The 134972-nt window shown below is 34.1% G+C and overlaps 11 protein-coding genes and 1 non-coding gene across 15 annotated transcripts in view; 10 read left to right on the top strand and 2 right to left on the bottom strand.

The window, feature by feature from the left end:
* The first annotated feature begins 3154 nt into the window (after positions 1 to 3154).
* LOC118043617 (serine/threonine/tyrosine-protein kinase HT1) lies at positions 3155 to 7961 on the top strand. 2 transcript variants are annotated; one of them, XM_035051643.2, is made up of 5 exons: positions 3155 to 3846; positions 5272 to 5322; positions 5529 to 6398; positions 6579 to 7034; positions 7552 to 7961. In XM_035051643.2, exons 2-5 carry the CDS (start codon positions 5278 to 5280, stop codon positions 7822 to 7824), a joined length of 1644 nt encoding a protein of 547 aa, XP_034907534.1. In that variant the 5' UTR covers positions 3155 to 3846; positions 5272 to 5277; the 3' UTR covers positions 7825 to 7961. The 2 variants fall into 2 exon arrangements, with proteins under 2 accessions (XP_034907534.1, XP_034907535.1); XM_035051644.2 differs by lacking the exon at positions 5272 to 5322 and having other exon boundaries at positions 3156 to 3846.
* A 6849-nt stretch (positions 7962 to 14810) lies between these two features.
* On the bottom strand, positions 14811 to 15527 carry LOC118043615 (large ribosomal subunit protein uL24z). Its single transcript, XM_035051642.2, has one exon. The coding sequence runs from the start codon at positions 15433 to 15435 to the stop codon at positions 14995 to 14997; it is 441 nt and encodes a 146-aa protein (XP_034907533.1). The 5' UTR covers positions 15436 to 15527; the 3' UTR covers positions 14811 to 14994.
* Positions 15528 to 17924: 2397 nt separating this feature from the next.
* Positions 17925 to 20830, top strand: LOC118043614 (uncharacterized). Its single transcript, XM_035051641.2, has 6 exons — positions 17925 to 18243; positions 18499 to 18822; positions 18912 to 18961; positions 19411 to 19479; positions 20181 to 20313; positions 20522 to 20830. The coding sequence occupies exons 1-6, from the start codon at positions 18135 to 18137 to the stop codon at positions 20536 to 20538; spliced, it is 702 nt and encodes a 233-aa protein (XP_034907532.1). The 5' UTR covers positions 17925 to 18134; the 3' UTR covers positions 20539 to 20830.
* A 3379-nt stretch (positions 20831 to 24209) lies between these two features.
* On the top strand, positions 24210 to 26104 carry LOC118043612 (cytochrome P450 71AU50). The gene is made up of 2 exons (XM_035051639.2): positions 24210 to 25290; positions 25405 to 26104. The coding sequence occupies exons 1-2, from the start codon at positions 24421 to 24423 to the stop codon at positions 26017 to 26019; spliced, it is 1485 nt and encodes a 494-aa protein (XP_034907530.1). The 5' UTR covers positions 24210 to 24420; the 3' UTR covers positions 26020 to 26104.
* Positions 26105 to 50370: 24266 nt separating this feature from the next.
* Positions 50371 to 52382, top strand: LOC118043613 (cytochrome P450 71AU50). The gene is made up of 2 exons (XM_035051640.2): positions 50371 to 51454; positions 51554 to 52382. The coding sequence occupies exons 1-2, from the start codon at positions 50588 to 50590 to the stop codon at positions 52166 to 52168; spliced, it is 1482 nt and encodes a 493-aa protein (XP_034907531.1). The 5' UTR covers positions 50371 to 50587; the 3' UTR covers positions 52169 to 52382.
* Positions 52383 to 57742: 5360 nt separating this feature from the next.
* Positions 57743 to 66024, bottom strand: LOC118043611 (uncharacterized). Of its 3 annotated transcripts, none has more exons than XM_073410379.1 (20): positions 64598 to 66023; positions 64120 to 64323; positions 63635 to 63739; positions 63318 to 63383; positions 63073 to 63237; positions 62633 to 62707; positions 62405 to 62535; positions 62075 to 62189; positions 61922 to 61991; positions 61710 to 61828; positions 61560 to 61616; positions 61185 to 61316; positions 60971 to 61063; positions 60369 to 60454; positions 60229 to 60295; positions 60078 to 60144; positions 59853 to 59989; positions 58795 to 58886; positions 58638 to 58704; positions 57743 to 58295 (listed from the first exon to the last, which is right to left on the bottom strand). In XM_073410379.1, the coding sequence occupies exons 1-20, from the start codon at positions 65876 to 65878 to the stop codon at positions 58128 to 58130; spliced, it is 3297 nt and encodes a 1098-aa protein (XP_073266480.1). In that variant the 5' UTR covers positions 65879 to 66023; the 3' UTR covers positions 57743 to 58127. The 3 variants fall into 3 exon arrangements, 2 of the variants coding, with proteins under 2 accessions (XP_073266480.1, XP_073266481.1); XM_073410380.1 differs by having other exon boundaries at positions 61197 to 61316; XR_012170290.1 differs by lacking the exon at positions 57743 to 58295 and having other exon boundaries at positions 58661 to 58704; positions 59067 to 59989; positions 64598 to 66024.
* A 5142-nt stretch (positions 66025 to 71166) lies between these two features.
* LOC118043610 (cytochrome P450 71AU50-like) lies at positions 71167 to 73047 on the top strand. Its single transcript, XM_035051636.2, has 2 exons — positions 71167 to 72193; positions 72274 to 73047. The coding sequence occupies exons 1-2, from the start codon at positions 71315 to 71317 to the stop codon at positions 72886 to 72888; spliced, it is 1494 nt and encodes a 497-aa protein (XP_034907527.1). The 5' UTR covers positions 71167 to 71314; the 3' UTR covers positions 72889 to 73047.
* Positions 73048 to 84233: 11186 nt separating this feature from the next.
* LOC118043538 (cytochrome P450 71AU50-like) lies at positions 84234 to 86229 on the top strand. The gene is made up of 2 exons (XM_035051552.2): positions 84234 to 85183; positions 85270 to 86229. The coding sequence occupies exons 1-2, from the start codon at positions 84305 to 84307 to the stop codon at positions 85882 to 85884; spliced, it is 1494 nt and encodes a 497-aa protein (XP_034907443.1). The 5' UTR covers positions 84234 to 84304; the 3' UTR covers positions 85885 to 86229.
* A 15081-nt stretch (positions 86230 to 101310) lies between these two features.
* On the top strand, positions 101311 to 102072 carry LOC140955773 (cytochrome P450 71AU50-like). Its single transcript, XM_073410338.1, has one exon. It carries the CDS (start codon positions 101311 to 101313, stop codon positions 102070 to 102072), a length of 762 nt encoding a protein of 253 aa, XP_073266439.1.
* A 5607-nt stretch (positions 102073 to 107679) lies between these two features.
* Positions 107680 to 107783, top strand: LOC118043622 (small nucleolar RNA R71). The gene has a single exon (XR_004686670.1). It is a non-coding gene; the product is annotated as a small nucleolar RNA R71 (small nucleolar RNA).
* A 2065-nt stretch (positions 107784 to 109848) lies between these two features.
* LOC118043514 (cytochrome P450 71AU50-like) lies at positions 109849 to 110768 on the top strand. Its single transcript, XM_035051529.2, has 2 exons — positions 109849 to 110001; positions 110082 to 110768. Exons 1-2 carry the CDS (start codon positions 109849 to 109851, stop codon positions 110694 to 110696), a joined length of 768 nt encoding a protein of 255 aa, XP_034907420.2. The 3' UTR covers positions 110697 to 110768.
* A 23864-nt stretch (positions 110769 to 134632) lies between these two features.
* Positions 134633 to 134972, top strand: part of LOC118043537 (cytochrome P450 71AU50) — a 1753-nt gene continuing 1413 nt past the window's right edge. The window contains exon 1 of the mRNA XM_035051551.2: positions 134633 to 134972. This exon is cut by the window's right edge and continues 615 nt beyond it. Coding sequence (XP_034907442.1) covers positions 134709 to 134972 — 264 coding nt within the window. The 5' untranslated portion in view covers positions 134633 to 134708.

Raw genomic sequence — 134972 nt, 5'->3', positions numbered from 1 at the left:
CGAATGACTTTAAACAATCAACTAATAATCTTCATGAGCAAATAAAAAAGTTTAGGTTGTGTTTTAAATGTAGGAATAAGTTTGTTCCTTGTTATAAATGTGTTATACAGGTTTACATATGATAAAAGAATTGAAAGATAGTAGAGAAAAGATTTTTTAGGTAGAAGAATAAGAAAAGAAATCATTAAAAGAAGAAAAGATTGAGAAGTATGGATTATCTCTAAATGCATTAGTAGAAAACTATGCTCATAACACCATCAAGATTAGAGAGAGTTATCAAGGAAAAGATCTAGTAATACTAATAAATAATGGAAGCACTCATAACCTCAAAAATGAATAAATGATATTTAAAATCAAAGTTGTGATAGTTAAGACTACAATTTTAGTTGTTACTATTACCAATTGAAATGTTATGAAATGCGATGCTCATAATATAAAATTTTAGTGATTTATTTAAGATTATAAATTCCAAGCAAATTTATGAGTTTTGAAGTTAAAGAGGTATGCATTGGTATTAAAAATGTATTGGTTAAGGGTGTATTCACTTATCCTATTTGATTTTAAAAAAATGAAGTTTTCATTTAGAAAATATAAAAGGATGATTGAGCTGAAAGGTATTATGGGGGAAGCTAGACTAAAATAAATCACCTTAACTAAGGTCATAAAAGTTTTAGAGAGGGATTATATGGATTTATTAGGCAGTTTTTCACCATAGAAGCTATGAGAACAACATAAAATATAGTACAACATTTAGTTGTGGAAGCATTATTAAAAGAATTCAACATTGTACTTATAAAGCCTATATAATTACCACCTACCAGGAGTTTGGACTGTAAAATTCCATTAATTCTTAGGGAAAAGTAAGTAAATATAAAATCATACAAGAATTTTTATATGGATAAAAAGAAAATTGAGAAGTTGAAATAAATGATAAGTAATGGAATAATTAAACATAACAATAGTCCATTTGCTTCTTTAATACTGCTAGTTAAGAAGAAGAATAACATTTGGAGATTTTGTATTGACTAATAAAAGTTAAACAATTTGACCATAAAAATATAAGTTCTCAATTTTGTTGATAGATGAATCTTTGGATGAACTTCATAGTTTAAAGTTATATTTTAAATTGAACCTAGGGTCTAGGCATCATTAGATAGGGATGTTTAAAGAGGATGTGAAAAAGACAACCTTTAAGACATTCTATGAACATTATGCGTTCAAACTTCAAAGTGATTCCTTTTAGATTAACTAATACACTAATAACATTTCATGCATTAATGAATGCTATCTTAAAGCTTTTATGGAGAAAACTTATCTTGATGTTTTTTTTTTATATAATATATTGGTGTATAGTTTTATATTAGAACTACACCTTAATCATCTTAGGTTAATCTTGGAGAAACTAAAGGATAACCAACTCTTTTCAAAAAGATTAAAGTCTTTCATCTTCGAGAAGAAAGTGGAATATTTAAGACATGTTATCTTTGAAAGAAGAAGTAGTTATACAAAACTTGCGATTTAGATCACGAGATCGGAATTAATTTATAAAAAAGAAATTATAGATAATCTTAAACAATTTTTTATTATTAAAAAAAGTAATATACAATGATAATATTGTAAAAGAAAGTGAGCAATCGAATGACATTAACTTTTCAAACCTATGACCAAGGTTAATAGATCAAAAGCATTATAAATGAAAAAAAATATGAAACCTAATTCTTAACAAATCAAATGTTGAATGTTGAAACCGAGAAAAAAAATCAATTACATAAAAGGATTTAAAAAAATTATAATTAAGAGAATGATGGTGAAAATCAAAATCAAAAAAATAAATTAGAGGGCAAACAAAATTTTTTAATTGGAGGGTTAAATTGAAAGCCAATAAAACTTTAACAAAAGGGCCAAGAAAAAAAATAAACATAAAATAAAATAACACATGAGAAATTGTATTTGAATGACTAAATTGAAAACAAACAAAATCTTATAAAAGGAATGAGAACAAAAATCAAAATAATTAAAAGAATGAGAACTGAAATTGAAAAATAAAAAACAAAGAGGACAAATTGTGTATTTTTTTCTTATAGGAGAGAGAAAAGAAGGAAAAAAAAAAAGACCACCAATAACAATTTAACTATCATATATCATCATGCGCCACACTATAAGGGAGATGATACAATGACATTTTCAATGACAAGGTGTAATGTCAGGTTAGGCTATTAAATGACATCGTATGCGTCACTTAAATGATACAAATGCTAACCATTCGCTAAGGTGTAATGAATATACAATAGTAGCTTATATAAATAAAAAACTAATAATTCAATAAAAAATACCAAAACACTCCTTATGACCCTTAGAATTAAAAAAAAAAAAAAACCATATTAAGGGTAAAAAACACTCCAAACATATACATTATTTTTACTCTTTTCTAAGGTTAAATACAAATTTTTAATGTCTATTAAAAAGGAAAAAAAAAAAACTCTTGATCAAGAACTTTAATTTTTTTTTATTTAAAGGTAAATAAGAATTTTAATCATTTTAAAATTTATAAAAAGATAAAAAAACATTTGATAAACAGTTCTAAATTTTATTAATTGTGAGAATAAAAATATATTTTTATTATATAAAAAAATATTAACATGTGCCAATAATTTTTTAATAAGCAATAAATCAGCGAAAAAAACCTCATTACCCCATCCAGAAACATCATGGTAATTTAACAAACAATGTCCAATACTGGAATGAAAGACTTTTGTTAATGATTTTAGAGATGCCATTTGATTGAATGATTCCAAACAAAAAAAAACAAGCATACAATAAAAAAATCTCCAAGTTTCCCTAACAGCCATACAATTCAAATCATGCAGTACACACAATTACAAAACAAAGGAGAATATCTTGCCTAAAATAAAGAAAATGCCCAGTCACCCCCCACCCCCGGGACCCACCACCACCGGCAGCACCTTCCAAACTTTATAAATTTTATCCGTGCGAACCGTACCGTTTTACAGTTGCTAGCTGGCTTGGCTCCTCTCACCGCTTCATTCTCTCCGACAATGACACTTGGATTCTTCTTTCATTATTTTAATCAAAAAATAAAAAACCCGAACATAATTCTCTCTCTTCCTTGGTGGGTACCACCAAAGCAAAGGGGAAAAAGTCAAAAGAGAGAAAAAAAGAAGGAAGCAAAAACAAAAATCACCCCTCTCCTTCTTCTCCTTTCTCTTCTCCTTTTCTTCTCTCTTTCCCTTCCCTTTTCCTTTTTCTTTCCCCGGCCGGTAGACCCACCAGGACAAACCTTCCCCGCCAGCCACCTTCCCTTTTTCTCTCTTCGTTGTGCCACCGATTCACCATCTCCCCAAACGCCGCCATCCTCGCTCCCCCTTTCCTTTCCCTCTTCCAGCAGCGGCCACAGCTCACAATCACCACCGACCTTGCTTCTTGACGCCGGAATCATTAACGTTGTCACCATTCATCCATCTCACCAGGGTTCCTCCTCGTCCGATCTCTGTCTCACCTCGGTTTTCTCTCGTCAACGACAACCTCCACAACGCCTGAAAACAGCAGCCATCTCAGGCTACCGTGAGAACAGATAATAACAACAACCAACAGCCACGAGTAGCAGCAATGGAAGTCTTCCAAGCCGCCTACTCTTCATCCTCTTCGATCTCCCTCTAGGTAGCGGTGGGTGGCACCGCTGGCAGAATCAAGAAGAATACAACGCTCCTCTCCAGCTTCATCCAATACACGCCTCGAAGCAGCATCGCCTCGTGGGACCAGACGAACCAGGCGTCGACGCGTGTCTGGCACGCGCCGTCACCACTGTAGAGGCAGAATCTTCAACAGGTGTTCTCCTCCTCCTCCTCCTCAGTTTCTGAATTTATTTTAAAGAAAGAAAAAATAATGAAATGGAAAGTGGCAGATTTGTCGCGGATTGGTTTTTGATGCGATGTGAGGGGTCGGAGACCCCGTTGTGATGTTGATGGGCCCCTAAAAAAGAGGCTGAGAGGAAGGAAAATTAGGAATTGTAGATTAGGGCCCCTTAAAAAGGGTACTGATTTAGTTTTGTTATGTTTTTGTGTTGATTGATGATGTGTCCAGTTCCCTGAGACATTCCTTTGACTGTCTCGGTCTGTTTATCAACCCAAAATGTGCATTTTGCTGCTGTCTGGGATGAATATCTGCCCTTTATCGGGGTGTTTGCATATGTCATTTCGAGTACGCTGCATGGACGTGTTTTAGTATTCTTTGATGCTGTAGTATGTGTTTCCATGTGTTCAACTTTGTTCTTATCGCATCTAGTTCAGATTTCTGGTGTGCGAGTCCCTGTGCTAAGGTTTTTTAGGTTGTCATCGTAATAAACACAATAATTTCTGCTTGTGCCAATTTGCACATCTCTTTCTTTGCTGTTTGCTCTTCTTTGCTTTAAAACGCTTATGGAATTACATTGAACCTTGATGGCATCACATTCAAAGTGTCCACATTCCACTAATTTGCATAATTGGGGCATCCAACAGGTTAATGGATCTATAATCCAAAGCCATTGAATTTTATGCTTGGAAACTTCTGCTTCAAGAAGATTAAGAAAAACGAAATTGTTCATGGTCAATAAAAGGAATTGGTCATTATTGTAACACACGAGATAGCAAACATTTGCTTGAATTCACCAGGACTCTCAAAGACTTTGTTCTTTTAAACTGGAAAGTATTTAGAGCATACCTAACATATGCTTAAATTAACTCACATCTTCTTGTTTGCCATTTTACATAGAAAAGACGAGCCTATTATGTATAGAGACAACCTGTTCCAAACAATAAACTTAAGCACAACACTTCAAAACATGTTTAAAAACATCAGTTCATTTTATTCATTTATGAAAAAGAAAAAGTTCATGGAAGAGGAAAGTCAAAAGTTATTATTGGATTATTCTCATTGCAATGAAATGCTATAATGATGTAATGGATGCAATATTTAATGATATATAAAGTTACTTTTTTATGCTTGCCACTGTTTGTATAACAGGTATAGAAAAATATTCATTTCTAAGAATTGAGAGTGGGTGGTAGAAAAATTAAAAAGTTTAAGTTTCACTAGACTATATTTCATGCTTTATTCAACGAAAATAAAATTAAAATCAAACAAAGCCTTGCAAAAAAATGTGATAAATTATTGTTTCATTATTTTTCAACAATAGTTGAGCGTGTCTTGTTTTTTGACGTGAATATTTTTTTTTTAATTATATTTGTTTATTGGGATTTGTGGGTTTTTTAGGCTTCTATGAAGGTGCCATTTTACATTGAAGCCAGAACAAGAAAAAAGAGGGTCAGTTGAAGAGCCCAAAAAAACCTTCTTTTGGTTGTGGATTGTCAAGGTTTTGATGGTTAAAGAGGGCTTTTATTCTATTTGTTTCAAGGGTTATGATGGATTTGATGGGTTTTGGTTTTGATTTGGATAAGATTGAAGTCTGCATATAACATGGTATCTTTCTTGTCTTATCTTAATGGGTTTGAATGATTTCTTGATTTTAGAGGTTTCAGCGATTGAATTGGCGGGATAGAGAAGAGGGAAAACAAAAAGAAATGGAGGAGGAGGCTAACTCTTGGATAAGGAGGACTAATTTCTCACACACAGTATGTCATCGTTTGGATTCTTCAAGGTTGGCTTCTTTTCCTATCAATATTCATACAGAGAGAATTGTGGGCTTGAAATCCAGGCCTGGAACAGGAACTGCTTCTCCCAAGCAGAAATCACAGCAATCTTTTTTTAATCAAAACTCTCAGCACTCCTTTCCCAATCAAAAATCACTTTCCTTTCCCAGTCAGAAATCATCAGTGTCTAATAATTCTCAGATTCAGAGAAATCCACTCAACAATAAGCAAAGATCTTTATCTCCTCTCCCTAAAACAATCCTTCCTGATACTTTTAAAGAAGCAAGGTCTGTTAATAAGAGATTCTCGACACCACTTCCTCGTAGAAAAGATCAAGACATGGGAATTATAGGAAAATTTTTGCATAAAGAGTTAAAAGAAACCAAGGAGAAGCTCAATACAAGCCCACTTAGGCACTTAGCCTTGATGAAGGGTGGTCATGAAAAGTCTAGGAGCAAGAAGGATTCTGCTTGGACAAAGTATTTTGATCATGGTGGAGGAAAGGTTAATGCTGTGGAAGCAGCTGACGAATGCAGTGTTGATCTGTCTAAGCTGTTTCTCGGGCTTAGATTTGCTCATGGGGCACACAGTAGGCTTTACCATGGTTTATATAAAGATGAACCTGTTGCGGTTAAACTTATTAGGGTACCAGATGATGATGAAAATGGAAACTTAGCAATTCGATTAGAGAATCATTTCAACAGAGAAGTCATGCTTCTATCTCACCTTCACCATCCAAATGTCATTAAGGTGATTAGTCTGGTCGTAGTGCATAATTTTGCTGCTTAGTGGAATCATGCAATTGGAAACTTTTTTTTTTAATAGTTGATGAATTTTAGCCATCACTGAAATTATCATTATTGGAATGAGTATTCGATTGCTAACTTGTTTAATCCTTTCTAAGTTACATATTTTGATTTGGCAATACAGTTTGTAGCAGCATGCAGAAAGCCTCCGGTTTATTGTGTTATAACAGAATATCTATCTGAGGGTTCCTTGAGAGCATACTTGCACAAGCTTGAGCATAAAACTCTCTCCTTGGGGAAATTAATGACAATTGCTTTGGACATTGCTCGTGGAATGGAATACATTCACTCTCAAGGTGTCATTCATAGGGACCTTAAACCAGAGAATGTCCTTATTGATGAAGAGTTCCACTTAAAGATTGCTGATTTTGGTATAGCTTGTGGAGATGCATATTGTGATTCCTTGGCTGATGACCCTGGCACTTATAGATGGATGGCACCTGAGATGATAAAAAAGAAATCCTATGGGCGAAAAGTTGATGTGTACAGCTTTGGACTCATCTTATGGGAAATGGTGGCTGGAGCAATTCCCTATGAGGATATGACTCCCATCCAAGCTGCTTTTGCAGTAGTGAATAAGGTATGCAGTTCCTAGTACTTTATTTATTGTCAATATTTTTGTTTGAATTCATAAATTTAATCTGGTACATTTTATCCTATCCTGTTTCATTTCTCCATGTTTTTATTCATCTCTGTACAAGCTTTGTCTTTCATTGATTGCATTTATGAACTCCTTTTTTACCCACCAACCCTTATTTTATGTTTTCCTCTGTCTAACTTTTTTGCATCCATCTTGTGTGTTTGGCGGAGGATTTTGGACCGAAGCTGTTTTTGTTCTCTGTGTAAGGAATGTGAAATCTAGTGACATATTCATCACCCTTGGTATCTGCATAAGTACTAGATTAATGGTAATTTGAAACTGTTTGGATCAGGCTGATAGTCTGAGTAAGAATTTCCATTGATTGCTTCCTTTTGGTTTGGTTTGTTTTCCATCTATTCTTTCCCTATCATGTCTTAGTTCTCTATGTTTTATGAAAATCAATGGTGTGTTTTATATACGAAAAGTACAACTTTTGAAATTTCTAATGTCTATCCAGAATTCAAGACCTGTTATCCCGAGGGACTGTCCTGCTGCGATGGGAGCTCTAATTGAGCAATGTTGGTCATTGCAACCAGATAAGAGGCCAGAGTTTTGGCAGATTGTAAAGGTACTGGAGCAATTTGAATCTTCTCTTGCTCATGACGGAACCTTGAATCTGGTACTGAACCCAACTTGCCAAGATCATAAGAAAATAATGCTCCATTGGATTCAAAAGCTTGGTACTGTGAATCCTAATAGCACACCAATGCCTAAACCTAAATTCACATGAATCTTTTTTTATGGCTTGGCTTTTGTAATGTACCCAGGTTACTTGTAATTAAAAAGGGTTGTTTTTAAGCCCCTTTATTTGTACTCTTCTCATGCGAGGGTCAATTTAAGAGATTGGTAGGCGTATTTCACGTGAAATGTCATCTTTTTACAAATATACACAAAAGAAATCATTATAATTTGGGGTGTTCAAAGCATTTTAAGCATCAGGAGAAAATAGAATAGTTCTTTTTAGAAGGCTATGATCTTGGAGTAGCTCGCCCTTGTTTAAATATCTTATGTTTGCTAAACAATCTGTCATGGACTCATTCTTTTCTTCCTCAATTTTTTCTTACGTCATCTGATGTTTTTCGTGTTGCCCTTACTGTTCTCCGTAGTACTTTTGTCATGCATTCTAACTCAAATTTTGCTATCAAGAACAAGTTAATATGTGTTGCCAAGCACCTCTAGATTAACTTAATTGTTTTCTACCTCGATTTGATTGGTTCTCTCCATTGCTTAGGTTTCCACAGGTTAGAGGTGTTAGCCATGCATTTTTCTTAGTAAACGGTTGAATGTTTTGCCTCGTACTTTGTTTTCTTTTTATTGAATTCCTGTTGACATTAAGATATTTCACTCTGGGGCTGTCGTGCCGTGGATGCCCCCATTTTCCCTCCTGACCACCTTATTGGTGATGGCTACGATGACTTGTGTGCTCACCTTGGACTTGTAATATGGTCACGGGTTCATAGATTTCCAATTCACTCGGCACTGTCTCACTCAATTCTGATCTCTTACGTTTCTTTGCGAACGTTAATCTTAACTTGTTTCTGTTGTGTAATAGAAATATATATATTTTTTTATTTGATGATACAAGGGTATTTTTCAGAGTTTGTGCTTCTCCCCGTGTGTCATTATAGCAGTAATAGTTATGTGCAAGTGTGAACAACTATTTCTTTTAATGTGTGGGTAGGCAAAATAGATTAATTGCGTTCTCTTTATTCCATAACAAATCTCGCTTTGCTATTGGATATTTTTGCGCCACACATCTCCCTCGGTTTCATTTGTATCTTGTTGCTTGTCCTAAATTATTGGTGCAAGACAATGAACCAAGAAACAGGAAAGAAGGGCTCGACATGCAATCTTTTTTTATAAATAGTGAAGAAGCTGTACCAACTTCACACCGGATTGGGTTTTCTTTGGCTGCATTTTGGCTTAAGGTGATTGGGCGGTTTTTCTCTATGAGTTGGGCATTTCTTGCAAAAACAAGTTTATTATGGTTTAAATTAGTAAACATAGAAGGAGAAAATAATATATATATAAAAAAAAGAAAAACTTAGGGAACGCGTGTTTATTGAATGTACTGGTGTGAAGTTCTTGAATGAACTCGAATAGATTGAACTCGAATGCTTTACTTGGTGACCATATGTATTTATAAATCCTGACCATGTCAGTTTAGCTCATGAGTATTAATGTTGCAAATACCTTGTGGTGCATGGAGTTTGTAGTGAGTTGCCATTGATTGTGGTGTTTTGTACAGAGAATTTGGTGTATGCTAAGAGCACTGGTGAGGGATTTAGAGCTGCGCAAAGTGTGCATCAGTGAATGGTGCGAGACGTTGCTCCGACTTCTCAAAACTCAAGCAATACATTGAGGTGCGTGTCAAGCATCGTTTGGGAACGTGATGCACACCAAGTTCCCAACAAATTAATTTTTTTTTTTTGTTAAAATTGAATACAATTTGTACTTTTTGGATTGTTTTGATGTGCTGATGTTAAAAATAATTTTTAAAAAATAAAAAAAACATCATTGACATGCATTTCGGTATGAAAAATTATTTGAAAAGCAACCGCTATTACTGTCAAACACATGAAGTGCTGATTTGAGACCCAAAAATAGTTTTTCGGTCATTTGAGGTTGGCCTGAATTGACCGCTAAGGTGTTTGGCTATTCAGGCGTGGCTTGAAAAGACGAGGACTACTAGTCGTTGTCGAGAAGTGACCTGAATGACTAGAATTTTTGTTTTTTTTTTTTTAGCAAACTTATTGCTTCACCAAATAGCATTCGCCTTTCATCATCCAGGAAGAAAATGATATCTCCGCCTTGATGGGGTTGCATGGAATGGCTTTGTTGGTTGGTCAATTTTAGCAGGGCTTTCGTTCACACAAGCACGTAACAACATTTCCAAAGGCAAAAAAAAAAAAATAAAATAAAATAAAATTTATATATATATATATATCTCCACCGTTTATTGCTTCCACCATAGTTGGTAAGGATGCCGTTCTAGACTTCATTAATGGCGGGCCTCACCCAACATAACCTGTTCAGCAATAATGCAGTGTAAAAATAGAAAAAAAAATCTCTTACACACCAAAAGTAACAGGGATTTTCCGGTGGTTTGGTTCCAAGCTGTAGAACATTTGTAGGTTTCATGTGGATTTCACATGATAGAACTCACGAGAGTTGGAATCACAACTTGTATACTGTTATGGCTGCTTGCGTAGGGTTTTATTTATTTGCTTTTGTCACTTTCATGGTTAGGTTGGCATGCAATGTTTAGTTGAAGGAGTCCTAAACTTGTACAGATGCAATGGAACTAGTAACAATCTTTTCTCTAATTTTCTTTTATAAAAAGGTATTAGCAGGCCATCGATCCACGAATCCTGGACAGGTTTTTGATGCTGAGCTGCAGCATACTTCACGCACTTTTCTTTTGTTGTTTTCTTGCTAAGAAATTGTTAAATTTTAGAGTGTAACTTTCACATGAAGGACATTGACAATTTTTGAAGGTTTTCTATTTTCAGTACCATGTTCTTCTAAGTCAAATATAATGAATGAATGCATTTTAAAAGTAAACAAACAAAAAATCGGTTGTAGTTTCTTTTATCATTGTTACGGGGCTCTATACTTGTAAGAACCAACGATTTTCTTATGGTATAGTTAAATTTAAAGTATAAAATAGAAGTTATCCGGATTAAATTATTAGAATGATGTAAAACTCTTAATCATATGGTCAAGTAACCTTCAATAAAATAAATAATAATTTGAAAAGTTGAAAATCAAGTTTGATTAGAACCTTAAAACCCAACATATAAAATTTTTGAATTTTCTAAATTTATTTAACTTAAAATTTTTTTCTGATATGAATCTGACTTGTTTATAATAAGTTTTAATTTCGACCTTGGTTACTATAGCAAAAAAGATCTAAAAATAAGATCAAATTTCATATGAGATGTGGTTAGGAATTTTAGAATTAGTATATAAAATTTTAGAAATTTCAGAATTGATTTAGTCCAAATTCTCCCTTGTTTTGTGTATTGTGGTAGATTCGAAAAAAGTGAATTTTGGATGTTATTTTCTCATTTTTTTTTTTTCTCTTTATACTATTGATTTATTTTGAGATAAAAATAAACTAAAATAATAACATTTTTTTTTTAAGAAATCCTAGACACAAACTACTAAGCTCTAGACACAAAATAATAAAAAACCAAATCAAAGACAACTAAAGCTAAGGAGGCCGAAACTAATAAGAAAATAAAGGATATAACCTAATTTTTAGAGTTTAGCTCTGATACCAACTAATGTGAATCTCTTGATTACGTGGTCAAGCAACCCCTAATGAAGAAGATAACAATATGGAAAGCTGAAAATCACAAACAGTACACAAAGATCTAGTTTAATAGATTTGATAATATTTGTCTAGTAACTTTGACTCTCTTAAAATAATATGTTTATAAACTCCATTTGACCTGAAAAGTTACCAAAATATAGTTTTATGTATTTAATATCTCTATGTAAAATTTCAGCGTGTCTTGATAAATGATTTGAGAAATATGCTTAATCTTGAAAAACTAGTCAGCAGGTATTTTAAAGTCAAATTCAAACCTGACTTGATTGGTATCATAAAAGTAAATGATAGAATATTTGATGCAAGTAGTTGTTGAGTTTGAATGAATCAACTAACCTAGATTTTATCATAATATAAATTAGAATGATTTTTGTTAGTTTTTCGTTTATCAGAAGCTATGATGTTTGGCTATAAATAACGTAGATGGGTTGAACAACCATTGAGCAATTAAAAATAAAATATCCAACACTTTTTATAAACTTTTACGAAAACTGTATTCCTGTTTGACTGAAATGCTTGGATTCAAGCAATTGACTTTAATCACCAAAAGGAGGTGAGTGTGTAGGACAGCGCAATAGAAGCACGGGCTCCGATCGCAAGTGTTCTCGGACCAAATCCAAAACGTTGCCTCTACACACAAGAAATGACTCGATCTTGATCCTAATAATGAAGATTTGAAGCCCGGCTTGGCTGATGCTCAAGCAGCTGCCTCCAGAAGCTGTACAGCGCACTCGTCGAGACTGTTTGGTGATGCTTCCGTCGATTCAGAGATATGGGCGAAGTTGATGGCGGATCCATCCGAAAGAATGAAGCTGCAGTCATCGGCAGGGAAAAAACGGGTGTTGCAGTCCCACACCGTGTATTCAAATGTTTCAAAAGGAGTTCTTGCAAAGTCTTCAGATATGTTATTAAATTAAATTCATCAAACAGTTATTTATTAAGAGTAACAGTTCAAACTCGATTGAAACTATACACGATAAAAGTTTAAATTGTTTGGCTCTGCAATTGAAATAAATTTCAATACTTTTTGAATCGTTTTGATGTGCTGATGTCAAAAATGATTTTTAAAAATATCATTGACATGTATTTCGGCACGAAAAGCTATTTGAAAAGCAATCGCTATCACACTGCTAAATACGCTCTAAACTTGAATGTGAGAAATGAAACAAAAGCATAAAAAATTTATATGATAAAGATTTTTAAAATAGGGAATATAATAAAACGAGTGGGTAGTTATTATAAATTACGTAATGCTTTCAATACATGTATTTATACTCATGTAGGGATAATTCTAGAGATTTAAAGAATAACTATATCATAAATAAATCATACAGAATGAAAAGGATAAATTGAATTTAAACTTTAAAATCAATTCCAACAGCTCAATAATCTAATTTGTTGTTGCTGCTGCTAGGTTGGAAATGGAGGCTTAAATAAGTAAATTAATAGGAATTACCCACGGTTGACTTTTTTTTTTAGAGGAAAAGCCCACAGGCATGATAAAATGGAGCCCGCCCGAACTTTGATGTGCTCTGATTCCAGTCCCTAATTTAGAAAGATTGAAACTTGTATCATCTTCAACGACCCTCGAACACAAGAATGAAGCTTGATTGGTTTGAATTTTTTTAGATTTTTCAAGCTTGCCTTGAACTCAGCATGTTAAAGTTGTTTATTGAGGCTATAAAACTGGCCCACGCTTCACCTTGTAAATGAGCTATGTTTAAATTGTGACTTGATTGTTATAAAATAAATAAAGGAATACAAGATATATTTTACAAGGATATCATAAAGGCTTTGGTTGATCGATCCAGGATTAGCATGGTTTTGAAGGATTGAAATGTTTAGCTTATGTTGGAGGTGAAATCGGTGCAGGCCTGTGCAAGTCTCCAAGATTAAGTATTTATCGCCACCGGATGTTATTGTGATGATACATGGTGAAAGGCGGGGGACGGAGAAAGAAATAAAAAACTATTCCAGAGCTGAAAGCCGCCGGAGAAAAAATTCACTTCTCCGTCGCAGCAGGATCAGATAATTGTGCTATCTTGATGTTCTAGTTAACTAGAAAGCTATATATATTGCCTTCAGTGGAACACTAACCCTGACATTAATAAAATTGCACGTTAACTGGCCTCAGCAGAGCTCTCTATTCATCGCTCGTTTAGAATATCATCACCATTAACATCAAGAATCTCAAACAAGAGGCCACACATCTGATTTACAAAAGAATTTACTTGCTACAGATACAAACCCAAATCAGAACTAATACAAATGACTAGAAAAGCTGCGACAAAGCATGAACAACTATGCCAAAAGTTTACATGCAGGCACAATTGCAATCAATCCTAGGTCATTTATGTCAAAGGTGTTCTTCAAAGACGAACAACTGTTTTGTTTCCAATAGTCAATGAACATGGTAAAGAAACATGGTAAGATTATTGAAAAGGGATATATATCTTGTCATAAAATGCAGTCAAGTTTAAGTTATAGGGTACAAACAACAGCTGTCTAGGATCACACACCTCGTTTCTGTATACTTAACAAGATTCATTTAACAAATCCTGGAAAGATCTACAAATCCACTTATGATATAGTAAACAATTAGATGAAAAAATATATACATCACCAAGCCTGCACATGCAAAGGCAACCGTATCATGTGAAAATTCAAGGTTTTCATGATCTATACTAGATGAAAAAATCAGCAATGATGGTGGCTTAATAAGGTAAAAAATCCTCTGAATCCCATAAGAGAATCCAACTCTGCAATCATGAAGACCTCTCATAAGCAATATGCACTTGTAAATTACATGCATTGGAATCATGTTTGTAGCATCCAATTAATTCTTACTCAAGCAATCACAATTGACATATTTTGAGACTGGCATATAAATTCTCCGGCATTCTTAAAACCGCAACGTGCCATTCTAATTTTAGCCTAAGCTACTACGTTTCCAAATATATTCCCATGTTTATATGTTAAACTTACAAAGTGAAGACAACCAATTAGACAAAAACGTTTATGGCACAAACCTAGACCCAAATGCATACCAATTCCTAACACGAATTGAATAACCTAATTAAAAACAAACCACTGTCCCAACACCCTACCAAATTCCTAGCCCTATCCCTGCTTGCTTACATTCAGAGCGACTACCAAGTTCCAACTCCAATCTAAAACCCATAAATGATTGACCAAAAATAATCCTACTAATGTTTCAACCAATTAGACTCGAAAGCATACACAATAACATGCAAGAACCCAGCTACTTAAGCCACAAAACCCCAGCTACCCAGTTCTGGTCTAAACCTACAGCATCCAAACAAACACAATCCCAATTACACTTTCAGCAGTAAAATGTAACAAAAAGACAACAATAAGAGTGCCAGAACAAAATCCAGGTCACAGTAGAAAGTAACAAAATCCAGGTTACAGTAGAAACCTTAAAGTCTCCAAGCATTAACAAAAAAGATAACATGCTAGTAGTATCGAGAAAATAGCTAAATCATTCAAAACCTCGCCCTTGTAAACATAAATCAACTAAATATTTCATTGCAGACAAACCAATTAGTCCACATTCTGCATGATGTCCTCAGCAGTGAACTTAGTGCCCTTCTCTTTATCTCCAACAGCGCGTCCCTTTGCTTTGCGATCCAACAAAGACTTCCTGTCCTTATCAAGCCTCAACTTGGTAATAACAACCTTGGACGGGTTGATACCGACATTAACTGTAGACCCATTCACCTTCTCACGTGTAATCCTCTCGATGTGGATTACCCACTTTCTGCGATAAACTTGAACCACCTTTCCCTCACGTCCTTTATAAGTCCCACGAACAACCTGGACTTCATCGTCCTTGCGGATAGGCATGGATCGGACGTTGTACTTCTGGCGGAGATCGGTGGACAGTGGGGCGCTCATTAGGATCCTACGCAGGGAGGAGGGCGCCGAGAAGTGGGCCTTCCGGTTCTTGCGCCTGGAGGAGGAGACTCTAGGGTTGTACTTCATGGTAACGGTTGTTGTGGCTGCTGCAGCTGCGGGGGTTAGGGGTTTCTTGGGAGAGGTGGCGCTGCGGAGACGAAATGAGGAATGGAAAGTGAAGGCATTTATATAGGGTGAAACCGTGAAAGGATGTGGGGGACTAGGGTTTTTAGTTTTTGGTGGGCTCCCAGGTTGGGCCTGATTCTGTGTATTTGGGCTGGAGTTTGATTTGATTTTATGGCCTTTAAAGTTCGGTTGTTAGTTTTCTTTTTCCAACTTTACTACTAAATTATTTACAAAATATTTGTTGGTTTTTTTTTTTTGGTACAAATAATTGAGTCAACACTAGTCTAATCAAGTCGTTGTAGGTAGCATTTTAGTTTAATTTTAAATATAATAAAATAAATATATTAATATTATGAATACATTTTTAAATGTCATGATTCTTTTTAATTAAATAAAAAAAATTATAAATCATAAACCGATAGAGTTATTAATTTTAATAAAATACTAAAATAAAAGGATATTTTTCTCCTAAAACTAAAAAAATAGATACATATACAAATTATTAAACCCTATTTTTTAAATATTGAAGGTTTTTTTTTTATTTCATCTTTAAATTATTTTTTTTTCCAAGAATAAATGATTTTTATTTTTATAAATGCATTATATAAATATAATTTATTTATATAAAAAAGAAAAGAAAAAGGAGTTTTAGATAAATTGCATCAACCTCTTTGAAAATTTATATAAAAAAATAACAACTATTTAAAAATGTAATGTATCTAAATAAATTTTAAAAATGGGAGAGATGATATTAATTAAAAAATAAATAAAAAATATATTGAAAAGGAAAATAAAATAAGGAAATATATTAATTAAAAAAAAAAAAAAAAAAAACATACAAGAGATCACGCTATAGAGCCTCGCAGGTTAGGCCCGTTTATTTGAATCAACTGGGATTTAGAGCTCATCTTCCACTGCTCAATCACATCATGGTGGGATTTTAGAGTTTCTTAGATGTTAATATTTGACAATCTTTGTTGTCTTTTTCTTTAAATCTGTAATTAAGAAAAGAAGAGTGAAATTTTCGTTTTAAAAATATTTTTAAAAGATATATATTTTTTTTATTTTAAATTAATATATTTTTAAAGTTTTTGATGTGTTAATATTAAAAATTATTTTTAAAAAATAAAAAAAAAATATTATTAACATATTTTTTAAATAAAAAAATTTTTAAAATAAAAAAAAACTACAATTATATCTCCAAACACGTTCTAAAAACCGATCATCTTCTATAATAGGATCTTGAATAAGTTGGAGCGACTAACAAAATCTTCTCCATGGTTACAAGTCCAGCTAAAAGATCATCTAAGTATTTACCCTCAATCTCTCTCAAACTCCTGAAAAACATAATTAATTCTAGATGATTGTTTCAAGTATTGAAGAATTCAGTATTTAAAGGAAAGAAAATCTTTCGTAGAATCTTGAATAATATTCCTGAGCTCTTGAAGTTATCAAACGCATGAACTCAAAACAACAAAATTTTCCATACTGCCAGTAACCACAAACTGAATAGTTGGGATATTCATTGACAATGTTAGTGGTAGAGCCCATGGTTGAAAGAAATCACAAATAAGAAAATATGGCCTTAATGTTTGAGAATCTGCTACTTGCCATATCAAATGGTTACATCTAGTTTTCGCAAGAGATGATTTGGAAAGATCTGAAATTAAGAAGAAAAGAATAAGAAACTGAGATTGTTTGCTGCTATTTTTTTTTTTAATTAATATGGGTGTCCGGACCAACTTGCGAGTACCTCGATTAATCACACGGGCTCTAAAGTTAACGATCATGTAAACCTCTAGTAACTGGTCCTGATATTTGTAAGACTCAAACTAATAATTTTTAAAAAATAAATTTAAGACCTGATCAATTAAACTACACCCTTTTTAATTTTTCATTCTATAATATAATATTGCATGTTTATCTATGTCAGCTTTTTTTACATGTTGTTTTTCTCTTTTGAAAATAAAGTGCAAAATGACTATGACAATCATGTTTTTAGCAAAAAAAAAAAAAAAAAAACAATCACCAAAACAATCAAGCATGATAAAGAATCATGTCATGTTACTAAATCTTTCACTACATTAGTTTTGATTTGCTTCTGTTTAGTGTTGTTGTTTTTCTTTTCACAATAGGTTGCTGTAAATTTGACAATTTCTATACGGGAGAAACATGCATTTTCACTCCACTTGAATTAAAAGTATGCTTTTATACGTATTTGCTAAATCTGTGTTGATTTTCTCATTTACATATTACAATTTGATATGTGCCCCATCAAGCGAGAAGGCAGGCGAAAAAATATCAAGCCACTGTTCAAATCGACAATGTTTCTAGTATATATATATATATATATATATATAATTGGATTGAATTGAAAAGGCAAGTTTTGTGGGGTCACACAAACAAAATTATGTGAGGATGGGCTTGGATTAATGGGCCCCATGTATTTGCCTTGAATGATCTTGTGCCTTTCTGTTTAGGGCTTGTACTCCCTCTCTCCTTTTTGACAAAACAAGATTTGAATTTCCGAAACGGATAAAAAAAATGCATTGCCACTCCAAAATCAACAGATCCTTTGTGGTTTTGTTCCTTCACATTTTCTCAAATTGATTGCTTAATTCCTACTGTATTATGCTTCTTTAAGATCTGTTTGGCTCACAATGGCTAGAGGGAGAGTGAAAAAGACTGTCAAAGAATCTGCCTCGAGTAAACAAGAGAACCAGCCCCAGGTTAAAGAACCCGAACAATTCCCATTAATTGACCAAGCAGGTGCCTTTTTTTTTTTTCAAGTTTCTGCTTCTTTGATTTTTTTTTCAATTTTCAAGTAAATTAGCGGTGAATTGAGCGAAAGGAAATTGGGTTTCGCTGGAGATTATGAACCCATTTTTTCATTTTCTTCTTGGGTTGATTTTTACTTAGTTAGCTATTTTTTAAGCAGTCAGTCGTATCTGAATTATAAAACAAAACGTTTTATTTTTTTTTTTTTTCTGGGGTTAAATTTGGGTTTGAATCTGTTTTGTGCAGTGGAGCGTCAAATTGCGGCAATTAGGGCAATGCGTGATGTGGGAATCGAGCATTTGCTAACAGAATTGCGGTTGCTGCGATCGTATTTTACTAAGGAACAGCTGAAAACACCTGTTTTGCAGTTTTTTAAAGAAAACCTGCCCAACTTGTCTATTGAAAGAAATGAGGAAAATGGAGAGTTTCTTGTGAAGTTTAATGACAATGTTGATGGTTTTTCAGATGGGGGAAACATTAATGCTTCTCTCTTACGTCGTTTGTCCATGGCTTATCCTAGTTGTTCTGCTAACTTATCTGTTGGTCATTTTGGATTATCAAGCGATGCAGGTAAAACAAAAAAATGGAGAATGGAGATGGGAATTTGTTTTTATAGAAGTTAGTCGCGTATCTGACATGGGTTGCTTGATTGGTGGCAGTGAAAACAAGCATATTTGGCGCAGCTGATCATTTGCAGATGACGGACTTTGTATGTTTTATATAATTTTATTTTTTACGTTATGAAACTAGAATGGCAACAGAGTTTTTTTTTACAACCATTCGATTCCTTATTTGAAGGGTGTGAAGAGCTATCTTTCCTCCTTATATTTGTTGCATTTGCAGTGGTAGGAAGGTTTTCTTATCATTAAAACAAGTTTACTGGTTGATGTGTGTTGTTTGAAGATGAAAAGTCTGTAGTTTGAACCTTATTAGCACACTCCTTGAACGGTGAAGAAATTAAAAATTTCTAACCTTCTCTTTCCTTATTTTTCATTTACCAAAAAAAGTCCATTTTTTCAGACATAGCTAAACATGTTTCTTTATGCATTAAGCTTGTAAAGGCATGCATTTGTAGGTCATCCAAACACCTCCTGGTGTTAATGATTAAGGCAAACTTCCATTCTTTATTACACGTCAATTAACACTTCTTTTTCACAGGTTTTGGAGGGTCAATCTGATTCTCAGATGCTTCGGATGCATGATGGTGATGGTCTCCAAACTCCTGGGGTTAGTAGCTTCTCCACGATCTTTAACTTATTTTCATCCTCTTGTTTTTCCTTTTATTAAGTTGTGCGAGAAACATAAATGATCAAGTGGAAGACATGATTATCCTTTTAGTTTCTATAAATTTCTTTAGCTTCTCTTACAGTAATGTATTGCAAGCTGCAAGCTGTGTTTGAGTGGCTTGTCCGTCACCCAAGCATTTTTCCAGAACCATGCTGTCCATTGTCTAGAGTGTTTTATTGAATGTTGTGATGAAAAAACTCTTGGAGCAGTGAAGAGCATTGAGAAAATTATTAATTGGTGGTTGGAAGTTTAGATAATTGTTTATCAAATCAAATTGCCATTGGCAATTGAGTCTTTCATAACATATAGCCTGCGACCCTATTCAGGTGGAAATATTTGGAATAATTAGGAAAGCATGTTTCTGTTGCAGAAAAGTCTTCATGAAAGCCTTTTCCCCTGGATGATGTTTTCATTGGGCTGCTAGGCAGCTCCATTGCTATGAATTGACTGATCCAGGGCATGTCCCATGAGCTCTTTTTTGAAGGTTCTAATGAATATCACATTGAAGCTTAAGGAGTTTCATTCTCTCTTTTTGCATCTATGTGATCTGATGTTGCATCCAGAAGGCAATTCAATTTGCCTTCTTAAATTTTAATCACCAAAAATGTCCAGTGTCTGACATGCCTTCATTGTTGATGCAGGCCAGCAGTCAGAGACTGTCCATTGGCATGACACCAAGAACTCTAAGGCTTCCCAAACCTGGTGAAATGCTTCTCTCTGTGCGGGGTTCACCTCTTGGTGTGTACAGGGAAGACAACATGGAAGCCATACATGGTATGCTTTTAATGCAAAAGTATATCCAATGCCTTTGCAATGTTTGATTTACATACTGCATGGATGAGTGGATGAGCTTGCCCTTTATTATGTCATACTTTTGAAAGTTGTTCAAGTCTGAAAACTCTTAATAAACGAATTGACCTTGTTTCCTTGTATTATTATATATGTCACACTTTGATTCTGATGGACAAAACGCTGATTGCAGAGTCAGACGAGGATTGACAGGATTTATATCATCCAACTAGTCATTGTTTAGAAGATGCAGCACTCACTGACCCTATCGGTTCTAAAGTATTATGAGCTTGTTCAAACGTGTAGTGTAACGCAAGAAACTGTACCCAATTCCCATTGCTGTGTATGTTCGTGGTTATTCTTAGTTGAAACGTAGTCTCGCCTGTTGACAATCTGCGGTGTAAATTTCTCACTTAAAGGGACCTCATAGTTACAAGATGTGGACCCATTTATTCCAAATTAGTCTGCTAGGATTCAATGGAATATTGACGGCAGTTGATTATCTGGTTTGGTTTTTTAGGTAGCAAAAGGAAGGAGAAGCAGCATTAAATCTTGCTTGTAAATTGGTAAGGTCCATAGCTAGAATGTCACGTTTAAGCCATGCAATCTTATCACTGAAAAAAAGAAAAAAAAAAAGCTGGTTAAGCTGCAGAAACAACCGTGCTTTATCAGGATCGCTGATGCCGAATATCTGGAAACCTAAGTTGAAATGCAGACAGAGAAGATGCACACAAAAAGCTGGCGCAGCAAGGAGTACATTCAAGATATCCTGAGGCATACTGAATTTGAAAATAAAAGTAAATATAGTGAAGGATGTTGATTTTCAAGAAACAAAGCAAGAAGAACAGCAAGACTGTGATCAGGAGGCTAAAAGGACAACGGAAGACATACCAAGCTGTGTGCTGTCAAAATCATTTCAGCAGTCTACCAATCAGAGACGAAATAGCCAACTGTTCCATTGTGATATGAACTCTACAAAATCCTTCTGCCACATTCTTGGCATCGTTATGTGCACTGCCTGAACCCTTGAGAGGAATGGCGGAATCCGAACTTGCCCCTGAAGATTTGGAAGCTCCGGAAGCATCCAAGGAGAACTTTTTATTACGGATGATGCCATTTAAAATAAATTTTTTTGTTTTTAATTAAAAGTTGATCACGAATTTGAGCAAACAAATACGGATGAAGCAGCGGCAGTTGCCGGGAATGTGTTGATGTCAATTTTTTTTGTCACAAGAAACGAGGGTGAGATATTTTTTTTTCTTTTTACAACGCTGATAGAACATATTTTATTAATAAAGAAATATTAGTATATCACTAAATTATTACGTTATGTGCGGTCAAAGAAATTTTGAGCGCACACACCAAAAACAAAGCTTGGATGACAATATTATTTATAAAAAAAATAAGAAATATCTAATACTTGTATCATCAATTTGATTGGATTCAATAAAATTAAGTAGTTTAATAATTTGATTTAAATTATAGACTATAATAATAGACAAACATTAAAAAAAATATTTGGCAACAATCAACCAAAACAAATAAGTTACTGATATTGTGCTAAAGAAAAAAAAATCATTAGCAACTTATTCTCATTCTATTATACTGATGAATTTACATACGAATATATTTGGTCGGTATTTCAAATACTAACCGATAAATTTATCGACGGTATATGGCCGTCAGTAAATCATGATATCACTGACGGAATAAAATCCGTCGGCATATTTCAAGCATGAATTTTTTTTTTGTGCATAAATTTCGTCTGTAAAACTATCAGCAAACGATTTTTTTGTGTTTCCGATCGATATAGCGACGGAATGTGGACTTACCGACAAAAGAAAAGCTGACGGACGTATTCCGTTGGTGAAGACGTCGGTAAATAAATTACCAACGAACTCGTAATCACACACCGATAGAATATTTTCGTCGGTAAAACTGTGAAATCTTGTAGTGAAATACGATATTCCCAACTCTGGTGTTAGTAAATATTTTTGCAAAAAATAAATTTGAAGAAGAAATTTTCTATGTTATTTTTTTCTTGTTTATCCTTTATTATTTGTCCTTTTTAGATGGAAGTAAAAAAAACATTACACGATATATTTGCATTTAACAGTAATAGTTTATAGATTGAGTATATCTACAAAAAATACAAACATAAAGACAAAAAATAAAACAAAGTGCGAGGGACCTATAAATAAATCAGGCTCCCAAATATTTTTGGAATTTTCTGTTATCAGAAAAGGATGGTCAATTATTAAATTAAAATAAACATGAAAATTATAGCCATGGTCTAAGAATGTGTTTTGCTAAGCACACCCTTAATAAATACAATTTGGGCCAAGATTGGGTTAAATATATATATTTATATATTTAACATATAGAGTGATTGCTTATCGCATGCTCGGGGAAAAATAGAAAGGAATCAGATACTTTTGTAACTGCCACCAAGGCATTTATTTTTCAAACCCCAGAGAGGCATCATCAGGCTGCGAGACACATGATTTCAAAAATAGGTGCTAGGACAAAAAGGGGCAGGTTATTGCAATAAGTGCCATATAGATTAGATGAACATCAATTTAATTTGACTTAAACAAAGAAAAAGAAATAGAAAGTTGTTGGTGGTTATCTGTGCCGACAAATCTAGAATACCAAAAGCTTACGGCACTTTTGCTGCATTGCACTTAATTTTAAAGTTTATTTGTTAGTATGATAATGGTTGTTTTTTAAATAATTTTTTATATTAAAATATATGTTAATAATATTTTTTATTTTTTAAAAATTATTTTTGACATCAGCACATCAAAATAATTTGAAAAACAGTAAAAATATATTAATTTGATATTAATAAAAAAATAAAAAATTTTTAAAATTTTTTAAAACGCTTTTTAAAACACAAAAATAAACAGGCCTTTAATCTTTAATACCGCCATGCTAAATAAAATACACCACTCTAAGATAACAAGGAAAATAAATAATAATACATTCAAGAATTGACCTAGTTGACTAAAAATTAGATTAATTTGCTTACGAGAAAAAAATTACTATATAATATAAAAATCACAATAATATTTTATTAATAGAAAAACAATTAATAATTTCTCTTCTAATAGAAGTAAACATTCTAGAGCTTCTCTCACAAATATCTCATGTAATTTCCTTGGATTACTCTCCTTTTGTCTCTCCTAAACGGTGTGTTTTGAAAGGCATGAGATGCAACCTAACCTATTTATTGCTGGCTGGGCATCCCATCCTTCTCCACTGAAAGAAATGGGGCGCACCGTTTCTAGTTGTTGGTCAACTCTCGGTGCATTAAATGTTGGATAATATCAATTAGCTTTTATATTTTTGTCAGAGGCAGCGCAGACTCGAAATTACTGAATTATAATCCTTTTTCTCTACTCTAACGTGTGAAAAAATTGAATAATTTATGCTATCCTAAGGAACGATGTTGTTTGAAATCCAAATTTAATAGCGTGTTTGTTTTTTTTTTTTGTTTAAAAAAATATTTTTAAAAATTTTAAATTTTATTTATTTTATTTATAATTATTTTTTATGATTTTAAAACAATTCCACACATCATATGAATATTTTTTATTGCTTTTGTTTTTTTTATTGAAAAAATCATAGTTAAAACTTATTCAGTAAGAACTGTTCTGCGTTGCAAAAGTTTTTTTTTAAAGTTAATTTTTTATTATAAATTAATTTTTTGATATTTATATATTATTTTAATGTGTTAATATCAAAAATAAATTTTAAAAATAAAATGATATTTTTTTTAGATATTTTTTTTTTAAATTAAAAAATAATCACTACGTTATCAAAATGACTCTAAGCATATAATATCCGTGATGACACAATTAACTTGAATTAAGCAAATCATGCTTTTGTGTTTTTATAGTATGTCACGCTCGATCTTAACTAGACAAGTCAAAGTTCGACAAAACAACAAACAACAACAACGATGAACTTACCTCTCCTGTTTGTTTTTCTTTCAGGCTTCGATTCCTATATAAGTCACAATATCCAAGTAAATAAAAGGGTAGAGATTTTATACACTTCAAGAACAGCAAGTTACAGAATCACAGATCCATGGCTTGGATTTGGACAGCTTCTCTAGCCTTTGTCGCACTTATCTTTCTGCTCCGATGGTTAAGCACCGAGAATAAGAGACTACCGCCTGGTCCAAGAGGGTTTCCAATTTTTGGAAGTCTTCATTTGTTAGGTAAGTTCCCTCATCGAGCTCTTCATCAGCTTGCTCAAAGATATGGCCCCATCATGCATTTGCGGTTAGGCCTGGTGTCGACCATTGTTGTCTCTTCGCCTGAAGCTGCCGAGTTATTTCTTAAGACCCATGACCTTGTTTTTGCTGGCAGACCACCTCGCGAGTCTGCAAGGTACATCTCTTATGGACAAAAAGGCATGGCTTTTGCACAATACGGTTCGTATTGGCGCAGCATGCGTAAGATGTGCACAGTAGAGTTGCTTAGTAGCTTGAAAGTTGCATCTTTCAAGGCAATGAGAATGGAGGAGCTTGATCTGTTGATTAAGTACATTCAAGAAGCTGCACAGGAACGTGTTGCTGTCGATCTGAGTGCCAAGGTTTCGTCCCTCAGTGCTGACATGAGCTGTAGAATGGTGTTTGGGAAGAAATATTTAGATGAGGATCTTGATGAGAGGGGATTCAAATCTGTGATGCAAGAGGTCATGCATTTATCAGCAGCTCCACACTTGGGAGATTACATTCCTCAAATCGCAGCTCTTGATCTCCAGGGACTGACAAGACGCATGAAGGCTATTTCCAAAGTGTTAGATGTCTTTCTTGACAAGATTATTGACGAGCATGTACACTACCAGGAGAAGGGCAAAAACAAGGACTTTGTTGACGTCATGCTAAGTTTCATGAAATCCGAAGAAAACGAGTACCTCGTTGATCAAGGCTGTATGAAAGCCATAATGCTGGTAAATGAACATTTTATCTTTTAATCTTGATGAAAGAGTTAAACTAACTACACAATAATGGTAGCACATTACTGATCTAAATATCTTTATGCTCCTGCACATGACATTTCGCAGGACATGCTTGTGGGTTCAGTGGACACTTCAGCAACTGTGATTGACTGGGCATTCTCAGAACTGATAAAAAATCCACGGGTTATGAAGAAACTGCAAAAAGAACTAGAAGAAGTAGTGGGAAAGCAAAGGATGGTGGAGGAATCAGACTTGGAGAGGTTGGAGTACCTAGACATGGTTGTGAAGGAAACCTTGCGGCTCCATCCAGCGGGTCCTCTGATGATCCCTCATGAGGCCACGGAGGACTGCGTTGTGAATGGCTTCCACATACCGAAGAAATCACATGTTATAATCAATGTATGGGCCATTGGTCGAGACCCAAAAGCTTGGACCGATGCAGAAAAGTTTTACCCAGAGAGGTTTGTTGGCAGTGACATAGATGTTCGGGGCCGGGACTTCCAGCTTATTCCATTTGGCACTGGCCGCAGAAGCTGCCCTGGAATGCACTTAGGGCTGACTGTGGTGCGGCTGGTGGTTGCGCAGCTGCTACATTGCTTTGACTGGGAACTTCCAAATGGAATACTGCCATCTGAAGTGGACATGACAGAAGAGTTTGGTCTCGTACTCTGCAGGTCCAAGCATCTACTAGCTATTCCTACATATCGCCTTAACAAATGAAGCTAAATGTGTCGGTGTCTTGTTTTAGATCAAAATAATGTTCCCTGCTAAATTAATTCTGTGTGCTTTCTTGTTGATCACACTCTTTAAAGGATTTTACCATCTTTTTAAGAGCAACTAAATGAGGTATATGCCATTTCTTTTGGAAAACATATAAAAGCACCGTTAGACTTGATGACTTTGTTTTTATACATAGCACTAGCGATTCATAGACACAGCATGATTGCTTGCTTTATGCATAACAAGTGTTAATAAATCAGAAGCAAATCTAGCTGTTTCTCAACTAGGTGTGACTATGGCCTCCAAAACCAAGGTTATAGAAATCATGAAAAACAAAAGAGTTTAATATTTTATTAAATAAATCTTGAATGATAAAATTAAAAAAATATTATCTTAAAAAAATGATAAAAAACTAAAACAATCTTAGCATACCTTATGAAGCTAGGTTAATTTTCAAAGCTTACAACCAATAAAATCTTAGACACGAGTTTAACCAAGCTCAAGTTCAAACTAATTACATGTTGAAGAATTAAATCAGGTAAAAAATTACTGCTTTTGAATTTATACAAACTAAAAAAAATTATAATTAAAATAATGAGAATGAAATCTATCAGGAAAAAAAATTTATGGAGGGTGAATAAAAAAAAACGCAACTCTAAAAATTATATTAGACTACAAAAAATAACAATAAAAAGAATAAAAATCAAATTTGACAAAGCAAAAAATTAAATGAAAATAAAATCGAAAGAAAAATATAATTCAATAAATTATTCCAAAAAACAAAATGACAAAAAACAAGGATTAAATAAAAAAGAAATAGATGTTTAAGGGTTGACTTGAAAAATTAGATGGTAGGGCACAAACATTGAAAAAGAAAGAGGAAAGAAAGAAGAAAAAAATGAAATGGTGGATAGTGACAAATTTGACCTCTTATCAGTGCTAGCTGGGCTTGGCTTTATCACGTCAAGTTACACGATGAAATAATTTAGCGTCCTAGCTGGTGGGAGATGTCTGCGACATGCTAAAGGAATTCTACTTCTAAAATTCTCTATTTGGGTCAAATAGCAAGCATATTAACTTGCAGTGTACCAAAAATACTTTGAAATGCATATAACCCTTCAGCAAACGATGAATTTAAGAGCATGCTCAAAATTATTTGAAAAGGAGGAAAAAAGAAATTTGTTCTACGCATTTGGGCTGCCTGAAGAAAACAAAACAAGCAGGATTGCTACGGGGTTTTTACTTGCCACAATATGAATATACTAATCAAAACACCAAAACCATTCCAGCCACATAAATTTGCTGAAATATGATCTCATTTTATCTGGTTTGGTTTTTTAGGTAGCAAAAGGAAGGAGAAGCAGCATTAAATCTTGCATGTAAATTGGTAAGGTCCATAGCTAGAATGTCACGTTTAAGCCAACAAGCAATCTTATCACTGAAACAAAGAAAAAAAAGCTGGTTAAGCTGCAGAAACAACCGGTTAGGTTTGGCGACGAGGATAATTTTCTTTATCCATAAAGAATGTGACTAGTTTTACACTAGGAGTTAAAGTACTACAACCGTGTTTTAGGCTCTGTTTGTTTGCAGGAAAGTGAATTCCAGGAAAATTGAATTTCAAAAAAGTATTTTCCGATGTTTGGTAGTGTTATGAAAAATGAACTGGAAAACACTTTCCAGTGTTTGGTTGTGTTATGGAAAACGAACTGGAAAATAATTTATTAATGAATTAATTTTTTTTTCAAGTTTATCTAATATATATATAATATTTAATATAAAAATATTAAATCATTTTACAATTAAAAAAATGAAATCTAAAAAGTATAATGATGAATTTGTTTTTTTATTATATCCTAGATTCATACATAACTTATTTTATAAAATATAACTATATATGTCATATCATATTATAGAGAAAATATAACTTTTTTTTTTATTATGGTTTTTTTGGATAAATATTTTTTTTTTACGGGTGAAGACAATTATCCCTTTAATATCCCTTTAATATATATCAAATAAACATCAAGAAATAAATATAAATATCTAACATCAAACATAGTCATGCATAAATATTAAGTTTCAATGTCATACACATATATATTAGTTCAAATTACAAACATAAACATGCTAGACCGAATTAAAAGAGTAAACATACTCGTCAAATAACAAACATAGTCTAAACCCAAATTTTGAACATAGTCAAACCATCTTAGTAAGCAGGCCTGTAATAGTGATGGTTCACAAAATTCTGAACCCAAATTTTTCTCAAATTAACATTTTTTGCCATAAATGCTTTTGCTAACATTTCATTTTGGACCAAATGATCAAATCCATCCCCAAGAGTGATCTCATCAAAGCCTTCAACTTTCATCACTTCTGTATACAGCGCATTAACATCAAGTTGATTTTTGCTGAGGCTTTGAATTGCAAATGCTACATTTCCAATCTGTTTAGACAACTTTTCAATACCATCATCTTCATACATGCGATTTCTCTTTCTATGTTGCCTCTTTTGTGTACTAGAGGAAGATGTATCTTTTCCCTTATAAGTTTCTTCATATTCACCTTCATTTTCAATTGAAAATGACTGCTCTTCAGTGTTCTCTTTCAAGTTGACATCAACATATGATTTGGCATAATTTCTTGTTGCCATGTCTTTTCCAACAACAATTGTCATTGCATCGTACATATCAAGTTTTTTGTTGAGAAACTTGTCATGATCGGGATGTGCCTGTTCATAAAGTTTATAATATGTAATTTTTTAGTTCATTGTATAACATTTTAGAAACAAAAGTAAACAAAAAAATTACAAAGAGTATAATATTTATCATACCTTCACTTCTTCATCATATACATCTTTCGAAACTGTAATCATCTTCAAACAATCATCCCAACCAAAAGCCACTTTTATTTTTAAGTTTGGTTATTATTCCCATTCTTTTTTTCACAGTCTTGAGATGATTTTTCACATGCTTAGGCTCGTATTGGACGTTGAACTTTTGACTTATTTCTGTAGCCACCTTAACAAAAGATTCTGCTTTGAATATAGAAGAAGGTTTGCTTCCTTTAAGTGCCTTCTTAGCTAATATTTCAAGCAACATGTGAGACATAGGCTTAGACCATGTGAAATGCTTGCCCTTTAATTTTTCATTCTGCGTGGAACTCATTTATACAAAAAAAGAAATTACAAATTTATACAAAATAAAATCATGAAATATTTAGATTTAATAAATTTCATATAAAAACTACAATTAATAATTAAAAGAGAAATTATAATAAAATCAACATCTACTCCAAATACATAACAAAGATAATACAAACTCAAGCAAGACATAATAAAAACAAACACATATAATTAACACTCAATTACTAGTTTCTTTGAGTGTTATAGTCATTCCACATGGTTGATGCAATCATTTCTCTTTTTGTTATCCACTCCCTATTCTCTTTCCTTTCCACCTGTTGACTTAAGTTGATTGTTCGTCTAATTGGTTCACTATCTGAACATATTTCTTCCATAAGAAAGTCATAAGGATCAACCCCCATTATGTGATTATGAATAATACAACATGCAAGCACAACATTTACTTGTGTTTCATAAGACCAAAAAGATTTTCCATCAATTGATCTAAAACGACTCTTCAAAATACCAAACCCTCGCTCAATAGCGTTTCTCAATGAAGAGTGTCGAAGATTAAATAGCTCCTTTTCATTTTCTGGTGCACGTTCTGTAAACTCATTCAAGTGATATCGAACTCCACGAAAAGAAGAAATGATTTCTTTTCGAATACCGTAACCAGCATCACTAAGAAAATATTTCCCTACAAATTACAAAAAATAAAACCTATTACTATCTTTATGTAATAAGACATTTTATATGTTAATTGCATATAATACAATACTTTATTCTATACCTTCTGGAATTTTTAGACCACTAGGTCTTGATAATGCATCACCTAAAACCCGTGAATCATGTGCACTTCCTTCCCAGCCAGCTAAAACATATATAAACTTCAAATCAAAAGTTATAGCTGCTAAAACATTTTATGTTGTTCCTTCTTTTCGACCTCGAAACTTTCCTTGAATCTCAATACGAACATTTGCAGGAACATGGGTACCATCAATTGCTCCCACACAATCCTATATAGACATGAAAAAATTATTTATAACCTTTTCTTTTAGATGTAATTAATTAATGTATACAAATATTGGTATTGTTCTCATACCTTAAAATAAGGATAGAATCTTCGATTGTTCATTATCTCTGCTGGAACTGTATCCTCTGGATCTTTAATAAGGTGTTTATATAACTTAAGAATTGCTTTTAAAACAATTCTAAAGTAACGATGGATAGTTTCAACAGACCTATATTATATACCACTAATAAAATGAAATCTTTGGTTTTGTCCTATAATTTGTAAGAACACAATTACTTGCTCCCTAATCGATGAGTTGATCGTAATAGGTCATGACTTGTGAGAACATCACACAATCTATAGAAGACAACAGGTTTCATACAAATTTGTTCAACGCAATGTCTATCACCTCGATTCAAAATGCTGTCAATATAGAATTCTAGTTGAGCAATTGCATTTATACGTGGTTCTCTTGGTATATTAATTCTATTTGTTTCTTATTCAATAATAGCTACCCCTGTAGCTATCACAGTTACAGCTGCTCTCATACATGCTGCATGAATTATCTTACTATCCATAATGTCGCACCCCAAAAAAAAAATCCAAATCTATGCGGGTTCGACTGGCAAAATTTTTTTTTTTGTTCTTTGGAGTCGCCACCTAGTATTTTGGTCACTAGGAACCTAACTGGTCTCAGAGATTGAGTACGGGGACTGGTTGCGTAAAAGGAAGGTATTAGCACCCCAAATACGCCCTACCTAAGGTAAGCTGCATTGTTTTATTGTCTGATAAAAACTAAGGTGTTATTGTACTTCTAGTCGTTGGTCTGTCTATGGTTCAAGAAAAATCCTCCTCGGTAAGGAGGTCTTTTATCTTATCGGGTAAAATCCTAACCGTTCTAACGTCTATACCAAATTTTATTAATAATATTTAGGAATACGTTTTACGTATAAATTCGTAATCCCAAATACTAAAAAGAAAACAGAAAGATTTTTTTAGAATTTTTTGAAATATTGGCCTAGTTCTCATGGCTTAAATAAACTGGTTATTAAAGCCAAAATGCATGCTAATACATATATTGTTTTGAAAATTTCCTTTGTTGTGTGAAAAATATGATATTATAATATTTATATATATATATTGGGAGAGACTAGGCCGTATTTTAAAACAAAAACAATTTTTTTTGGAAAATATTATTTTTTATGCTTTTGACGAAAATCAGATATTTTAATACCGAGCTTGTATCTTTACGGTATAAAAATACAACCCAATATTAATCTACTTTGATAAAAATATGCAGAAAAATCAACAACATTTTTAGGGACTTTTTAGAATTTTTTGAAAGCAAAAACATTTTTTATTCTGAAAATCTTTGATATTTTGACAAAAAACCGGCTATTTTTAACACTGGTTTTGTATCTTTACGGTATAAAAATAGAAACCAACATTAAACCATTTTGACAAAACTATGCAGAAAAAAATCAACAATATTTTTTAAGATGTTTTTCAAAATTGTTTTTTTAATTATTATATTATTTATATATATACATATATTATAACATATCATAATATATAAAATATAATATATAATATATATTATATTATGGGGCTGGGCTGACCCAAATAAATGGGCCAGGCTCAGCCCAAAAAAAAAAAAAAACACACGGGCCGACCTCGGCCCAGAACGCAATTGGGCCGATCTCGGCCCAAGATCTCCTACAGTCTGGGCCCGGACCGGCCCAGACTTGCAAGGTTGGGCCAGCATCGGGCTGGCCCAACACCCTCGGCCCAGCGGGGGGGAATTAATTTTCTTCCCCCCCGCCTCCTGCATGCAAAACTTTGCATGCAGGAGGCAACGCCTGCTTCGAAAACAAAGGGGGAAGAAGAAAATGTACCTGGCGTGGAGGAGGCGGTCGTGGTGGTGCTGCCGGTGGCGTGGCTCGTGGGCGGCGGCGCTGCAGCTGTTTCCAAGCGTTCGGTTCGCTCTCTCTCTCTCCTCCTTTCTCCCTGTTTCGGTTCTCTCTTTTTTCTTTTATTTTCAGTTTAATTCCAGTATTCCCTTCTCTTTCTCTCGTGCCTGCTCTCTCTTCTCCTCCCTTCTCGGGTCTCTTTCTCTCTATTCCTCTCGGGGTCCTCTCTCTCTCCTCTCTCTTCCGGTCCTCTCTCAGGTTTTCTTTTTCTCTTTTTTTTCTTCGGTTTTCTTCTATATTTTATAGGGGCAGAACGGGTGGGAGACCATGGTTAGTGCGCCTTCAATCACGCAACGGCTGGTCGGCTCTTTCGGTGGTGGTGGGGGCGAGGAGAGAGACGCGGGAGAATTTTCGAATTTTTCATCTCTGTTGCTGCTAAACCGGGGGGAGGAAGATGATGAACAGTGTCGTTCAAAACGACACCGTTCTGCTTTCCCCCCCTTTTTTTTTTTTTTTTTTTTTTTTTGTGTATGAAACGGCGTCGTTTTGAATAAACGCGCCGTTTCATTTAAATGGCCAAACTTCAAATCAGTCCTCCAAATTCGGTCCCCGCCCTTCTTGTTGGCCGCCTTTTTCACTTTGGTCCTTGGACTCTGATTTATGCAATTGAGCCCCTAATTGATCAATAAACTTCTAATTTCTTCAATTAAGCCCCTGAAACAATTCCAAACAGCCCCCTCTATCTTTGCGCCTTCTCCAAATTGGTCCCTGGTTTTCGGATTTTCACAATTAAGTCCCTAATTGGCCCTTAAACTTCAATATTTATGCAATTGAGCCCCTGATTTGACCCAATAAATTCCCAAAAAATATATTTTGGCCCCAGAACTTAAATTTCTCCAAATTAAAGCCCAAATTGACTTAAAAATCAATTTTTCTTGCAATCAAATCTTCTATAAATTCAAATAAAAAACCAATTAAGTCCATAAAAATTCAATTAAGTCCATAAAAATCCAAATTTGGGCTTTTCTCCTCAAAATTCAAATTTTCCTTCTCAATAGGGCTTCCATCCTTCAAGAATATACTGTCAAAAATTCAATCCTTGTATTTTTTAAATTCCTTGACCAATTTTCTGACTATTTTCCGAGCGTTTCTGCCTCCTATTATTTTTCTAACCTCTTTTGGCTATTTATTTTATTTTTCATGGGGACCCAAAAATGGGTTACGACAGATGCCCCTCTTTATAATACTTACGGAGCATAGGTTTTGCGCAGTAAGTGTTATAAAGATAAACCCAAAACGGAACTCCCGAAACTGATCTGGTCGAAGCTTGATTGATCTGAAACTTTGTCCTTTATAACAATCCTCCTTAGCCCCAAAAACCATGATCGAAACTTAGTCATCTCGAGATCCTTATCCAGCGATCCTCTGAATTCTTACTTTAGTTTGATCAATATGAAAATCCATCCGAGATCTCATCTGGTGATCTCCTTTAACCTGGAACCCCATCTGGCGATTCCTTTAACCCATAATCAATACAAAAAATGTGTGTATGGTCTCATTATGATGGGTGACCTGCCCGAGTGGAAAGGGAAAGAGTGGTCTTATTCTTTGGGTGACCTGCCCAGGGGAAGAATGGCCTCATTATTATGGGTGACCTACCCAGGTAAAAAAAGATGGAGAATGGTCTCATTCTTATGGGTGACCTATCCAGAAAAAAAATGGTCTCATTGTGATGGGTGACCTACCCAGAAAAAGAAAGAGTGGTCTTATTCTTTGGGTGACCTACCCAGGGGAAGGAATGGCCTCATTCTTATGGGTGACCTACCCAGATAAAAAAAAATGGAGAAGGGTCTCATTCTTATGGGTGACCTACCCAGAAAAAAATATGGTCTCATTGTGATGGGTGACCTACCCAAAAAAAAAAATATGGTCTCATTGTGATGGGTGACCTACCCAAGAAAAACGATGGTCTCATTGTATGGGTGACCTACCCAAGAAAAATGATGGTCTCATTGTATGGGTGACCTACCCAAGAAAAAAGATGGTCTCATTGTATGGGTGACCTACCCGAGAAAAATGATTGTCTCATTGTATGGGTGACGAACCCAAGAAAAGTGATGGTCTCATTGTATGGGTGACCTACCCAAGAAAAATGATGGTCTCATTGTATGGGTGACCTACCCAAGAAAAAAGATGGTCTCATTGTATGGGTGACCTACCCGAGAAAAATGATTGTCTCATTGTATGGGTGACGAACCCAAGAAAAGTGATGGTCTCATTGTATGGGTGACCTACCCAAGAAAAATGATGGTCTCATTGTATGGGTGACCTACCCAGGGGGAATATGATGGTCTCATTGTATGGGTGACCTACCCAGGAAAAATGATTCTTAGTAAACTCCATGCTTTTTTAAGAAATGGTTTCAATATGAGGTCCCTTCTGGCGACCTTCCTTGATGAATGTCGAGGTACGAGATCCCTTCTGGCGATCTCAAATAACTTGGAATCCCATCTAGCGATTCCTTTTATTCAAAGCTGAAATATTAGGTCCCTTCTGGCGACCTTCATCGAAATATGAGATCCCTTCTGGCGATCTCCTTTAGCCAAACAACTTGGAATCCCATCTGGCGATTCCTTTTATACAAAAGCTGAAATTTGAGGTACCTTCTGGCGACCTCCATTGATGAATATCGAAAACGAGACCCCTTCTGGCGATCTCGAACAACTTGGGATCCCATCTGGTGATTCCTTTTATTCAAAACTGAAATATGAGGTCCTTTCTGGCGACCTCCATTGAAATACGAGATCCCTTCCGGCGATCTCAACAACTTGGAATCACATCTGGCTATTCCTTTTTACCGAATGCTATCGATGTCGTTCTTCCTGCTGGCAGGGTTTGAAAACCATTATCTTCTCTTCTTGTTGTTCTAGAATCAACTCAATGATTCTTTTCTTCGTCCATAATCTTGTTGGAATGCGCTAAAGATCTCCTCCTGTAACGATCCAAAAAAAACATATATGCAATGATTTATGATTAGATGCAATGCATGCATTCGTACCCTGGTTTTGAAACATAGGCCCCATCCTCTTCTTCTAGTTCATGGGACTCCCTCTTAACATGAACTTGCTTTTGAAGTCGTATGCTGGATTCATCTCTCGTGTTGCCTATCATATTCTTGGAGAAAAAGTCTTTGACTTTCTTCAAGTAGTCCTTTTCTCAAAATGTATGACTTGTATTTGCCTCTTTGTCATGCTTTTGTCAAATGCTTTAGCTTGGTTTTCAAATCGTAAAACTTTTCATAAAACATCCCGTCTTGCCCCCTAGTACAGGGGTGCGATATTAGTCTGGGTTTTTATATAGAGAAGCAATTCATTCAGCCGGTGATAAACTTTTTTAGTGAGTGAATAGATAATGATTTTTTTTTTTATTTCAAAATGCCATTGTTATGGTTGATAAACTCTATTCTTTAAAAGACAATTACAAAGTGACCACTTAAAACATTTATCCATGCTATCAGAGATAGGGTTGTACTTTTAGGGTTAGCTTTTCTTAAATTTCATATTAAACCATTTTATTGATACTTTATTTGTAACCACTCAAATTTGTTAAAAAAATGCATAAACTCATCATTTATTTAAAGAAAAAGTAAGCTTAAAGACAAACATAAAAATCTGGCTGACAATATGAGCTCTGAATGCTCACTAGAGAAAATAAAAGCAAAGACAAAAGCAAATGACAAAAACATGCTAAGGCAAATAAAGTTGTTTTACATTTTTGAAAACTACGAGAAGTTCTTGGGTCAACCCGTTCTGAAACTTCTTCTAGTGTGTGGAAAGTCAACCGAGGCAATGCTTCATCTTCCTTCCCCACTTGCATTTCCTTGTCTTCTCTTCGATCTCGCCTTCTTCATTATTGACGACTCTTGACCAAGGTTTTCCAACCTTTATCCCCTATCACTTTTGTCATGACCAGGCAATGGATTTAAACTGATATTGGGTGCATCTTCAAATGACACCCATCCTATCTTGATGAGCTTCAACAACTTGTTCTTGAAACCATAGCACGTTTCAAGACAATGCCCCGGAATACCAACATGGTACTCGCAAGTCAACTCGGGCTTATACCAGATGGGGAATGGTGGCTGTAGTGGTAATGTAGGGATAGGAGCTATTTGTCCAATGCTTAGTAGTTTGGCATATATATCCTTCAGAGGCATGGGTAATGGCGGTAGTTGTTCTGAAATGTATCTTGTGTTTGGTCGTTGGTGGTTGTTTTGGGTGTTTGACTGGCCATTTGCTCGATTAGGGGAAAAAGGTTTGTTAAAGTTTATGTGGGCCACATGAGAGGTAGGTATTTGTGGGTTATATGAATCCGTTATCTTGTCATTGGACCCACCTTCGAAGTTGTTAACGGGACCTTTCAATTTTTCTTCCAAAAAAAACCCTTTGTCTCTGATGGCTCAATTATGCGTCCAGCTTTAATCCCTTGCTCTATTCTTTCTGCTATGCGTACAGCATCATAGAAATGTTGAGATGAGCTACCCATTAAATGCTCATAGTAGGGTGCCTTGAATGTGTTGGCGAACAAAGTCACCATCTCCGTTTCTATCAAAGGGGGTTGCACATGCATGGCCTCGTCCCTCCATCTTTGCGCATAAGCCCTTACTGATTCTTGGCTTCTCTTTTCCATTGACATAAGGCTCATTCGATCTGGAGCAATTTCCAAATTGAACTTGTATTGCTTAAGGAAAGCCTCAACTAAATCCTTCCATTTCTTGATCTTGGCATTATCCAACCTCATGTACCAACTTAGCGCCGACCGATAGACTATCTTGGAAAAAGTAGATCAGTAACTTATCGTCATGAATCACCTCAGCCATCTTATTGCAATAAGATCGAAGGTGAGTGTTTGGGCATTCCAACCCAGTGTACTTTATAAACTCCGGAATCCTAAATTTTTTTGGTACCGTGATGTTTGGTACCAAGCATATTTCAGACGCTCGCATGGGGTCAAACCAGTCATTTCCCTCGACTGCTCTTTAACCTTTCTTCCAAGGCTGATATCTTGTCATCGTTCATAAATCTGGTGGACCTATTATCGGGAGGCCCTTCCACAGTGATGTGAGCTTGAGGGGGCTGAATGGGAATGGTAGGTGCAAAGTGCTGCCCCGTCACTGAATCTGCCCCCAAGTTCTGAGATGCCCCCGGAACATGAACTGATGGTGCTCCTATATTGTGGTTGGGTAGATGTTCCCTCCCCATTCTTGGCTCTTAAAAATTGCTCAAGCAGACTGGTCAGTCGAGAAACTTCATTTTTCACAGATTCCAACTCGGTCTGGTAGTGCGACTCTAATTGAGCTCTTTTTTCATTTTCCATTCTTGATCTGGACCGGGTTTGGTGGACTCTGGATGTAGGACCTATGTTTCACGATCTGTAATGCATATGATAACAAAATGCGTGATGAAAATGTGATGCACAAGTGATGTGCGATGAGTATAACATTATTAATCTTGATGCAAATAAGATACATAACCTAAGGACAAACTCTATTTATTAAGTGATAGTGGGTAAGTTTTCTATCTGGTCTCGAAGGGTCTCATATCTGCCCAGTGACGTTCTTCGTAAAGACAGTATGGGGGCGTTGCAAGGAACAGTTAAGACACGTATGTCCACCATTACCAAGCAGGCACTCAGATATGAGTTGGGTGTTTCACGCATTTAAACCCTGACCAATAGTCTTAGGGTAAATCGCTAATTCCCCACTTAACTTAAGGCTTGTGTGTGCTTTTCAAAATTAAGGCAAGTGATGCATGCATGAGACAATTGTATATAATGCATGAATAAATGCGCGTAAAAATAAAAACAAAATACGCGATTAAATAAAAGGAAAGGCATATAAAAAATAAGCACAGGCAAACACAAATAAATCAGACAAAAAACAAAGCTTAGTCTACAAGGTCCCCAGTGGAGTCGCCATTCTGTCGCACCCCAAAAAAAAAAATCCAAATCTATGCGGGTTCGACTGGCAAAAATTTTTTTTTTGTTCTTTGGAGTCGCCACCTAGTATTTTGGTCACTAGGAACCTAACTGGTCTCAGAGATTGAGTACGGGGACTGGTTGCGTAAAGGGAAGGTATTAGCACCCCAAATACGCCCTACCTAAGGTAAGCTGCATTGTTTTATTGTCTGATAAAAACTAAGGTGTTATTGTACTTCTAGTCGTTGGTCTGTCTATGGTTCAAGAAAAATCCTCCTCGGTAAGGAGGTCTTTTATCTTATCGGGTAAAATCCTAACCGTTCTAACGTCTATACCAAATTTTATTAATAATATTTAGGAATACGTTTTACGTATAAATTCGTAATCCCAAATACTAAAAGAAAACAGAAAGATTTTTTTAGAATTTTTGAAATATTGGCCTAGTTCTCATGGCTTAAATAAACTGGTTATTAAAGCCAAAATGCATGCTAATACATATATTGTTTTGAAAATTTCCTTTGTTGTGTGAAAATATGATATTATAATATTTATATATATATATTGGAGAGACTAGGCCGTATTTTAAAACAAAAACAATTTTTTTTGGAAAAATATTATTTTTTATGCTTTTGACGAAAAATCAGATATTTTAATACCGAGCTTGTATCTTTACGGTATAAAAATACAAACCCAATATTAATCTACTTTGATAAAAATATGCAGAAAAATCAACAACATTTTTAGGGACTTTTTAGAATTTTTTTGAAAGCAAAAAACATTTTTTATTCTGAAAAATCTTTGATATTTTGACAAAAAACCGGCTATTTTTTAACACTGGTTTTTGTATCTTTACGGTATAAAAATAGAAACCAACATTAAACCATTTTGACAAAACTATGCAGAAAAATCAACAATATTTTTTAAGATGTTTTCAAAATTGTTTTTTTAATTATTATATTATTTATATATATACATATATTATAACATATCATAATATATAAAATATAATATATAATATATTATATTATGGGGCTGGGCTGACCCAAATAAATGGGCCAGGCTCAGCCCAAAAAAAAAAAAACACACGGGCCGACCTCGGCCCAGAACGCAATTGGGCCGATCTCGGCCCAAGATCTCCTACAGTCTGGGCCCGGACCGGCCCAGACTTGCAAGGTTGGGCCAGCATCGGGCTGGCCCAACACCCTCGGCCCAGCGGGGGGGAATTAATTTTCTTCCCCCCCGCCTCCTGCATGCAAAACTTTGCATGCAGGAGGCAACGCCTGCTTCGAAAACAAAGGGGGGAAGAAGAAAATGTACCTGGCGTGGAGGAGGCGGTCGTGGTGGTGCTGCGGTGGCGTGGCTCGTGGGCGCGGCGCTGCAGCTGTTTCCAAGCGTTCGGTTCGCTCTCTCTCTCTCCTCCTTTCTCCCTGTTTCGGTTCTCTCTTTTTCTTTTATTTTCAGTTTAATTCCAGTATTCCCTTCTCTTTCTCTCGTGCCTGCTCTCTCTTCTCCTCCCTTCTCGGGTCTCTTTCTCTCTATTCCTCTCGGGGTCCTCTCTCTCTCCTCTCTCTTCCGGTCCTCTCTCGGGTTTTCTTTTTCTCTTTTTTTTTCTTCGGTTTTCTTCTATATTTATAGGGGCAGAACGGGTGGGAGACCATGGTTAGTGCGCCTTCAATCACGCAACGGCTGGTCGGCTCTTTCGGTGGTGGTGGGGGCGAGGAGAGAGACGCGGGAGAATTTTCGAATTTTTCATCTCTGTTGCTGCTAAACCGGGGGGAGGAAAGATGATGAACAGTGTCGTTCAAAACGACACCGTTCTGCTTTCCCCCCCTTTTTTTTTTTTTTTTTTTTGTGTATGAAACGGCGTCGTTTTGAATAAAACGCGCCGTTTCATTTAAATGGCCAAACTTCAAATCAGTCCTCCAAATTCGGTCCCCGCCCTTCTTGTTGGCCGCCTTTTTCACTTTGGTCCTTGGACTTTGATTTATGCAATTGAGCCCCTAATTGATCAATAAACTTCTAATTTCTTCAATTAAGCCCCTGAAACAATTCCAAACAGCCCCCTCTATCTTTGCGCCTTCTCCAAATTGGTCCCTGGTTTCGGATTTTCACAATTAAGTCCCTAATTGGCCCTTAAACTTCAAATATTTATGCAATTGAGCCCCTGATTTGACCCAATAAATTCCCAAAAAATATATTTTGGCCCCAGAACTTAAATTTCTCCAAATTAAAAGCCCAAATTGACTTAAAAATCAATTTTTCTTGCAATCAAATCTTCTATAAAATTCAAATAAAAAACCAATTAAGTCCATAAAAATTCAATTAAGTCCATAAAAATCCAAATTTGGGCTTTTCTCCCTCAAAATTCAAATTTTCCTTCTCAATAGGGCTTCCATCCTTCAAGAATATACTGTCAAAAATTCAATCCTTGTATTTTTTAAATTCCTTGACCAATTTTCTGACTATTTTCCGAGCGTTTCTGCCTCCTATTATTTTTCTAACCTCTTTTGGCTATTTATTTTATTTTTCATGGGGACCCAAAAATGGGTTACGACACATAACATGAAAGTGAAGTTTTCTGATAACGAAACCTAAAAATTTAGGGAAATAAATATTAAAAAAAACATATAAAATACTTACACAATTAATACTATAAATTATGCTAAAAGAAGCTGACAATGTATAATAGTTATGGCAATGATATCTAATTCCCTAAACAAACAAGATCTTAAAATATATTATTTAAGACCATAACACTCAATTTCTCGATAATAAAACCGTTTTAAAAATTATTCATTTCGTAAGTTCACAACAGTATAGTTCCACAAATTTATCCATATATAACAAATATAATCAAACATTAATTATAAATTAATCAAAGAAAAATAAAACATAAATTTATGTTTATTAGAGAGTTCTGTTATAATTCCCATCCCATTCTCCCATTCTTTTGACCCTTTCGGTTCCCATAACATTTCCCTATAATTCATTCCCCATTTCCATTCCCCATTTCCTCTCTTGTGCAGATTAAGATGCGAAAAACTAATGTTATAATTCATAAAAGTAATTGTGCACTGAGCAAGAAAAACGAATGCAATAATTCATTCCCCAGTTCCCTAACCGGTTTTATAATTCCCCATTAACATAACCCAAATGCACTGTTGCCATTCCCCTCTCCTCTCATTCCCCTCCCCTCTCGGTTCAGTTGTAATTCCCCTCTCCTCTCATTCGCCTCCTCTCGGTTTCCCTCTCTCGATCTCCCCATTCCCCTATCCCTATCGGGTCTATAATTGGTTACCCCAATTCCCCTCTCCTCTCATTCCCCTCCTCTCGGTCTCCCCATTCGCCTCTCCCTCTCGGGTCTATAATTGGTTCCCCCAATTCCCCTATTATCATTTCCCTCACCCCCTCGTTTTCCCCATTTCCCATGTTCCCTCACCCTCTCGGTCTCTCATTCCCCCATTCCCCTGTTCCCTCTCACTGTCGGTTTGTCCTCCATCTCTCCCCTGACTACTTGTTATGGTATCGTTGCTAAGGATATGGTGGTCGGATCCAGGGAGAGGCTGCTTCACAGTAAAGGATATGAGGCTGCTTCTCATCCCCCCCCGGCCTCTCGCTGTTCACAGAAATGGCGTCCCCTCTCTGTTCACAAAAATGATTCCTCCCTGTTTTGCCTCTGTCACAGTAATCCCCCCCATCGGTTTTGTCCCTTTGTTTGGATTCCCCCCCTTGTTAGGTTAGATGATCTTAGTTGCCGATTGTGATTGATGAAGAAAAAATGTGTTTTTGTTTGTTGATTGATTAATTTTTGGTTTGTTTTAATTGTAGAATTTGACGAGAATTGATGAAGAGGAACACTGTTTTATGTTGAAAATTTTATGGGAAAAATATCACAGGCATCAGATTTATCCCAGGCAGCAGACAGGCAGCAGATTTGTCCAAAAAATATTAAGAAATTATGCCATAATATTTACAGATCTACGAAGAAGAAGAAGATAAAAACATAAAGAAAAAACAGAGGAAAAAAAAATACCTGAAATTAATTGGTCTAGGAAAATACGTTGTTCCAGAAAAATGCTTTTGTTCCTGCTCAGCTTCCAATTGATTTTGATGAAATAAAAGAGAAAGAGAGACTGTAGTATTTGGGAAAATGAACGGAGAAAAAAAAAGGAAAGTGTTTTCCTTTCATTAACAGAAGGAAAACACTTTCCTTTTAGAGCGTTGTTTTCTTAAGTTTGACTGGAATTTAGATTCCGTTGACTGCTTTTCCAAATGGCTACTAAACATGGGAAAACAAGGAAAGTGAATTCCAGGAATCTGTTTTCCTCCAAACAAACACGCTCTAAGGCCATGTTTGTTTTCCGGAAAATAGTTTCCGGGAAACCATTTTCCAAACTTTCCTGTGTTTGTTTGTCATTAGGAAAGTTGGTCAACGAAAAACACTTTCCGGTTAATGGAAAATACTTTCTAGTCAACAGAAAACACTTTCTGGTCAACGGAAAACACTTTTTAGTCAATTTCAGTCAAAGAAAAAATTGACTTGGTTTTCAGGAAAGTGTTTCCTTTAGCTGTGTTTGTTTTCCGGAAAGTGGTTTCCGGGAAAGCACTTTCCAAACTTTTTTGTGTTTGTTTGCCAGTATGAAAGTTGGTCAATGAAAAACACTTTCTAGTAAAAGAAAAATTTGGCTTGGTTTTCAGGAAAGTGTTTTCCTGAAAAATTTGAGGGGAAAACACTTTCCGGAAGTTGTGAAAAATTTAGAATGTCATTATTTGCTGATTATATCAAATTTGATCATCAAACTTTTGATTGCTATATATATTTTGTTTTGAAATATTTATTTTTCAATTTCATCTCTTAAAATTTTATTTTTATATTAACTTTGGTCCTTATTTTTATAATTGCTATTTGCTTTTTCCTTATTATATTTTTATTGAAATTTTTTATCTATCAAATTTGGTCCTTATTTTTTTTTGATTGTTACTTATTTTATTTGAAATAATTTATAAAATGTTGATTATTATTATTTTAATTTCTTCATCTTTCATTTTTTTTTTAATTTTTTTAGATTTGATCTTTATTATTTTAATTATTATTTATTTTATTTGAGATAATTTATGAAATTTTTTTTTCAATTTCATTCTCATTCAACCTTTTAATTTGTAAGATTTGTTCCTCATTATTTTAATAAACTTGAGAAAAATAAAATATTAATAAGTTATTTTCTAGCTCATTTTCCATGACATAACCAAACACTGGAAAGTGTTTTCTAACTTATTTTTCATTACACTACCAAACATTGGAAAATACTTTCTCGGAATTCAATTTCCTGGAATTTACTTTCCAAAAAGAAACTACTTTCCAGCAAACAAACGAAGAGTGTGTTTGTTGTTTAAAAAGTAATTTTTAAGAAATTATTTTTTTAAATTTTTCTGTATTTATTTGCTATTAGAAAATTTGATTAATGGAAAACACTTTCTAGTCAAAGAAAAATTTGACTTGGTTTCCAGGAAAGTATTTTCCTTTTATTTTGGGCGGAAAACACTTTCTGAAAGTTATGAAAAATTTAGAAATATCATATTATTTGCTAATTATATCAAATTTGATCCTCAAAATTTTAATTGCTATATATATATATATATTTTGTTTTGAATATTTATTTTTCAATTTCATCTCTTATAATTTAATTTTTATATTAACTTTGATCCTCATTTTTATAATTGTTACTTGCTTTTCCCTTATCATTTTTTAATTGAAATTTTTTTATTTATCAAATTTAGTCTTCATTCTTTTGATTGTTACTTATTTTATTTGAAATAATTTATGAAATGTTAATTATTATTCTTTTAATTTCTTCATCTTTTAATTTTTTAATTTTTAGATTTAATCTCTATTATTTTTGATTATTATTTATTTTATTTGAGATAATTCATGAAATTATATTTTTTTTTCAATTTCATTCTCATTTAACTTTTTAATTTGTAAGATTTGTTCTTCTTTATTTTAATAAACTTAAAAAAAATATTAATAAGTTATTTTTCAGCTTATTTTCATATTATAACCGAACACTGAAAAATATTTTTCAATTTATTTTTCTAAAATTTATATTATCAAACCATTCATACAGTAAACGTTAAGCACGACAATTACGGAGGAAACTTTGATCTCCTTTCCTGATTCAATCATATTATCAAACATATCTCTGGCATTAGAAACAGTCACAGATTCCATACATCATGGTGAGACTCTCGTATGTAATGCAGCCCGGTGTGTATCTCAAGATCACTTGCTCACTTAATCTATTATTTAATTCTTATAATTATTAATTAATGATAAATATAAATATATCATCTGGGTTGTAAAATGAGATCATCATATTAGAAAAAACAAGCATTCCAGGGACAATGTCTTACATTTCAACTATATTAGGTAAAAATGATAACACAAAGTCTAATTACATTCACATGACAAGAAGGTGACATGGAAATTTCCAATGTTCAATTACAGCTTGATAATGGCTGTGGTTTAAAAAGCAAAAAAACTAGACCAAGAATAATTTAAACTATGGATAATGTATACGTAATTGAAATAAAAAACAATTGATAAACAAAAAGTCGTCTTCACCTTCTTGTGTCCAATCCGCAGCTGTACAGCAACCAATAAATCCTTTCAGCGAATATTTCCACACGAGGAGAGGTCCCTTGAGTCACTAACACAAGTTGTAAACCAGTCAACACGTTCTGGCAACAGCTTGATTGAACAGTTACTAGAAAACTGACAAACAATGGAGATTGGAGTTTGAGGGTTCTTGCAATACTGTGGGATTGGTCGTCCTAAGAGGTCTCTCTCTTTCAGCATCAACAAGGGAGAACCAATCTTCATTTGGTCTGTCCTTGACCTCTGGATGCACGTATAGATATTGTCCACACAAGAGTGAGCGTTGGAAACACGGCAGTACTAATTTCCAAAATTGACATTTTTGCTGCAAGTCTGATGGCAACCGTTCTCGGGGACAGATAGGGTTCATGCTCTAATTACAACTTCCTCTGTAGCTCGTCTGATGGCAACTGTTCTCGGGGACAGATACGGTTCATGCTCTAATTACAACTTCCTCTGTAGCTCGTCTGATGGCAACTGTTCTCGGGGACAGATACGGTTCATGGTCTTATTACAACTTCCTCTGTAGCTTGTCTGATGGACATCTACCCCGCTATTATTCCTTGCTGGCTTACAAAAGAGTGAGCGTTGGACAAGAGTGAGCGTTGGAAACACGGCAGTACTAATTTCCAAAATTGACATTTTTGCTGCAAGTCTGATGGCAACCGTTCTCGGGGACAGATAGGGTTCATGCTCTAATTACAACTTCCTCTGTAGCTCGTCTGATGGCAACTGTTCTCGGGGACAGATACGGTTCATGCTCTAATTACAACTTCCTCTGTAGCTCGTCTGATGGCAACTGTTCTCGGGGACAGATACGGTTCATGGTCTAATTACAACTTCCTCTGTAGCTTGTCTGATGGACATCTACCCCGCTATTATTCCTTGCTGGCTTACAAACTTAATGCAGATAGATAATTATTGCTATTATTAACAAGAACAGGGGACAGCTTACTTGAAGGGTTAAGCAATTTATATGTTTCTCAGAAGAAGCATTTCATAGCTTAGAAAATAGCAATGAATATGTGCTAATAGATACAGTTTGTGCTCTTCCTTTGCAGCTCGTCTGATGGGAAGTGTACGTTGCTGGGGGCTTCTGTTAAGAAAGGATCAACAATATCTCATGGTTACGTAATGGATTAGGAAAAAAATATGTAAAAATATGCTGTCAAGGGTTGTAATTCTTATTCCAAAAATAGCTAAGCACAATTATAGGAAAATACTTGTATATAAATGAAAATAACTTTTTCTGGCAAATCTTTTCTTTCTCCGTTTTACATGATATCAGAGCTCTCTGCCTCTGTTTCTTGCCTCATTTTTTTTCTCTGCCGATTGTCCACTATCGTGGAGCGCAAGCAATTTTCTAAGGAAGGCAAAAACAATTTCTCGATTATCATCCATCAAGTGATGGTGATACCACGATATCACCATCACTTGATGGATGATAATCGAGAAATTGTAGCCAAGTCTTTGGCAACCAATGCTATCTAGAAAATATCACGTGTCGTACTCCGTTTTGCAACGCGTTCACGTTCGTGTTTCTTCTCAAACGCATGAAATGGCTGTTTGGTTACAAATAGTAAAATAATAAAAGCACATGGGTCCCGCCATTTATATGCAGCAGGACCCACGACTTTTGAGAAGCAGTAAACTACTGCTTTGAGTGTGAGTTTCAGGCCACACTGCCAGTGAATTGCACTGTTCACAGTGAACAGTGCAATTCACATGCACTGTTCACATGCACTTTTTTTTTCTTCAATGTATTAATTTTTTTAACAGTTTTTTTATTTTTTTAAAAAAACTAATTTAGAAAAATATTTTTTTCTCGAAAAACTAGTATAAAGTAAATTAAATTCACTCGCACTGTAATATCAATTTTATACTTGATAATATTTTATTTGATTTTTATTACACGCTCAAAAATTTATGAAAACTGTAATTCTTATCGGGATGAATTTTGTACGTAATGAAATTATATATAGTTTAATGGAATAATAAAAAATATTTTATATAAAGTATTATTTATTCCATGATGTAATAGGAGTAATTAAATTTACAATATTTAAATTTAAAACCATCAATATTAATATATATTTCTTAAAATTATTTTATAACCTCAATTTTAAAACATTCTTAACCAAACACATTAAACTACTTTTTATTCGACCTCAATTTTAACCACAGTTTTAACCAAACACCTATTTTTTCAAACCAACCTCAATTAAAAGTACTTTTTATAAAACAACTTTTTTCAAACCACAACCACAACATTTACCGCAATACCAAACACACTCTTAATTAAATGTGGTGGGAAATCAGACACTCATTCATTTGCAAAGACCATTTACCAAAGGAGCTTTTCCATAGCAAGTAATGGAACGAAGCTACTCAAACAAGGAACGAAGCTATCATACTGTTCTTACATTCCATGATCATTTGGTGGCTGATACTTGCCAACATGGTTGTTAAAATCGCGTTTTGACTCGTCATATGATTTTACGAGTCAAAACATGCATTACGGGTTGAATCGCTTGAAAAAATCAAAAAGGGATAAAATCGGGTTGAAATCAGGTGAAATCACAAAAATCGGATGAAATCGCGTAAAATCGCAATTTCAGGACCGATTTTGAGATTTTGACAAAATTAGGCTCTGAGACAAAATTCTCCCCCCTCATGTCCAGCTGTCAGAAGCCTATTGGATTTTTCTTGCACAATCACGGATTGTTTTCACTTTTTTCTTGCACTGGTTTTTCTTGCACTGTCTTCACTCTTCACTTTAGTCTTCAGGTGAAACCGCGAAAGTACTAACAATTCTTGCACAGTCCCCTGCTCGTTCCCCTGTTTTCTGGGTTTTTTCTATGGGTTTTGCTTGCGTTCCCCTTCCTAACTGGTTTCTCCCCCCTGTTTTGTTTCGTGTGCTTCCCTTCCAGTCCCCCCTAAATCAATCTCGTCTTTGTATGACTGTTATTCAAATCACGAACGGGATCATGGGCAAGAGACGTGGTCCATAATTTGCTACAGATTTCTCTGTTGAATTGGTCTTCGTCCGCGCAAAATGTAACAATGAACAATGCTTTCTAAAACGGTGTCGTCATGTCCTTGGGATGATTGTTTTTCAATTTGGTCCCTAAACAATTTAAACTTAACAATTAAGATCTTAATCAGTAATAATTGATTTCTAATTATGTCCTTGGATTAAATTCAATTGAATCCCTGAGTTATAGCACCATTTATGCAACAGTCCTGAGTTTTTGGACTATTCAATTTGGTCCTTGGACTTTAATTTTCTAGCAATTTTTCTTTGTATGAGCTCTAAACTCTGGTGTTTCTTCAATTGAACCCCCAATTCCTTTAATTAATTAAATCAAAGTTTAATTAAGTCCTCAAACTCATCAATTCCTTAATTAAGCTCATGATTTCATTAATTAAACTAATCCAAATTTTAATTAAATTCTCAAAGTTATTAATTCTTCAATTTTTGACCAATTGACTCTCAAATTTTATTTGAATCATGTATTTTAAGATGCTTAAACTATATATGAATTTTTATTTGAAGGCTTGAAATATGTATGAATTTTTATTTGAAGCATGTTTTTTAAGGTGCTTGAACTATGTATGAATTTTTATTTGAAGCATGAATTTTTTTTTAATGTATTTTAAAATTCCTTACGATTCTACGATCTGTTTTTACGATCTGAGTTTATGAACGACTTTCTGTGTTGTGTTAAAATTGTGATTTTAATAACCTTGCTTGCCAAGTACACATCAGTAGCCAAATACTGGACCTCCACGACCTTACTATCCTTTAACATGTCAAAAGTTTTTGAAGTCGTCATAATTGAGGTGGGCTAGGTTTCAATGAAATACACATAAAATATCCTGGAAATTATATGCATAAAACATTTAGTGAATGAATATATTAAAATGATATATTTTTTTATTTTTTAAAATTTATTTTTAATATCAGCTATTAAAATAATTTAAAAATATAAAAAAATTAATTTGAAAAAGAAATTAAATTTTTTTAGAATTAAAATTAAGAATGGAGTTTTGAAAGTTGTAATACGCGAGAATGTGAAAACTTCAAGAGAACGTTTTTGATCAGCAAAACGTAAAAAAAATCAGAGTTTATAAAATCGAAAGAGATTAAAAATCAAAGATCTCTTCACAGTGCTATAATATTAATATTTAGTAGGACAAATTGAGTGCAAGTATTAGTACATATAAAATTGTTTATTTAAATAATTTTTAGAAACAACGAGGAAAGCGGAAATATGTATTTCGGAACGGAAAATACTTTCTGAAAGTTATAAAAAAATTTAGATATATTATATTATTTGCTGATTATATCAAATTTGATCCTCAAAATTTTAATTGCTATATATATATATATATTATTTTTGAATATTTATTTTTCAATATCATCTCTTATAATTTAATTTTTATAGTAATAGTCCACAGAATGAATATATTTACAAAAAAATATAAAAATAAAGAAAAAAAATAAAGCAAAATGTGAGGAGCCTACAAATAAATCAACGAAGTCCTCCAAATATTTTTGAAATTTTCTATTATGAAAAAGAGATTTATTTGTTTAAATATCAAATTATAATGAGCAAAAAAATTATAACCAAGGCCTAAAGGTGCGTTTTGCCAAGCACACCCGTAGGCATTTATTTTTCAAACCCCGGAGAGGCATCATGGAATCAGGCTGCGAGACACATGGTTTCAAAAATAGGTGCTAGGACAAAAGGGGGCAGGTGATGCGGAAGGTGTTTGTGGTTATCTGTGCTGACAAATCTAGAATACCGAAAGCTTACGGCACTTTTGCTAGTTTGCACTTAATTTTAGTCTTTAATGCCGCCATGCTAAATAAAATACACAACTCTAAGACAACAAGGAAAATAAATAATAATAGAATTTACGTGGTTGACTAAAAATTAGATTAATTTGCTTACAAGAAAAAAATTACTATATGATATAAAAATCACAATAATATTTCATTAATAGAAAAAAAATTAATAATTTCTCTTCTAATAAAAGTAAACACTCTAGAGCTTCTCTCACAAATATCTCATATATTTCATTGGATTGCTCTCCTTTTATCTCTCCTAAATGGTGTGTCTTTAATGCCTCCAAGCTAAATAAAATACACAAAAGAGTCATAAGAGTGTAATTGTTGTTGTTTTTTAAAATATTTTTTATTTAAAAAAATATATTAATAATATTTTTTTTATTTTTTTAAAAATTATTTTTAAAATCAGTATATCAAAATAATTTAAAAACATCAAAAATATATTAATTCAAAGAAAAAAAAATTTAAATTTTTTTTAAAAATACTTTTAAAAAACAATTTCAAACAGGCAATAAGACACCAAGAAAAATAAATAATAATAAATTCAAGAATTTACGCTAGTTGACTAAAAAATTAGATTAATTTGCTTATGAGAAAAAAAATACTATATAATATAAAAATCACAATAATATTTTATTAATAGAAAAACAATTAATAATTTCTCTTCTAATAAAAGTAAACATTCTAGAGCTTCTCTCACAAATATCTCATGTAATTTCATTGGATTACTCTCCTTTTGTCTCTCCTAAACGGTGTGTTTTGAAAGCCATGAGATGCAACCTAACCTATTTATTGTTGGCTGGGCATCCCATCCTTCTCTCCACAGAAAGTAATGTGTTTTTATAGTATGTCACGATCGATCTTAACTACACACAAGTTAAAGTTCGATCAAAACAACAAACAACAACAACGATGAACTTACCTCTCCTGTTTGTTTTTCTTTCAGGCTTCGATTCCTAAGTCACAATATCCAAGTAAATAAAAGGGCAGAGATTTTATACACTTCAAGAACAGCAAGTTATAGAATCACAGATTCATGGCTTGGATTTGGACTTCTCTAGCCTTTGTTGCACTTATCTTTCTGCTCCGATGGTTAAGCACCGAGAATAAGAGACTACCGCCTGGTCCAAGAGGGTTTCCAATTTTTGGAAGTCTTCATTTGTTAGGGAAGTTCCCTCATCGAGCTCTTCATCAGCTTGCTCAAAAATATGGCCCCATCATGCATTTGCAGTTAGGCCTGGTGCCGACCATTGTTGTCTCTTCGCCTGAAGCTGCCGAATTATTTCTTAAGACCCATGACCTTGTTTTTGCTGGCAGACCACCTCGCGAGTCTGCAAGGTACATCTCTTATGGACAAAAAGGCATGGCTTTTGGACAATACGGTTCGTATTGGCGCAGCATGCGTAAGATGTGCACAGTAGAGTTGCTTAGTAGCTTGAAAGTTGCATCTTTCAAGGCAATGAGAATGGAGGAGCTTGATCTGTTGATTAAGTACATTCAAGAAGCTGCACAGGAACGTGTTGCTGTCGATCTGAGTGCCAAGGTTTCGTCCCTCAGTGCTGACATGAGCTGTAGAATGGTGTTTGGGAAGAAATATTTAGATGAGGATCTTGATGAGAGGGGATTCAAATCTGTGATGCAAGAGGTCATGCATTTATCAGCAGCTCCACACTTGGGAGATTACATTCCTCAAATCGCAGCTCTTGATCTCCAGGGACTGACAAGACGCATGAAGGCTATTTCCAAAGTGTTAGATGTCTTTCTTGACAAGATTATTCACGAGCATGTACACTACCAGGAGAAGGGCAAAAACAAGGACTTTGTTGACGTCATGCTAAGTTTCATAAAATCCGAAGAAAACGAGTACCTCGTCGATCAAGGCTGTATGAAAGCAATGATGCTGGTAAATGAGCATTTTATCTTTTAATCTTGATGAAAGAGTTAAATTAACTACTCAACAATGGTGGCACATTACTAATCTAAATATCTTTTAATTTTGCAGGACATGCTTGTGGGTTCAGTGGACACTTCAGCAACTGTGATTGACTGGGCACTCTCAGAACTGATAAAAAATCCACGGGTTATGAAGAAACTGCAAAGAGAACTAGAAGAAGTAGTGGGAAAGCGAAGGATGGTAGAGGAATCAGACTTGGAGAGGTTGGAGTACCTAGACATGGTTGTGAAGGAAACCTTGCGGTTCCATCCAGCGGGTCCTCTGATGATCCCTCATGAGGCCACGGAGGACTGCGTTGTGAATGGCTTCCACATACCGAAGAAATCACATGTTATAATCAATGTATGGGCCATTGGTCGAGACCCAAAAGCTTGGACCGATGCAGAAAAGTTTTATCCAGAGAGGTTTGTTGGCAGTGACATTGATGTTCGGGGCCGCGACTTCCAGCTTATTCCATTTGGCACTGGCCGCAGAAGCTGCCCTGGAATGCAATTAGGGCTGACTGCGGTGCGGCTGGTGGTTGCGCAGCTGCTGCATTGCTTTGACTGGGAACTTCCAAATGGAATATTGCCATCTGAAGTGGACATGACAGAAGAGTTTGGTCTCGTACTCTGCAGGTCCAAGCATCTACTAGCTATTCCTACATATCGCCTTAACAAATGAAGCTAAATGTGTCGGTGTCTTGTTTTAGATCAAAATAATGTTCCCTGCTAAATTAATTCTGTGTGCTTTCTTGTTCATCACACTCTTCAAAGGATTTTACCATCTTTTTAAGAGCAACCAAATGAGGTATATGCCATTTCTTTTGGAAAACTAGATAAGCTATTCTCTGTCCGAGCGATGGAAGAAGAATACATATAAAAGCACCATTAGAGTTGATGACTTTGTTTATACAAAGCACTAGCGATTCATAGACACAGCATGATTGTTTGCTTTATGCATACCAAGTGTTAATAAATCAGAAGCAAATCTAGCTGTTTATCAACTAGGTGTGACTACGGCCTCCAAAACCAAGGTCATAGAAAGCATAAAAAACAGAAGAGTTTAATATTTTATTAAATAAATATTGAATGATGAAATAAAAAAAATATTACCTTACAAAAACGATAAAAAACTAAAATAATCTTAAGCAAACCTCATGAAGTTAGGTTAATTTCAAAGCTTACAACCAGTGAAATCTTAGACACAGGTTTAACTAAGCTCAATTTCAAACCAATTATATGTTGAAGAATTAAATCAGGTAAAAAAATACTGCTTTTGAAAATTATGCAAAGCAAAAAGATAATAATTAAAAAATTGAAAATGAAATCTATCACGAAAAAAATTTATTGAGGGTGAATTGAAAAAAGAACGCAACTCTAAAAATTATATTAGACTATAAAAAACAATAATAAAAAGAATAGAGATCAAATTCGACAAAGTAAAAAATTAAATGATGATGAAATCAAAAAAAAATATAATTTAATAAATTATTCCAAAAAATTTATAACAAAAAAGCAAGGACTAAATAAAAAAAGAAATAGATGTTTAAGGGTTGACAGAAAAATCAAGTGTCAGGGCACAGACATTGAGAAAGAGAGAGGAAAGAAAGAAAAAAAAAGAAGAAATAATGGACGGTGACAAATTTGACCTCTTATCAATGCACACAACACATATCCAATGAAAAGGCACTAAGATGAAGCAGAAGCCACCTTGAAAGAGCCTTTTTAGCCCTGGAATCAACCTCACGTGCTGTTTGAAGATGGCCGAGTAGTTGACGTTACACAACACCTGTTTATCTTTTTTTTTAATTATTAAAATACTCAAATGACCCCACCCCAACCAATTTATATAAAAAAAACTAATAATAAAATGACACAAATACCTTTTAACCTAAGAGCTAAATTATGTGACATCAAGGATATCAATGTCTTTTTACCATGCAACAATATTGAAAATAATGAAAAGGGCCTCCATATACTTTTTTATTTTATTTTTTATTACAAGAGTAAAAATGTTATTTTACTGTGTATTTTTAATTAAAAATGAAAAAAATAAGTAGAAGCTCAAAATTTTATTTCTTATAAGAGTAGTGTTATAAATCTAAAGACAAAATACTTGTACTGCCGCTAATCAATTATAAAACACCAAAATTATCCCAATACAAAAACTATTTTACCCTCAAACGCATCATAAAGAGCTATTTGTTTTTAAGGCCAAGAAGGAGAATTATTGTTCGTCTTCACAATGAACTGTAACAATGTTTTCTCCATCTTTTTAGTTTTTTTTTTGAAATAAGTAAGGGTTTGTTGGTAAATAACCATAAGTTCATGGGAACTTTTGAGAAATAAAATAAACGAAAAGAAAAAAAGGTAAATTCTTAAGGTAGTGGAACCTTTTGATCTCGAGTCAGACCAACGACCATTGTTCAATGGGTACACTTCGAGATTATTTTTCTAAATTAAATTTTAGAACCTGACTTTTTAATTAAAACACCACTAAACCGAGAAAACTAGAAAAAAAATAACCAAAAAAACCGAACCGAAAAAAAAAACCGATTAAAATTTTGAAAAAACCGGCTGGTTCGGTTCGGTTTCGGTTTTATAAGCAAAAAACTGAAAGAACCGAACCAAACCGGAAAAAAACCGAGCCAAACCAAGCCTAAACCAAGAAAACCGAGCCGAAACCGAGAAAACCGAGCCAAAACCAGAAAAACCGAGCCAAACTGGTTTGAACCGGTTTTTCCCCTAAAAAAACCGAACCGAACCGAAACTGGTCAGTTTGACCCGGTTTCGGTTTGTTTTTCAAAAAAAAAATTTCAGTTTGGTTATTTTTTTTGATAAAAACCGAACCGTATTGAAAATGATCACCCTTATGTAATTAGTCAAGTTAGTTAAGCATTAATCTAATATTTTTTTGTTTTATAAAAAATTAAAAACAATATTATTTTAAAAAAAATTAAAAAAGAATTATGATTAGTTTTTTCTATACTAATCAGGTTACAGGCAAACTTTTATTTACTGAGTCATACTGAATTAATTTTTTCTGTATTTTTATTGAAACCTACTTAACCTAAACCCTAGATTAGACATGTTGGGTTAGATTTGAAGGTTAGTTTGATAATGCTATAATATGCTGTATATTTTATCTTAATTATAATTTTAAAAATATTTATTTAATTCAATATACACTATAATTTTATATAAATTCACTGAAACTCTTTATTAAAATCATATTAAAAAAAATAATTTATAATTTTTTTAAACTGCAACCTGCACCCTCAAAACCTGCCATAATGCTATAAAGCACGGAGGATAAGATGTCAAGAAAAAATAAAATCCAGGAAGCCCAAATAATATAAATTACATGAACATCAATTTAATTTAACTTAAAAAAAAAAAAAGGTTAGCTTCTGACAAATCTAGAATACCAAAAGCTGACCGCACTTTTTTTACTTTGCACTTAATTTTAGTCTTTAATACCAGCATGCTAAATAAAATACATAACTCTAAGAGAAGAAGGGGAATAAATCATAATAAAAACTGTAAAAATAATTTTACTGATTAGATTTTAAGTTAGCATTATCCTTAGTGGAGGTGGCGGGTTTTCCTTTTTACACTCTCATATGGTGGGTCGTCCTGCTGCTATTTAGTTTATTTATTTATTTATTTTAATTTTAGTTATGTCATGTGCTAGATGAGATCAGCAGTTAGGGTTTCTTTCTTATTTTCGTATTATACATGAGGGAAGAATAATTTTAGGTTTTTATTTTATTTTTATTTCCTTTCGTTTTCCATTCTTGTTTTCCATTCTTATTTATGGATGGAAACAATAAATAATATATTACCTTGACTCAATAGTATAAATGAAATGAAATGATAAAAAAAAAAAAAATTATTTGTTTTTAGTTTTTGTTGGCCAATAATTTCAGGGTTTTGATTTAATTTGATTGTATATAGATAAAAAAGAAAATAATTTTGTACGTGGTTTTCTTAGAATCATAAATCTAGAATTAATATGGGTGTTAATTTGTTCGTATCTTAACTAATTTTTTGAATCTTGAAATTAATAATCATGTAAGCTTTTAATAATTTTAAAATTTATAAAATTTAAATTGATGATTTTTTTTAAATATCATCAGTTTACTAAGAGAATTAAAAAAATAAATTTATATGTGCATTTGGAAGACATGGCTTTACTCTATGCTCCCCGGACGAAATATGTCAGAAGTGCTCTCTTTCTTGCAAATTTTATCACGCTCTGCCAAGACACATTTTAAAAAGCCACTTGTGCGGCTAAAAGGATTGTAAATTTTGGCATAAATTATCACTCATGGATTCCTTAATTAGGTGTTTAATGTGGGTCTTTAGCCTTAATTCGGCGATCTTAAACTGCATTTCACAAAGAATCCTTTTAAAGATGCGAGAGGAAACTATTTAATAGATGATTTAACGAGAAGAGATTCAAATTAAAGATTTTTTTTTTTTATTTTAGATTTGAGTTTTGTAATTACTAATATAATAATCACTAATGACTTATATGATCATTAACTTTAAAATTTATATAATTGGTTGAGAATATTACAAGCTAATTCAAATATTAATATTAATTAAAAAAAAAAATGAAAGTGTTAGCGCTTATTTTTTTTGCATCATATAATTATATGTAATCGTGATTATTATTTATCTTTTACCCTAGCCGGTGTACAATTCTTTTCACTTTCTTTCAATAATTGAAACCGAATAGTGGTATTTTATTAATAACTTGTACCTTGTAATTATTAACCAAGTGCTAAATCAGAACACAACTTTGATATTTAATAATCAAATTAAAAATGTTCTTAGTAACGTGGTAATAATTGTTTTTTTTTTTAGAAATACATCTAGATAATATTGTTTTTATTTTTAAAATTTATATTTAATAACAACACTTTAAAATAATAAAAAAATTAATTTTAAATAAAAAAAAAAAAAAAAATTTAAAACTCGTGACAACCTGCATTCCCAAACAAGTTCTCGGAACATACATAGATACTTTGCGAAATGCCCACTTGAAAATGATAGATCAGATTGTTTATATATGTATGAGAAGTGGAAAAGTAGGAAACATTGCCCATAAAATAGGATGGCTCTATTTTATTATTTTTTTTTGGCGGTCATCACTCTATATATTTTAACAAAAAGCTTCATCGAGTTTGGCTTGCATTTAAGAACTATAGCCTGCAAGATAAAAATATTGTCAATTAAACATATTTATAGAAAACTAATAAAAAAATGGATGTAGTAAACAAAAATCCTACCATCCACTTCATATGAAACAAACAAAACAGAGTCGCTGGTGTGTGTGGTAATGAAGTCGTGAATATGCTGATTCTAATTTTCCACATCAGACTATGACCGTTGCGTGAAAAGTGCAGACATCACGTGCTGAATGTATTCCGCCCATACAACCTCCAAGACGTATAACAATATGAAATCCTTTTAAATCGTCACGTCATTTTAGCCTAGAAACTCTCTTTCTTTCGCATATTTTTTGGTTTTTTTTTTGTCTCGTTTAAAAAATCACGCAATCTATATGGTATAGATTAATTATCTATTAGTAAATAAAAAATAAAATTTTAACATTAGGAATAAAAAAAATTTATCTTGAATTTAATATTATCAGATTGTAGCGTGATTCTCCCAAGCCCTCATCACAATATTATTATCATCTCTCTCCCATTTCAAATTTTTCCCTTGAATTTTTTTAAAGGAAAATCTTAGTAATTTTACCAAATTAACAATATATATATATATACACTAACCCTTGAAAACTTAACAATAAAAATTACATACCATCATACTATTTAACTTTTTATTTTTATTTTTTTATTTTATCACTATAATTTTTTTGGTATATATCAATTAAGGGATTTTTTCTGTTGGTATTTACTAATGGATATAGGGATAAAAAATGTTGGTAAAGATTAATATTGCAATATAGTAAAAAAAAAATTATGTGAATGTTTCTATTTGTCAATTTTATAATATTGATCCATATTCTTCGGGATCCTCTTTAACAAGTATTGGAGGCATGAAAGAGGCTTCAACCTCAACGCAGAACCTGTCACATGTCATGCATGGAAGCATCTCCTGGTTTAACTATGTCGAGTGGAGTAAGATGGAAACGCAAGTCACCAAAGTCTTCCATATCTCTAACCAATAGTAGTTGAAACAAAAACTGAGAGTGGGGAGATTGAGAAGATCGGGTGACAGAGAAGGAGAGAACCATGAGACTTTATAATTAACATGAGATGAACACTTAGTTATGCAAGATCTAAAACCTAGGTAGCTTCGGATTCCTGAACCAACTAGGAATCTTTTTCACCGCATATATTGCAGATTTCAATGAGAATGCCTTAAATTATTGTTATTTGTTACTATCTGTTTAATTGCCGACTTTATTTCCCATTATTTATAAGAAAAAATCACCTTCCTTCCATTAAAAAACTCCATTGTAGTGAGAAAAAGGAAGGGAAGATTTACCAGAAAAGAAAGTTTCACAAAACAAATGCTTTATATCGTTTACTACGGCTCAAACAGGAGTATCCATGACAAATCCTTGCTCAATCTCAAGGGATTCCATGATGACCAGAAATAGTGAACTACGATGACATTGAAAGTTGCAAGACATTCTGACGAGAGGGCTCCAAGGTTGACAGGATAGATGACCAGATGTTTGATGGTAACCTGCTCTTAAAGTCCCTCAACTGTTTAATCACTCGGTTGACGGTTTCCTCTGTTGCTAAAGTTTCATCATCAGCCCATAGTATCTGCAAGGAAAGTATTCACAGCAGAAATTACTATTTCCTTTTCAGAATTCGCAGAAACTTAACGACGAGTGAAAACTATGTTTTATGTATTTTGATGAGTATATAAAGACTCTTTTGGTACTATGTCTGATAAAATTGGACTTGAATGCAAAATGTGCCATATACCTGATGTCTTTCCAAAGGCCAGACACTGGAAAGATTTCACCAGCAATATACTATTTTTATGACTCTGGATCTTAAAGGAACTACTTAGAGAGAGTGAAAATTGTTAAATCTTATGGAGGTGGGAAAACTGAGAGATATTATGAGTATTGCCCTCAACAGGTCAGAGAGAGAAATTACCTCTGCAAAAGCAGCGATGATTTTGGGAAGATAAGCAAACTCTTGGCGAAGAAGTTCGTCCTCTGATCTGAGAGAATAAAAAATGCAACAAACAGTTGATTTTGAAAATTATAGTTGCACCAGTTTCATATGGAAAAATAAATATCATATAGCTTACATCTCAACTATTGAACACAGCAGATCATGTGCAATTTTGGCTTCGAGTATATTGTTCTTTATTGGCAAATGGCATAACCATGTACTAAAAACCTGCTAAGTAGATTAGAAATAAATGTTTTTTCCCGGAAAGTGGAAGGAATAAAAAATGTTGTAAGAGCCTGTAGAATAGAAGGAAGAAGAAACATGATAGAAATGGAAGTTGATGAAATTAGCACAATCCAATTTGAGAGGGATAGGAGGAAGTAGGATTTTACATAACAAATCACTTACCTAAGGAGAGATCTTGCGTACAAGTAGAAAACATCCAATCATAAAATTACATTTCTAGCAAAATTCAACATGGAAAACTCTACTGGTAGCATAAATATAGTATCAAATTGCTTCCACAGACTGAGAGCTGTAGAAAACTCCCTTTGGGACCTGTAGAAAATCTCAAGAGCAACTTTTCTGCAAATTACATTAGATAACTTGGAAGATTGAAAATATTAGGCCACATTCCTTTGTAGACATTTCAGATTGAGTCTATGGGTTACAATAAGTTACAGATGTGATTTTATAATCCTTACCACCATCTGTGACTGTAAGATCACACTTGCACCTGAATATTTCTGACACCATGATGATATAGCTCTTGGCTGCATGTTATTGCAGTCAAAAACCAGAATGGAGGAGAGCTGCTTCAGCTTCAGCACCAGACACAAATATCATACTGAATCTCTTCAGAGATACAAAATTGACAACAAAAATAAATCAGACTGTGTTACCAGCCCTTCAAGATTTTGAAAACATGTTTCCAACATTTTGGAATTTTGAAGAAGCTAGAAAAAATCATCATAAATTTTAGTTTTGGTAGTTGGAAAGATGTCAAAAGTAATGGTAGACTACTTCTGCCTTGTTACCACCTCACGTTACCCCTCAATTGAAGTTACAAGAAATAGTCTTTTAGCTAGCTAGATTGCTTGAATTGCAAAACTAAAATTCACTTTTCTGTACTTCTAGACCAAATTCAGAACTACTTAAATATACAGAATATAAGAATCAAGAGTAGCAATGCACCTCACTTGCATTGATTCTGTCCTTGTGGAATAGGTATATTTGTCCGAGAGCTGTAACAGCAGCATCATGGGCCATTATGTAATCTCGGTGCATTGCCATTGAATCGCTTATGTTAGCATTTAGAGCAGAAACTGCTTCTGCCAAATGAAAAAAAATGGGATTTATTGTATAAATACTGCACGCAGGTAATAACAGGACTGACTACATGAAGAATAAACATGCTACCTCCAACCAGAGGTTTGAAGATAGATCCACCAAAGGCTGCAGCAACACCAATTCCATGTGCAGCAACCTGCAATAATTCATGTTCCGAATAAGAGATTTTCTCTATTTATGAGTGCACAACATCACTGTCAAGGCGGGGTCATAAACAGACCTCTTGAACTTCTGGTTCATCATCATTGCAAGCTTTAAATAGCAACAAGAGTTCACTCTCACAGAACCTGCTTTATCAATTTGGTATTATAGTGCATTAAATTTACCTTCTCTAACCAAATTAAAAAGGACCAGGCTTACTTCAAAGCTTCTTCTCGGAATTCCTCTACAACATCAGTGAAAATCTTCAAGGCGATCTTTCTTTCTTCAACTGTTTTACCCTTAACCTGCGGCAAGAAAATAAATGGAGCAGAGCTCTCTCAATTTTTCAGTTCTCTGTCTCCCTGTTTCTGAACCTCCATGGGCTCATATTCACAATATGTTATTCAAAGAGTAAAAAAGTGTGCACTGGTAATTTTCCCATTCTTTATCAGATGTAGAATTACAACTGACTAGAGAATCAACCTCCACACGCACCTTCTTCAACATATCCAGTTTTCTATTCCCATGCCTCGTACTCGAGCAATATGATTTAAGGAAAACAACTTTCAACATAATACTGAAGATTTTTATGCCAGAAATTTCTCACCTAAGAGTGGAATGACATCTAAACCTACATTACAAGAAAGGGCAAATTTTAAGCATGGACATGGCCGTTCAACCTTTTGTACAGATGCGAATGCTGCTCACTAAGCGTGAGACATCAACATACTAACTGGTCACTAACAGGGGAATCACAGTAAATTGAGCTTATGTAAGAGAGGGGTAAAAAAAAGAAGGAAGAATTAAAGAATGAAACGTACCCACATATGTTCCATAGGTGATAAAAGCTGGTCGAAGAATTGCAACAAGGAACCCTTGTAAGTTTTCATGAAAATCTTCAAGCAAGCACAAACCTTTATGAAGAAACAAATATGTGGTAAGAATTAACACTAACTATAATATCCTTATTTACATGAAAGCAAGCCAAGCGGTTGCGGAGTCAATCATCCGGTGAAAAGTGATACAATCACCTACTTTCTGACTAACCTTTTCTCCTTGCTCCGATGCTTCATCACCTTTGGGAATGGACATGCTAGTGTCGAGAACGTCCATTATTACAGACAAGAAGCGCTTGATCTGGTCTATATTTAAAACAGGTCCCGATAACTGAAGGAGAGAAGTTTGAGCTGATAAGATAAGAGCATCAATTCTTCCCTAGAGACTTTTTAGTTAGCAGATGCATGATTGTCTACATCTTTTTAGTTGACGCATAAAATGCAGTTCTTTTCATAGGAAGAGAGTGCGTAGTCTTTCTTAACAACATATAGAATAAAGAAATTTCTCAGACTGATATTTATGTTCTTATCAGTGGACCAATTAACACATTAAGGGGAAAAAAATGCTACAGACCTCCAAGCAATCCTCCAAGGAATCCAACATTACTGCACTAATTTTAATGACTTCTTCCTACAAACAAATACTAGTAGTAGTTAAAGATTTATCATAATCACAGGGTATCTGATTCAATTCAATAATATTAATTATGAATTACAGGATAACCTTAACCAGTGCTTCAACCAAAGCTGGTATTATATCAGAACACAACTTTTCAAAGGGAGATTTCTGAAGAAGCCTTTTCTCAATTGCTGCTTTCGACGATTTCAGTATTTCAGGCATGGCTAGTCACAAAGCAGAAAGGAAATTGTGATTATTGGAGATGGTTAAGAAATGCAAAAAAGTAATTATTGGAGACTACATTAGCTTTGAATTACCTAATACAGCAGCTATTCTAACCGCAGGATGCTCGTAAAAATTGAGAAGTGGAACTAAAGTTTCAGCAACCTGCACAGATGCTCGTAAAAATGCTAAATTTCGTTCACATAGGTCAAGCTATGGAAACTATCATGTGTTAGAAAATTAACCACCTCATCAATCCATAAATCAATGCCTTCTTTCAGTTCAGCAACGCAATCACGCAACAATACACAAGCTGTGGCTTTCTCCTCCAGAGTCTCAGTTTTGATTTGAATCATCCGGTTTCTTATTAGTGATCCACACAGAAAATTGATACATCAGCCATAAAAAAAATATCCAAAAATAGCATGGTTTATACTTGATCCTGTACTTATTACTTGGGTTCCAGTTTTGAAAAAAATTAAGTATATATGAATAACATTCATGTTCTGCCATTTATTTTTCAGCTCATCAATTTGTTTCTCTAGTAATTCTTAAACTTTTCTAATAAGAAGACTCACCTTTCATCCGATTCTTCAAAGTTAGCATCATCAGGCAAAGTGAGCCGCGCAGATTGAAGCAAACAGGGAATGGCTACTTCCATATAAGGCTGGAACTTGTGGCCTAAGCATTTGCAAAGCCTGCCCCATGCCTGCAGTATCTTACATGTTTCAGTGAAGAACAAGCTGGTTCTAATAAAGAACCAATTTTTTTTTTCAGTGGCAGCTGTACAACTACTATTAACATACTCTTAACCCTTCAATTCTCATTGGGTCATGTATCTCCAGATTTGATATGGGTGTGGAAACAAGAAGTTGCACAACCTTGCACGAGGATAAAAAGAAGGGTCAATAATGCTACTGTATGGATGTGTTCTAACAAAAACATTATACTAAAAAATACTTAGGTCAATATGTCTTGCAAACTCTAAAATATCTCTGATTTGGGTGGCTTCAGTAGACTTCTGAACCCATCCATGAATCCAAATTCGGTACAGTATGTAAGGAACTATAAACAGATTACTGTTTTCAGATAAACAGAAACAGGCTGCTTTGTCTAAATACATGTAATAACTTATTTATGCAGGCAGATTACATCTTTTTTGGTACACCAGGCAGGATTAACAAGCAAATAACTAGCAACTATCCTATCCGAAAGCCGCATCTACATTTCCAGTATTGAATATTACCTGTTGAGTATCGTCACCGAACTTGTCCTCTCCAAAAACCGTCCAAATTGCTGTAATGCACGAAACAGTTGCAGAAAGGAGCTTGCTGTTAGATTCCCCTTGTGCTTTCGTCATCACAACTTTTAGGTAAGGCATAACTGTTCTGTAATACTCTAGAAACCGGTCCTGCAAAAGTACAATAATTAATATAAAAAACCAGAAAATTTAAAATAGGCCACAAGCAACTCTTGACTCTTGACTGTTACCTGTGATGACTTGGCAATTGCTGCTAATGCTGATAAGGCCCACAGTTTCAATAGTTGTTTCCCTTTCTGGATTGTGCAAATGCAAAATCAACATAGAGACTGCAGATCAGAGACAAGATATAGTTGCATATGGACTCGGGCTTCTTTTTATACAATTATGCATGTGCATGTGAGTTTTTATATTTATCAAGGAAATCTTGAAAAAAAAGAAAAAAAAGAAAACACAAGCTAGATCCTCCTCGGGAAGCATTCACAAAGGTATTTCACATGCCGTGAATGAATGCACACACAATTAGAAAGATCACATGCTACCTCACCTGTAGGCATCTGAGCAATTTACTGATAATCTCATCAAGGTGAGGTTGTAACATATTTGAAGTGCAATACTCAACAAAGTGATAAGTTGCCATAGCAGCTTGCACCTGAAAAGATAGAACAAATGTATCTATGTGTGACATTGCAGTTCACCATATTTGGAAAATCTATCCTCATTAGTGTTTTGATGGGAGGAAAAAGATAAAAAAAGGTTTGACACCACATAATGGCATCTTTTACAACAAGTACAAAAGGTTCATTTTTATAGAAAAATCTAATTTTCTTGTCATTGACTTCATTAACATCAATTATTTTTATGATAGATAGGCCTGTCAATAAGTCAGTTTTGCAGTCTGAGAAACCTTGACTATTACTACTTGAAGTACTAGTAAGAGGTGATGCACAAAAGAAAGTAAGAACAAGGCAGGACTATATGTTGGGGGGTGGTGGGTGATTCCAAACAGCTTGAAAAAAGAAAAAAATTTACCTGAATTTTGGAATCACTGAAATCATCCATAGCTTTCGTTAAAGCAGGCAGCACTTTTTGATTGTAGTGATTCTGCAATTCAGGGTGTAAATACTTGGAGAATTCCTCGACTGCATACAAAGCTCTCCAACGCACATGATGATGCATGTCGTCAACCATTTTCATAACTGGATTGGCCACAAGATCTACCTTGGATTTTAATGTCTGTAACATATAAACAAACAAAGTGATTACTAGACGTCTTTTTCCACTGAAAGAAAACACTAAGAAGGATAGGGGGAAATCATTACGGGGAAAATAAATGGAGGACTGAAGGACAGAAGTTTGAACCAGTAGATAGAAACATCATATTTAAGGACTTGAAAGAAGGTTAGAGGCTGCAGAGCTGTGATTCAAGTTCTTTTTATCTCTTTAAATGAACACATCTAAAAGGGAAAAACTTACATTTATGTTTTAACAGAAGGTCACGCTTCCATACCTTTGAGCAATTCTTTGAAATAATGGAGAGTGAAGTAACAGCAGCATGTCGTCTTTGCCATGCCTCAGAATTAAAGCAAGATTCAAACGGTTGAGGAAAGCCCTCCAAAAGAAATCTCCCACCCAATGCTTGTGAAAATCGAGCCATGCTCTTCATTACCTGGTCAAGTAATCTCCATTGCTCTTGATCCCTCTCATCACGATTTTCCAATGCCACGTTCTCGTTGATAGTCGCGATCATACATAACAATTGAGAAAGCATTCTCTTGATATGCATACCCCCTGTATTTACCAAAATCTGGCAACCCTTTTTATCTTCAACTAGAACTAGCACAAATTCTATCGCAAGAAACCTTGTTCTTTCTTCACATTGAGGATTCTCCATGATAATAAACGTAAATTCAAGTACCTTATCAACCTGGTTTCTCAAGAACCACGCGTCCGTCCGGGCCAATGCAACCAATTGATCAAGAATCAAACGCGCATATCCCTCTTGGCTCATATCAAACTTTATTTCACCATTAAAGAAAACTGTATTCATTACTTTACGCAAAAGATCTTGCAAGAATTTATCATTTACGGCATTCTTAAGGCGCAAGATACAACCAAAAGAGGCCTCAACAGCTGCTTCTTTCACCTTCAATGACACATCACTAGAGCGTAATATTTTCTTAAGTTTGTCACACAAAGTTTCAAGACTTAGTTCTAATATCTTTTCAGCACCATCAATAAACAACCTGTTAATCACTGAAAGCACGAATTCTAGCACTTCTTCTTTATCAGAATCCAAATTATCACACACTGCAGTTGTGAACCCGAGCCAATCATTTTCTGGTATATAATGGGGATTGAAATGTGATACAAGTTCGTTTATAATTGGAATAATTTCTACTGCATAGTCATCCCTTTTGAGATCAAGAAGCAAAGGTTTAATGAATTCTCCCCAGGAGTCATCAGAGAAGAAGCTCTTGAAAAGCTCGAGAGCAACTGCAGATGTCACCTTAGTGATGGTATCCCTGGGGGAAAAAATGATTTTGGAGAGGCGGTGACAGAGAGGGATAGGGTGGTACTGTATTAAGTGGTTCATAATCATACGGGAACGGTAGGTGAGAACGGGGAGGTCGAGTTCGTTGAGAACAGCGATGAGGAAAGAAGGGTCTTCACTGTTTAGGGCATGTTGGGCTGCTGTTTCAAGGATTTCTGTTGAACTTGGTGATAATGGTGGTGTTAACGGTCCGGATTCTTCTGGAGTTGATGGTGGTTCTGGTGAAGTTGAGGCCATTTGGTAGTGGTGGTGATGAATCTTGCAGAAATTGATGTTTCTTGACGCCGAAAGGACGTGTGAATGATCTTGAGAGATGATGGGTTTTCTTGGTGGTTTTAGTTTCTCCTTCAGCTGGTGGAAATTGATATATATAAAAAAAACCCTGTAATTCCGAAGGTCCTATGGGTGGCTCATTAAATTAAATGACGACTAGAATAATAACAAGTTACCTGCCTGCTCTTCGTTGGATCAAATTTTGTTAATTTAACACCAAAAAAAAAAGAAAAAACGTGTAACTATTTGGAACCAGTTTTCTAGTACCAAATTTTTTTTTTAATTGTGAATTTAAAATTAAAATATATATTTAATAAGATTTACTAAGGTTTTTATATGCCATTAAATATTAATATTATCATAATATTTTTTTTTTAAAAAATTAAATAGCAATTAAAGCATTTGAAAGATAAACTTACATCAAAACACTTAATCATGTTAAGGGAGCCATAAAGTTTTATATATGTATATATACATGATAATTTATATATACAAGAAGAACAATAATTTAAATTTAATCGAAACCATATAATTTGCTAGTACAACCCCTACTTCTCTTATTAATATATATTATCTCAATAATTGTTTTTTCTATATTATTTATTTAATAAAAAAACACCACATCAAAAAAGTCTTAGATGTTTTAAAATAAAAAAAAAGTATATAGTCAACACTTTTTATCTTGTTAAATTATTTGGGTCAACCTTGAGGGTTTGACCCAGCTCTTTTCTTGGTATGAATTTCAAATTAAATTATGTAAAAATAAAAATAATAATACTCTAATGATTTGACTAGTTTAACTATGACCTAATCGACTTAGTCAAAACCAACTTTAACTAAAAAAATAATAAGCGTTGTTTATATATATATATATATATATGTGTGTGTGTGTGTGTGTGTGTGGAACTATTAACACAACGACGTTCTAGGTGGATCACTCGAGTCTTAAGGAGTAGATGACTAGGTCAACCAAGCCAAAACCCAATTTGCTTTTAAGAAGAAATTTAAATGACCTTAATCCAATGTTTTCTTTAAAGAAAATTATCCTAAACATCTTATAGTTTATTTCATTTTACAATATGCTATTATAGTTTTGAAAATTATAGAAAACTTTCTGAATTTTATAAGTTCATAACACTTTACATGGTGCAAAAGATGAGTCAACACTTTTTATCTTAAATTATTTGGGTCAACCTTGAGGGTTTGACCCAACTCTTTTCTTGGTATGAATTTAAAATTAAATTGTGTAAAAATAAAAATAATAATACTTTGATGATTTGACTAGTTTAACTATGACCTAATCGACCTAGTCAAAACCAACTTTAACTAAAAAAATGATCGACGCTGTTATATATATATATATATATATATATATATATAGAACTATTAACACAACGACGCTCTAGGTGGATCACTCGAGTCTTAAGGAGTGACCTAGATGACTAGGTCAACCAAGTCAAAACCCAATTTGCTTTTAAGAAGAAATTTAAATGACCTTAATCCAATGTTTTCTTTAAAGAAAATTATCCTAAACATCTTATAGTTTATTTCATTTTACAATATGCTATTATAGTTTTGAAAATTATAGAAAACTTTCCGAACTTTATAAGTTCATAACACTTTACATAGTTGAAAAAAAGAGTCAACACAAGAATCCAAGTGATTACAAGTTTGCTATTATTTTTTATTTAATAACTAAAAACCCCACAGTGCATCAAAATAATGAAATGCCACAAGTTGCATATTCATGCATCAAAACACACATAAACAACAACAAAAAAAAAAATCACTTAGGCAATGATTCCTAAAAATCATCGAGCACCTAGAATTCGAACACGCCTCTGTAACTCCCTCTCGAGCAACTTCAATTTTCTTATATGGATAAATTGAAAGAGATCATTAAGATAAGATACAACTCGCCATACACTAAGCATGATCCGTTTAATTCATTATAATGGGTGTCCTACCCAGGTGGAAGAATGGTCTCATTATAATGAGTGACCTATCCAGATAAAAAAAAACATGGAGAATGGTCATTGTATTTGGTGACTTACTCAAGTGAAAAAGACAAGAGTGGTCTCATTATAATGGGTGACCTACCTAGGTGGAAGAATGGTCTTATTGTAATTGGTGACCTACCAAGGTAAAAAAAACATGGAGAATGGTCTCATTGTAATGGGTGACCTACCCAAGAAAAAAAGGAAAGAGTGAGGGCTCAAAGGTGCACTTGAAAGGAGGTAGGGTTAGAAAACAACTACCCAAGACATGGTGGCTCAAAAGCACACTTCAAAGGAGATAGGGTTAGAAAACGTACTACCTGAGAAGTAAGGGCTCAAACGCGCATTTGAAAGGAAGTGAGGGCACAAAGGCACACTCAAAAGAAGGTAGGGTTAGAAAACACATTACCCAAAAGATGGTGGCTCAAAGGCGCACTTGAAAGGAGGTAGAGTTAGAAAACACGCTACCTTAAAGTTGATGGTGCAACAGCGATTTGACAATGTTGAATGTAATGCATTATGATCAATATGCATGTATACTTACCTAAGAAGTATAGGTCTCTATTTCTTCATGATGTCTTTCTTTTCTCAAAAGTTGGAGTGTTGGTAGTAAAATTCGATGGCTTTTTCGCTCTTGCTTACTTGAGTCATATCTTGTGATCTTGACCTCTAGGAAGGACTTGCTATCATCATACTTCTTTGTCCTCCACCCTTTATCTAAAGGATTGCCAATTTTGCTTAACATTTTATGAGAAAGGGAATTATGGAGCCAGCCCTACCAGGTGTTTTTGATTATCCCCCAGCTTGATCATGCTCCAAGTGTTTCAATTTGGGTTTTCTTTGGGGATGAGGATATGTGAAAGAAGGTTTGAGTTATTTACATGGAGTTGTTTTCATATAGATTTTTTTTTTGGAATTTCAAAGCTATTCCAAACATAGAAATCATTTTTGCATTGATTCAAAGCAAACTCGTTCTGAAGAAATTCAAGTGATTCCTATGGAGAGGTTTTTAGAAGTGATGAAAACCTTTTGTTTTGCTTTTGGTAAAAATATAAAGTAACATTTGGTTGGTCAAAAAGGTTTAAGATTTAATTTAAGGGTTACATAAAACCGGTCTTCAAAGCATTTATTTTATTTACATGAATAACAAAGCTTGTTTCTCATAGGAAAGCGTTGCTTACCGATCCAAATTGCTTGCCTTTGATCAGAAAAGGCTTGATAAGGCACGTAACATAGGCTTTGGCTTTTGATTATGAAGAATAGGATATTTACAGGCTCAGAAGGTGTTTAAGGAATTTCAAGACTAAGATCATTTGTACTTGTTTCCTGACCTTTTGTCTTTTGAATTCATTTCTTAAAATGGTTTATCGTGTCTCCCATTGTTAGGTCTGGGATTCTTCTATTTGTTTTCTTCATTCTTCACTTGGTTGAGCATCATCATATCAATTATTTTTGTGAGAAGGTCAAAATTTTTAGATCCTTTGGGTTTTTTTCTTCATGCCTTCGATTTTATTTGGGCACCTTTGATCATTGAGAATTTCTTTTATGCTCCCCAGTATTGTTTGGGAACTTTCAATCTCGAGTTTTTTTATATATCTCTTGCACTTGTCCCCCAATATGGGGTGTGATCCTAGGCTCTAAAGGGGTCTGCAAAGGATATATTTCAGCCTCGTGAAAGGATTATCAAAGATGATCTTTTTTCATCTCAAATGCATGCATTTAAGAGCGGTAAGCCTTGCTTTCATGTGAGTATGCAAAGTGATTATTCATTCAAATAAAAATCAGCTTTGGAGTCATCTCTTGGTGTTTTTTTTCCAAGTTTTCTAGGTGTATGGTTACCCTTCTAAGGAATCACTTGAATTTCCAGAATTTGTTTGTTTTGGACAAACATCAATATGATTTCTGTTTTTTATACTAAACTTTGAATTCCTAAAAATTATTATGAACATGTGAGATCATGCATTGTTTTGGGAAAAAAAGGAAACCATGTCATGAACACAGGAAAATACATGATCTTATTAACAAAAAGGCTCATTTGACAAAAAAAATCTTGTGACATTATAAGTCAAATTACCGACAAGACTGAAATAGGTTGAAACCAACATGATTAAACAAAAAGTAATAATAAAGCATGCTTCATCCTTCTATTTTGGTAAATCTCTTTTTAGGCCAGCCTCCCCATAATAGTTTTGAGATGATGGGAATAAAAACTGTGATTGGAATTTAAATCCTTTAAAATTTATGCTGCCTTTTCGCACCCTAGAGCATGATGATGGCCACCTGTTAGGTTTTAGTATAAATGATTACTTGTAAAATACTCAATCACGACAAACGCACCAACAATAATTTTTGGGATTAAGCTTGTTTCTGTCCCAGGTCGATGTCATTGCCCATACAAGATAAAAGAAAAGGCAGGCAGCTTCGTACCAAAAGTTGAAATTAGAGAAAAAGATAATGTTATATGGGTCTCAATCTGTCTTTTTCACTTAGTAGGATAGATTAAAAAAAAAAAACAAAGAAAAAAAAAAAAAACTCGTAGGTAAGTTAAGAGCCTAAGAAAGAATGACCTAAAGTAGCATCAACAGTTTAATTTATCATTACTATTTCGTTCACTTGAGAGCTGTCCATGGCTCTAGTCTATCCTTAGAGCAAATAGTCACAAGAAAAAAAAGCATTATTTTGACTTTTTTTTCCCACTAATTTTTCTTGCTTTTAGAGAAAAGCTAAATAGAAAGCCATTATACTATTTCTCTCGAAACATGATTTTAGAAGAGTGAATTATATTTTAATATATTTATTTATAATTATTTTAATATCTTGATAAAATCTGATTAACTTGATAAATTTAAAAATAATTTGGTAATTCTCAATCAACCCAACATAATATTAAAAAATAAAATTAAAAAAAAAAAAAAAAAATCATAATATTTACACTATTTAAAAAGCCATATAACTAATTTAACTCTTCTAAATAGAATTATTAGAGATGACATTAAAAAGGAACTAAAGAATATTCCCAAACATGACTGGATAATAAAATCTCACTAAATTTGTTTTGCTCCAGCTTTCCCAAACATGACTACCTGTTCATCCGGCTGAAGGTTTTCATATCCCACGTGCCTATGTCCCACTCTTACACGCTAGAAACCATACCTTTATACTCACATTGATGTCTTTTTCTTGATTGATTTCCTCCTACTAGTGGAATTGGTGGAACCACATTGAGAGAAATAATTGAGTTCACACATATTCACAATTGATTGATCACTTTGTTTTCTTCCTGTTACCATCTCCCTAGTTACTACTATGTGTAGCGTCTTCTCTTTATGAAGCAAGAGTTGGATTTAGGTTTGCTTTCACTAAGATAGAGCATAGAGCCGAAACTTAATAAATCAGACATAGCATGGCTTGGATTTTAACCACTCTAGCCTTGGTTGCGCTCGCTTTCTTCCTCCGAGCTTGGCTGTCGAAAAGAAAGATCAAGGATAGCAAGTTACCCCCTGGTCCAATAGGGTTTCCTATATTTGGTAGCTTACATTTGTTAGGGAAGTTCCCTCACCATGACTTGCATCGACTAGCAAAGAAGTACGGCCCTATCATGTATATGCGGTTAGGCTTGGTGCCTACTGTAGTTATCTCATCGCCTCAGGCTGCCGAGTTGATTCTTAAGACCAATGACCTCGTCTTTGCTAGCAGGCCAGCAAATGAGGCTGCGAAGTATATCACTTACGAGCAAAAGACCTTATCATTTGCTCCATATGGCTCTTATTGGCGCAACGTGCGGAAGATGTGTACCCTTGAGTTGCTTAGCAACCATAAAATAAATTCTTTCATGTCCACGAGGAAAGAAGAGCTTGACCTCTTGATTGACTACATTAAAGATGCTTCTCGTGAGCGTGTTGCCGTTGATCTTAGTGCCAAGGTCTCATCTCTAAGCGCTGACATCAGTTGTAGGATGGTTTTAGGAAAGAAATACTTGGAAAACGAATTTGATGAGAAGGGGTTCAAACCAGTGACTCATGAGGTCATGCGTTTAGCAGCAAGTTTTAACTTGGGAGATTACATCCCTCCAATTGCACCACTTGACCTTCAGGGTCTTACAAAGCGCATGAAGGCCGTAGGCAAGGTTTTTGATGACTTCTTTGAGAAGAGTATTGATGAGCACATTCAGTTCAAGGACGAAAACAGAACCAAAGATTTTGTTGATGTCATGTTGAACTTCTTGGGATCTGAAGAAACTGAGTATCGTATTGGTCGAGACAACATCAAAGCCATAATCTGGGTAAATAGAATTAAAATAACTGTTAGTAAGCAGCACATAAATCACATGATTATCCTTAAATCTGTACCTTTCTCTTTCAGGACATGCTTGTGGGCTCAATGGACACCTCAGCCACAGCAATTGAGTGGACTCTCTCCGAGCTCATCAAGCATCCAAGAGTAATGAAGAAAGTCCAGAAAGAGCTGGAAGAGAAAATAGGCATGGATAGAATGGTGGAAGAATCAGACTTGGAGGGCTTGGAGTACTTGGACATGGTCATAAAGGAAGCTTTCAGGCTCCATCCAGTGGCACCTCTACTTGGCCCTCACGAGTCAATGGAAGATTGCACCATAGATGGCTTCCTCATCCCGCAAAAAACACGTGTTCTTGTAAACGTCTGGGCTATTGGACGCGACCAAAGTGCTTGGACTGATGCAAATAAGTTTATTCCAGAGAGGTTTGCTGGGAGTAACATAGATGTTCGTGGACGCGATTTCCAGCTTCTCCCCTTCGGGTCAGGGCGCAGGAGCTGCCCTGGAATGCATTTGGGACTAACCATGGTTCGGCAAATTGTGGCACAGCTGGTGCATTGCTTTGATTGGGAGCTTCCTAACAATATGTTGCCGGAGGAATTGGACATGACTGAGGCGTTTGGTCTTGTAACCCCGAGAGCAAACCATCTGTGCGCCACTCCTACATATCGCCTTCACCTCTGATTATGGCTTGAGCAATGTTTCGATTTCTAGTTAATTAATATTCTCTGTTGGAAGTGTTGTCATGTAGGGATTGTCTTTGCTGCTTCTGTACTCTAAGAATGGAATGTTTATAGCTCTTTCCCTTGGATTCATGGAATCAATTGTTCCCTGTTTCAGAAATTTTGCATTTTCTTTTTTTAGCACTCTATTAAACACTTAGCTCAGATTCAATTTTAGAAATGGCAATATCTAATAGAGAATAATAAACAACAACAACACTTCATCCTCCATATTTTCATTGCCTATAGAAGGGACTCAACAAAACGTTTAACATGGTTCCACATGTAGACCCATGGTTAAAATTATTTTGAAATATTAAAATTCCAATCGGATGATAGGATAGATTAAATTAAATTAAATATAAAGGACTAAATAACAAGGTGTGAAATTAAAAGAGAATATGACACTTAGTTGTTAGAAAAGAGAAAAGATGGGGACAAAATGAAATAACTAGGTGAAAAGGGGTCAGTATGTAAATAGTAAGCAATTGGACTATAAATACCCTATTTTCCTTTCTAAACCGGCAACAATAAAGAGAAAACGGGGGGGGGGGGATTGAGAGAAAATCCTACAAATGGAAGGGGGTTTAAGTGTGTTTTTGGCTAAGGGTTGAGGGAAACAACATCAAGGTAATAATCTAGAGAGAATAAGTGAAGAAATTTAGGGATTTAAAGTAAAAAAATTTGATTAATTAATAATTGAAGCTCACTTTATCTTGGGGCTTTAGACTTGATTATGTAAGTTAAATTGAATACAATTAAGAATTGATGTCTAAATTATAAATTTTAGATTAGGGAAATGAGAGATTTGCTTTGTTTGATGTAATAGGGATGGAAATATATAAAAGTAATTTAGAATAATGATCAAATAAAGAAAAATCATAGTGTTGTGGAAGTTAGTGTTGTCAGCCAAGAATTGGAGAAAAAATAAAATAAGGCATGAATGTTGTTTATTTGTATTTATTATAGCACATGTTGAAATGGAGAATGAATTGACAATAAATAGAAATCTAGTGTTTAATTTGTAATGAAAATATTGGCTATGCCATTTTGTTGAGAATTGTGGGATTTTGTGTAATGTTGAAGTATTATGGAAAATTATACAAATGAGAAGAAAACAATTCATATTCCTTCTTTATGTTGCATTCGGCTAAAAAGAAAAAGAAAAAAGAAATCATCCAGAACTAGAAATGGTCTAGTTTTTTTGAAAAATAACTAAATTTAAGAAAACAATCAGATTATTTTTTAAAACGATTAGATCATTTTAGCTACCATCCAATTTAAAAATTTAATAAACAATTAGATTATTTTTTAAAATGATTAGATCATTTTAGCTACCATTCAATTTAGAAATTTAAGAAAAAAATCAGATTATTTCTTTGGTTCTTTTGGGTTTTGTTAATGGAAATGTTAATTGTTTGATGGAATTTAGCATAAAATATATGTTTAATTAATATTATGGCTGAAACACTTAATCTAAGGTTGTGACAATCATACATGGTCAAAATTTGGAATTTTTGAGGTGATAAAATTGAGAATTAAAATCTATATGGAGAATGAAATTAACCTCTAATGTGAATGAATGAGAAATGATATATTAATTTTGCTAGTATACGAAAAGCTACAAGACCTACTTAGCAGCAAAAGATCATTTTGTGCACACAAATATTAGACAGGTGTTCGACATCTTAAGAAGAATTAATTTATTATCTAAGTAGTAGTCACAATTTTATTTAATTGTATCTTGATCTTAATAGAAAAAAGTAAAAAGAAAAAAAATTAGAAAAATTAATTTTCTGGTTAATAGAATTATTGTCATAGTTAATGAGTGATTTGAGAAACTAATTTCATAGTTAATAAGATTAGTTTCCTAATTAATTTGTGAATGGAACGAATTTCCTAGTGAATGAAATTAGTATCCTAGTTAATGAATAATTAGAGAACTCAATGATGTAATAGAATGAATGCCTAAATTAATGATGGCTTTGGAGTGTCCTCAAAATTGTACTATTGAATTGTATAGTAGATTCATGAATTTGTATCTTTTTGTTTAATTAAATAATTTATTTGAAAGAATGGATTTTTTTGGTAATATAATTGGCAACCAAAAGAAAAAAAATGTATTTACATATCTAACTTAATTATGGACGATGTATGTCATTTAATTGTTTTTAAATCATATCTATAAGTTTATTGTACTTCTATTTTGATATATTTTTTTACTTTTAGGAATGAATATGTGTCTTGAATTATGATGTAACTAATTTAATTATCTTTTTATTTGTAATATTCATGGAATGATACAATAATTGTTTTATTTGAGTGAATATTGAAGAAAATAAAAGGTTGTTATGTTTGGGCCAAAGAATTAGTCCCAAATGGTAGGATAAATGTTGAAATTTTTTTTTAGGATGTTAAAAATATGTAGTCGATGACTTGGTATTTATAATATGGAGTAACCTCTATTGGATTTTTGGTTGAAAAAAAATTCCCTAATTTCTATTAAGAATGTAATGTTTTACATATATTCGATTGTATACAATTTAGGGTTGTTATATGACAAATCGTCTATATTCAAGAAGAAAACAATCTTATTAGAGATAAGGAGATATAAGAAATTACATCATTGGAGGAAGAGGAACATCAACTTGACTCAACTCCCAGGTTTTTAACACCCATCACTTCCCTTACAGTTGTTGCACATGAAAGCTTGAGCTGCTGCCCTCGGCTACTCCTCTCTTTTTGTTCCTCATGTTCTCTAGAAGCTGGGTTTGGAGGACTTCAAGATAGTGAGTCCAATGGAACTCAGTCTTAATGACAAGTTACATCACATGGAGGAAGATATCAATAAGCTATTTGTGGCCTTGATCTCAGCTAAAGACTCATCGAGCAGTAACACCAATGACTGTAGTGGTCATTCTCGCCACAATAGGGAAGGGTTTGAGTCTACAGAAAGAGGAAGACAGATGCTCACAGATGCTCTCATCCAAGTTGACAAAACTTGAATTTCCAAGATACTCTGGTGATGATCCAACTAAATGGTTCAACAGAGTGAAAACATTTTTTCAAATACCAAGGCACCATGGCAGCACAAAAAGTGTCATCGGCGTCATTCCACCTCGCAGGTGAAGCTAATCAATGGTGGCAATGGCTACGTCGTGCCTACATAGAGGAAGGGAGATAATTGACATGGGAGGTTTTTGAGGAAGAGCTTTGGGCTCGTTTCGGACTAGTTGATTGTGAAGATTTTGATGAAGCTTTATCAAGGGTCACACAGATTAGCTCATTACAAGACTACCAAAAAGAGTTTGAAAGGTTGGGAAATCGGGTGAAAGAATGGACACAGAAGGCCCTGGTGGGTACGTTTATGGGAGGCCATAAATCAGAAATTGCAGAAGGCATCCGGATGTTCAAACCACGCTCCTTAAAGGAAGCTTTTAGCCTCACTAATGAAAATTCACACGACCACCACAATTCATTCGTCTGCAACTTGACTTTCCAGCACAAACAAACCACACCAGCCTCACGAATGAAAGGACTCACTTGGGAAGAAATGCAAAGGAGACGAGCTCAAGGCCCCAAGCTCTTATTGTTAGAAGGGAGCTATAGTTCAAATGATGAAGATGAGACAAATGAGGAGACCATAATAGAGCCACATATATCACTTCATGCTTTAACAGGATGGACAATGTCCAGAACAATGCGAGTACTGGCTAGGATCGGACTCTATGAGGTGGCTGTCCTCTTTGATAGTGGTTATACCCATAATTTTATTAGCGAGAAGGTTTCTAATTTGTTACAATTACCCTATGAGGTGGCCATTCAACGTGAAAGTTGCCAATGGGAATCCATTAAAATGCCAAGGGAGGTTTCAGCTTGGGTCGGTCTTACTTCAAGGTATCCCATTTTCTCTTACTCTCTATTCCTTGCCATTTATCGGGTTGGACTTGGTGCTAGGCATGCAATGGCTAGAGCAATCGGGAATAGTGGTTTGCAACTGGAAAGATTTGACAATGCAGTTCAGTGGAAAAAAAATGGAGCTTATAAGATCCATCACTAGTCCCTTTTTCCTCTATTGTTTTATTGGTGTAAAAAATGGCACATGGCATTTTTATACTAGTTATAGAGCCCTTAATCCTACAACCATCAAATATCGATTTTCAATGGCAACGACTGATGATATACTAGATGAATTTCATGGAGCTTCATACTTTACTAAACTCGACCTTCGAGATGGCTACCATCAAGTACAGGTATACTCTATAGACATTAAAAAACTGTTTTTCATACTTATAATGGTCATTATGAATATTTAGTTATGCCTTTTAGTCTTTGTAATGTACCATTCACTTATATTGTTAAACAAGCTTTTGAAATTTTAAAACAACACCAATTTTTCATTAAACTCAACAAATTCGCATTTGGCAAGGAAGAATTGGAGTACTTGGGTCATATTGTTACTTCTCATGGAGTCAAAGTTGATCAAGGAAAAATTCAAACAATGCTAAATTGGCCTAGGCCAACTCATATTTCTGAATTGCGTGGTTTCTTAGGCCTTACAGGTTACTACAACAAGTTTGTTCGTGACTACAACATCCTGCACCGACCACTTGCAAACCTATTAAAAAAGGGCAATTCAGTTGGTTAAAAGAGGCTGAATCTACCTTCCAAAGTCTTAAACAAGCCATGACTTCAACTCCTACAACTATTATGCCTAACTTTAATGAGTCTTTTGTTATTGAATACGATGCTTCAAGAGATGGAATTGGTGTTGTTCAACTCAACAAGGCAAGTTAATTGCCCTTATGAGCCGAGCTTTGGGGATATCCAAATGGTCATGGTCTCCATATACACAAGAGATGTTGGCCATTTTTCAAGCCATCAAAACTTGGCAACCATAACCATTGGGTTGAAAGTTTTATATCCAAACAAATCAGCACAACCTCAAATATTTATTGGAGCATTGCATTGAAATGCTAGAACAACAAAAATAGGTGGCAAAGCTGTTGGGATACCACTATGAAATCACTTACAAACCAGGACGGGAGAATTCAGTGGCTGATTTAAAAAAGACAAAAAAACCTACCCGAGTTAACTTGAGTTAATCTACCAAACTCACAAATCAGCTTATGAGATTAGGATAACCTTACAAAAGTAAATTAAAAAAATTATAAAGCCCTACTTGTAATAGATTTAATGTTGAAGATTGAAATCGAGAGGAAAAAAAAGCTAAATACATGAGATAAGGATAATGCAACAAAAAGAAAATAGAAAAAAAATTATGAATCCCAATTCCCAAACAACCTAATATTAGAAAGAAAAAACTAAATAAAAAAAAACAAATTGAGTTGTTGGAGGGTGAAATTGAAAAAAAAATCAATTAAAAAAGGACCCAAAAAAATGAAACGTGTTAACCCATGTCAATCTACCAAACTCGCGATTTGAGTTATTTGACCGGGATAATCCCATAGAAAGCAAATAAAAAAATATTATGAAGTCTAATTTCTAATTAACGCAATGTTGAAGGATGAAATCAAAATAAAAATCAATTAGAAAAAGTGCGAAAAAAATAACTCTAGGTGGCGACTCCCATTCAAATTTTCCACTAGTAAGAGATAAGAATTCCTTGTCTCTCTACATTTGCCAGATAGATCACTATACATTTTTTCTTAAGCGGTGAACGATCGCCGCGACATCGCACCTGCGACATCAAATTTGGTACTCGATATCGAGATGTATTGTGGAGGTATACTAGCATTCCCTATTGATCTTTATTCTAGAATATTAGGTATTAGGATGTCTTTGGATTACAAATGGACTCCCAAAATTGTTAAAACACGTACTTTTATGCTCAAAAGAGCCAAAACAATAACTTTGGCTTGATGTTTCACAAAATAGACACTACGATTGCGTCTAGAATAGTTGAAAATGCTAGGAACAAGCTTGACTCGGCAAAAACCAGGCCAAAACATCATTGAGTTGGCCGAAAAGCCAATCTGGCCGAGTTGACTCAGCAAAGGAATATTCTGTCTTTGCTAAAGAATATTCTGTCTTTATGAATGGAATATTCTTATTCTGTCAATAGAATATTTCATCACTATTTAGATGATGTGGATGATGACTCAGTGTTAACGTGTTGGATGACGCGACAGTCTTCTCGGGCTTGAATTTCAGCACTGGTAGATTTCAAGCGAAATGTCGGCGAGCTCTACAGGGCTCGTTTCAACTCCAATTTTGATGATCTTTATATCAGCGGACTCGTATCGATGAGTGGAATCTCCTCAGGTGGTCAAAATCAAGATCTGAGAACTTTGCAAATTCTACAACTTTGAACCGAGAGATGAAAAACGTGTTTTTCAATGTTCTAGCTTCCCTAATACTCTGATACCAATTTGTTGTGCGTACTGGATCAAAAGCAAACACAAATAAAACACAAACAAGCAGATTTATGTGATTCCCCAAAATCAAGTATGTCCACGGAGGTAGTAGATTGTATATTATTGGAGGAATGATACAAACACTCAACTCAACCCAATATGAAACCCAGTGTTTCACTCTTACACTCGGTGTTTCTCTCAAATCTATTTTTTTTTCACTCTTATAGTTGCACTTGCACTCACTGCATACTTACTTTCTCTTACTCTCTCTTACTCTCTCTTTGTCTCCATTTATAGGAGAAATGAAAACCTTGGCAGCAACCAATAAATGTCAAACAACTGCTAACTACTACAATAAATATTGTAGTTGTCATAAGTGATGGTGGTTGAAAAATGTTGACATAAATTTGCTACATTATTTTCCAAATTTCTTTCATTTCAATTTCTTCATGGTTCCACCCCATTCATATGCACACAACCAACAAGTTAGCTTTTTATTCAATCAACATGTTCATTTAGCAATTTTCCTTCCTATTCTTACACAATAATCATTTTTCTCCTCATATAAAGAATACACAATTAATCTATAACAATACTAATAACAAGAACATATTCTTTAATTACATCTTCCATAAACCCTACACCTACATAATTCTAATTTCATCAAAACATGTATTTAATCAAGCTTACTAAAATATACCAAAACTAGAAATAAATTCCAAAAGCAATAAGTCATCAACCTCTGATTATTGTTTTAAACCCAACGATCAAACTATATATCATAGAGTTGTTCACAATATATCTTAACATAAAAATGATCCAATGATTGGATCTCCCTAGATCTCAATAAAACTGAGGTAACTTGAAAATGGATGAGCTACTGTTTAACATTCCTGAAACTTTGCCAAACAATGCATTTCCGATCTCCACCATCCAGAATGAAGGTAACATCTCGGTGCATTACATATCCAAGAATGAGCATGATCCAATGGTGGAAGACAGATAAATCGGCCGGCGAAGAAACTGTTTTGCAGGTGTATTTCCTTTTTTTTTCCAAGAAATTTTCGATAATGATTTCTGTCAAATGGATTGTGTTCCTTCCAATCCATCCAATCAGTTAGTAAAGGAGTGTGAGAAGAACAATATATCCAAAAAAAAGCATGATCAAACATTGGATTCCAAAGATATGGCCATTAGAGCATTATTGGTTTCTCTAAAATCTGCAGCTCTTTCTCTATATGAATTTCCTCTATTGTCTCCAACCTTTTTCTTTTTGTTTTGAAATGATGGCCTTTTTCTAGTTTTATAGGCACCTTTTCCCCTAATTATAATTTTATCCCTTGTTTATGTCTTTATGTATTTTATTTTATTTTTCATGTAAACTATCTGGTTTATTTATGCTTAAGTCGCTAGTCTTTACTGAACTCCGATTTGGATGAGATGTTTAACCAAGGTAGGAAAACATATTAATAGACTTCATGCAAACTTTCATCCCAATCCGATGATTGGATTGAGAGCTCTGTTTTCTAATGTAAAATTGGTCAGTTCATGAATTTTTTGTCAAAGATCCAAATTTTCTTGTTCAATTTTCACATAAAATCATATCAATTTTCCTTCTAAGTCTGTAAGTCTGTAAGGTCATTTTATTAGTTTTTAATATATTCATTTTAGAATTTTCATCTTTATTTATTTATCGGGCTTATTATCGTTTCAAAATAGCATAACTGATTTTTAATTGGTGCTTACACCTTCAGTCCTATCATTTTCATTGCACTGTCCTTTATTATAATGTATTCTTTATTACCTCTCTTATTTATTAGAAATATTATGTCATTTTTCTCATTATTTTATCCATCAAAACACATTACCAGTTTCTTAGTCCTTATGAATTCTAAACCAAAATTCATTTTATGGAAGGCATCCCTTGCATTATATATCATTATTTATCTATTATTTCTAATCTTGGTTTCCAGCACTCATTGAAATCAAATCACTTTCAGTCCTATGTTTACTTGAGGGTTTACACATTTATATATTTTAATTATAAATTTCCAGGGTTTCACATTGTTTCTTGATGAATGCCTCTGGATACCTACAAAAAGTTCTCTTTTGGGGTATTTGAAGACCCTCCATTGGTAAAGTAGGTAATCTTATAGAGAAAATGAGTATTAAATTGATTCTTGTTTTGAATATATATGTCTTTTGAATGTAAAGTCTTGAACCTTTTACCTAGGTAGCTCAAGGGGTATTTGTAACCTTGAGTGGAGGAGTTGGAGAATAATTTTACAATTATAATATTTATGAGGGATAAATATCTCTTACACGTGCATTAATAGATGCAAAAATATCTCTTATACATACATTAATGAGGAAAAAAGTAAATTGAGTTTAACCCCGTTTGTTTGCTGGAAAGTAGTTTTCTTTTGGAAAGTGAATTCTGGGGAAAGTGAATTCCGAGAAAGTATTTTCCGATGTTTGGTAGTGTAATAAAAAATAAGTTGGAAAACACTTTCCAGTGTTTGGTTATGTCATGGAAAATGAGCTAGAAAATAACTTATTAATAATTTATTTTTCTCAAGTTTATTAAAATAATGAGGAACAAATCTTACAAATTAAAAAGTTGAATGAGAATGAAATTGAAAAAAAAATATAATTTCATAAATTATCTCAAATAAAATAAATAATAATCAAAATAATAGAGATCAAATCTAAAAAATTAAAAAAAAATGAAAGATGAAGAAATTAAAATAATAATAATCAACATTTCATAAATTATTTCAAATAAAATAAGTAACAATAAAAAAAATAAGGACCAAATTTGATAGATAAAAAATTTCAATAAAAAAATGATAAGGAAAAAGCAAATAACAATTATAAAAATAAGGATTAGAGTTAATATAAAAATACAATTTTAAGAGATGAAATTGAAAAATAAATATTCAAAACAAAATATATATAGCAATCAAAAGTTCGAGGATCAAATTTGATATAATCAGCAAATAATGACATTTCTAATTTCACAACTTCTGGAAAGTGTTTTCCCCTCAATTTTTTCAGGAAAACACTTTCCTGAAAACCAAGCCAAATTTTTCTTTTACTGGAAAGTGTTTTTCATTGACCAACTTTTCTAATGACAAACAAACACAAGAATATTTGGAAAGTGATTTCTCGGAAACCACTTTTCGAAAAACAAACACAGCTAAAGGGAAAACACTTTCCTGAAAACCAAGCCAAATTTTTCTGACTGAAATTGACTAGAAAGTGTTTTTCGTTGACCGGAAAGTGTTTTCCGTTGACCAACTTTCCTAATGACAAACAAACACAGGAAAGTTTGGAAAATGGTTTCCTGAAAACTACTCTCCGGGAAACAAACATGGCTTAGACACTCACTAGGTCCAAGAACATCAAGCCATGTTAATAGGCTAAAAAAAGAGACAATGACCTAAAAAGACCAGGCACAACCCTTGGGATTGGGCTCAAGAGCACCACTCGAGCCCAAAAGGTGCAACGCATGCTCTCAGCATTGGGCTCGTGCTGTGTGCTTGAGCCCACAACAAGGTGTTAGGCTCTGGTATGCAACCCGAGCCCACAAGATGTTAAATATGGGCACAATAATTGGGTTCGTGATTATAATGGCTTATGCTAAAAGTAAACATCTTTATATTAAATATTAAAAACAAATTTATGAATCTTGATCCATCAATAGTGAATATTGGTTTGATGATGGTCAGCTGTTAGGTTTTGTAATAAATGATTACTTGTGAAATACTCAATCACAAAAAGTGCACTAAAAATAATTTTTGGGATTAAAAGCCTATTTGAAATTGTGGTAATGTTTGCGATTCAAAATATTTTTAATTTAGAAATGAATTAAAATATTATTTTTTTTATTTTTTTAAATCATTTTAATTTAATTTAGGACATCAAAATATCTGAATATATATAAAAAATTTATTTAAAAAAAAAACAAAAAATATCAAAATTTAAAAAAAAAACATAATTTACACATATTTTTAAAGAGGGCCATAAGCTTGTTTCTGTCTAAGTCGATTTCATTGCCCTTGCAAAATAAAAGAAAAGGCAGGCAACTGTTCCTGGCTTCCTACCAAAAGCTGAAATTAGAAAGAAAATAATGTTACCGTTTCCGTTCACTTGAGAGCTATGATTAAAAAAACTGAATCAATCTGTCCTTTTTACTTAGTACGTTGGGTATGATTAAAAAAACAAAAACGACCTAAAGTAGCATCAGCAACTTAATTTATTATTACCGTTTCGTTCACTTGGGAGGTGTCCATCTCTCTGGTCTGGCCTTAGAGCAATAGTCACAAAAAAAAAAAAAAAAAAACAATATTTTTACTTTTTTTTTTTCCCTCTAGTTTTTCATGCTTAAAGAGAAAAGCTAAATAAAAAGCCATTACACTATTTCTACCAAAACATGAGTTCTTGTAACAATTTTTTGTGACTAATTTTTTTCCTTTGTTTTATTTAAAATCTATATTTTTTGAGTTTTTTTTATTATAATTTCTGTTCTCAAGATTCAGAGTTAAACAAGTTTATTTAGATTGACTTGAGTTGGTTATTTTATTTTATTTTATTTTTTAATATAGGGTTGAGTTAATTGAGAATTGCTAAATTTTTTTTAGACCTGTAAATAAATTATTAAAATAATTATATATGAAATACATTAAAATACAATTGGTTTTCTAAATGAATTTTTAACATTAGAGTGCATATAAACAAAAATAAAATCTCACTAAATTTGTTGTTCACAATTGATCCGTTTCTTCGAAAGAAAAAACAAGAAGCGATACAAACAAAGACATTGAACTTCTCCCCACTTTGTCTTCTTCCTGTTATCATATCCCTAGTTACGACTATATATATGTGAAGCGTCTTCTCTTTATGAAGCAAGAGCTGGATTTAAGTTTGCTTTCACTAAGAAAAGCTAGTTATAGCTCACCACTGGCACATAGAACCCAACCTTAATATATCAAATATAGCATGGCTTGGATATTAGCCACTCTAGCCTTGATTCCGCTCGCTTTCTTCCTCCGAGTTTGGCTGTCGGAAAGAAAGATCAAGGATAGCAAGTTACCCCCTGGTCCAATAGGGTTTCCTATATTTGGTTGCTTACATTTGTTAGGGAAGTTCCCTCACCATGACTTGCATCGACTAGCAAACAAGTATGGCCCTATCATGTATATGCGGTTAGGCTTGGTGCCTACTGTAGTTGTCTCATCGCCTCGTGCTGCCGAATTGATTCTTAAGACCAATGACCTCGTCTTTGCTAGTAGGCCACCAAATGAGGCTGCGAAGTATGTCACTTACGAGCAGAAGGGCTTGACATTTGCTCCATATGGTTCTTATTGGCGCAACGTGCGCAAGATGTGTACCCTTGAGTTGCTTAGCAACCATAAAATAAATTCTTTCATGTCCACGAGGAAAGAAGAGCTTGACCTCTTTATTGACTACATTAAAGATGCTTCTCGTGAGCGTGTTGCTGTTGATCTTAGTGCCAAGGTCTCATCTCTAAGCGCTGACATCAGTTGTAGGATGATTTTTGGAAAGAAAAACTTGGAAAACGAATTTGATGAGAAGGGGTTCAAACCAGTGACTCATGAGGGCATCCGTTTAGCAGCAAGTTTTAACTTGGGAGATTACATCCCTCCAATTGCACCACTTGACCTTCAGGGTCTTACAAAGCGCTTGAAGGCCATAGGCAAGCTTTTTGATGACTTCTTCGAGAAGATTATTGATGAGCACATTCAGTTCAAGGACGAAAACAGAACCAAAGATTTTGTTGATGTCATGTTGGACTTCTTGGGATCTGAAGAAACTGCGTATCGTATTGGTCGAGACAACATCAAAGCCCTAATCTTGGTAAGAACGCATAGAATTAAAATAACTGTTAGTAAGCAGCACATAAATCACATGATTATCCTTAAATCTGTACCTTTCTCTTTCAGGACATGCTTGTAGGCTCAATGGACACCCCAGCCGCAGCAATTGAGTGGACTCTCTCCGAGCTCATCAAGCATCCAAGAGTAATGAAGAAAGTCCAGAAAGAGCTGGAAGAGAAAATAGGCATGGATAGAATGGTGGAAGAATCAGACTTGGAGGGCTTGGAGTACTTGCACATGGTTATAAAGGAAGCTTTCAGGCTCCATCCAGTGGCACCTCTACTTGTCCCTCACGAGTCAGTGGAAGATTGCACCATAGATGGCTTCCTCATCCCGCAAAAAACACGTGTTCTTGTAAACGTTTGGGCTATCGGACGCGACCAAAGTGCTTGGACTGATGCAGATAAGTTTATTCCAGAGAGGTTTGCTGGGAGTAACATAGATCTTCGTGGACGCGATTTCCAGCTTCTCCCCTTCGGGGCTGGGCGCAGGGGCTGCCCTGGAATGCATTTGGGACTAACCATGGTTCGGCAAATTGTGGCACAGCTGGTGCATTGCTTTGATTGGGAGCTTCCTAACAATATGTTGCCGGAGGAATTGGACATGACTGATGCGTTTGGTCTTGTAACCCCGAGAGCAAACCATCTGTGCGCCACTCCTACTTATCGCCTTCACCTCTGATTATGGCTTGAGCAATGTTTCGATTTCTTGTTAATTAATATTCTCTGTTGGAAGTGTGATCATGTAGGGATTGTCTTTGCCTTGGATTCATGGAATAAACTGTAGACTCGTATTGTTACGTGCTTCACTCAATGCATGCATGTAACGCATGCATGGTAGAGGTGCACTGAACGTGGGTACAGACAGGGGCACAGATTAATTGCATTTCAGTTACTTTCATTCATAATGCAGAGGAATTGTTTCAGTTGAGAAGCGGTTCCTATTCTCCAGCGGCAGTTCCATTCTGCAGCAAATTATCCCTAGTCCTTTGTATTAAGTTGCTTTATTTCTGTTAGTTGTAATGGCTATTTATATAGCCGGTTGAATTCAATAAAGGATTATCATATTGTCCAGAACTCTACTTTTTGTCTTTCCCCTCTCTCTGTTTCACAAAAATTTTGAACTAAACTCATCACATATCAGCATGTTGATGTTTCTTTTTGCCTGTCCAGGATTTTATTCAAATTAAACTACATCCCACAATTTATTATTTGAATTTCTTATTTACTTTGATCTCCCGATCAAATACATGTAGGATTTTATGAGTAATTATTAGTTAATCCATTGCCTTTGTTGAAGTTTGCTTCAAGTTGCTATCAAAGACTCTATTTTTCTTCTTTTATAATTTTTTTTTCACAATAAAAAAGGTTGTCATAGTCTCTAGGAGATAGTTAATCTGTTAGTTTGTTAATAGATCATGGCATGATATGTTCCTATAAGTTAGCATTTTTTTTTTCATTCTCTATATTTGTAAGGATTGGTATGAACTAAATGCAATGTATTCATTTCATTCTAAATAAACAACAATAATAATTTGCTGGTTTAATTCTCTACTACTTTCTTTTTTCACTGAAACACTCAAACAATTAAAACACTTTCAATTGGTATCAAAGCAACTTCTTAAGGGATCTGTAATGGAAGCTGAAGCCAGTTTTTCTTAAATTGCTCCTCCTATCTTAGATGGAGAAAGCTACCAGCTTTGGGTAGTGAAAATGGAAACATACCTAGAGGCATTTAATTTATGGGAAGCTATTAAAGAAGATTATGAAGTTCATCTGTTGCCAACCAATCCAATTGTGGCTCAAATAAGAAATCATAAAGAGAGAAAAACAAGGAAATCAAAAGCAAAAGCATATATGTTTGCTGTTGTTTCAACAACCATTTTCACAAGAATTATGTCTCTTAAATTAGTGAAAGATGTTTGGGATTATTTAAAGAAGGAATATGCAAGAGATGAAAGAATTCGTGGAATGCAAAGCCTTAACTTGATAAGAGAGTTTGAGCTGCAGAGAATGAAAGAATCTAAAACCATAAGAGAATACTCAAATAGATTGCTTGGAATTGTAAACAAAGTCAGGTTGCTGGGAAAATCACTTACAGACTCTACAATTGTTGAAAAAATTCTGGTTACAATATTAAAAAAATATGAAGCTTCAATTCCTACATTTGAGAATATAAAAGATCTGTCAAAGATTACATTGGTAGAACATTTAAATGCCTTACAAGTTCAGGAGCAAAGAAGACTTATGAGGCAAAATCGTGTTACATAATGTGTTTTACAAGCCAAGTATCCAGATTTTAATAAGAAGACGTTCTTCAGAAAAAAACTAGTTTTTAAGCAGCAGTAAAACTACTGCCAGCCAATTTTAGAGCAAAGGAAATTTTTTTAAGAGACATTTTCCACCATGTCAACACTACAACAAGATAGGTCATCCACCATTCAAGTGTTGGAAGAGACCTGATGCAAGGTGAAGCAAATGTAACCAACTGGGACATGAAGCAATTATCTGCAGGATAAAACCTCAGAAACAAGAAGAAAATGATCAAGTCGTCAGTCAAGATGATGAAGATTAGATGTTTGTAGCCACTTGTTTTTCAATTCAAACCTCCTCATATCACTGGTTGATAGATAGTGGTTGCACAAACTACCAATTCAAAAAATTGCAAGCTTGGATGAGAGGCAAAAGTTTCTCATTTCTACCATTTAAGGAGGAGCACACAACTTTTTCCACAAAGCTAAATGACATAGAAGTATGGCATAAGAGGCTGGGACACTATCATCAACAACAAATGCTCAATATAATGAAGCATGATGCTATAAAAAGGTGTGCCTTCATTCACTAATCACTTATCGAATTGTAATGCTTGTTAGTTTGGTAAGCAAAACAGGAAACCATTTCCAAAATCAACTTGGAGGTCTACACAGAAACTTCAATTAATCCATACTAATGTTGCTGGTCCCCTAAGCACATCTTCACTAAAAGGTAGTTGATATTACATTCTCTTTATTGATGATTTCATTAGAATGTGTTGGATTTTCTTTATGAATCCAAGTCAAAAGTAGCTGAGATTTTTTGGAGATTTAAGAAAAATATGGAGAATCAAGGTAGAAAAAGAATTCAAGCCATTCGTTGAAACAATGGTAAAAAATACACTTCATTAGAATTTAATCTCTACTGTGAAGATGTTGGCATTAAACATTAACTCACTACTCCTTACACTCTAGAATAGAATGGAGTTAGTGAGAGGAGAAATTGATATATAATAGAGATGGTTAGATGCATGCTATATAAAATGAATTGCCAAAGATGTTTTGGTCAGAAGCAGCTAACACAACTATTTTTCTTTAAAATCGACTTCCAACAAAATTGTTGGAAGAAAAGACACCTTTTGAAGTTTTATATAATTACAAACCTTCTCTAAGCTTTCTTAAAATCTTTAGCAGTATATGTTTTGTTCATTTTCCACATATCAAGACAGACAAGCTTGATAAGAAGGCCATGCCGGGTATCTTTGATGGCTATAGTATTGTTTCTAAAGCCTACAAGGTATATCATCCTTGGACTCAGAAGATGGCCATTGATTAGTACTTAAAAGTGCATTTTTATCAAGGTTTTATATCATAATTTTGCACTTGAAGTTATCAATAACTCCTTAACTAAAGCATGTTTTATAATAACATACCTAATAATATAAGATACCTTTAATTTATGGTAAATGTTCATTTTAAATGTAGGCCAATCACATAAATGAAAGGATTGATTGATGAGTTTAAATATTGAAATTGAAAAAGAGAGGGCCAAACTTAGAAAAGAGATATTGGTGTAGTCCAAACTGGAACACTGTTCGGTAACTAGGTCATATCTCGAGTTCTGGATGTCCAAATGACCTTAAATTTTTGGACACATTGGGCAAGACATAGGCCTATAACTTTCATGTGGAGTCCAAGATTTAAAAAGGCCGTTTTCATGTCCAAATTATAGCAACAACAGAGAAGTCCGAATCTGTCCTGCAGCCCCGATATTATTCAGTGTTCAGCCCATATCTTGAGTTCTAGAAGTTCAAATGACCTCAATTGTTTTTTCCTGGAAAGATTAGACAATTTCCTATAACTTTCATACGTACAGGTGGTTCTAGTTCTGATGCTAGCAATGACGTTTTATTCAGACAAGAAGATAAGGATTTTTACCAATTCAAGAGTTGGCCACTCACTCAACAATTAGTCATCAAATCAATAGTTTCAAATTTTGGCCTATGAAAAGAGGCATTTGCCATGCATTTAAGGGCTTGGTTGTTCAAATTAAGAACTTGTTCTTGCTTTCTCTCTTTATATATATATATATATATATATATATATATATTTTGTAATTCTTAAGTTTTGCTTTCATTAATATTTATTTATGATTTTCATTTCCTTTCCTTTACCTAATTAACTTGTATCTTATTTATATTCTTGTTTTGTTTATTTATGTTTCTCTTCTTCATTATGTTTGGCTAAGTTAATTATGTCATGGTGAAAAAGTTACACTAATGGTGTAAGAATAAGTATAGTGTAAACTCAACATGGACCTAAATGTTTAATATTAACATGTCTTATCTTTTTATCTTACTAATTCTTAATACCTTACTTATTAAATGGTTAATTTAGATTTGTGTTATATAACACTTGGTACAACAAATGCTTAACACTCTCATAGCCCAATCGTATGGTATTACCTACACCTGTGCTATGAAAGGTACTTGATTTGTTGTTAACATAAGTTAGCATCATGAATTCCTGGCAATATTTAAAAGTTTGGTGTTACTTAAATAAAATAATTAATATGATCATGTTAATAATTTATAATGAGCTATTAATGATAAATCATCCGATTGGAACCTCCTTTGTGTGTGGTTTCCAGTTGAATAATAAGAGTTTATACTATACTTGCTTGAAATACCATTAGTGGATTCTCTAACTTTGACATTTGTTTTTATCATTGTTTAATCCTTACATTGATCTTCCATCTTAAAATTCTCATCAACTTATTCTTCTTCTTCTTCTTCTTTATTATTACCATTACCATTACCATTATTATTACCATTATTATTATTATTATTATTATTAATATTACTATTAATATTACTACTACTACTATTATTAGTATTAGTATTAGTATTAGTATTACTATTACTATTATTGTTATTATTGTTATTGTTGTATTATTGTTATTTATAATTTATACAATTAATTTCCATGTGGTTCGACCCCGGTCTTGCCAGGTTATTTATTACTTCGACACTCCTGCACTTGGGAGAAGACATCAATCTTTTGGTCATGTCATATCCTCATCATTTTCAGAAAATATGGCCGAAGAAGATAACCAGTCACTTCATAATGAGAATAACCGTGTTAAAATACTTAGAGACCACATGAATCCCACAAGAACAAGTGTACCCTCATGCATAGTTTTTCCTTCTGAGGCATTTCATTTTAATTTTAAGCCAGACAGTATTCAACTTTTACCTTCTTTTCATGACTTAGATCTAGAAAATCCATACTTGCATTTGAGAGAATTTAAAGAAGTTTGTAACACCTATATAAACCAAATTGAAATCTAAGATCTACAACTCTAGATATGACCCAATGATTGAACAATGTTCCAATTTGAATTGAATCAACATCTATTTTCTAAGCTTAGCCTTTTCTTTGCCCTTTCACTTTCAATAGTTAATCACATCAATCAATCATTTGAATTGTGAGATATTCTTGCATTTAAAATGAGCATTTACCATAAATTAAAGCTATCTTATATTATCAAACTTGTTATTATAAAACATGCTCTAATTAAGAAGTTATTGATACTTCAAGTGCAAAATGATGATATAAAACCTTCATAAAAATGCACTTTTAAGTACTAATCAGACCTCACCTAAAAAATTAAGCTATTGGGTTGAGATGGTTCTTTGACAATTAGTTCTGAGATATTCTCTCATTATTCCCTGTTTCAAAAATAAAGCATTTTTCATTTTTAGCACACTATTAAAAACTTATCTGAAATTCAATTTTAGAAATGGCAATATCTAATAGAGAATAACAACAACAACAACAACACTTCTTCCTCCCTAATTTCATTTCCTATAGAAGGGACTCAACAAAACATTTAACATGGTTCCACATATAGACCCATAGTTAAAATTATTTTCAACTATTAAAATTCTAACCCAATGATAGGATGGATTAAATTAAATTAAATTAAATACATAGAAGTAAATAACAAGGGGTGAAAATTAAAGAGATAAAAGAGAATATGACACTAGTTGTTAGAAAAGAGAAAAGATGGGGACAAAATGAAATACGTAGGTGAAATGGGGTCAGTATGTAAATAGTAAGAAATTGGATTTTAAATACCCGTTTTCCCTTTCTAAAACTGGCAACAATAAAGAAAAAATGGGGGGAGAATATTTTTAAGTTTCGTTTACAAAAAAACATTGAGAGGATATCCTACAAATTGAAAGGGGTTTGAGTGAGTTTTTGGCTAAGGGTTGAGGGAAACAACATCAAGACAATAATCTAGAGAGAATAAGTGAAGAAATTTAGGGATTTAAAGTGAAAAATTTTAACTGGTTAAGAATTGAAACTCACTTTATCATCACGTAAGGGTTTTAAACTCGATTATGTAAGTTAAATTAAAAACAATTAAGAATTGATGTCTAAATTGTAAATTCTAGGTTAGGGTTCACAATAAAATTTAGGGGAAGTGAGAGATTTGCCTTGTTTGATGTAATTGGGATAGAAATAGACGAAAGGAACTTAGAATAATAATTAAATGAAGAAAAATCATAGTCTTTTGGAAGGTACTGGTGCCAGCCAAATATTAGAGAAAAATTAAAATAATACATGAATGTTGTTTGTTTGAAGTTATTATAACACGTGTTGAAATGTGGAGAATGAATTTACAATAAATAGAATCTTGTGTTTAATTTGTAATGAAAATATTGGTTATGCTTTGATTATGAATGTTGTCATTTTGTTGAGAATTGTAGGATTTTGTTTAATGTTGAAGTATTATGGAAAATTATACAAATGAGAAGAAAACTATTCATATTCCTTCTTTAATGTTACATTCTGCTAGAGAGAGAAAGAAAAGAGAAATTGTTCAGAACAAAAAATAGTTTAGCTGTTTTGAGAAACGGCTAGACCGATTTAAGAAAACGATTAGACTATTTCTCAAAATGGTTAGACCGTTTTTTGTTATTGTCCAGTTTTGGAATTTTTTTTTTAATCTTTTTCTAGTTTTCTTTGGTTCTTTTGAGTTTGTTAAGGAGATGCTAATTGTTTGATTGAATTTAGCATAAAATGTATGTTTAATTATGATGGATGAAACACTTGATGTGAGGTTGTGACAATTATACAAGGTAAAAATTTAGAATTTTCAATGCGATTAAATTAAATTAAGAATTCAAAATGTATATGGAGAATAAAATTCACTTTTATGGTGAATGAATGACAAATGATATATTGATTCCGCTAGTACAAAAGAGGCCACAAGACGTATTTAACAACAAGGGACCATTTCATGCGCGTAAACATCATGTAGGTGTTCAACACCTTAAGGAGAATTAATTTATTATCTAAGTAGTAGCCATAATTTTCTTTAATTGTATCTTGATCTTAATAGAAAAATGTAACAAGAAAAAAATTGAACTAATTCCCTCGTTAATGAAATTAATATCTTGGTTAATGGGTGATTTGAGAAACTAACTTCCTGGTTAATGCTATCAATGAGTGATTGGGGAAACTAAGTTTATGGCAAATGAGATTAATGTCATGGTTAATGGACAATTAAAGAACCAATGATTTAGTAATAAAATGTATGCCTGATTTAGGTTAAAGATGACTTTGGTGTGTACTCAAAATTGTACTATTGACATTTGATAATTATGCTACATATGTATATATATTACCTTTGAATGTAAAGTTTATTGCATTTTATATTAAATAATTTTTTAGGTATCTCGCAACACTGAATCGTGTAGTAGATTCATGAATTTTTATCTTTTTGTTTAATAAAATAATTTATTTGGAAGAATAATTTTTTTTTTTGTAATATAATTCACAACCAAAAAGAAAAAAAAAATGTATTTACATGTCTAACTTAATTATGGACGATAAATCTAATGTAATTGTTTTTAAATCATATCTATAAGTTTGTTGTACTTCTTTTTTGATATTCTTGTACTTTAGGAATGAATACGTGTCTTGAATTATGATGCAACTAATTTAATTGTTCTTTTATTCGTAATATTCATCTAATGATATAAGAGTTGTTTTATTTGCGTGGATATTGAAGAAAATAAGAGGTTGTTCTTATGTTTGGGCCAAAGAAGTCCCAAATGGTAGGATAAATGTTGGAATTGTTTTTTAGAATGTTAAAAGTATTTAGGTGATGACTTGGTATTAATAATATGGAGTAACCTCTACTATATTTTTGGCTGAAAAGAAAATACTCTAATTTCTGTTAAGAATGCATTCGATTGTATAAAATTTAGGGTTGTTACACGACAAATCAACTATATCCAAGGAGAAGATAATCTGATTAGAGATACTGAGAAATAAAAAATTACATATTTGGAGAATCATCAACTCAACTCAACTCCTAGGTTTTTCACACCCGTCACTTCCCTTACAGCTGTTGCAAATGACAGCTTTAGTTGCTGCCCTCAGCAGCTCCTCTCTTTTTGTTCCTCATGTTCTCTCTACTTTTCTCTCTTTTAGGTTTATAATGGAAGATTTTGTTTTTGTTTTTTTGGCATAATAATTGAAAAAAAATGTTAACATTCTCATAAAAAACCATAATATTATTTAAGAACTATGAAAAGAAATTAATAGCAACTTAAAAATCATGTTAAGTACTTTACTCCATAATGAACTTCAATGGAAAAAAACTTGAAAAAATTATAGAAAAATGTCAAGCATTTGAGCGAAAGAGATATATGGGGCTTATGTGTTTAACCCAATGTAAGAAGGCCTAGCACCCATGGCACTACTTGAACTAGCCCACTCTTATGACCCTTTTTTTCTTCTAAAAGGTAGATGGCATGTGAATATTTTATTTTTAATATAAATAAGATTATGCTGTCTTCTTACTTGGATTCTAATTATTAAAGTGGTGGCTGAGAAATTAAGATGGAGTTTGTTTTTACATAGTAAACCTAATATATTAATTTATTAACTTAAAACATTTTTAAATTATTTAAAGGACACAAAATAAATCAAAATTAAAATTTTTTAATGAATGTTGATCCATCAATAGCAGTGAGTAATGATTTGATGATGGTTAGCTGTTAGGTTTTATAATAAAGGATTACTGGTAAAATACTCAATCACGACAAGTGCACCAACAATAATTTTTGGGATTAAGGGTAAGATAGTAGTAATTGTTGCGGTTTAAAATATTTTTATCTAAGAAATGTATTAAAATATATTTTTTATATTTTTAAAAAGTTATTTTTGATATTAGCACGTCAAAATGATATGAAAATATTTTAAAAAATATTTTATAATAAAAATTTAAAATTTAAAATAATATATTTTACATCGCGTTTCTAAACATGTATTAAACTTTTTCTGTCTAAGTCGATGCCATTGCCCTTACAAAATAAAAGAAAAGACAGTCAGCTTTTAGGTCATTTTCATTCCTGCAATGTTCAGTTAATTTTGCTATAACATAACTCATGTGTGAATGTGCCGGGGTTGTACAAGTGCGAGCTTGACAAAGCTAAGATCTCTTTTTTGAATAAGTTCCTATCTCTTAATTCTTTTTTCCTTCCTAATTTATATGAGCCTGAAACATTGGTTTAGAGGATAAATTGTGTTTGGTAGAGTAGAAATTATTTTCCCTTGTCTGAGAGGATGGAAAAGCAGCTATCATTACTAGAAAATCCGCGAAAACCAATTAAATTATCGATAAAATTTTTACTTGGGATGTGATTAAGAAATAAAAAACGACCTAAAGTAGCATCAACAGTTTAATTTATCATTACCGTTTCCGTTCACTTGAGAGCTGTTCATCTCTCTGGTCTAGCCTTAGAGCAAATAGTCACAAAAAAAAAAACTGTCGTCCATGACTATGACTATGCCTTTTTTTATCTCCCCAAAATGGATAGAATGAGGGAATGATGATATGGTATTTTCTTAATTATTAATTTACATCTTTTCCCTTCACTAACCCTTCGTTCTCCTATAAATCAAAGCATACGATATAATTTTGTTCTTTTTAATTTCACTCTCTTTTTCTTTTTTAATTAATTAAATATAGACAAGGACTGGATACTTAATGTACAATTATTTATACTTACACTCTTCCGCTTATATGAGAAAATTTTAAATTTTTTGTATTGTTTGTTTTTTATTGTGTGTTTGAAGTGTTTGACATTATTGCTATTGTTGAACATGTGTTTTTTATACTAATTGATACGGTAAGTTTGACTTGTAATACAATATGAAGTAACCCCTGTCGATGTACGTACATACATACGTCCAGAACAAAGATTAGAAATTGGTATCTCAGCTGTACCAAAAGCTGAAATTAGAAAGAAAATAATGTTACAAGGGAATCAATTTGTCCTTTTCACACAATGGGATATGAATAAAGTTGAGAATAATGGAATGTGTTGGGTTGTGCCTTAGCCAACCTTCCTATTTATATAGAGGCAGTAGAAGACTGCAGAATGGAATGTGTTGGGTTGTGCCTTAGCCAACCTTCCTATTTATATAGAGGCAGTAGAAGACTGCAGTAACTGTAATGATTACAACATCCTATATTATAATCCTATTATGATAGATACATGAGTAACTGTAATGATTACAACATCCTATATTAGAATCCTATTCTATAATATGCCCCCTCAAGCTGAGGGTGGGGGATCAACCCGAAGCTTGAATCGAAAAGCAGTAAAGGATGCAACAGGAAGCGGTTTAGTGAAGACATCAGCAAGTTGATCTCGAGAGGGAATAAAACGAATCTGAATTTCTTTCTTGGCAACACGGTCACGGACAAAGTAATAATCCACTTCAACATGCTTAGTACAAGCATGGAAGATATGATTTGCTGAGAGATAGGTAGCACCAAGATTATCACACCAAATGGTAGGGGCAGAGACTGAGGGAACCTACAAATCTGTTAACAAGTATTGAAGCCAAATGACTTCAGCGGTACCATCAGCAAGGGCTTTATACTCGGCCTCAGTAGAGGAGCGAGCAACAGTGCGTTGCTTGCCGGATTTCCAAGAAATCGGCGTATGACCAAAAAAGACAAGATAGCCGCCCGTAGACTTGCGATCATCAATACTACCAGCCCAATCTGCATCTATAAAGCCATGTAGAGCAAAAGAGGAGCCTCGAGTGATATGAAAACCATAAGATGTCGTACCTTTAAGATAGCGTAAAATACGTTTGACAGCGGCCCAATGAGAATCTGTAGGAGCATGCATAAACTGACAAACTCTGTTAACAACAAAGCATATATCTGGACGGGTGAAGGTAAGATATTGAAGAGCACCCACGATTTGACGAAATCGTGTAGGATCAGAGAATGAATGATCTGGTAATAAAATGACTTTCGAAGGGGAGACTGGAATATCAACTGGTTTGTAGGAAGTCATACCAGCTCGGGTGAGGATGTCAAGAATATATTTATGTTGACGCAACATTAAACCCATACTGGTAGACTGAACTTCAATACCCAGAAAGTAGTGAACAACACCTAAGTCACAAAGCTTGAACTCAGAGCTGAGTAACTGTATAAGATGATGGAGCATAGCAGAGTTGCTACCCGTGAGCAGAATATCATCAACATACACCAGGAGATAAAAGATATTAGTACCATTAGATAAGATAAACAGGGAGGTGTCAACCTTGGAAGCTCGGAAACCGATGGAGAGAAAAAAATCACTTAGACGAGTGTACCATGCTCTCGGTGCCTGTTTCAAACCATACAATGATTTGTGCAATCTGCACACATGAGATGGAAGAGAAGAGTCAACGAAACTTAGAGGCTATTTCATGTAGACCTCTTCAGTAAGAACACCATTGAGGAAGACATTATGAATATCAAGCTGATGAATCTTCCAATTTCGCGAAACCGCAATAGAGAAAACCAATTAGACAATGGCCTGCTTAATAACTGGACTGAAGGTTTCAGAATAATCAATACCTTCCTGCTGGGTAAAACCTCTAGCAACAAGGCGCGCTTTATAGCGCTCAATACTACCATCAACACGACGTTTGATCTGATATACCCATCTACTGCCAACAACGTTCATCGAAGGATGAAATGGAACCAAAGACCAAGTGCGATTTTCGTGTAAAGCGGCGATCTCATCACATATAACATTATGCCAAACTGCATACCGGTCAGCATCAGAGAATGCAAAAGGCTCAGAAGAGGGAGAATACAGTACCCGTGTGGAGGTAGAAGTAGCGGCAGCGGAAGCAACCAGATTAGCTGTCTTCGGCTGCTGCGGTCTAAGAGTCATAGGATGTCTGTTTTGTGCTGGTGGAGACACAGGGGAAGACGGTTGTAGCGAGGAGACCTGTGGCAGCTGATAAGAAGACAAATCAACCATAAGTTGCAGACCAGCAAGAGAGGATGATAAAGAAGCAGCCTCAAGTACAGGACTGTCAGCAGAGGAGGGGCTGGAGGTAGAGACTGAAGCTGCAGGAGTGCTGGCCAGGGAGGGCGAAGTAGAGGAGGGACTAGAAAGTGCCCCAAGACCATGAGGAAAGGAGACCAATTGATGATCTGAACCTGCATCATAAGGGTTAGATAAACAAGTATGGGATGATGGCCAATGGATGGGTGGAGGTTATGGTCGGGTGGCTGTTTGGAGTGGCAAAGCGGAGTGTTGTGGGCTGTTTGGGTGGCTAGTGAAAGCAGGTAGCGGTGGGTGGTTTAGCAAATTTGGAAGGGTGACAGTAGCGGGTGGGGTGGGGGTTGTGGTGGAGACCTTTGCAATTTGTTCAGAATTATCAAATTGAAACACATGTTCATGGAAGCAGACATGGCGGGAAATATAAATACGGTGAGATGCAATGTCAAGACATCGATAACCAAGACGCGAGGAACTATATCCAAAAAACACACATGGAGAGGAACAAAAATCCAATTTATGATTATTATATGGACGCAGAAAAGGAAAACAGAGACACCCAAAGGTATGCAAAAAATGATAATCAGGAGACCGTTGAAATAAACAATCAAACGGAGAGCGATGGGCAAGAATAGGAGTAGGCATGCGATTTATAAGATAAACAGAGGTTTCAAAAGCATAATTCCAGAATCGAAAAGGTGCTTTACATTGCCCTAAAAGAGTAAGACCTGTTTCCACAATATGCCTATGACGACGCTCTACTGTTCCATTTTGTTCATGAGTGTGGGGACAAATCAGACGATGATGAATACCAATGGTCTGAAAAAATATGGATAGTTTTCGGTATTCACCGCCCCAATCAGTTTGAACAGATTTTATTTTTAAGGAAAATTGATGTTCGACAAGAGTCTGAAATTGATGAAAAACAGAGTAAACATCAGACTTGGCAACTAGAGGATAATACCATACATATTTAGTATAAGCATCAACAAAGATAACAAAATAACGATAGCCATCTGAAGAAAAAAGAGGAGCAGGGCCCCATACATCACTAAAAATTAATTCAAGTGGAGCAGAATTTTTGTGACCAGTAGGTCCTAAAGACAAATGTGATGATTTTCCTAAAGGACAACTTTGACATTAAAAATTAAGACATTTGTTGTTACAAATAATCTTATTTTTCGAGATTAACAATTGAAAGATACGTGAAGTAGGATGACCTAGTCGACGATGCCATAAATCGACAGAGGCAGAAGTGCAGGGAGACCAATAGGCTTGAGGAACTGACGTGACGGAAGACTTGGTCAGGGCATAGAGACCATCTTTACTTTGACCTGAGAGAAGGACTTCATGGGTGTTGAAATCCTTGACATAAAACACACGAGGGTGAAATTCAAAATAAACATTATTATCAAGATAAAATTTCTGAACAGAGAGCAGAGGTTTTGTGATTGTAGGAACATGAAGAACATTAGATAAGGTGAAAGAACGATGTGGTGTATATATTTTTGTATGACCAAGATGAGATATAAGAAGGACCTTACCATCACCAACATGCAAATTATCATTACCTAGGTACGGTTCTGAAGCGGTCAAGGTGGCAAGATCAGGTGTGACGTGTTGATTGGCACCGGTATCTGGAAACCAATCAACAGAACTGGTTGAGGAGAGATTGCGTTGCACCAGGTTGGCAGTAGGTTGTTGGCCATAACCTCGCTGCTAGAATTGAGGGCAATGGGGAGCTGTATGGCCGAAATTCTAACACAGTTGGCAGCGTGGATTCTGCCCCCTATTACGCTGCCAAGAGCCCTGCCTATTGTCACCGAAGGAGGAGTTTTGGAAGCTGTGGTGATCAGGTCTGGAGCCAGCAAATCGGTTGCCTCTGCTGTTGGACTGGTTGGGACGCCAGCCACCGTTGAAGTGGCCCCTACTACGGCTAGAATTGCCAAAAGTCTGGCACTGTGCAACAAGAGCAGTAGATGGAATGCTGGGTGTGGGCAGTAGAGGAGCATGTATGGCAGCAGAAGATTTGTGAAGAAATTTATGTGTGAGGAGATGGTTGTGAAGATCTGCATATGATAAAGGTTCAACCTTGGTAATAAGACTGGTAACTAAGTCTTTAAACTCTCCCCGAAGACCATGAAACACATATAAATTGAAATCTTCAAGTGAAACTGGCCGACCAGCAGCGGCCAATTCATCAAATAAGGCCTTTGTTTTTTGCATAAATTGAGTTACTGATTCATCACCCTGTCGAAGATCCTGAAGAGAGCCGTGAAGTTGCATAATACGAGAGTTGGAGGTGGAAGTGAGAGCTCGCTCAAGAGTGCCCCAAGCTGAACAAGAACTTTGACAGCCAACAACAAGATGCAAAACTTCCATAGATAGGGAGGAAAGAAGAGCACTTAGAATGAGTTGGTCCTGTTGTTTCCAGGTTTGAAAAAGCGGATTTACCTAAAGAGAGATACCATCATGGGCAAGAACATGTGTTGATGGACATGTGTTGGAGCCATCAACAAAACCAAAAACTCCTTGGCCTAGGAGATAAGGCAGCATTTGCATACGCCAATATAAATAATTAGTGTTTGTTAATTTGAGGGAGATGACTTGATGAGTGTGAGAAAGGGAGATAATGCTTGCGGCAGTAGAGGCAGCAAACGTGGGCTGCAAGAGGAGGCATTCATCAGCCATGGCAAAGGAGAATCCAGGCGGTGACGTAGTAGAGGAAAGCAGAGGAGGCGCTGCAAGAGAAGAGGGCTGCACTGTCGGAGAAGAAGAAAGCTGGACTGCTGGTGCTGCAGAATTTGAAGATGTATGTGGTGGCTGTTCCATTGAAGAAGGGAGGTTGGGAGGCTGTCAGAAAATTAGGTTTAATTTATTTTAAGGTTTTGTTGCTCTGATACCAAGTTGAGAATAATGGAATATGTTGGGTTGTGCCTTAGCTAACCTTCCTATTTATATAGAGCTAGTAGAAGACTGCAGTAACTGTAATGATTACAACATCTTATATTATAATCCTATTCTGATAGATACATGAGTAACTGTAATGATTACAACATCCTATATTAGAATCCTATTCTATAATAAATAAAATAAAAACTATATCATGTCGAGTTGTTAAAATAATTATATATCAATAAATATATTAAAATATTTTTGACTTTTCTAAATAGCTTTCTACATATAAACAAAAATAAAATCTCACTAAATTACGTGGTTTGACTTTAGATAGATAATAAAATATCACTAAATTTGTTTTTCACAATTGATCCGTTTCTTCGAAAGAAAAAACAAGAAGCGATACAAACAAAGACATTGAACTTCTCCCCACTTTGTCTTCTTCCTGTTATCATCTCCCTAGTTACGACTATATATGTGTAGCTAGCATCTTCTCTATATGAAGCAAGAGTTGGATTTAGGTTTGCTTTACTTAAGATAGAGCATAGAGACCAACCTTAATACATTAGACATAGCATGGCTTGGATACTAACCACTCTAGCCTTGATTGCGCTCGCTTTCTACCTCCGAGCTTGGCTGTCGAAAAGAAAAATTAAGGATAGCAAGTTACCCCTGGGCCCTGTAGGGTTTCCTATATTTGGTAGCTTACATTTGTTAGGGAAGTTCCCTCACCATGACTTGCATCGACTAGCAAAGAAGTACGGCCCTATCATGTATATGCGGTTAGGCTTGGTGCCTACTGTAGTTGTCTCATCGCCTCGGGCTGCCGAATTGATTCTTAAGACCAATGACCTCGTCTTTGCTAGTAGGCCATCAAATGAGGCTGCGAAGCATATCTCTTACGAGCAGAAGAACTTATCATTTGCTCCATATGGCTCTTATTGGCGCAACGTGCGGAAGATGTGTACCCTTGAGTTGCTTAGCAACCATAAAATAAATTCTTTCATGTCCACGAGGAAAGAAGAGCTTGACCTCTTGATTGACTACATTAAAGATGCTTCTCGTGAGCGTGTTGCCGTTGATCTTGGTGCCAAGGTCTCATCTCTAAGCGCTGACATCAGTTGTAGGATGGTTTTAGGAAAGAAATACTTGGAAAACGAATTTGATGAGAAGGGGTTCAAACCAGTGACTCATGAGGTCATGCGTTTAGCAGCAAGTTTTAACTTGGGAGATTACATCCCTCCAATTGCACCACTTGACCTACAGGGTCTTACAAAGCGCATGAAGGCCGTAGGCAAGGTTTTTGATGAGTTCTTTGAGAAGAGTATTGTTGGTTAAATTTGCAAGTGCACAAATCGTAACAAATAATAAAGTGATGAGTAGAGCATCGTCCCACGAGGATTTGTAAAAGTTACTACTAATTACCAAAGTCTTTTAAATTATGATCTATTTGAGGAATCGAATAAGATAGTTTATGAAACAAAAATTAATGATTAAAAACAAACAACCAATTGATTAAATATTAATGAATTCAATTGTACTGGTTCTAGGATTTCTGACTTACCGTAACTATGCCTACATGAACTTTCTCGATTAAATTAATTACTCCTAATGTTGATAATCAGGTTTTCCTTATCAAATACCCCCAAACTTGAATGTTTGCTTGTCCTCAAGCAAAAAGGAAACCATGAAAGCAGAGTGCTAAAAGCTCATGATAAGTTCAACTTTCATATTTAAAAGGCTCTATCGTGCATCATTCACTTCTTGACTTAGCTCATAGACAATATTAGATAATGAAAAACTAAGCATTCCTACTCTCTGTGCAAGTCGTTGTACAAACTTCCAACTCATCCATGTGTTTCATGTGTTTAGCATCTTTGAACCGTGCACAGTCATTCCGCCATTATTATTATTAATTTTTTTTTTTAAACAAGGTAGCCAACTTTAGGAGTAATAACACACTTTTACTTGTCTTTTGACAAGGGTGATTTTTTCAAAATTTATCACTTGTCTTTTAACGCGAATACAAACATTTGTGATGAATGCACCTGGTTACTTAACAGGTCATAAACTTAAAATGCTTTGCATACTCATATTTTAAGCTACTGTTTGACGTAAAAGTAAACATTTGTGATGAATACTCCTAGTTACTAAGCAACTCAAAACATTGGAGTAGATACACATCATATACTTATTCATTCACTTTCATACTCATTATCACTCCTTGTTTTAATATTTTTCTTAGAGGGTAATAACAAGAAAGAACAACACACTTATCTCTTATGCATAACTACACAATTCACATGACTGTGCTGGAAAAGTGTACTTCAATAATTCAAAAGAAAATAGTCATGCTTAATCCAACTTTATAAGATATCATCCGCTCTAAGCCAAGAAATATCATGGTTACATCATAAAGCACCTAAAAATGTCAAAGTTGGTCTTAAATCAATATCACTTTTCACCCTCTGTTTTCATGGTTTTAGTGTGCAGTGTCTTTCATAGTCAAAGCATGCAATGTCTCCCCCAAACTTAAATATCACATTATCCACAATGGAAAAATAAAGAATAGAAAGGCTTACGAATACTTTCTTTTGACTGTGTGGGTGTGAGTTTGCTGTTGCTCCTAGTTATTTGCTTGTATGATCAATTCCTGCACAACTCCATGAAACAAATAAGGGTTTTTTTCATTGCCCAATATGCCTTATGCTCTAATTCAACAGGAAGATGACATGCTTTCCCAAAAACTAATCAATATGGAGACATTCCCAATGGTGTTTTGAATGTTGTCCGATATGCCCACAATGCATCATTTAGCTTTCTTGCCCAATCTTTCCGAGAATTACTTACTGTTTTCTCTAAGATTTGCTTCACCTCTCTATTTGATACCTCTGTTTGGCCATTTGTCTGAGGATGATAAGCCAATGCTCTTTTGTGTCTGACTCCATACTTAGATAGCAATGCTTCAAACTGCTTGTTACAAAAATGAGTTCCTTCATCACTGATGATGGCTCGAGGAGTACCAAATCTGGTAAAGATGTTCTTTCATAGAAAATTAAGTACCACCTTGCCATCATTTGTAGGCGTTGCAATTGCCTCGATCCACTTTGATACATAATCCACTGCTAAGAGAATGTATTTGTTGTTATAGGATGAAGGAAAAGGTCCCATGAAATCGATGCCCCAAACATCAAATAATTCAACTTCTAGGATATTCTGCAGTGGCATTTCATTTCGTCGAGATATATTCCCAGTATGCTGACATCTATCACAAGCAGTAACAAAAGCATGAGCATCTTTAAACATAGTGGGCCAATAAAAACCTGACTACAAAACTTTGGTTGCAGTGCGCTGTGTTCCAAAGTGCCCCCCATATTCAAGTGTGTGGCAGTGCTTCAATATATTTGTCATTTCCTCTTCTGGAACACACCTCCTGATGACTTGATCTGCACAATGCCGATAGAGTATCGGCTCCTCCCAGAAGTAGTGTTTGACTTCAGAAAAAAATTTCTTCTTTTGCTGGTAAGAAAAATCTGGCAGTATGATCTTACCTGCAAGAAAGTTGACATAATCTGCATACCAAGGAAAGAATTTGTTAGTGGAAATTGCTAAGAGTCTTTCATCAGGAAAACATTCATTTATAACCGTGAATTTAGGCTCCAGCTGCTGTGTCAATTCCAGCCTTGAAAGATGATCTGCCACCACGTTCTCAGTCCCCTTTTTATCTTTAATTTCTACATCAAATTCTTGCAGTAATAGGATCCAACGGATGAGTCTAGGTCTTTCTTAGACACTAGGTGTCTAATTGTAGCATGATTAGTATACACCAGTACTTTGTTTCCCATCAGGTAAGGCCGAAACTTATCAAATGCATAGACCACAACAAGCAACTCTTTCTCGGTTGTGGCATAATTGAGCTGGGCATTGTTGAGTGTTCTGCTGGCATAGTATATGGTGTGAAACACATTATTTTTTCGTTGCCCCAATACTGCTCCAACTGCATAATCACTTGCATCACACATAAGCTCAAATGGTTTCTCCCAATCCGGTGCAATTACAATAGGAGCTGTCACTAACTTGTTTTTCAACAACATGAAGGCTGTCTTGCATTCCTCATCAAACTGAAACTTTATGTCTTTTAGCAGCAGACTGCATAGCGGTTTGGATATTTTAGAGAAGTCTTTGATGAACCTCCTATAAAATCCCGCATGACCAAGGAAACTCCTAACCCCTTTTACTGTAGTTGGCAGCAGAAGCTTGTCTATTGCCTCAATTTTAGCTCTGTCTACCTTTATTCCTTTTTCTGAAATCCGGTGCCCCAATACTATACCTTCCTTTACCATGAAGTGACATTTTTCCCAGTTCAATATCAAGTTTGTCTTTTCACAACGCTCCAAAACCAACGCCAACTTTGCAAGGTAGTCATCAAAAGAAGTTCCAAATACAGAAAAGTCATCCATGAAGATCTCAATGATTTGCTCCACCATATCTGAAAAAATAGCCATCATGCACCTCTAAAAGGTAGCTGGTGCATTACACAACCCAAAGGGCATTCTTCAGAAAGCAAAAGTGCCATAAGGGCAGGTGAAAGTGGTCTTCTCTTGGTCCTCAAGTGCGATGGCTATTTGATTGTATCCTGAATAGCCATCTAGAAAACAGTAGTATTCATGCCCAGCTAACCTGTCCAGCATCTGATCAATGAATGGTAGGGGGAAGTGATCTTTACGAGTTGCCTTGTTGAGCTTTCGATAATCCATGCAAATCCTCCATCCAGTTACCGGTCTAGTAGGTATCAAGTTGTTGCTTGCATCCTTTACCACTGTCATTCCTCCTTTCTTTGGCACAACTTGAACAGGGCTCACCCACGAGCTGTCAGAGATTAGATAAATAACACCAGCATCTAACCATTTCAGAACTTCTTTTCGGACTACCTCTTTCATGGTCGGGTTAAGCCTTCTCTGATGTTCTACTGTTGGCTTGACTTCATCCTCCAACAGAATTTTATGCATGCAAATAGAGGGACTGATGCCTTTGATATCTGCCAATACCCACCCGAGAGCTGCCTTATGTTTTCTCAACACCCTCAACAATTTTTCTTCCTCTGTTTTGGTCACCTTTACAGAGATTATCACAGGATAGGTGGAAGCTTCTCCAAGATATGCATACCGAAGGTGTTCTGGCAGAGGTTGCAATTCTAGAATCGGTGCTTGTTCACTAGTTGATTTTATTTTTGGTGCTGGTTGTCCCAAATCTTCAAAGTATCTTCTGCGGTTAGGTTCAAAAGAGTCCATCCAACATGTATATTCTGCTATTTCAGCATCCTCTTCCAGTACATTATTTACCAAACATGCTTCCAATGGGTCAGTTGGAAGCTTGACTTTGTCATTAATTAAAGAGTCCACCACTTGAATGTTGAAGCAACTCTCTCCCATATCTGGCTGTTTGATGGCTTTGAACACATTGAAAATCACCTCCTCTTCATTCACCCTTAACCGCAGCTCCCCTTTTTTCATATCAATTAACGCACCTCCAGTGGCCAAGAATGGCCGGCCAAGCAAGATAGGAATCTCATTATCCTCCTCCATATCCAGTATGATGAAGTCTGCTGGAAAGATGAACTTGCCCACTTTCACCAATACATCTTCAATTATTCCCCTTGGATGCTTCAATGACCTGTCAGCTAGCTGCAGTGTTACTGTGGTTGGCCTTGCTTCACCTAAATCAAGCTTCTTAAACATAGATAAAGGCATGAGATTAATACTTGCACCTAAATCACATAAAGCTTTTTCAAATATAGAATTTCCAATGGAACATGGTATAGTAAAACTCCCTGGATCCTTAAGTTTAGGAGGCAATTTCTTCTGCAAAATAGCACTGCATTCCTCAGTAAGAGCAACAGTCTCATATTCCTTTAGCTTTCTTTTGTTTGAGAGGATGTCCTTCAAAAATTTCACATAGCTTGGCATTTGTTCAAGAGCATCTGCAAAAGGAATGTTAATTTGCAATTTTTTAAACACATCAAGAAATTTAGAAAATTGCTTATCAAGTTTATTCTTCTTGAGACGTTTTGGAAATGGAATTCTCTGCATTATTTCTTGCATTGGTTCTGGCAGAGGATCAGATTTTTTCATATTCTGAATTGGTTTGGCCACTTGCTCCTCTTCTTTTCTTCCTGCACTCTTGTTTCCAGTAGTCTGCTCCACTTCTTTTCCACTTCTTAAAGTTATGGCCTTGCATTGCTCCTTAGGATTAATTTCAGTTGTGCTTGGTAGATTTCCTTGTTGTCTACCCATGAGCATGTTGGCTAACTGACCAACCTGAACCTCTAAATTTCGAATTGAGGCTGCTTGGTTCTACAGATTGGTATTTGTTTCAGTCATGAATCTGCTGGTGTTGTTTGCTAATTGTGTCATAGCTTCTTCAAGTTTTGATTTCTCTTTCATGTGCTCATTTGAAGATGGCATGGTTGGATTCTTCATGACAGTTTGATTATTCCATGAGAAATTAGGATGATTTCTCCAACCGGGATTATATGTTGCACTGTAGGGGTTGTTCTGCCAGCTGTAGTTTGACACAAAATGAGCATGCTCTGCTTGAGAGAATGGGTTCCCAACCTGACACTCTTCACTTGTGTGATTTCCATGGCAAAAATCACATGTTGTATGGATGGCATTTGCTGACAGTTGAGTGGTTTTCAGTTGCTGAGTTAGTGAATGGACTTGAGCTGTTAATGCCGTGATTGCATCAATTTCGTGCACCCCAACAGTCTTCTGTATGCTTCTTTCATTTGGCCATTGGTAATTATTCATGGCCATTTCTTCCAATAAATTATAAGCATCATCCTGTGACTTACTCATAAAAGCTCCTCCTGAAGCTGCATCAATTAGTGTTCTTGTGGAGGCATTCAATCCATTGTAAAAATTCTGCACCTGCATCCACTTCGATAGTCCATGGTGGGGGCATCGCCTGAGCAAATCCTTGTATCTCTCCCATGTCTCATACAATGGTTCACTCTCAAGTTGGGCGAAGTTAGCTATCTCAATGCGCATTTTTGTTGTCTTGGCTGGTGGAAAAAATTTAGCAAGGAATTTCTAAGCTAAATCTTCCCAACTGATAACTGAATCTGCAGGCATGGAGTTTAACCAGTTCTTCGCTCTATCTCGCAGAGAAAATGGAAACAGTCTAAGGCGAATGGCATCATCAGTAACACCATTATGCTTAAATGTGTCGCAAATTTCCAAGAAACTTGCAATATAGGTGTTAGGATCATCACTTGGCAACCCATGAAATTGAACTGAGGTCTGAATCATCTGCAGTATTGCTGGTTTAATCTTAAAATTATTGGCCTCAATCTTTGGTTTCCTGATAACAGAACAGATTCCTGTCACCTGTGGGAGAGCAAAATCTCTCAATGCTCGTGTATCTTGCTCAGGATTTTCATTGTCTGCCATGATGCCTGAACTGTTTTGAGTCTCTCGCGTTTTCTTTCTTAATCCCCTTGCAGTTCTCTCAATCTCAGGATTATAAGGTAGCAACGGCTGGTTTTTGTTGCTTCTCATGCACTAGACAACACACCTAAAGAGCTGAAGACAAAAGGCAATCAAATTAGATCAAATTTAATTTATATTGATATTATTAGTAATTTTATCTAAAATCCCCGGCAACGACGCCAAAAACTTGTTGGTTAAATTTGCAAGTGCACAAATCGTAACAAGTAATAAAGTGATGAGTAGAGTATCGTCCCACGAGGATTTGTAAAAGTTACTACTAATTACCAAAGTCTTTTAAATTATGATCTATTTGAGGAATCGAATAAGATAGTTTATGAAACAAAAATTAATGATTAAAAACAAACAACCAATTGATTAAATATTAATGAATTCAATTGTACTGGTTCTAGGATTTTTGACTTACCGTAACTATGCCTACATGAACTTTCTCGATTAAATTAATTACTCCTAATGTTGATAATCAGGTTTTCCTTATGTAAATATTAATCTCTCTCGAGCATCAATAAATTATTTCGACAAACAAATTTCATATACTCTACAAAAGTTCTGAACTTGTCGAAATTTATTAAGTACTGTAAAACCTCTAACGATTACAAAAGTTCTTAGGATATCTCTATCCTATATATTTCTTACGGTATTTCAAACAATAGCTAAAACAATTATCACTTCTCAGTTTCAAATTGAATTCTAAATCAAGCAGATGTTGGCCAAACACACGCAAGCATTACACATAGAATGAAATACTCAACATCTTAATGTAATAATTCAATCGAAGAAATTGTTCACATAATCATAGTAAGGTTACATAAAAAATCCCATAATAAAAGTCTACTCCATAGTTAAATTAAAGAGAAACACACTTGATACGATGAACATCACTCAAAAGCAGAGAATTCCCGTCGAAAAGATAGGTGTCCTCCCGGTTTTCAACAGTTTTGCCTCCGCCCCTTTGGTGCCGCCTCCTCTATTTTTCTTTTCTATGTTGTAGGGTTTCTTCTTGTCCTCTCTCCTCCTTTTTCTTCTTTTATATTGTGGCTTTTCTACCCCTGCAGTAATGAGGAAAGTTTCCTTTTCTGCATTAAATTCCTTCCTACTCAGACATTGCGGGCCCAATTTGAGGTAGAAGACGTGCGAATTCAAAGATCTCTATTTCTGGAGAAATTGTAGAGAATCAAATTTTCTTTCAAACGAAACTGATCTTGCAATTTTTGGACGTCTGAGTGTTGAGATAAGGGCCATAAACCGAAACAGTCTTTGCAGTGCAGGAATTTCGGGCTGGTTCAATCCTTGTTTTTCAACTCGCTTTTTGGGCTTCGAAACAACAAAACTGAGTTATATGCCCTCATATGTTTTGTAGACCTTCATCTCAGCTATTTGAAAATGGTTACGAACATCCGAAACTAAATTGTATAGCTTCTTTGTAGCACATGATGAATCACTATTCAGTTTCACTGCCTGGCTCTGCCTGTTCAGTAACCTAAGATCTGAAAACACATTAATTTCCTACGAGATCAATAGTTCAAAAAGAGATTCAAAATTCTAATTTTCTTGTGCAACATATCCAAAATATTTAAAAATCAAGCATGAATAACAGAAAATATACATGCTAAAAATTCCCTTATCAAGTATTGATGAGCACATTCAGTTCAAGGACGAAAACAGAACCAAAGATTTTGTTGATGTCATGTTGGACTTCTTGGGATCTGAAGAAACTGAGTATCGTATTGGTCGAGACAACATCAAAGCCATAATCTTGGTAAATAGAATTAAAATAACTGTTAGTAAGCAGCATATAAATCACATGCTTATCCTTAAATCTGTACCTTTCTCTTTCAGGACATGCTTGTGGGCTCAATGGACACCTCAGCCACAGCAATTGAGTGGACTCTCTCCGAGCTCATCAAGCATCCAAGAGTAATGAAGAAAGTCCAGAAAGAGCTGGAAGAGAAAATAGGCATGGATAGAATGGTGGAAGAATCAGACTTGGAGGGCTTGGAGTACTTGGACATGGTTATAAAGGAAGCTTTCAGGCTCCATCCAGGGGCACCTCTACTTGGCCCTCACGAGTCAATGGAAGATTGCACCATAGATGGCTTCCTCATCCCGCAAAAAACACGTGTTATTGTAAACGTCTGGGCTATTGGACGCGACCAAAGTGCTTGGACTGATGCAGATAAGTTTATTCCAGAGAGGTTTATTGGGAGTAACATAGATGTTCGTGGACGCGATTTCCAGCTTCTCCCCTTCGGGGCTGGGCGCAGGGGCTGCCCTGGAATGCATTTGGGACTAACCATGGTTCGGCAAATTGTGGCACAGCTGGTGCATTGCTTTGAGTGGGAGCTTCCTAACAATATGTTGCCGGAGGAATTGGACATGACTGGGGCGTTTGGTCTTGTAACCCCGAGAGCAAACCATCTGTGCGCCATTCCTACTTATCGCCTTCACCTCTGATTATGGCTTGAGCAATGTTTCGATTTCTAGTTAATTAATATTCTCTGTTGGAAGTGTGATCATGTACGGATTGTCTTTCCCTTGTATTTAAACCCTTTCATTATGCAATAATGAATATGATTATTCAGAGTCAATTATTTAGAGTCAATAATGAATATGATTATGCACTAATGAATATGATTATTCAGAGTCAATAATGAATATGATTATGCAATAATGAATATGATTAAAACCCTAAGAGGAATTTTATCTAATTAGCAATTGTAATAGCTTTGACTGGACCTATCATTGGTATCACAACTATATCTTATAATGGCAACCAACAAAGAAAGAATTAAAAATTTAGAAGCTGGGCTTGGAGGACTTCAAGATAGTGAGTTCAATGGAACTCAGTCTTATTGACAAGTTACATCATATGAAGGAAGTCATCTATAAGCTATTTGTGGCCTTGCTCTCGACTAAAGACTCATCCAGCAGTAACACCGATGACCGCAGTGGTCATTCTCGCCACAATAGAGAAGAGTTTAAGGAGGAAGACAGATGTTCTCAAACAACGATTGAATTTCCAAGATACTCTGGTGATGATCCAATTAAATGATTCAACAGAATGGAATAATTTTTCAAATACCAAGGCACCATGGCAGGACAAAAAGTGTCACTGGCATCATTCCACCTCGCAGGTGAAGCTAATCAATGGTGGCAATGGCTACACCGTGCCTACTAGAGGAAGGGAGAGAATTGGCATGAGAGGTTTTTGAAGAAGAATTTTGGGCTCGTTTCGGACCAGTTGATTATGAAAATTTTGATGAAGTTTTATCAAGGGTCATACAGGTTGGCTCATTAAGAGACTACCAAAATATTAAAATAATATTTTCTTATTTTAAAAAAAAATTGCATTTTCCACTTCTAGCACTCTATTAAAAACTTTTCTCTGCTTGTTCATTTGATGTAAGTTAGGCTACTATCTTTGTAGCTTTTTTTTTAATAAAATTTTGACTATTAAAAAAAAATATATGTAAATAGTAAGAAAGTGGAATATAAATACCCTATTCTCTACAACGTACCGGCAACAGTAGAGAAAAAATGAAGGGAGAATATTTTCAAGTTTCTTTTACAAAACAAATTGAGAGAAAATCCAAAAAATTGAAGGAAGGGGGTTTTACTGAGTTTTTGGCAAAGGGTTGAGGGAAATAATTACATCAAGGCAATAATCTAGAGAGAATAAGTGAAGAAATTTAGAGATTTAAAGTGGTTAACAATGGTTAAAGGACTAATTAATTAGGTTTTAAAATTACAATGAGTATTTAATTTGTTTTAAAAAAACAAGAATGACTGATCATTTATATATAGTTTACTCTCAATGTGTCTGTATTGTGGAAATATAATAAAGTGGTGTGCCATTTTGGCTCGATCGAGTCCTTCACCAACAATATTTTCTATTTTTTAAAAACGATAATATCCCCATTTTAAAACTTAATTTTTCCATCCACTGAAGATATTTGAAGTCTTGATTATTATTCTTTTTCCCATGATTTATCTGTATATTGAAAAGTCTGAAAAATTGTTGTCAAACGAATTTGTTTAACGGGAGCCATGCTATTCCTCCCCCCTTGTGGATTGTAATAAAAATAGAGTGAGGTTAATAATTTATAAAATGGGATAAATACCACTCCCTATTCTAATTAAGGGGACTAAAACACATATGATCATGTATAAAACAACACATTGCATTGATTATACCCAAATTATTCAGAATTATATTTTATTAACTTGAAAATATTGGAGGATTTTGAGTTCCAAATTTCATAATGGAGGATGTTGGAGGTTTTTTGTTCTTATTTTCTCCATCACAATTATTTCTTAATTTGCTTTGTTTGCTTATTTTCATTTGATTTGGGATTTTTCTTATATTTTTTTATTTGTTTTTAAATTATTCCTTTGTATAAAATCCCGACACTTGCTGCATTTATTATGCGAAGACCTATGCACTCGATGTCAAGATTGTTAATTCCATTTCAAATATCATTCTGTTTCACTTATTGATATAAAATATTTTTGACGTTTCACTATATATATATATATATAAGAGAGAGAGAGGGAGAGAGAGAGAGGGAGAACTTAGAAATAATATTATGTCGTCTTTTGACAAATCCATTTATAAGTTATGCAATTTGAGTTCAGGTAGCTCAGATGAAATTTTATTTTTAAAAAAATTATGAGACAATATTTAACTTTATCTAGATCATAAAAAATCTAAGTCAAACTTCCCTCAAATTCGTATCTAAATTAAAATAAATATAATTTGAAGTTGATACTTCGTAAACAAGAGAAATGTTATAATAAAAAATAATGGTCTCCATGTTGTGATTGTAAGCGCAACAAAAATCAATGCTAGTAAATTATAGGACTAGAGTTTAAATCACTTAATTAAATATAGGTTGATGATGTTAACCTAAAAAGATTTCTTGTAAGAATTCTCCTTCCTTTTTATTTTTGAAACAGAATATATATACATAGCATTGTACAGCCATTCTAGCTGTTTTTTGGAAAGAAATCAACTGCTATCCCATAACAATTGGGATTTACATAAATAGGAGATATATTTCAATATGACAACCATAGTTTCTCATCAAAATAGGTTGTAGCAATTGAATCCCATACCTATTTAGACGTAGGAAATCGAATGAAGTTGTTGACCAACGTCAAAAAAATCCTCGCGCGGCATCGGCTGGCGATTTTTATCGTTGTTGTGTTTGCTTTGAATTCGTACGTTGGAGTCGCCACCTAGTAATTGATTGCGGGCTACTAGAAAACCGGATGTACTGGTTTTGTCAGAGATTCGCGGGTAAGGGACTAGTTGTGGTTAGGGAAGGTATTAGCACCCCTAACGCACCCTACCTGAGGTAAGCTGCTTCACGAATTTAATGCGTTAAAGAAGTTTTAATAATTATCTTTTCATCGGAAATTAGAAATATCACTTGCGTATAAGTTAATAATTCTTAACCGTGATCCAATCAAAATATTAAATTCTTCTTTAATCTTTGCAATTTTATCATAAATAAAAAAGTAAATAAAACCTTCATAAAAATAAATACAAAAAACAACACACATACACTTTCACTATTTTTTTGTTTCTTTTCTTTTCTTTTTTCTTTTTCTTTTCTTTTCTTTTACATCCATATTTACAAAATACAAAAAATCAACACAATTAAACAAAAATTACATTAAAATTACAATAATAGCCCTAAAACAATCTGGAATTTACAGGGCACCACCGGAACAGTGCTGGGAACATCTTCTGGGCATCTGAACAGTGGCGGCGCGTCTGCTCCACGCGCCTCCGCCACTGGCGGCGCGTGGACCCACGCGCCGCCGCAAACAAACCGGAACAAACTGGTGGATCCGGCTCGACTTCATGTCCTCTTCCCTCCTACACTGGCAGTAAGGAGCAACATCACCTACAAAGAAGAAAAGGACGCAATCCAGTTGGTTTTATTTTATTTTTCTTTTCTTCCTGTTTCAGATCTGCTCCTCTTTCTCTTCTTCTCCGTTGCGCCTCTGCTTCTTCTTGGTTTCGCCTTCTTCTCTACTTCCGGTGGTGGCGAGGCCAAGGGGGAACGACCGTGCGTGTGCTGGTGGTGGCCTGTGATGGCTGCGGTGGAGCTTTGATGGAGAGGGGATGGCTGTCCGGTCTTTACTCCTTTTGGCAGATTTGATGGGTGTTGGTGCTGGTGGCCGCTGGAGGCTATTCGACCGGTTGATGGAGGTCGACTGAGAGAGGGCCGCTGGTTTCTTTGCCTCCGAGAAGGGAAGGACCGTCGCTGTCTGGCTGGAAGAGAGAGCAGAGACGAGGAGGTGCTCTCCGATTTGTTTCTTTTTAGCGGTTTGGGGCGGCAGCTTCTCCTTGGTTTTGGGTGACCGTTGCAGAGAAGATTTGTGAGGGGGTAATGGTTTCTTTGTGGCTTGGGGCCGGCTGAGGAGAAGGGGAGAGTCCAGCTGAGGGAGAGGAGGAGAGAACCGGTTGTGGTGGCTGCTCCGGTTTTGTTGGCTGGAAAAGGTGAAGAAAATGGGGCAACGGCGTGGGTAGAGGCTGAGGGAAGTGGCTGTTTGGCTTTTGTTTGTGGCCGGCGGCTGTAGGAAAAAATTAAAACTAGGGGGGAAGGGGGGCGGCAAGCTTGGTAGAGATAGGTTTAGGGTTAGGTTATTTTTTTTTGTATTTTCTGATATTTCAAAATTGCCCCCCCCACTTGAATGTGTTGAGGAAACCAGTATTTATAGGCAAAATGTTGCTAGGTTTTTCAACTTGGTCCCTCAACTTCTTTTTTTTTTGTAAATTTTGATTTTTCTTTTTTTTTTTGTATTTTTTGAAAACGAGCAATATCAACGTCGACTCAATGAAGTAAATCAATGATTTTAAAACTGACGCGTGAAAAGTCGAACGCATTTGAAAATCTTTTAAAAATTTAAATTCTTTTTTAGACGACGTTGAAAATGCTAAAATGACGAAAATATATTAAAAACATATTTTTTGGATTTTCTTTGTTTTTCTCTATTTTTTGGATTTTTTTGAAAATATATCAAAAACATGGGTCAAAAATTGGGTATCAACACCAAGGATGGATTCATTGAGCGAATTAACCATCCCTTTACAACAAAGTTCTTTTTCCTCCATCTCCTAAATGAAGGATTATTTGGTTCTGGTTGTGGAAGATCACCATTTATATATCCTAGCTTGTCTTTTCCTGAGATGAACATCTCAACAATTTAGGACCATAAAGCATAATTAGTATCATTAAGTTTGATACCAATTTGTGTTGTAGTAATATCATGCATTACCGCTGGAGTCTGAGTTTGATTTTAAGTTATGGCTTGAGTCATTCTTGCCATAAGGTCTTCAAAGTTTGCAGTTGTATTTGGTTGCTCTAGTTCAACCAAACCGGTTAATGCTACCATCGCCTCCATTGTCGTATGTTACTATTGTGGTAGTAACTTTTGTTGTAGTAAAGATCAAATAAAGGATCAAACAACGGTTGATGGAGCATATAGTTTTTGTAATGCTCTTCGGAATTGTAAAAACAGACATGTAGTATATAGGTAGAGAGTTTAAGACAAATTTAATAAGACATTTCCTCCAAGCCATGCTCAGAAACTTCCCTTTCCGTATGTTTAACTTTGCTTTGATTATGGACAATACCGATTTCCAAGTGGAGACCTATTTAGGTTAGCACCAAGAGGCAACCTAAGGTATCTGACTGGGAAGGCGTCACTACGATAGAAAATTGCGTTAGCTAGACCTGAAGTATATTCGTTATCCAAATTAATTCCTATAAGTGAGATTTTATAGAAATTAACTTTCAGTCCTGAAATGATCTTAAACCAGCGTAGGATCCTCTTGGCATGCAGAAGAGAGGAATAATCATCTGACATGAAAATTAGAGTGTCATCTGCATACTGCAAATGGGTTATGTGATGTCCTGGAAAAGTTTGTAAGCTTTTGAAGTAACCCAAATCTGATGCCTTGTTGAATAAAATTGTTAGCCCTTGAACTACTATGTCAAAAAGGAAAAGAGACGGGGGGTCCCTTTGCCTGAGACCCTTCTCCATACTAAATTCTATGCTAGGAGAGCTGTTAATTAGGATGGCCAATTTAGATGCGGACAAACATTCAAAAATCAGTTTCCTCCAATGAGACCCGAAACCCATATAGCCTATGTAGAATCAATATGCTCCCACAAAATCGAGTCAAAGGCTTTATAAAAATCTACCTTTAGCAAAAACTTGTGGTCCTTCTTGCTATGAATACCATGGATAACCTCATTTGTTATCATGAACCCATCTAGAATTTGATGCCCAGCAATGAAAGTAGACTGGTTTGCACTTATCACATCTAGCAGAATGCTTCGGAGCCTAGTGAGCAATAATTTTGCATTTTATATAACCCATGAATCAAACTAATCGGTTTAAATTAGGAGAATCTGCTCAGCCCCTTAGTCTTCAGGATTAAAGTCACAAAGGACGAGCCGATCCCTTTTGGTAATTGACTTGTTCTGAAAACTTCTTTTACCATCACAAATATGTCGGAGCTGATAAGATTCCATATCTTTTTATAGAAGAAGAAGGTGAACCCGTCAAGACCGGGGGCTTTTGAATCGTTGACACGACCAAAAGCTTGATGTCTTTTCCCAAGTGCAGGAGTGTTGAAGTAATAAATAACTCGGCAAGACCGGGGTCAAACTACAGAGAGGTTAATTGTATAAATTATAAATAACAATACAACAACAACAATAATAACAACAATAATAACAATAATAGTAATAATAATAATACTCAGTACGTGGCATTGTTATACCTAAGAATGATCTAAAAGATCAGGTCACAAGTTTCCAGCCTATATACTAAGTTTATGAAAAGATCAAAGAGATATATTATATAATATAAACAGATTTCTGATACAAATGAACAAGGCAAGACCAACAATGTCAGGATCCTTGATCAAACACAAAGCATACTTAACGTACGTAAAATATAACAAGAATGTAAATAATAATAACAGTAGTAGTAATAATAAAGAGAGCTTTGAGAGGTAAGGTTGATGTAAGGATTAAACAATAATAAAAACAAATGTCAAGGTTAGAGGATCCACTAATGGTACTTCAAACAAGTATAGTATAAACTCTTATTACTCAATTAGAAACCATACATAAAGGAGGTTCCAATCAGATTATAATTTGTTAACATGATTACATTAGCTATCTTATTCGAATAATGCTAATACTTGTAAATGTTGTCAGGCATTCATGATTATAACTTATGTTAACAACAAATCAAGTTCCTTTCATAGCTCAGGTGTCGGTTATACCATACAATATCGGCTATGAAAGTGCCAAGTATTTGTTGTACCAAGTGTTACACAACATAAATCTAGATTAACCATTTAACAACCAAAGTATTAAAAGTGAACAAGATAACAAATATAAAACATGTTAGTATCCAACATTAAGGTCCATGTTAAGTTTATATTATACTTATTCTTACACCATTAGTGTACCCTTTTCACCTTGACATAATTTACTTAGCTAAACATAATGAAAGAAAGAAACATAAATGAACAAGATAAGAACATAAATGAGAAAGAAGTTAACTAAGTAAAGGAAAGGAAATGAAGTGCATAAACTTGATATTAATGAAAACAAAACATAAGCAATACAAAGAGAGAAAGCAAGAGCATGATCTAGAAACCAAGATGCCTCAATACATGGTAAATGCTTCCTTTTATAGGCCAAAATTTGGAACTATTGATTTGTTGACTAATTGATGAGTGGGTGGCCACATCTTGACTTGGTGACAATCCTTATCTTCTTGTCTGAACAAGACGTCATTTCTAACATCATAATTTGCACAAAATCCTCAAAATCCTCAGGAAATTGTCTCATCTTTCCAACAAAAAAAAGATGAGGTCATTTAGACTTCTAGAATTCAAGATATGGGCTAAACACTGAACAGTGTCTAGGCTTCAGGACAGCTTCGGACTTCTTTGTTGTTACTACAATTTGGACTACAAAACGGCCTTTTTACATCTTGGGTTCCTCATGAAAGTTGTAGGCCTATGTCTTACCTTTCCATCCAAATAAAATGGACCTAAATCCGAGATCTAGAGCTGTAGATATGATCCAATTACCGAGCAATGTTCCGGTTTAGACTGCACCAGCATCTCTTTTCTAAGTTTGGCCATCTCTTTGTCCTTTCACTTTCAATACTTAAACTCATCAATCAATCCTTTTATTTATGTGATAGGCCTACATTTAAGATGAGCATTTACCATAAATTAAGGTATCTTATAGTATCAAACTTGTTATTATAAAACATGCTTTAGTTAAGGAGTTATTGATACTTCAAGTGCAAAATGATGATATAAAACCTTGATAAACATGCACTTTTAAGTACTAATCAACCGTCACAATCCCATACGGCTTGTTCACTTCCTCCAATAAAGGCAGTCTTTCTAACCAAACTGATCTTGCTTTTAAAATTTTAGAGAACCCCGAGCCTCCCATTTCAATTCTTCTGTATTGTGGCTTGGCAAACAAATTTGAGAAGTTGATAGCACCCTTTTTGATGTCATCTAGAGAGACTAAAAATTTTCCGTTCTACTCAATCTTGCTGATGTGGTTGCGACCATTCCTCAAACTTGCTGAAAGGTGGAAGAAACGAGTGTTTTTATCCCCCATTTTGCACCAGTTTTTGTTGTATTTCTGTTTCCAAATATCCTAAACCTTCCTGCTAACCTCCCAAAGCTCAGAGTTTATATTCTTGAGCTTTGTTTTTTCAGTCTAAAATAGAAAGCGCACCTCGCTTAAATCTTTGGTGGTTGTGATGGAGTTCTGAATGTCTGCAGGTTTTGAATTTTGATTACCGAAGGTGGATTTGTTCCATTATCTCAATCTTTTCCCCAGAGTTCCTAGTTTCTTTACCAATCTATAGTCACCCGAAAATTCCTTACAGCTATCAGACCAGAAGATCTCAAAATCAACTGAGAATGAAGGGTGTGACAACCAACAGTTTATGAAATGGAAAGGCTTCCATCCCTAATCTACCTTTGGTGTCTGAAGAAGCAATTGACAGTGATCAGACATCCCCCTAGGGTAAAGGCAGAGCGATAAAAATGGAAACTAAAGGTGGAATTCTGGAGATGAAAAGGCCTTGTCAATACAGCTTATGGAACCCCCCTAAATCAAGTGAAATGGCTACCATGCAATTTGAATTCAATCAGAGCACAATCAGACAGGAAATTACGGAGAACAGTTGACCCTGAATGATTAATATAGTCGCTACTTCTCTTATAAGCATGAAGAGTTTCATTAAAATCACCTAGCACCACAATTCGTAATTTAAAGGAAAACTTTAGAATGGTGATGTCTTCCCATAGCTTAGCATGATCTTGCATAGAAGATGCAGCATAAACACCAACTACCATGCTGTTAAAGGAAGAATTAACTTGTTTGCTGCATAGGTTAATCCATTGCCCCTTAAATTTTATGGAATTAACCTCAAAGATAGAGTTATCCCACATCACTATGATCCCTCCTGATTTGCCTACAGAGTCTAGGAAAGCCCATTTAACAGTTACAACATTCCACAAATTTTTGATGAAGGAATCGCAGTAGTTATCTTTTTTTGTTTCTAATAGAAAGCAGATATCAACATTACTGTTGAGCAACCTATTTTAGATGAAATATCATTTGTTTAACATACCAAACCCACAACTGTTCCAAGCAAAGATATGCATAGATAGAGCAAAACCAAGACAGATCAAAACTTAGCAGGGTGAGGAACTTACAATTGATTGGCTGATGTCCACTTGTCTACTTCTCTGTCAATGTTCCCCTAAAATCCCTCTTCATACCCTATAAGATCTTGGAAGATTCCCAAGCCCAAAGCCGCTGCATCATGTAACATTTCCTAGGTCTCTTTTTCTCTATCAAAACCATCAGCTTGATTATTCTCGTAGGCTATCTGGAACAAAACATTTCCTTGCTTAATTCCTAAATTAAGGGAATTAGAAGAGATGCCTTTCTTAGTAGTGTTAGCTATACTACCACTAGCTTAAAATAGTTTTAGATTCCTTGTTTTACTTTTAACATTCTTGTTGTTTTCCTTGACCACTTCTGAGTAGGCCTGCTGGCTACACTGAGAGCTCAAAGGGGTTAGTAGATGATCCTGTGTATCACTAGTCTTTGTATCCATGGATGCATGGTTAGAGGTAATATCTTCATGTTTATTAGTAGATGACTTAATAGCAGGGAATGAGCAGTTGTCTTTTAGAGATGTGTTTTTGTAGGAGTTAGGTACAACATCTGATATGCCACTGTGAGCCAAAGCATGCTTGTCTTTCTTCACTTTCTTCCCTTTTCTGTATGTATATTTAAGGCCAAGTCTTCTGTTTCGTCTAAGCTTCTTCCTTTTTCTTTCCTTTAGTTCCATTTCCATTACTTCTTGGGGCTCTGCCAGGTCACGTATGAAATTAAAGAAGGATTTCTACAATTGGTTCTGGTCTACATTCAAGGTTCTGGCTATTTTGGAGGAGGGCCTTAAAACCTGGTCTGAAGAAGTGTTAAGCCCTATTACACATGAGTTTATGGCCTTGTTGATTAGCCTTGTTCCTTTCACCTAGCCTGTGATGCTTTTTTTAACAAGGCCCACTCCTGTAATTGAATGTGCTGAGACATCTGTGCTATTATCACTGTCGGTTACCTTTTACGTGTTTTCCTTTAATTTGTTATCGTATGACACTACAGAGGGTGGCTATTATATAGCAGTGTGCATATGTTGATCTTTTGTCTGGAGGTTATGTGTTTCCTTTGTTTCAGGAAAAAGGAAGGCGGTTTTTTAAATTGTGTTAGTATGATCCAAGTTGTTTGTTGGTCCAATGTGTCCTTGATAGAGGATAAGAGAGAAATCGCTATCTGTATTCGCCTTCTGCTGCTCTATTAAAGTAATATCCATTGCCCAACGGTCACCGCCAGGGTCAATAATCTTTGTGCCCGCTGCCGTAACCTCATCTGAAGTTGCAAATTCACTGCATGACTCTTCATCTATTGTTTGAATCCATGTTGCATCCATTGAGTGTTTGATTATAGACAAAAGGGGACTAAAATCCGGTTTCATTTCCATGATTGAGATTTCAAAATTCATCACCATCTAAAACCAATAAAACACGTTCATTTAGAGTCTTAAATGAGGTTATGCTCAGCAACACTTTTACTCCCGTGAGAGATCCTTGGCTCATGCTAGTAATGTCATATCCAACCATCTTCCCTACTTTCTGAATAATGGATTCAATACATCTGTTGTTCCATCCTATCAAAGGTAATCCTAGTATAGACACCCACACAAATCTGTTTATAGCTTTAGCTCCCTTTTTCCATGGTTTCAGATGAGAGAATGATGTTTCCAAAACAGAGGATCCATTTACTAGCTCTTTCTCCATAAATTCTCTATTTGTAAAGGTGATGACTACCTGGCTTGCTCCTAGAAAATGAAAGGCAACTGTCAGCTTGACATTTTTAAGAACTATATGCTCAAGGTGAGCATAGTCCATGTCTATGGCTATGAATCCCACTAAACTTCTTAGAAGTCATTCCTTGTCATCGGGGATAGACTAATAAACCACCGTCTTCTTTGGATGCTTTGTGACAGAGAGAGCTTCAGCAAAGGTCTGGGTGTCCTTGAAGCTGAGTTTGGGCATGGTTTTTTGTTGTGGTTTTATAACAAGGTCTTGCTTTTTTTTCATTTGGAGGCTTTTAAAATCTGATTGTGTTTGCACGAATTTTGTATGAATCGAACCAGATAAGGTTCAAGCTGTCACAAATGTCTGATTCTTTTAAAGTGGAGAGGAAGGAAACAAAACCAAATCGTCTCCCTTGTGATGTTTTTTTCCTGGAGACAAATAAATTGGTAACAGGGCCAATCTTTGAAAGCGTCTTTTTGAGGTCATGATAATCTAACCATGATGAGAAACGTTCAAAAAAGAACTTAGAAGGGGTAAAGGCCGAGAAGGTTGTGTTAGAAGGAGGTTTGTTGTTGGCTTGAAGGTTGGGAGCATGTTTCCTAGTATAGATTACAATACTAAGAGAGAGGATTTCTTTATTGATATGATATATGATTACAATTAACAAATTAAAAGGTATATAGAAACACAATCAAACAATTATGAAAATAAATTACAATCTTTAATCATTTAAAATCTTTTGATGTGGTACTTGATTTCCACCATAATTGAAGATTATATTGATTGGATTTCAATCCAAAATGTCTTGATTTGTTTTCTCAGCATGCCCTTTTAAACTTTTGGATATTTTAAAGAAAAATCTTCATGAGTGTGAAATAGATAATATTGAAATCTTAATGATTATTTTGAAAAAAAATGACCTCAATAAACTAAGGTTATTCAAGCCAATAACAATAAAAGAACAAAATAATTCTACGAGACCATATTTAACGGTACCGTCTGCTATAAAAAATCAAAGTCAAACCTTATTTGAGTTTGTAACTTAAGAAATATAAAGAGAAATGCCATGAATGGGGTAGTAAGAAAATATCTCCATATTGTGATCGTAAGGACAACAAAAAAAATAAAATTGTGGGATATAGTCTAAAACTTTTCATTAAATATAGGTTGATTGTAAGTATGATGATGGAAAAAACTTTTCATTAAATATAGCCTAAAACTTTTCATTAAATATAGTCCAAATATGATTTTTATTTTGTACGGATGTAAGTATGATGATGGAAAACTATGAAACTAATGGGCGATGGAAAATCATGGGCGATGGAAAATCAAGGGCAATAGTCAAGCAAAAATTGTTAAAGAACTTCAGTATATGCGCATTATTTCTTTTTATAATTAATGATTGTATTAATTGGATTTCATATCAAAGTATACAATTTTGATTTGTTTCTAGATAATTTTATTATTTCTTAATCAAATCACATGTTTTAACACATGGTTAATAATGAAAAATAAGACAATCTTTTAATTTATTATTTTTTGGTCACACCTGTCGCACCCGACATCGCGGCGGCCCTAAAAAATAATAATTCTCTTGAATTAATTATGGAAAAAGAACAGATTCTGGCATCCGGTTCTTTTAGAAAAAAATATCTTGTTTGAGGAGTCGCCACCTAGTATTATGGTCACTAGGAACCCTAACTAGTCAACAGAGATTCTATGACTCGGGATTGGTTACGTAAAAGGGAAGATATTATCACCCCTTAAACGTTCTGCCTAAGGCAGACTGCATTGTTGGTTTTGTCTTAAATTGCTAAATATTTATTAATTTATGCTGTAATGATTTGTCTATAATATTCCTGACTCTAGCGCCAGTAAATATTTGAGCTCGAATAATTCCAACTCTAGCGTTGGTAAAAATTCATAGCTATGAAAATTAATTAAATCAATATTTTTTATTCCCTACTCTAACGCCAATGAATAAATAAATAAAAATAAATTTATTTTTACGCATGCACATATTTGTTTATTTTTCTAGCTAAATAAAATAAAAATACAATGAATAAAAATAATATAAATTTAAATTGGTATTTTTATTCCTGACTCTGGCGTCAGTGAATAAACCAATAAATTTACATTATTTTTATTCATGCATACATATTTTTTTATTTTTTTTATTTTTCTGCTTTTTATTTTTCTATTTTTTCTATTTTTTTTTTATTTTTTGGGCTGAGCTGACCCCATGGGCTGGGCAGGACCCAGCTGGGCAACATAAAGCACGCGTGAATTAAATCACGCGTGCATGTGCAGGTAAAGAGAGTGAATTAAAATGAAAAGTGGGGGGAAGTGAAGCCTACTTACTTGGTTTTGGAAAAACCGAAAGCAGTAGCAACGATAGCGACGGTGGTGCTGGTCACGGTGGCCTTCCTCTGCTTAGATTCTTCCCTTCTGCTTTCCTTTGTCTTCCTTCTGTGCCCACTGTCTTCTCTGGTGTTTTTTGTGGTCGTTCGTTTCTCGGTTCTTGAGATGAAGGAACTAAGAAGATGATGATGATGCCGGCTTTCTGTGGGTTTTTGTTTTGACTGAGTTTGGGTCGTTCTTCTTTATCTGCTGTTATTTTTTTCTGGGTTTCTTCCTTTGCTTCTGATGGTTCGGAGTGGTGCAGCTGGAGACGAATGCCCAGGCTGATCAATGCTCGTAGTTTCTCTGTTTTCGCTTGTTCACTTTGCTTGCATTCTGGGTATTTTATTGTTTGTCTGGTTTGCGCTTCACTTTTTCTCCTCCTTTTCTTTCCCCTGGGTTTTTTCTGCCACTGGTTCTGTGATCACCAGTGGCTTTTCGGTTCTGCCCTCTCTCTCTCTAACTCTCCAACTCTGCAACCATCCCCTTCCTCTCGGTGTTGCTCAGTTTATATAGGCTTCTACGGGTGGTAGGCTGAGGGTAGACCACCATTAAGGCAGCCATAACTGAAGCCAACGGACGGCCATTACTGCTGCAACGTTCTGCCTACTTTACTGCGGCAACGGCTACTGGCTTAAAGGAAGAAGAAGAACAGCTGACAACGTCTTCAAAACGACGCCGTTTGGGAGATAAAAACGGCCATTTTACGTTTTAGCCCATGCAGTTTTAAAATTCTTATAATTTAGCCCCTAGTCTAAACTGTAATTGGCCCCTGCATTTGAGCGCCTTTTCCAATGTGATCCTTGGATTTTAATTACGCAATTTGAGCCCCAAACGTTAATATTTCTTCAATTAAGTCCCTGATTTCATTAATTTAATTAAATCCAAGTCCAATTAAGTCTCAAAACTTATTAATTATCCAATTAAACCCTTAATTGGATTAATTAAATCAATTCCAAGCTTAATTAAGTCTCAAAACTTATCAATTCTCCAATTAAACCCTTGATTGGATTAATTAAATTAATTTCAAGCTTAATTAAGTCTCAAAACTTATCAATTCTCCAATTAAACCCTTAATTGGATTATTTAAATCAATTCCAAGCTTAATTAAGTCTCAAAACTTATCAATTCTCCAATTAAATCCTTGATTGGATGAATTCAATTAATTTTAAGCTTAATTAAGTCTCAAAATTTATCAATTCTTCAATTAAACCCTTAATTAAACAAATTAATTCCAAACTTAATTAGATTAATTCCAAAGTTTAATTAAACCCCAAAACTTCCATTCATATTGCCCTTAACCCAAAATTTAACTCATTCTTTATTTATTTCATCATCATTATTATTTTTTCATCAATTTTTTCATCCTTTTCCATAAATAAAATAATAATAATAAAAATAAAATGGTCAAAAATTGGGTTATAACAACACCTAGTTATTTGTTTTGACATTACATCTTGATGTGCCAAGACTGCCACGCAAAGTGGGCATCATAGATGGCTATTGCAGAAACTAGCAAGGCAGAAAACAATTGCAGAAAAGAAAACCATTACAGACCCCTCTAGCCTTGCTTCCATAAATTTCCTTGCAATCCGAATCACAATTCATAGCTATGCACTCATTCGTGGGGAATGAACTTTTTTTACAAAGCTTTGCATCCACCATCATATGCTTGTTTCCTGCGTACACACAATGTAATTTGGTACGTGAAATCACAAATCTTGAATTAAATACTCATCAAAATAACATAAGATTAATCAATAAAAAACATATAGCTAATTTAAGGAAACAATAAATATAATAAAAGGAATATTAGTATTCCTTGATGATCATTCAAGTGTTGCATGAAACTGTTCGATAGAGAAATTGGGATTACCAGCAGTCACAGCAAAGATGAGCAGAAGGAGCAGGAAGATCACAGAGACACCTTTCATGTTTGATTTTGGTATCCTTTTCCTTGATCTGTTTTTTTTTTTTTTTTTTAAATAAGAACACTAATGTGACTTGTAGTTTAATTTGCTGATATATATATATATATATACAGAGCCATGAGTGGAATATATGGCAAGAAGATCCAATAATTAATTAGAGAAAATTATTGAGTGCGTGCATTATTGGTAATAATATAATGTTTTTGGAGTTACGGGTACAGCAAATCTAAAAAATCAAATATGGAAGCAAATCTCTGTGATTATCATTTTTAGTATTATTAATTTCATTTAATAAAAATAACAGGCAGCACTGCTACTAATACATCATGTGCTTTTAATTCCGCATTGCTTAATCTAATAATTTCGTTAACTAGTTAGAGCCTACAGGTGACATTCCTCACTTATCATGTGTGAGATCTTCTTAGGTTTGTCATCTTGACTTTGTCTTCTTAACAATTGATCTGTGAGGTTTTCCTAAGTTTTGTTTTTTTTTAAATAAAAAAAAAAAAAGTGAGGCTGCCCTAGCATCTAAAAACTATACCTTAGAGTCCGATTAAATTTTTAGATATATTTCTCCATTCATATCTATCCATTTATGGACAAAAATAAAATATTAAATTTTATTTTTATAAAAATATCTTTTGATTTTAAAAAGCATGATTTTAAAACAATATATACTTTGTTAAAAAAATAAGATGATTGAAAATAAATTACAATCTTCAATTTTTTAAGTCTTTTGACGTGGTACTTGATTTCCATCCTAGCTAGTGATTGTATTGATTGAATTTTAATTCAAAATATATTATTTTGATTTATTTTGTCAACATGCTTTCTTAAATTTATGGATATTATAATAAAAATCATCATGAGTTTGATATCTATATTTAAAAATAATATTACAATCTTGATCATATTATAGAATAGGATTCTAATATAGGATGTTGTAATTCTAATAAATCATCATTTAAAAAAAAAATAACCTTGATAGGCCTAGGCTATTTAACCCAATAACAATCAAAGAAAAAAATAATTCTATATGGTCATGTATAACTCTAACATAGGCTCGAAGTCAAACTTTACATGAGAAATGCCCTGAATGGCATGGTAAAAAAAAATATCCAAATTATAACTGTAAAGACAATTAAACACTAAAACAATTCAACCCTAAAACAAAACCAAAGTAAAAAAATAGATTAAACACCAAAAAAATATAAAATCTTAAAATTTTTTGAACAAAATGAATCAAACACCAAAAAAATAAAGAACACAAAGAACACCACACATGAACTCAATAACAGGGGTTCCAAATCAGACAAGATTTGGTTAAAACAAAGGCATATACATGTTGAAAATCATGCAAAGATCAATAATTTAACATCCAATCACTTTAATTTCCACTTAAACATCATGAATTTTGTCAAAATAAGTTTCAGTTCAAAATTGAAACTCTATGATTAAAAGCAATTGAAATCATGTTATTGATGTGAATAAACATTAGATTATTTGTTACTGATGCATAAAAAAGGGTTATAGAAAAATTAATAAAACAAAACAAGTCAAAATCATGTTAAGGCAATGTTCTTGAGAAGAACACGAAGAACAAATGAAGAACATTCAACTTGAACCCAACAACATAGTTCTCAACCAAATATGGACAAACAGAAAGCACATACATGCTAAAAATCATGTAAGGATCAATAATCTAGTATCCATTCACTTCGATTATCAATGAATCATCACAATTTGATCAAAATGAATTTTGGTTCAAAACTAAAATCTTAGGATTAAAACAATTTTAACATGTTATTGATGCTAATAAACACTAGATTATTGGTTAATTATGCATAAATAAGGTGTATCTGTAATCAACTGCACCGAAATTGGTCCAAATCAATGGGTAAGGCAATGTTCTTCCCAAGAACACGAAGAACATTGCCTATAACCCAGCCATTGCCTAGAAAATTAACTCAGTAACCTAGTCACTATCAACCCTAAGAATTGGTATATTTGATGTCTAAAACATGCTTTCTTTATCAAAACAAGTCACCCTAACATAAACAAACATGTTTGAATCTAAAAAACTAATAAAAAACATCAAAAACCAAACATGAAATTCTTGGCTAGGGTTCACGAGAAAATTTAGAGGATGTGAAAGATTTGCCTTGTTTAATGTAATTGGGATAGAAGCAGAAAAAAGCAACTTAGAATAATAATTAAATGAAGAAAAATCATAGTCTTTTGGAAGGTAGTGGTGCCAGCCAAATATTAGAGAAAAATTAAAATAATGCATGAATGTTGTTTGTTTGTAGTTATTATAGCACGTGTTGAAATGTGGAGAATGAATTTACAATAAATAGAAATCTTGTGTTTAATTTGTAATGGAAATATTGGTTATGCTTTGATTATGAATGTTGTCATTTTGTTGAGAATTGTAGGATTTTGTGTAATGTTGAAGTATTATGGAAAATTATACAAATGAGAAGAAAACTATTCATATTCCTTCTTTAATGTTACATTCAGCTAGAGAGAGAGAGAAAAGAGAAATTGTCCAGAACAAAAAATAATGAGCTATTTTGAGAAATGGCTAGACCGATTTAAGAAAATGATAAGACTATTTGTCAAAATAGTTAGACCGTTTTTGTTATTGTCTAGTTTTGAAAATTTTTTCTTATCTTTTTCTAGTTTTCTTTGGTTCTTTTGAGTTTTCTAAGGGAGATGGTAATTGTTTGATTGAATTTAGCATAAAATGTATGTTTAATTATGATGGATCAAACACTTGATGTTAGGTTGTGACAATTATACATCATAAAAATTTAGAATTTTCAATGCGATTAAATTGAGAATTCAAAATCTATATGGAGAATAAAATTGACCTTTATGGTTGATGAATGACAAATGCTATAATGATTCTGCTGGTACAGAAGAGGCCATAGGACCTATTTAACAACAAGGGATTATTTTGTGCATGCAAACATCAGGTAGGTATTCAACACCTTAAGGAGAATTAATTTATTATCTAAGTAGTAGTCACAATTTTCTTTAATTGTATCTTGATCTTAATTGAAAAATGTAACAAGAAAAAAAATTGGAGAATTGATTCCCTTGTTAATTAAATTAATGTCTTGGTTAATGGGTGATTTAAGAAAATAATTTCCTAGTTAATGGGATCAATAAGCGATTGAGGAAACAAAATTTCTGGTGAATGAAATTAGTTTCCCGGTTAGTGGACAATTAAAGAATCAATGATTTAGTAATAAAATGAACGCCTAATTTAGGTTAAAGATGACTTTGGTTTGTCCTCAAAATTGTACTATTGACATCTGATAATTATGCTGCATAAATATATATATATATATATATATATTAAATTACCTTTGAATGTAAAGTTGATTGCATTTTATATTAAATAAATTTTCAGTATCTCGAGTTGTGTAGTAGATTCATGAATTTATATCTTTTCGTTTAATCAGATGATTTATTTGGAAGAATAAAAAAAAATTTGTAACATAATTCAAAACCAAAAAGAAAAAAAAATGTATTTACATATCTAACTTAATTTTGGAGTATGAATCTAATGTAATTATTTTTAAATCATATCTATAAGTTTGTTGTACTTCTTTTTTGATATACTTTTACTTTTAGGAATGAATACTTGTCTTGTATTATGATGTAACTAATTTAATTGTTCTTTTATTCGTAATATTCATCGAATGATATAATAGTTGTGTTTATTTGAGTGGATATTGAAGAAAATAAGAGGTTGTTTTTATGTTTGGGCCAAAGAAGTCCCAGATGGTAGGTTAAATGTTGGATTTTTTTTTTTAGGATATTAAAAGTATTTAGACGATAACTTGGTATTAAAAATATGGAGTAACCTCTATTAGATTTTTGGCTGAAAAAAAATACCCTAATTTCTGTTAAGAATGCATTCGATTGTATAAAATTTAGGGTTGTTACACGACAAATCAACTATATTAAAGGAGAAGATAATCTAATTAGAGATAGTGAGATATAAGAAATTACATATTTGGAGGAAGAGAATCATCAATTGACTCAACTCCCAGGTTTTTCACACGTACCCATCACTTCCCTTACAGTTGTTGCAAATGACAGCTTTAGTTGCCACCCTCAGCAGCTCCTCTCTTTTTGTTCCTCATGTTCTCTCAACTTTTCTCTCTTTTAGGTTTATATTGGAAGATTTTGTTTTTGTTTTTTTGGCATAATAAATGCATAATAATTGAAAAATAAAATATTAACATTCTCATAAAAAATCATAATATTATTTAAGAACTACGGAAAAAAATTAATAGCAACTTAAAAATCATGTTAAGTACTTTACTCTATAATGAACTTCAATGGAAAAATACTTGAAAAAATTATAGAAAAATGTCAAGCGGTTGAGCCAAAGAGATATATGAGGCATATTGTTTAACCAAATGTAAGAAGGCCTAGCACCCATGGCACTACTTGAACTAGCCCACTCTTATGAACTTTTTTTTCTTCTAAAGGATAGATGACATTTGAATCTTTTATTTTTAATATAAATCAGATTATGTGTTGTCTTCTTACTTGGATTCTCATCATTAAAGTGGTGGCTGAAAAATTCAGATGGAGTTTTTTTCACTTAATAAACCTAATAAATTAATTTATCAACTTAAAACATTTTTAAATTACTTAAAAGACACAAAATAAATCAAAATTAAATTTTTTTTGATGAATCTTGATCCATCAATAGAAATGATTAATGGTTTGATGATGGTCAGCTGTTAGGTTTTATAATAAAGGATTATTTGTAAAATAAGTGCACCAATAATAATTTTTGGGATTAAGGGCCTGTTTAAGATGGTGATAATGGTTGTGGTTTAAAATATTTTTGCTTAGAAATATATTAAAATAAATTTTTTTATTTTTAAAAAATTATTTTTGATATCAGCATATCAAAATAGTATGAAAACATTAAAAAAAAATAAAATAAAAAATAAAAATTTGAAATTTAAAATAACACATTTTACACTGTGTTTCTAAACATGTCAACTTTTTTCTGTCCAAGTCGTTGCCATTGCCCTTACAAAATAAAAGAAAAGACAGTCAGCTTTTAGGTCATTTTCATTCCAGCAATGTTCAGTTAATTTTGCTATAACATAACTCATGTGTGAATGTGCCGGGGTTGTACAAGTGCGAGCTTGACAAAGCTAAGATCTCTTTTTTGAGTAAGTTCCTATCTCTTAATTCTTTTTTCCTTCCTAATTTATATGAGCCTGAAACATTGGTTTAGAGGGTAAATTGTGTTTGGTAGAGTAGAAATTATTTTCCCTTGTCTGAGAGGATGGAAAAGGTGCTATCATTACTAGAAAATCGACAAAAACCAATAAAATTACTGATAAAATTTATTTTTTTCTTAGGATAAGATTAAGAAAAATAAAACGATCTAAAGTAGCATCAACAATTTAATTTATCATTACCGTTTCGTTCACTTGAGAGCTGTTCATCTCTCTGGTCTAGCCTTAGAGCAAATAGTCACAAAAAAAAAAAAAAAAAACCTGTCGTCCATGACTATGACTATGCCTTTTTTTATCTCCCCAAAATGGATAGAATGAGGGAATGATGATATGGTATTTTCTTAATTATTAATTTACATCTTTTCCCTTCTCTAACCCTTCGTTCTCCTATAAATCAAAGCATACGATATAATTTTGTTCTTTTTAATTTCACTCGCTTTTTCTTTTTTAATTAATTAAATATAGACAAGGACTGGATACTTAATGTACAATTATTTATACTTACGCTCTTCCGCTTATATGAGAAAATTTTAAATTTTTTGTATTGTTTGTTTTTTATTGTGTGTTTGAAGTGTTTGACATTAATTATTGCTATTGTTGAACATGTGTTTTTTATACTAATCGATACGGTAAGTTTGACTTGTAATACAATATGAAGTAACCCCTGTCGACGTACGTACATACATACGTACAGAACAAAGATTAGAAATTGGTATCTCAGCTGTACCAAAAGCTGAAATTAGAAAGAAAATAATGTTACAAGGGAATCAATTTGTCCTTTTCACACAATGGAATATGAACAAAATTAAACTATAACTAAAAGGGCTCAGTTTTTTATTGTGGATTGCACAGTGCAGTCCACGATAAAAGCTGAGCTGTCTTTTTTTTTTTTTGTTTTTAATTTACTTTTTGCTCTTTATTTTTAAGTCTTTTTTCTTCATTTTTTCTTTGTTTTTTTTAATGGATATTTTAAAAAAAAAATTTAATGTTAATTTTTTTTTATCTCAAACTTTTATAACACGCATTTCAGGTTTAACGAGTTAACCCAGATTTTTTTTTCTGGTTTTTCTTTTTAATTAATTTTTTTGTTAAATTAATTATGGGTTAACCTGGTTTCATAGGTTAACCAACTTAATTATGGGTTAACCTGGTTTCGTAGGTTAACCAAATTAATTATGGGTTAACGCGTCAATTTTTTTTTTCTATACAGTTATTAAACTTTGATGACGCGAATCCCAGGTTTGATGAGTTAACTTGGTTTGAGGATTAACCCAATTAATTCAGATTTTTTTTTTACTTTTTGCTTTTCTTTTTCTTCATTTTTTCTTTGTTTTTTTTAATGGATACTTTTTTAAAACTTTTTTTGTTAATGTTAAATGTTTTTCTATCGCAAACTTTCATAACACGCATTCCAGGTTTAACGGGTTAACTCAGATTTTTTTTTTCTGGTTTTTCTTTTTAATTATTTTTTTCATTTTCACAGTAAAACTCTGATTTCTTAGGCGTTTTTTTTTTAAGTTGTCTTAGTTTTTTTAGCTGTTTTTCTTTTTTATGTTTTTTGGATTTTTTTTTGCTTCTTCCTTTGTTTTTTTTTTTTTTACAATTTTTTTTTGTTTAATTTAGTTTCTTAATGTTTAATTTTTTTTATTTAGTTGTCAGACTTTCATAACACGTTTACCGGATTTAACAAATTAACTTGGTTTGACAAGTTAAAATAGATTTTTTTTTTGCTTTTTATTCTTTTTAATTAATTTTTTTTCGTTTAGTTTAGTTTGTTAATGTTAAATTTCTTTATATTTAGTTATTAGACTTTCATGACACATATCCCGAGTTTAACAGGTGAACCCAGTTAATTCCGGGTTGACCCGTCAATTTTTTTTTATTATTATTTTCATAAATGTTTTTGTTTAATTTAGTTTGTTAATGTTAATTTTTTTTTATTTAGTTATCAGACTTTCATGACGCAGATCTTGGGTTTAACGGATTAGCATGGTTTAACGAGTTAACCTGAATTTTTTTTTCTTTTTAATTAATTTTTTTTTGTTTAGTTTAGTTTGTTAATGTTCATTTTTTTTTATTTAGTTACCAAACATTCATGACATGGATTCCGGGTTTAACGGATTAACTTGGTTTGACAAGTTAACCTGAAATTTTTTTTGCTTTTTTTCTTTTCTTTTTTAATTATTTTTTTCGTTTAGTTTGGTTTGTTAACATTAAATTTCTTTCTATTTAGTATTTTTTTTTCTTCTTAGAGGTTTATTTTATTTTATTTTTTTATTTTTATTTAATTTTATTTAATTAATTTAGTTTATTAATATTAAATTTTTTTCTAAATAGTTTTCGGTTGATGCCTTTAGTTTTTTTTTTTTTTTTTTTATGCCTTTGACTGTGGACTGCACAGTGCAGTCCACATTGAAAAGGCTGATGCCTTTTGTTTTTTTTTTTTAATTAATTTTAGCCGTTTAATTTAAATTGTTATTTTTTTTCTATTTAGTTATCAAACTTTCATTACACGGATTCCGGATTTGACAGATTAACCTGGTTTGACGAGTTAGCCCAGTTAATTATGGGTTAACCCATTAATTTTTTATTTTTTTTAATTATCAAACTTTCATGATGCGATTTCAAGGTATGACAAGTTAACCTGGTTTGAAGGGTTAACCCAATTAATTCATATTTTTTTTTCTTTTTTCTCATTAGTTTTTTTCTTCCTGTTAGTTTTTTTTTAACTAATCTATTTAATTATTACACTTTTATGACACGACCTTGCAGTCAGACCCATGTCCAATGCTATTGGATCTGGTATTGTAGTCCAGACACTTTTATGCTAAGGGTTAACCCACTTTAATGTTATTATTAATATTATAAACATTACTCTTGGATCAGGCGATGCAACCAAAACTGAGACTTTTTGGTATAACTTTACAAAAAAACCTAACACTTTTAGATCTTAACTATTTTTGAAATGCAAAAAATAATTGACCCAGCGGCATCGCGTGGGGCATGTAACTAGTAAAAACTATATCATGTCGAGTTGTTAAAATAATTATATATCAATAAATATATTAAAATATTTTTGACTTTTCTAAATAGCTTTCTACATATAAACAAAAATAAAATCTCACTAAATTACGTGGTTTGACTTTAGATAGATAATAAAATATCACTAAATTTGTTTTGCACAATTGATCCGTTTCTTCGAAAGAAAAAACAAGAAGCGATACAAACAAAGACATTGAACTTCTCCCCACTTTGTCTTCTTCCTGTTATCATCTCCCTAGTTACGACTATATATGTGTAGCTAGCATCTTCTCTATATGAAGCAAGAGTTGGATTTAGGTTTGCTTTACTTAAGATAGAGCATAGAGACCAACCTTAATACATTAGACATAGCATGGCTTGGATAGTAACCACTCTAGCCTTGATTGCGCTCGCTTTCTTCCTCCGAGCTTGGCTGTCGAAAAGAAAGATTAAGGATAGCAAGTTACCCCCGGGTCCAATAGGGTTTCCTATATTTGGTAGCTTACATTTGTTAGGGAAGTTCCCTCACCATGACTTGCATCGACTAGCAAAGAAGTATGGCCCTATCATGTATATGCGGTTGGGCTTGGTGCCTACTGTAGTTATCTCATCGCCTCAGGCTGCCGAATTGATTCTT

Source organism: Populus alba, chromosome 7, assembly GCF_005239225.2.
Source record: "Populus alba chromosome 7, ASM523922v2, whole genome shotgun sequence".
In the NCBI taxonomy this organism is placed as follows: Eukaryota; Viridiplantae; Streptophyta; class Magnoliopsida; order Malpighiales; family Salicaceae; genus Populus; species Populus alba.
The sequence above is the reverse complement of the archived record's forward strand: the minus strand, read 5'-3'. Positions and strand labels throughout refer to the sequence as shown.

Coding starts and splice junctions, on each gene's coding strand:
- LOC118043617 (XM_035051643.2), top strand. CDS start 5,278: ATGAAGGTGCCATTTTACATTGAAGCCAGAACAAGAAAAAAGAGG. Junction 6,399..6,578: donor ACCATCCAAATGTCATTAAG/GTGATTAGTCTG, acceptor TTGGCAATACAG/TTTGTAGCAGCATGCAGAAA. Junction 7,035..7,551: donor CTTTTGCAGTAGTGAATAAG/GTATGCAGTTCC, acceptor ATGTCTATCCAG/AATTCAAGACCTGTTATCCC.
- LOC118043615 (XM_035051642.2), bottom strand. CDS start 15,435: ATGAAGTACAACCCTAGAGTCTCCTCCTCCAGGCGCAAGAACCGGAAG.
- LOC118043614 (XM_035051641.2), top strand. CDS start 18,135: ATGGCTAGAGGGAGAGTGAAAAAGACTGTCAAAGAATCTGCCTCGAGT. Junction 18,244..18,498: donor CCCATTAATTGACCAAGCAG/GTGCCTTTTTTT, acceptor TGTTTTGTGCAG/TGGAGCGTCAAATTGCGGCA. Junction 18,823..18,911: donor TGGATTATCAAGCGATGCAG/GTAAAACAAAAA, acceptor GATTGGTGGCAG/TGAAAACAAGCATATTTGGC.
- LOC118043612 (XM_035051639.2), top strand. CDS start 24,421: ATGGCTTGGATTTGGACAGCTTCTCTAGCCTTTGTCGCACTTATCTTT. Junction 25,291..25,404: donor GTATGAAAGCCATAATGCTG/GTAAATGAACAT, acceptor GACATTTCGCAG/GACATGCTTGTGGGTTCAGT.
- LOC118043613 (XM_035051640.2), top strand. CDS start 50,588: ATGGCTTGGATTTGGACTTCTCTAGCCTTTGTTGCACTTATCTTTCTG. Junction 51,455..51,553: donor GTATGAAAGCAATGATGCTG/GTAAATGAGCAT, acceptor TTAATTTTGCAG/GACATGCTTGTGGGTTCAGT.
- LOC118043611 (XM_073410379.1), bottom strand. CDS start 65,878: ATGGCCTCAACTTCACCAGAACCACCATCAACTCCAGAAGAATCCGGA. Junction 60,145..60,228: donor ATGAACCAGAAGTTCAAGAG/GTCTGTTTATGA, acceptor GAATTATTGCAG/GTTGCTGCACATGGAATTGG. Junction 59,990..60,077: donor CTTCAAACCTCTGGTTGGAG/GTAGCATGTTTA, acceptor TTCATTTGGCAG/AAGCAGTTTCTGCTCTAAAT.
- LOC118043610 (XM_035051636.2), top strand. CDS start 71,315: ATGGCTTGGATTTTAACCACTCTAGCCTTGGTTGCGCTCGCTTTCTTC. Junction 72,194..72,273: donor ACATCAAAGCCATAATCTGG/GTAAATAGAATT, acceptor TTTCTCTTTCAG/GACATGCTTGTGGGCTCAAT.
- LOC118043538 (XM_035051552.2), top strand. CDS start 84,305: ATGGCTTGGATATTAGCCACTCTAGCCTTGATTCCGCTCGCTTTCTTC. Junction 85,184..85,269: donor ACATCAAAGCCCTAATCTTG/GTAAGAACGCAT, acceptor TTTCTCTTTCAG/GACATGCTTGTAGGCTCAAT.
- LOC140955773 (XM_073410338.1), top strand. CDS start 101,311: ATGGCTTGGATACTAACCACTCTAGCCTTGATTGCGCTCGCTTTCTAC.
- LOC118043514 (XM_035051529.2), top strand. CDS start 109,849: ATGCTAAAAATTCCCTTATCAAGTATTGATGAGCACATTCAGTTCAAG. Junction 110,002..110,081: donor ACATCAAAGCCATAATCTTG/GTAAATAGAATT, acceptor TTTCTCTTTCAG/GACATGCTTGTGGGCTCAAT.